This window comes from Sphaerodactylus townsendi, linkage group LG07 (genome assembly GCF_021028975.2).
Source record: "Sphaerodactylus townsendi isolate TG3544 linkage group LG07, MPM_Stown_v2.3, whole genome shotgun sequence".
NCBI lineage: Eukaryota > Metazoa > Chordata > Lepidosauria > Squamata > Sphaerodactylidae > Sphaerodactylus > Sphaerodactylus townsendi.
The window spans coordinates 38039848-38176992 of NC_059431.1; the positions used below are offsets into that span (position 1 = coordinate 38039848).

General features: G+C 44.3%; 1 protein-coding gene and 1 long non-coding RNA gene across 3 annotated transcripts; one reads left to right on the plus strand and one right to left on the minus strand.

The window, feature by feature from the left end:
- Nucleotides 1–3515: 3515 nt before the first annotated feature.
- Nucleotides 3516–4218, plus strand: LOC125436301. Its single transcript, XR_007245042.1, has 2 exons — nucleotides 3516–3579; nucleotides 4125–4218. It is a non-coding gene; the product is annotated as an uncharacterized LOC125436301 (long non-coding RNA).
- Nucleotides 4219–9618: 5400 nt separating this feature from the next.
- On the minus strand, nucleotides 9619–84344 carry TNPO1 (transportin 1). 2 transcript variants are annotated; one of them, XM_048502916.1, is made up of 25 exons: nucleotides 84164–84344; nucleotides 61528–61641; nucleotides 57857–57932; nucleotides 55210–55359; nucleotides 50075–50181; nucleotides 48041–48174; nucleotides 46878–46959; nucleotides 43097–43219; nucleotides 41400–41518; nucleotides 39960–40020; nucleotides 38562–38730; nucleotides 36576–36728; nucleotides 34206–34431; nucleotides 33809–33980; nucleotides 30872–30958; nucleotides 29010–29117; nucleotides 28671–28829; nucleotides 28491–28578; nucleotides 26572–26670; nucleotides 26307–26402; nucleotides 23417–23492; nucleotides 22513–22612; nucleotides 20779–20853; nucleotides 19696–19838; nucleotides 9619–14788 (listed from the first exon to the last, which is right to left on the minus strand). In XM_048502916.1, the coding sequence occupies exons 2-24, from the start codon at nucleotides 61630–61632 to the stop codon at nucleotides 19731–19733; spliced, it is 2673 nt and encodes an 890-aa protein (XP_048358873.1). In that variant the 5' UTR covers nucleotides 61633–61641; nucleotides 84164–84344; the 3' UTR covers nucleotides 9619–14788; nucleotides 19696–19730. The 2 variants fall into 2 exon arrangements, with proteins under 2 accessions (XP_048358873.1, XP_048358874.1); XM_048502917.1 differs by lacking the exon at nucleotides 84164–84344 and adding an exon at nucleotides 61844–61964.
- Between the last annotated feature and the right edge of the window lie 52801 nt (nucleotides 84345–137145).

The following is a 137145-nucleotide window of genomic DNA, read 5'->3' on the forward strand; positions in this document are numbered from 1 at the left end:
CCCCCCCACCCCCCCCCCCCCCCACCCCCCCCCCCCCCCACCCCCCCCCCCCCCCACCCCCCCCCCCCCCCACCCCCCCCCCCCCCCACCCCCCCCCCCCCCCACCCCCCCCCCCCCCCACCCCCCCCCCCCCCCACCCCCCCCCCCCCCCACCCCCCCCCCCCCCCACCCCCCCCCCCCCCCACCCCCCCCCCCCCCCACCCCCCCCCCCCCCCACCCCCCCCCCCCCCCACCCCCCCCCCCCCCCACCCCCCCCCCCCCCCACCCCCCCCCCCCCCCACCCCCCCCCCCCCCCACCCCCCCCCCCCCCCACCCCCCCCCCCCCCCACCCCCCCCCCCCCCCACCCCCCCCCCCCCCCACCCCCCCCCCCCCCCACCCCCCCCCCCCCCCACCCCCCCCCCCCCCCACCCCCCCCCCCCCCCACCCCCCCCCCCCCCCACCCCCCCCCCCCCCCACCCCCCCCCCCCCCCACCCCCCCCCCCCCCCACCCCCCCCCCCCCCCACCCCCCCCCCCCCCCACCCCCCCCCCCCCCCACCCCCCCCCCCCCCCACCCCCCCCCCCCCCCACCCCCCCCCCCCCCCACCCCCCCCCCCCCCCACCCCCCCCCCCCCCCACCCCCCCCCCCCCCCACCCCCCCCCCCCCCCACCCCCCCCCCCCCCCACCCCCCCCCCCCCCCACCCCCCCCCCCCCCCACCCCCCCCCCCCCCCACCCCCCCCCCCCCCCACCCCCCCCCCCCCCCACCCCCCCCCCCCCCCACCCCCCCCCCCCCCCACCCCCCCCCCCCCCCACCCCCCCCCCCCCCCACCCCCCCCCCCCCCCACCCCCCCCCCCCCCCACCCCCCCCCCCCCCCACCCCCCCCCCCCCCCACCCCCCCCCCCCCCCACCCCCCCCCCCCCCCACCCCCCCCCCCCCCCACCCCCCCCCCCCCCCACCCCCCCCCCCCCCCACCCCCCCCCCCCCCCACCCCCCCCCCCCCCCACCCCCCCCCCCCCCCACCCCCCCCCCCCCCCACCCCCCCCCCCCCCCACCCCCCCCCCCCCCCACCCCCCCCCCCCCCCACCCCCCCCCCCCCCCACCCCCCCCCCCCCCCACCCCCCCCCCCCCCCACCCCCCCCCCCCCCCACCCCCCCCCCCCCCCACCCCCCCCCCCCCCCACCCCCCCCCCCCCCCACCCCCCCCCCCCCCCACCCCCCCCCCCCCCCACCCCCCCCCCCCCCCACCCCCCCCCCCCCCCACCCCCCCCCCCCCCCACCCCCCCCCCCCCCCACCCCCCCCCCCCCCCACCCCCCCCCCCCCCCACCCCCCCCCCCCCCCACCCCCCCCCCCCCCCACCCCCCCCCCCCCCCACCCCCCCCCCCCCCCACCCCCCCCCCCCCCCACCCCCCCCCCCCCCCACCCCCCCCCCCCCCCACCCCCCCCCCCCCCCACCCCCCCCCCCCCCCACCCCCCCCCCCCCCCACCCCCCCCCCCCCCCACCCCCCCCCCCCCCCACCCCCCCCCCCCCCCACCCCCCCCCCCCCCCACCCCCCCCCCCCCCCACCCCCCCCCCCCCCCACCCCCCCCCCCCCCCACCCCCCCCCCCCCCCACCCCCCCCCCCCCCCACCCCCCCCCCCCCCCACCCCCCCCCCCCCCCACCCCCCCCCCCCCCCACCCCCCCCCCCCCCCACCCCCCCCCCCCCCCACCCCCCCCCCCCCCCACCCCCCCCCCCCCCCACCCCCCCCCCCCCCCACCCCCCCCCCCCCCCACCCCCCCCCCCCCCCACCCCCCCCCCCCCCCACCCCCCCCCCCCCCCACCCCCCCCCCCCCCCACCCCCCCCCCCCCCCACCCCCCCCCCCCCCCACCCCCCCCCCCCCCCACCCCCCCCCCCCCCCACCCCCCCCCCCCCCCACCCCCCCCCCCCCCCACCCCCCCCCCCCCCCACCCCCCCCCCCCCCCACCCCCCCCCCCCCCCACCCCCCCCCCCCCCCACCCCCCCCCCCCCCCACCCCCCCCCCCCCCCACCCCCCCCCCCCCCCACCCCCCCCCCCCCCCACCCCCCCCCCCCCCCACCCCCCCCCCCCCCCACCCCCCCCCCCCCCCACCCCCCCCCCCCCCCACCCCCCCCCCCCCCCACCCCCCCCCCCCCCCACCCCCCCCCCCCCCCACCCCCCCCCCCCCCCACCCCCCCCCCCCCCCACCCCCCCCCCCCCCCACCCCCCCCCCCCCCCACCCCCCCCCCCCCCCACCCCCCCCCCCCCCCACCCCCCCCCCCCCCCACCCCCCCCCCCCCCCACCCCCCCCCCCCCCCACCCCCCCCCCCCCCCACCCCCCCCCCCCCCCACCCCCCCCCCCCCCCACCCCCCCCCCCCCCCACCCCCCCCCCCCCCCACCCCCCCCCCCCCCCACCCCCCCCCCCCCCCACCCCCCCCCCCCCCCACCCCCCCCCCCCCCCACCCCCCCCCCCCCCCACCCCCCCCCCCCCCCACCCCCCCCCCCCCCCACCCCCCCCCCCCCCCACCCCCCCCCCCCCCCACCCCCCCCCCCCCCCACCCCCCCCCCCCCCCACCCCCCCCCCCCCCCACCCCCCCCCCCCCCCACCCCCCCCCCCCCCCACCCCCCCCCCCCCCCACCCCCCCCCCCCCCCACCCCCCCCCCCCCCCACCCCCCCCCCCCCCCACCCCCCCCCCCCCCCACCCCCCCCCCCCCCCACCCCCCCCCCCCCCCACCCCCCCCCCCCCCCACCCCCCCCCCCCCCCACCCCCCCCCCCCCCCACCCCCCCCCCCCCCCACCCCCCCCCCCCCCCACCCCCCCCCCCCCCCACCCCCCCCCCCCCCCACCCCCCCCCCCCCCCACCCCCCCCCCCCCCCACCCCCCCCCCCCCCCACCCCCCCCCCCCCCCACCCCCCCCCCCCCCCACCCCCCCCCCCCCCCACCCCCCCCCCCCCCCACCCCCCCCCCCCCCCACCCCCCCCCCCCCCCACCCCCCCCCCCCCCCACCCCCCCCCCCCCCCACCCCCCCCCCCCCCCACCCCCCCCCCCCCCCACCCCCCCCCCCCCCCACCCCCCCCCCCCCCCACCCCCCCCCCCCCCCACCCCCCCCCCCCCCCACCCCCCCCCCCCCCCACCCCCCCCCCCCCCCACCCCCCCCCCCCCCCACCCCCCCCCCCCCCCACCCCCCCCCCCCCCCACCCCCCCCCCCCCCCATGAACATCTGGAGAGCCGCAGGTTCCCTACCCCTGAACTAGACAAACTCTGGTAGAGATCAGCACAGCCGCATTTTATTTTATTAGACTTCATATACTTCCTCTCACTTTCTGGTCTTGAGGCGGCTCACATTTAATATCACACTTTAAAAAAAGCTTAGTGGAACTAGAATTCAGAAGCACCTAACTACCTTGCTCAAGGAATACTAAGCATACATCTCTCTTCCCAGCAGGAAAAATGGTCTTTGAGACAGGCAAGGGACTGCTGGGTGAAATGTTGGAGTTTGGGTTTACAGCTATATTAAAAAGCAATCTTGTCTCCAACAGTGTCTGCTACGATGAGGCCTTCTTCACTTGCGCTCAGAAGCCTAGGGACAATTTCCACGAGGTACAAAAATTTTGCTGCGTACACAAGCATTACTGTGTAGGTACCCAGGAGGCAATGATTTGCTCAGATGGCTCTGCTTCTATGAGTACATCAATGCACATGCATCCCCTTGCTCTGTGCAATTGCTCTACATCAAAGTGGCTCCCAACTGTGTACTGGGGGGGTGGGGGGTCTAAACTGGGCTTGAAATTTAGGGTCCTGTAGCATTTATGCTACACTTTTTCAGGGAACCAGTTGACTCCATTATTTAGCATTTATACGTAACAGCTCTACATTTATACGTAACAGCTCTATACGTAACCAGTTGACTCCATTATTTAGCATTTATACGTAACAGCTTTTCATCTAAGTCAGAAAGGGAGATGGGTGTATTTTAAGGCCTGTCGATTCAGTCATGGTCTAGACAAGGCTGAAGTTTTGTTAGTAGATGTTTTGGGTGACCGAGGATATTTCATTCTATTCTAGACAGAGTTCCACACCCCTTTATGGGAGAGATAAACAACTTAAGGGTGTTTTGACATCTGGCCTTTTGTTTACATGTGCAGGTTGCAAGAATACCTTCATCAGTTTTGGTTGGAACACCAGCTGCAACCCTGTTAAGTTTCGAACCTTAAGCCAATAAACAGACTCTGTATAGTTGATCAGTAATGTTTGTTGAGAAATGTCACGAGCACCAAATCTTGGCAAAGCCAGGTCTGACATACCTGGCTTTTGCCACCCCCTTTATCCCCTTTAAGTCCCCCCTCCCGAATTCCCAAGAAATTGTGAAAAACAGTCCCTGGAGCGAAGGCGCCCCAAGGTTGGTGGCTGATAGTAAGAGAAAGCCACCTGGCTTCCTGACCCCATAACGGATACAACTCCGTTTCTCAAGCGATCAAGGGCCCTTTCCGCACACGCAAAACAATGCATTTTCAAACCACTTTCACAAATGTTTGCAAGTGGATTTTGTTATTCCGCACAGCTTCAAAGAGCACTGAAAGCAGTTTGAAAGTGCATTATTCTGCATGTGCGGAATGAGCCTAGGTGTCAAGGAAAGCCTAGTTATCTACAGAGTGTGAAGCCATAAAGTAAAGATCAAGGAAAGAATGCCCCAGATGGCAGTGGTAACATACAGTAGGCTGGTTACGTATATCTTATTAGCATTTGATTTGTAGCATTAAGCAATTACAATTAGGTAGGAATGCACCTCAATCACCTAGATGCAACCCCCCTGACAAACCCCTCCCAGCTAGGCATACATTTACCCACTTGTGCTTCAGTAATAGTCATCTTAGATTACTGCAATATGTTATACAGAAATCTACTACTGAAAACTACTCAAGACACAGCAACTAGTTCAAAATATAACACCTAGGCTGCTGAGATATCTCAGTTACAACATATCACCACTACTGAACGTTACTCACAGGTTTCTTTTATTTCCAGATACAATTTGAAGTCACATATGGTATCGTACTAACTTGGCTAAAGAACAACCTTGTTGCATACAAACTTGAACCTGAAAAGCAAATGAAACCATTCTCCTAGTGCTCCTGTCCTCCAATGGCTAAGTGGTCATAATAGGAGAGGGGGTGTTTTCTGGTGACAAGGAAAGACCACCTTATTTGTCCAAACTTTTATTTACATGCGGCCTTTTGGATACTGTATTCCAGGAAGTTTCCTGAAGTGCAGGAAGAGGCGTGTCAGTTATGGAAGGAAGGAGCCAAATGGATGGATAGATGGGGCAGTGTTAATTGATGCTCATTAGATTGATTGCCATTTTATGGGACGTCACTATCTTCTGATAGCCACTTGGCTAAAGCGAATTTTAACATGTTCTATCTTTTAAGTAAATAAAATAACAGCAGCAATAGGTTTATAGATTCTAAATTCACTGTTGTTTTCAGCACAGTGTGGTCCCAAGTAGGCTTTGAACCAATGCCAAAATTAGCCAAGGGTTTTACTGTGGGAAAAAGCATACACATGAAAGCTTATACCAGTGGTTCTCAACCTGGGGGTCAGGACTCCTTTGGGGGTCGAACGACCCTTTCACAGGGGTCGCTTAAGACCATCAGAAAACGGTCTTTTTATATTTTATATATACCAATGTTATGGTTGGGGGCCACCACAACGTGAGGAACTGTATTAAAGGGTCGCAACATTAGGAAGGTTGAGAACCACTGGCTTATACCAAGATTAAAACTTGGTCTTCAAGGTATCACTAGACTCAAAACTTTTTTCTGCTGCTTTAGACCAAGATGGCTACTTATCTGAATTGGTGTTGTCTTATGTTTCTCTTGAGAACAGACTTGAAAGCAATCATCATATTCCACAAAACTTTTAGAAGCCAAAAGACAGAGACATGCGGGCAAGCACCATAAAACTGCAGCTTGTACAGTTACATATTTTTAAATGCAACTATCTGACAGGCATCTAATTTACATCACCAGTAAAACATGCAGTTATGGTAGATATCTGGAAGTCTACCTAATTTCAGTGTATCAGAGAACAGATACATACAATTAGCAAAAATGCTTTATTACATTTTACCCTTACATAAAATGGAGAAAATATCCTTCAGGGCTTCTTTCTACATGGAATGATGGCAGATCCAACCCATCCGTCAAGAGCAGCAAATCATGAAAAGGACCATTGCTTTCTTCTGCTTTCCAGTGCAGTCTCTTGAGTATTAAAAACAAAAAAAACCACTCCTGAGGAAGAAACAGTACAGGATGTTGCTCAAGAAACTGCAAAGAGGAACAGGATGAAATTCACATGCATATATCACATGCTCATGGCATGGTTGGAGAACGCATGAGATGGTGTATCAATTTCTTGTTCTTGCTGCAGTGTTGTTTTTCACTGCAATCCTTGTGCCACATCTCACATCGTTCCTGAGAGTATCTTAAGCCTTTGAAATGGCACAAGAATATGCAGAGAGAAGGAGGAATGGTGAAAACTTTTTTCAATGAACACGTTCTCATTCATGCAAGAGGTGGATCCAATTCTGTTTTTGAAGATTCCTTTATGGGGGTTACCTTCCCAAGGACCCATTTTTTCTTTTATACACATGTTATTGTAGTACAGTTGAGACAGTTTCACAGCTCAAAATGTGAAGAAACTTGTGAGGGGGAAAAGCTGCTTTTTACAACACCATTGGTTATTTTATACTGACTTTTGGCATTGTATTAGTACAGTTTTGGTTTCTGAATTTTTTGTTACCGTATATACTCGTGTATAAGTCGACCCGCATATAAGTCGAGGCACCTAATTTTACCACAAAAAACTGGGAAAACTTATTGACTCGCGTATAAGTCGAGGGTGGGAAATGCAGCATCAATTGAGGCATCAGTAGGTTAAATGTTTTTGAATATTTATTTCAAAGAAAAACAGTAAACTAGTTCTGTAAGTGGAAAAGAGGGTCAACAAGAACAATATGGTATCAACAATAACTTAAAAAGTACAAAAACCTTAGCTCAACCAGCAACCAAGCTAAAACACAAGAGTTAAAATCCTTCAAAACTGGATTCCTCATCATCATCTGTATGTCCAAATGTAATCCAACTTAGATTTTAAGAGGGATATTATCAAGAAATGAAAAATCTACCTACTAGCTTCCATTTGTAAACAATGGGGGGGATGGGGCATCCCCTTTGAGGGGTCCATAACTTTGGATCCCCCCTGACCCAAACTTCTACTTCAAACCTGAAACTGGTATCATAAAGAGACTCTCCTGATAGAGACCAGCCAGGTTTGGTGAAGTTTGGTTGAGGGGATCCAAAGTTATGGACCTTCAAAAGGGTAGCCCCATCTACTAATAGCTCCCATTGAAAACAATGGGGAATGGGGGCACCTCCTTTGGGGGTCCATAACTTTGGACCCCCTGAACCAAACTTTACCAAACTTGGCTGGTATCATCAGGAGAGTCTTCTGAGGGTACCCTGAAATTTTGGTGCCACTAGCATAAAAACTGCGCCCCCTGCTGGCCGGCAAAGTAAAAACACACAAAAAAATTTAATGACCCACGTATAAGTCGAGGGGAGCTTTTTCAGCATTAAAAATGTGCTGAAAAATTCGACTTATACATGAGTATATACGGTAATTCAAACTTTTGAAAGCTGTTGAATTTTACAGAACTGTTCATTAAGCAAAAACAAATATTCAATTTAAAAAGTGAGAATGTCAACATTTACATGTCTATTTTAGATTTTGACCAGTTTTGCAAACGAAAGCCTGGCAGGTCTTCTCATAATTCTGGATAGGTATCTCCTCCAACATTTATTCTTTCTGTTGCCAATAAATGTTTTGTTCATCCATGAGGATCAAGTTTAGGCAGTTTTGAGAGCAGACAATCAAACTAGCTCAATCCAAGACAAATGTTTTCATGGTCAACTATAATCATCTTCTAATCATTCTGTTCCAGGCAATCATCAACCATTTAACTACTAGATCAAATTCTGTGCAATTGCTTCTCATTAGTAGTAATTCAAGCAACACCTCCATTTTCAAGAATAATTCTTTACAGCCCAAACACTAGTTTTAATTAAACATCCCTGATTCAGTTCCTGTTACTGAAGTCTTTTTCAAAATGTATGCAAACATTACTAGTGATAGACAGTAATATATATAAACATATTGGATTCGGAAGGCAAGGACTGAACTCTCTGCTCACCTGTGATGCTCTTTCAATATACCTTAAGAAAGTAAGCCTGACAACATTATAAAGATGTGGCAAGAATAAAATTGGATGACCCCATTCATGTCAAGGGATTACTGCAGGAAGGTTGAGATGCAAATAAAATTAAGTCAATGCACAGGAACCGTCTTCCCTTATGACAGAATGTACGTTATATCATATCCACCTATTTGGTCAAGCTGCAGTGATTCTTCCTGCTTCTAGAAACAGCATAATGAATTAAGTTGCCAAAATATTATGAACACTCAGTGCACAATTCTTTGGACATCTCTCATGACAAGCAACTCTTCTCTATGCCTACAATATTATTTAGCACCTTTTGGCCCTCACTGGCCTAATCAAGTGTAGGAGCAAACATAAATGTCTCTTAAAATCCACAGCCTAAAGTAGCCAGGCCACACAACACTTTCTTGACAAACTTTTACAGTCATGGATTAATGTCTCCCATAATTTTATTGTTGGGGGTGGGAAGAGAAGAAAAGCAGTCGGTTTTGCCATATTGGCTCACAACTATTTCATGTTACTAGCAACTGGATTGGGATCAGTTCATGTATAGCCATAAAAGGAAAGTCTGAGTTCTGTTCATCTGGATAAGATCAGTTTCCTGAATATCCTACATACTGTGTCATGGCAAGTTTTGTATTATAAATATAGTAATAAATATTCATACAGTAACACCACTCAACTGCTAGTTTTCCGCTTACATTGGCCAAATGTGTTGATACCTGACTTTCATACAAATGTGTTAAATGGCCCATATCGCTAGATGAGGGTTCCCCACCATGGTGCCCATGAACACTTCTCCTGGCGCCCACCAAGTTTTTTCAGGAAGTGGATGAGGTCAGGTGGGGCTTTTGCCCAGAAGGATGTCTGATTGACCCCTGATGTGCTCTGCCGATTTTTAAGTTGCTTCGGTAGCAGCTGCCACCGTGGCATAAGGATCTTTACTGTATAACTGAAGATAAGTTGTCTGTATGCAAGAAAACATTTTTTAAACAATAAATTCATTTAAAAAGTAAACCTGTTAAGCAAAGCTTCTGCCTTGTTGAACAGTTATGCACAACTTCACTGCCTGATATTTGTTCGTTGTCTTGCTCTCGTGTGGAGGTCATTTTCTGGTTGCACCCACCATTCAGTGTCAGAATTCCAAAGGTGCCCAAAAGTTGCTTAATAAAGTTGGAGATATAAACAAGGTGGATTTCATCTGTTTGCTGCTAAAGAAACAAGAATAAAGCAAATCATTCTGAATAAACATAAAATGTGTGTGTTTTGGAAGTCCTCTACTTCATTATGTGATTCAGTTAAAGGCAAACTAAAGTTGTTGAAAAAAGTCCTTCTCTTTTTAATAAGAATCGTGCAGCAGCTATATTTAAACAAATTTTATTAACATAGTCAAGCAGTGATTAACATTCACATCTATTGTCACATCATACAAATGTAAATACAAAATTACTACATTACAATATATATTCTCTGCATGATCCAAAATATTTGGTGGCCCCAGAAAACTCTTCAGAATTCAGCAGCTTATCAAAAATCAAAATCATATTCTATTTAAAATGAAGTTGTGGTAGCTCAGAGGCAGACAAAAATCAATTTCATACAGTTGTCGAAGGATATGTTCGAAGGGAACATTCTAACATGTACAGAAAACACATCCAACTTAAAGCTTTCAAGCAACTCATACAACCTAAGTTGTCAGCAGAAAGTTCTGTCCATTTTGCTGCTTCAAACTATTGATAGTGCATCCAATTGTAACATCCAATTGTAACAGTAAATTTTAGGATAGATAAGAGTTAGCAAGAAAAGGAATTCCTGACTAAATCCTCTTGAGAGGGGAAAAAGAGTTTAAAGAGGAGGGATGCCCTTAAAATATTCCCAGGAATTTCTCGTTTTGCTGCATATTCGAAAGGAGATCCCTATTCTTAAATTAATTTACATGTAAGAAAAAAAACATAACATATTACAATATCAGTGCAGAAACGAATCTGCAAATGTAATTGCCTGGCTTAAAAGTGCATTTATCCAGCAAAACAAATAGTTGAAAGTTTACTTTAATAGAACTGATCGAGTCTTCCTATCTCTCTCACAAAATTTCAGCTCAAACTCTTACTGAAAGACAGCTACAAAGTATGCCCTTATTAACGTTTCATTCAGGAAAGCCTAACACTCAACTGCTCTGACAAAAACAAACAATTGCTGGCTGCAGACCTCATTTTTGGACCAAAGAGTATCTGAAATTTGAGCGCAGTGTTGAGTAGTTCTGCATTAGAAGGTATAGATTTATCCTTTTCATCTCAATATGAAATTTCCCAAGTAACCAAATACTTATTACAGTACATAATAAATTCATATGCAAATAGGAAAGTATCTTAATATATTACTGCTTGGTATTCAGTAGCTTACGGCAGCGACGAGTCTGATCTTCGTTAATGTTTACTGTTCAAGACTAGATTAACAAGTATGAAGACTCTAGTTACTTGCTCTAAAAGGTCTAAGCATCTGTACATGAAAATATATCAGAAGTATTTATACTGAGTCAGTCTTATTTAAAACCAGGAACAAAACTTTGTACTGCATAATATAAAGCACTCTTTATGGTGATTTTGGATGCTATTATGCAGATGCATCCTTCTCTTAAGAAGAATGTTTATATATCTTTGTTAATACATTCAATATGAATAAAATAGGTGACTTATATTGAAGCAAAGTCATGGCTGTCCCAAAGTTAATTTAGATATTATAGTTTAAGACATTAGGCAGTTCCTATATGAAAGACAAACAGGTACACTTAAGACATATTAGAAGCTTCTATCTGAACAAAAAGGGTACAAGAGTATTTACCTGAGATAAAACTAGTATGAATAGTTCTTATCCAAACAGCAACAAGCAAAGACCAAGTTTCAACTTTGGAAATCCTCCTACAACTAGTATAAATCTAATTACACAGTATTTATGTAGTTTAAATAATTCATGCCAATGCTAAAGAAAAATGTAGAATTATCACAGTGTGTATCAATAGTGTTTTACAAAATTAAAATTGCTTTATGTTTTAAAAAATTCTATTGGCTATATATTTTCAACACATTCATTCTTTTGTGCATGTTATCATGACTGCACCCTCTTTAAGTGGCAATAAAATCAAGGCTACAGATCTATCAAGTGTACTTTCTTGGGAGAAATTCCCACTGAAATGAACTGAACCTGCTCCAAGGAAATATGTTTAGGATCAAGATCAAAAACACTAGAATCTAGATAGTATTGTAACTGATATCCATATTCCAATTTAGAAAATAAACCAAGCTAAAAAGTTTACAAAATTGATCCATTTCCCTTATATTTAACTTTTGGAGAAATTAAATAAAGAATGCAAAGGAGATTTTTTCCCTTAATAGTCAAAAAACTGTTCTACTAGAAAACCACACCATATTAGAGACAAGTTTATCTGCAAAAGTGATGCATTTAAAATGCTTTAAAATACACTTTCTGTTACCAACTTAGGTTGATCAGCAGCTTTATTCACTGTTAGAATCCTTCAAATGCAGGGGGCCTTGGACAAGAAAACAAAGGCATATACAAAAACAGTAAACAATGACCTCCTGAGGTTTCTACAACAAAATATTCAAGTAGAAAATCTACATCACTTAGCAGCGGCTATTTCTGTAGTTTAGCACACTAAGCACTTTTATTTACTGTGTCGGGAGCAGATTTAATAAGCCGTGCTTGTAGCATGCCAAGAGGCAGAGAACACTGGAATGTAACAAAGACAAATGCACAATTCTACCGGTATAAACATTCAGTCAACATTCAAGAACTGTCAAGACTACACAAAGAGAATTAAGATGCTTTATATATCCCATGATGCAATTATATTTGATTAACAACTGTTAGTGTTGTATCTGAACTCTCTTTAGCTCAAATTGTAACCCAAGTGGTTTCAGCAAGTGTACAATATTTTATACAGTATGAATGATGGTTTGCTCTTAAACATTAACTCGTTAATAAGCATTAGCTGTAATATTGCTTCCTTGTTACTTTTCTGCCTGATCAGTTTAGTCACAGTAGAGCAGTCACATCCCTCTATATTAACTCAAATAATAAAATTATATATTTAACAAATGGCTATCGCATACTAACTTTTAAACATTATTTGCAACTTAACAGTTCAACTTGGTAATAGTCAAAGCAGATAAAAGGATTTATGACTAAGAACTCCCATTTTCTCTTGGATTAATGCTCTGTCTACTCACACAGAAATTAAATTAACCCCTGGAATAAGGCGATTTTCACCTTCAATAAATTTTAAGTTGTTGGGAAATTTACATCTAAGTCTTTGATTTGAAAAACTGCAACTATGTATTATTTTTGTCACAGGAGAAGCTGTAATTTTTGAAATATCAAATTGTTTTGAAAGTAGATCAGATAAAATTTTGTTCCAATGGATTTCAACCTTTATAGGTTTTTAAACAGGACATGTATTAAAAGGTCAAGCATGTTTAACCCACTCAAATTTGCAAAGCAAAAAAAAAAGAGGAATGTACAAGACTTGTGCATGCTTCCATGCATTAAACAAAAATTTGAAGTCATAGTTAATAGATTTCACACTCACACAATTGAACTTCAGTGCAATGGCTAAATCAAACAATCTGAAAAGAACCAAGTCATGCAAAGTCAGTCCTTACAAAAATTATTATCCAGTATTTGTTTCTGCAATGCAAAGATGAGAAGTTAAAATATAAGGCGGCTGTTATGGCTTTTGGTTTTTTTGCACAGATTAATTTTGCAGCACTTTGAGAAAATGGAAAGATGTGGCTTTACCTCTGACCAGCAGAGTTAGTTCTCTCCATTTTCCTTTATCATCATGGGATAATTTTTAGGCAATCTAAATTAATCACAACTTGCACTTTTATAGTAACACAAGATCAAGTGTACCAGTTAGATTTTCACATTCACAGTACATAAGAAAATACACATGGAAAGAAAAGTAAAAGGTTAACTTAACAAGGATTTATTCACAGGAATATAAGTGAATAGAAGGAAAACAGAAAAGCTAAACAAATGAAATGAAGAGGATCCAAACTATCTTCCACTCTGTAGCTATTAACTTGCACCCTTGTGCACACTTTAGAACACAAAGGACCACCAACATGCGCCGATAACAGTGCCAATAGCCTGCTTTACATCCATTAACTTATGTAGTATCTTAAGATCATGCTCTGAGGGGGAGAAAAATTATAGTTTGATCATATGTTGGAGTGGGAATAAACACTGAAATGTAGCAATCATGTCATTAGTTTTCTACAACTGTCTTTACGTGCCAACTAACATTTATGTAGCCTTTAACAGGTCTTACCATGTAACTCTGTTTAGAAGTTCTGATAAAAATCACTAGTATAACCATGCAGAAAGCACATCACACTGACAGCACAGAGGCAATACTTTGCACAGCTATATCAGCTTTCCACATTGTGCAGGTTACACAATACAATATCAATCTTAATCCTAACAGATCCTAAAAAAGATATTTCAAGGCCTAATTGTAACTACAGTATTTTATATCTAAATTCTTAATAAAAAATAAAATCCACAGAATCTTAAAGGAATTTTTAAATGCAGGGCTATATTGAATTGGTAAACTGCAACACAAAACTGGCGCAACGTAAGTAATGTTTACCACTCTCACTCTGTTGCAAGCATGCTACTTTCCCACTAAAAATACGCTCGATCACTATGATCCAAAATGCATGCCTGAACCTTAAACTGCACATTAAGAATTATGATTTCCTCTAGAAATTAAATCTAATGAAGTACAGTCATCAAATCATATCCACTACCTTTAAAGTTTCAATGTAAAATTAAAAAAAATGCCTTTCTTCTGAAATGCCCCTCCCCCACCCCCAAAAGGAAAAGGAGTGACTCATTTGGCATCTTGCAGGTTGCTTCATTTTGTTCAAGTTAACCTTTATTACTTTATTACGGGGTTATTTGAATTTGTACACTGCAAGTGCTTGCACCTAATACAGGTAACAAGCTCATTTAACTGTACTAACTTCATTTGTTTAGTTCTTCATTAACATGCAATACCTAGGAATCCCATCAAGATCAAATAACACAGAAACCCCTTATTATGATACCTTTACCCTCAGTAATCCTCATTCTTCAGTTTCCTTTATTGTGTGAACACAATATATTTCCTCTTTACATACCCCTACAGTTCAATTTTATAGTTTTCATTTTGGTACAGTTCCCCATAATATTGCAGAATGTGCTGTTTTGTGATATATTTTTTTTGCGCTTCTTCACATCCAGTGCAGAGTTGTAACAGGAGACAGATTTCCACCCACAAAAGCTCCAGATGTTAAAACATTTCCCAACATCGGCTTAATACAGTGACGGCAACACCTCCCTCCCGCCCCTCCCAGTAGGCTTGGGATTGTACTGTATTCCCTACTGGTTTACCCTTCCCCCCAGTAAAGGGTAACATTTTTTTCCCTGGGTGCAGAGGCTCCCTCCCAGTCTTCCAGACTGAAAGACCTGTAACAAACAAAAAAATGTATAATTAAATGTCCAGAATTTTTTTTAAAAAGAATTTACTACAAATTATACATATTTGAATGTCTTCAACACTGCAAAATGATAATTCTGTTTCCCTGCATGCACCGGAAGAGACATTCATACTAGTAAAGACATTTGCAGAACGAAGTTCTCTCATTCACCTTCAACATTCTTATCTCCCACCTTTCAGGATCCACCAAATGGCTTGGATCCAGAGAAGAACAAGTTCTGCTCACACTCTCTTCGATAAAACTCCTAGCTCACATGGCAGGAAGACACAGAACAGGAATCTTAGAATATAGTCCACAGCAGGTAGAACCAAATTTCCCTTGCTGCTGAGTAGTCTCAAAAATCCTTTTGTTCCATTCTAATAATAGACGAAAACGTGTTTTAGAAAGAAATTCTGGCCTCTGAATGATCATCCTCATTGGTGGATGTTATTATCTATGAGGCATTACTCCTAACTGCTTCAAAGAAGCCTGACATATAGCATATAAGGAAGAAAGGTTATAAGACACTTGTCTTCAACCATTCCAGACCCAACACCCACTTTTCATCAGTGGGTCGAAACACTAAATTGCAAGCACATGACAAAGATAACAACATAGGAAGGGTGCTAGGGTTGTGACTTCACTGGTGTCGAGGCCAGTTCTCAAGGCTGCAGATCATAATGACAGGTCAGAACCATGAAGGGATCCCTGAGGGATGACATTTATATCCTGGTGTTGCTTCGGTAGAAAGGGACCTATTTGTAATAGGATTCAATACATCTGGGAATGGCAGTTCCAGAAAACTTCTGACTGAAGTTCTATGATATGTTTATACCTTAGGTAAAAATTTGGGACAGTTCTAAGAAATGATGGGGTCCTCTTCAACCATTCTCATTAAATTTGTTTCTGGAAAGGTATGATTACCATTACCCAGAAATATCAGGAATTCATTTTAGGTAATTGTTCCCGGTTTTGATACTGTGTTGTATCGGCAAACCTGTCTTATCTACTGCCACCATTTTCAGTGGGTAGCTGATTTGGCATCTGGACTCAAATATTAGATCTACAGTGACTGATCCCAAAGGAAGCTAAAATAAGCTGAAAAAAATTCTGAAATAAGAAATAAATTTCAGGAATCCTGACATTATGGGAATGCCACTTGCTACTTCAATACCCCTCAGGCAAAATTAAATAGCAAATTTGGGGTATTAATATCAGTTCAATAATGTCCAAAAGTACAGGGAGTGTTAAAGTCAGGATGAGAGTAGTTGAACTGCAACCTTGAGCCTAAGTTGGCTGACGGACCTGACTGCAACTGGTTTGGGTTAGAATATCATTTTTGGCCATGGTTTCTGGTTATCTCTAAAGTAGTTCCCCCCACCCCCACTTCAGAAAAAAATTGTAAGTAGGAAGTCAGTTTCACAAACAATATGCTAAACTGATCAGGAAATTAGGGGTTGAAGTAAAATTACTTTGGGGGGGGGGGGGGAGAGTGGTTGAATTCACTCAAAAGAGTGAATAAAAAGAAGAATGAAATCTCTGCTGGTAGTTACCACTTAATCACAGACTGAGAAATATATGCTCAGCAGGGATAGCACTTGGGTCAAAATTTCTTCCAGGAATTAAAAGACAAGTGACTTATAATTTATAGCCCTGATTTAAAGAGTTTCAATTACAGTAGCTGAATTGCATCTCTTTCCACTGATTTAACCGTTTGCCTGGGCCAAGATCAGGGCCATGTGATGGGGGAAAAAAGAATCAGAAAACTGTCCAGAAAACTATCCCATGTTCTAAATAGGGTATGATCTGATTTGGCATGGTTATTTTGACTTGTATTTAGTAAACAGATTTTTAAAGTACCTCATGTTAATTTTATGTCTCAAAAGCAACAAACACTTGAGCTGAAAAAAATCGTGTGGCTTTAATGTTATATTTAAACAAATTAAAATTGACTTTGTTAATTATTTTACTGGAACAATATTTGAGAAGTTTTAAAAATAATAGAGCGTGTACATTGCTCATATTATTTAAAATGAAGGGGAAAACAAATAGGCACTGGAAAATGCTGTGAACAGATAACTTGATTTTTAAAATGTGGATAATATTCATTTGTGGTTTTATCCCAGCTCCCTAGTTTACAAATCAACAAAATACACTCCTAATCTCTCACACAATTCCAAGAGATAATCACTTTTATACATCTCTGAGGCAATCAAGCTTGCCTAATCTTTTATTTAGAAATGAAAAATTTTGTGTGGAAAAATAAAGTACTGAAAAGTTCTCCATCCCACATTTCTGGTTATAATACTCCAATACAGAATTACTGCATCCCCCTTCAGGTGCAGAGAACCCAGGTGATTCCATATCATTAGGGGGGATATGATTGAAGTCTATAAAATTATGCATGGGGTAGAAAATGTTGACAGAGAGACATTTTTCTCTCTTTCTCACAATACTAGAACCAGGGGGCATTCACTGAAAATGCTGGGGGGGGGGGGGGGGAATTAGGACTAATAAAAGGAAACACTTCTTCACGCATATGGCAGGTTAGTGCGTTTGGAATAATGCTGCCACAGGAATTGGTGATGGCCACTAACCTGGATAGCGAAGCTTTAAAAGGAGGCTTGGACCCTTTGAATTTATGGAGGAGATGTCGATCTACATGAAACACCAGTCTTGATCATCCTTGATCTCCAGATTACCGATACTTAGCATGAACCAAGTGCTCCAGGAGCAGCAGCAGCGGCAGGCCATTGCTTTTGCATCCTGCGCATTTGAGAAACCGAAGACACCGCAATTTGGGCCACTGCGAGTAGCAGAGTGCTGGACTAGATGGACTCTGGTCTGATCCAGCAGGCTAGTTCTTATGTTCTTATATGGCTTGCACACTTTCCTGGTTTGCCCAGCTACTGAGCTCCTCCTGTCATAATCTTGTAGAAGGGGTACTTGAATGCACACACTTGACTCTGCTCTCTGTTCCCTAGGGGCAGAATCAAATACCTCTTTGGAATCAACTGCCAATATTATGATCACAAAAGCACCAAATTTGTTACGTATCTGATCACAGAGAACAGCAACATTCCATTAGCAAGAATGACTAATGTTGTTATAAAAACTAACAAGCGTTAATTCTGTTTTGAATCTCAAGTACACATCAAAGATTTTATTCTGCCATTTGAAAAGGCCAACAGCCGCCAAAAGAATACCGGCACTTCTAAAACTCTAGTTTCAAACAATGGCCCTTCTTACGCGAGCGATTTACAAAAGCGGCTTAGGAATGACAAAAAATGCGCTTTCACCCGGGAGCGGCGTGAAGCCACTCCTATTAACCTCACAAAACTAGCTAGGTTTTTCTAAAGCACTGTCTTCCTGTCGGCGCGGTACGAACAACACCAGCGGGAAGACGCTGCTTTCCCTCTCCCCTCCACTCACCGTCCTGTCCTTCGTCACTCTGGAGGGCTGCAGAGCCCTGCCCACGCTGCCTCCGACCACTGGAGGTTGGAGGGCAGCATGGGAGGGTCCCTGCAGCCCTCCAGAGTGATGAAGGACGGGACGGTGAGTGGAGGCGGCGACCGGAGGCGGCTCCATATCGGCTGAGGGGGAAATGCCGTCCGCTCGCATGAAAGGATAAAATGTGTTTAAGATACAACAGCATATGGATCGAATCCCCAAGAAGCAAGCAAGAGAAACAAAAAGCCATTGAACACCCTGATGAAATAAGGGGATTCAGAACTCCCTCACTTGAAAGGTGAGGCACTATAACTACAATCCATTTCCTGCCAGTCTGAAGTTAAAGATTGTTGAGGGGTTGGATGGATGGTCCTTAAGACAAAGGCCCTAAAGAAAGTAGCCCTCTGAATCCCTGAGAATGTGCAAGGAACCGGGCCCGGGAGGGGGGGGGGCACACACAGACATGACTGGACATGAACAATCAGTTTTGATCTCCATCCTACTATCTTTAATGATAGTAAACCTGATTTTAACAAATTAATATTAGCAAGGATATTCTGTTCTTCTGAGAGAGATAGAAACTGATACAAATCTAAAAGTCTTTCTTCAAAAGGGTCCAGAGATACAATTATAATCAATTTTATTTATGTTATATACAGTTTGCCTTTCTCACAGGGACTTAAGATGGATTACACAGGAGTGAGTGAGTACAATCAACAAAATGGAACATTCAGTAACCAATGCATTAGGAGTTCAGATGTTTGGGAACCACCAGAAAGAACTGAAGCATAGCATAAATATTAGCATGACACATTAAGAAGTCCCAAAATTATATAATAGGATCCTATTTACAATAAGCTATCCACAGCAGTATTAGATCACAGTCCCTAATCATTTATCCAAGAAAGTTTGCAAGTAATTTTATACAGTGCAATCTTCTTGCCTCTGCAGAAAAGCCCACTTGAATAATTCCATTTTCCTTAGTTTGAAAAAAAAAAACAACCCAAAAGAGCAGGAGCCTTCCTGACATCCTTGGGCAAGCCATTCCGTAAGGTGGGGTATGTAAGCAGTTGTTGATTTAACTCATTTGCAGGTTGCCACCCACAGAAGCCCCTGCTGACAGGAGCAAGACTGCCATGGTGGAACACAGTACCATGGAACACATGGGGAGAGGCAGTTCCATAGATAAGAGGGACCAAGGGCTCTATATCTGATAGCCAATATCTTAAATTGTGCCCTGTAACAAATGGGCAGCCAATGGAGTGTCTGCAGAATGGAAATAATTACCAACCTTAGAATTAAAAATTGTTTGAGTTAAGGGGTTTTACACAGAGTTTGAAAAGAATTAATCCACAGAAAGCAGTTTCTTCTTTAGAAAGAGTAATGTCTACTTTGAATCATTCAGCAGTTCACAGGAAAAGGAATTTGAGAGTTACAGCTACTTACCCCTAACTGTGGTACTACAGCTTGAATACATGAGGTTAAACTCCATAGTAAGCTGCAAGGCGCTCTTTTAAGGGAACAGGGAACTGGTCAGAGAAACGCCTCCAATTTTCATCTCCAACTTGATTTTTAAATCCATGAAGGATCTGCATGTTAACAGAAAGTTCTTCAGAGACACTGAATTTCAAGCTTAAGAAGTACCGTGTTTCCCCGAATATAGGACAGTGTCTTATATTAATTTTTGTTCCCAAAGATGTGCCATGTCTTATTTTCAGGGGATGTCTTATTTTTCTGGGTTCTGTTCGTCGGGCATGCTTCCAAACAAAAACTTTGCTATGTCTTACTTTTGGGGGATGCCTTATATTTCGCACTTCAGCAAAACCTCTACTATGTCTTATTTTTCGGGGATATCTTATATTAGGGGAAACAGGGTAGGAATCTCTTAATAGAGGACTGCATTACAGACATGTAGGGTTGGATCCAAAGATGCATCTTCGGCTCATGGAAGGATTATTAGAAATGAGCCCAAGGACAGTAAAACCAAATCCAAAGAGCTTTTTAAAAAATTGTTGGCTCAAAAAAGCTGCCAAGGAGCTTGAACCCAAGAACTTAGCAACTCTGCATAAACTCTTGAGCAAGGGCAAGCTGAACAATGCTATTTTCCATCTGCTTGTGGCTCTGTTCCATGTCAGTAACATTAAACATGTTAATTTGGATCCTATCACAGCACTGAATTGAATTTTTTTCAGCTTCCACATATAGCTACTTTTAAAAAAGTGCTGAAAATGTCCAGAACACACAGTAAATATACTCAACCACTGCTTTGTATAGCAGAAAGCAAGTTCAAAAACTTACCTACGACTAACGACAACTTTCAGCAACAAAGTCTTAGCAAAGAAAAGGTGATCAAGATATCTGATCAGACTCTACAAATAAGTTAAAAGGTAGCTGCCTTAAGAAGGTCCATTCACATACAGAAGATTCACTGCTAATTATGAGTGCCCAGCTTGAAATTCTTTAAGGCAATTTTTAGAACATGTAAAACTTGGGGGGGAAAGGAAGACAAGACACAAAATAGCATATTACCTTACAGAACATGTCTCTCAGATCATCTTTTGGGCTAATCCACGAGGCAACAGCATCACAAAAAAATATAAAGTCCTGTAAACGTTCACAAAATTGAAAAAAAAAATCAGTATTATGGATGAGCTTGCACAATAGTCTGTGCAAGAAGGGCAAGTCTAGATCTACTTGCTTTTTCTTTTTTACAGTTGTGCCTTCTAATATTTTTGTATAACAATCATATAAGAGCAGAGGCTGTGCCAGTTACTTCCCTTCAGCAGTGGGCCCTCCAAGTCTCTTTTGCACCAGTCAGTAATGACAATCCCCCTGACTAAGGCAGTCCTATTAATCAATTCCATTTTCCCACAACGCTCGTTAGCCAACCACAATTAGCCAGAAGTTGCTTTTAATTAACTTCTCAGCTGCTGAAAGTCTTGAATAGTTCACACAGTTTAGTAATTTATTGTGTTATTATTATTGTTATTAATTAAACTTGTTATACCGCCTATCCCCCAAAGGGTTCTGGGCGGTGGATAAAGATAAAAATACAAAAACATATAATCGAATAATTAAGATCAAATTCCACATCGCAGATCGAATTGCACATCACAAAATCCACATCACAGGAAAAACCTAATTCCAGATGGCACCCGGAGAAATCTCCTTTCCCCCTGGGGGGGGAGGGGGACCGGCACAGAACAAAACAGCCAGTATGATGGTCCGTGGGGAGTAGCGAGGGAGAGGGCAATCAGCGACCACTCCCCCCCAAAAGCCTGGTGAAACAGTTGTTTTACAGACCCTGCGGAACAGGCTAAGGTCCTGCAGGGCCCTAATAGCTGGAGGAAAAGTGTTCCACCAGACAGGGCCAGGGCAGTAAAAGCCTTGGCCCGGGTAGAGTCTAGTTGCATCACTGAGGGGCCAGGGACCACCAGCAAATTTGCCTCTGCAGAACACATCAGGGGAAAGACCGTCCCGAAGGTATGAGGGCCCCAGGCCGTGAAGGCCTTAAAGGTCAATACCAACACCTTGAAGGTGATCCAGTATTCCAATGGGAGCTAGAGCAGGTGGCGCAGCATGGGGGGGATATGATCCCTGATAGAGCTACCCGTGAGAAGCCGCACGGCCGCACGCTGGACTAGTTTTAACTTCTGGATCAACCGCAAGGGAAGGCCCACATAGAGCGAGTTGCAACAGTCTAACCTGGAGGTGACTGTGGCATGGATCACTGTGGCCAGATCAATCTGGGAAAGGAAAAGGGGCCAGCCACTGAGCTGGGCAGAGAAGTGTACATGATTGCAGCATTCTAACTTTCACTGACGTCAATAAAATTTATATGTAGGAAATATTTTCAAAATTGAACATTATTTCAATGTGGCCTACTCAGTGTCCCTAAGCCCTTATTTAGACCCATGAAACCTACTTCTAAGCATACATTTCCACATTGCAACCCTGTCTCAGTGAATTATGTTACATCTTTAAGGACTCCTGTTTTATTATGCTGCTACAGATTAACACACCAACCATCTAGAATTATGCATAACTGAATACTAATGTTTTCATAGTGGAGTTGAAATAACACATGCTCAACTAAGTGAGTGACTTAAATATTTTGCAGTAATGGATCTACAGTAGGACAGAACATCCAGTGATAAGAATGTTCCCATTTCCTATTAGTAGAAAAGAAAAGGGCGTTCATTTTTAATTTAAGTTGTTTCCAGTTAAGGTAAGGTTCAATTAATACCAATTAACACGGCTTACTTGGACTACTCCACTAGGATTGACAGTGATCATGGTACAAATCCCACGGAATGCTGAATCTTTCTCCTCATTGTCCCTTATGTTTCGGAGAGATGTGCACCTAGTAAAACAGAGAACCAAGTGTTAAGTTTGGCTCTGCTTCAAAATTAATTTTCTACAGTATTTGATGGAGTAAATGTCACACAGGAAAAGAGGCTTAAGGACCAAGTAACACAAGCTTCAATTGTTCTACACCCACAGTCTTTATAAAAACCCAATTTGAAATGTATACCTTTAGTAGAGCTCAGATTAGCTTTATATTCTTTCTCACAATGCCAATTACTGTATCATGGACTCATATAAAGTGTGACATATTCCATAAATACCATTGCAAATAAATATATTTAGGAGCTTCTGCTACTGAAAGCAGCAGATACTGCCACAGTAAAAAATATGTCAAATTCCATTAAAAGAACATTTTTCACTTTTTTTACAGTGGCAAGCGAGCTACTTGATACATTACGAATCTATAAACATGTATTCCAGACAGCAAGTCATATCACCAAATGAGTTTGAAATAATGTAATGCAGTGCTTAACTTTTTGCACTATTTGCATGCATATCATCATTCTGGTGGATTTTAAAATGCTTTTAATACTCAAGCTTTAACACATCAAGCATGTGACAATCTTATCCCATGCATCAATTAGTTGTTAGCCACAACATGAAATATATATACATGACGGTACTGCTAAAAAAACTCACAAACCTGATAGGACAAGATTAGTCACATGGTTGGCAATGATTAAGAATAGTGATTTTTTTTGTAACCAACTGAAAAGTATATCTAGAAGTGAGACAGAGAGAGGAGAGAAAGAAAGAAAGTGAAGAAAAATGAATAAAAAAAAGATTGAATAATACACACCAGGGTCTTATAAACTGCTGTAGCATGGGGGCCACCTCTTGAGGACAAACGTAACCAAGACGACCAATTGTTATTGCTAAGGTAACGCAATCACGGTTATACACCACCAAACGCCAACCAAGACATGAGCAAATGAGGGGGGAAGGAGAAAAATAAAGAAAAAACAACAAATAACTCAGAAACAGAAACCAACAGAACCTGTGTATGATAATAAACATAAGAATTCACCAGTGCTGTTCATTACCACCCCCGAAAAAGAAGGGGCAGCAACATATGGCATACTATTTGGAGTGGGGAGAGGGAGTAAAAGGAAAAAGGAATTAAGTGAACGAGAGAACACCAAAAGCTACTTCACCACTTTAACAACGACCATATATTAAAAACTATCAATTCAGAGGCATTCTTGACATTCCTGTAACTGTGTATTAAGCTCTGTTGTATAATGTTAAGCCTGAATCTATGTTAAGCCTCAAGTATAAATTTTAATTTTAAAATTCCAATGTCACAGCCTGAAATTTATAAAGATTTTTTTTGTCAGAAAACACTTCAAAATAATTTCTTCTTGTGAAACTAATTCATTTACTTAAACTCTTTGATCGGGGGGTGGGAGGGGGGGACGACAGACAGACCAGGAGTCAGGACTATGCCCTTACACTATAGCTTTCCATATCAAACAACAGAAATGCAAAGTTTGTTAACAATGTATCAATAGGTATCAAGGATTTTGACAGATCTCCAAGGCATAAATCTAAGGAGGGTGTAAGAACATATTTGTGAACGTAAGAACTATTTTAACAAGTATTATTTAATGTGAGACACTGCCTGGAAATTGGTCCTGTTTGAACTTTAAATGGTGTTCTCTCAACTCACAGAGAAATTCTTCAGAAAAAGGGAAAGCGTGGGTATGTTTAAGGATTATTTGAAGCAAACTACATGAATACTAAAATCCAGCAGATTCATATGAAGCAGAGAAGCCTACGCTTAGGAGACATTATGCAACACTCCGAAACAGGCATTTGTGAACAATCTCATGAACACATGCAATAAAGCAGATGATGCTCTTTCCACTATAAGATTTGGTGTAGGATATAACACTGTAAAATGTATTTTCAAAAAACCTCTATGAGACTAAAATATTTTATACTAGTTTGCATGTGACTTTCATTTTGCCAAATGCCAAAATTCACTGAAACTGACTGCAATCCCCACAATACAAATGTTTATTAAAAAATAGGAAGTTTGGACTGAGCTGCCTGCTTTTGGCAGGTATTTTTTAGGGAGTGCAAAGTCTTGATCAATAATACATAAGGAACCAATTTGGAAAAGCATCGCAATGCCAGAAAAATGCTGAAACTGAATTTTCAATGTCTATAAATCAAGTAACTGCAAATGTAAACTGATCCCAAAGTATGTATTTGATATCCTACAACAAACCTGAAGTACAACACATTCAACATTTATTTTGTAGAATTAAACTCTCCAAGTATTTATATACACTATTTAAAAAAATAATGGGGGGATGGTTCTGAAGTCTTAATCTCTGCACTGTACAACAAGCAAACTATGCAGGTAATGCACTAGAAACCAATAAAAGGTCTCGCCTCCTGATCTTGTTGAAGAGATTTCTTTAAATTGCCCCACAAAATGCAAGGGTTTGCAAACTTTTTGTGAACAGTGAGGTACCTATAATGTACCAAGCTTCCATGCAGTTTTTCTAAAAGCTCACCTTCCATATAGAAAATGTAATTCTGCAGAAGTCTTTGTTTTCCCCTATTTAACCAACATACATTCAACGTATTTTGCTAATCCCACTTCTTCCCCAATGCTAAACTATTTATGGCTAAACTACAAACTACAACTACAACCAATATCTGTGAGCTTGGTATCGCTGGTATCAGATTATAGTGCAGACAAGGATTGCTAATGAAATTTTCTTCCCAGAATATGGAAGGTGTTCTTCAAAACCAGGACATGCTTCTACAAACGCTGGACAAGCTTCAAACTACGCTTTAAGGTTCTTTCAATCCCAAACCAATGTGCAATTATGAAAGGCCTCTTGTAAGAGCTTTACATACTTTATATCTGGCTAACATTTAAATTCAATAAGCTAAGTAAGTGTCCCGAATCAGATAATTAATGAAAAAATGCTAGCTAGCTACATTTATCTTGTTGCCTATTACAGCTATGAGGCTTTGGAAGATTAGCTAATTTTATCGAAATCACAAAGGACTTCAAACAACATATAGCTTTTCAGTATGTGTTAAACTGTTTTTCAAGTTATTTAACTGTGTTTAACAAATGTACTGGTGGGTTTTCCGGGCTATGTGGCCGTAGTCTGGTGGATCTTGTTCTTAACATTTTGCCTGCATCTGTGGTTGGCATCTTCAGAGGTGTATCACAGAGAGAAGTCCGTTACACACAGTGTCTAGTGAGAAGGGAATGTTTAGTGGAGTATATATTGTCCATGTTCCAGGGTGGGGAAGCTATCAGTAAGTGTTTGGGTGGAACTTGCTATGCAAAGGTGTGATTGAATGCATTGAATTGCGAGTGGGGTTATCAGTCCATTTACATTTGTAGTCGCATTTGCCACATAGCCCGGAAAACCCACAACAACCGGTTGAATCCGGCTGTGAAAGCCTTCAACAAATGTACGAACTATTCTCAGTTCTAATAAAGCTCTCAATTTATAAAAATTTCCCCCCCAAAAATCCACCCAATAACCTGTTTATCAAAGGCAGTTAAATGCAAGCCTGAACCTATGAAAAACATTGAGTTGCTTCTGCTTTAAAACAATTCTAATGCAGTTTCCCTACAACTTTCTGAATAATCTGGGTTAAAAGCAGACATCTGCATAACTTAATTCACTGCAAACAGTTCAGTTGTAGGGTACCTGTGTTTTCTAACAAAGTCTTTGGTGTGTTGGGTCTGTTAATGATTTCTACAAGCTGGTGCAAGACCATAGGAATATAAAGCTGCATCTCTATACCTAGAAAAAGACAACACACAAACAGTCCATTAAAAAATAAATGAAGACATGCAATTCTAATGGGCACATTAGCACAATCTAACGCCAGAATTTTACAATTGGCAGCAAGACAGAAAAGCAGTCTATACAATGCAGAATTCAAATGAGCTCATAAAAATGCAAACCTTACCCATCTGAATAGAAATTTCTCCAATTGCCCAGGTGGCATTGTTACACACAGAAATGAACTCAGGATTTAGGTTGGTTCCCAAAATTGGCATAAAATCCGCTAGAGGAAAAAACACAAAGAAGGCCACACCATTAGTGTTTACCCATACCACAGCTGCACAAGTGCATACCCTCAGCTTAACTTAGGGGACTTTCGCACATGCAGAATAATGCGCTTTAAATTCACTTTCAATGTACTTTGCAGCTGGATTTTACTGTGCGGAACAGCAAAATCACTTGCAAACAATTGTGAAAGTGGACTGAAAGAGCATTATTCTGAATGTGCGAAAGTGCCCTCAAATGAGAAAGCTCCTGAAGAGTGGCTACATTTTTAATATCCGAATCCCCCTCACCCAATCGAATTACATGAGGTCTATCTAAAAATGATTATACAACTATTTAAAAGGCTTTTTCATCTGTTTGTTTTTTTACACTAGTAGGACTTCATACCATAAAAAACCCCTCACATTTTGCAGAAGAAACAAGATCATGGAAGGAATCTCTTCCTTCCAACTCCCAATTTGAGTTGTAAGATTTTATTTGGTTGCATACCAGATTTTTAAAATCTATTTGGTATTGTTATTACTCTGTTGGAACCCAAATTTGTTTGTATTTTTTCCTCTTTTAACAGATGTTTGTAATAAAGTTTAGAATAACAAAAAAAAAGAGAAGGAATCATTTCTTCTACCCAGGAAAGCTGTTCCCGGCTATGAAAGCAACTGAACTGAAAGCAACAAAGAACTGAAGTGGTGGATGGAAATTAAGATTCAGCTGTTTTCATTACTGTCCAGTTGTCCAAAGGAAAATGGAAAAAGTTGCCTTTTGTTAATCATCCTTTCCCTGAAGGGCTGAAAGCCCAAAGCCACAATGTCTGAACTATGGCAATTCAAACCAATGCCACTGTCCTTCACCTTAAGCTCCCAAGTTTCACCTACACTTGGGAGATCCTTAAACATACTATTCATATTTGGACTGCAATAATGAAGAAGGGTAGTGGGATCAAGAATCTGCTCTGCACACTTTCGTGGGACCTGCCAATGTGGTAGCATCCCTTCCCATTCATGGCAGAGCAACCATCACCTTGCCTCTTGGCAAAGCCCCCATCATTTTATTAGGGCGAGTCTCTGATCTGGGTGAGTTACAGACAAAAAAGAGAAAAGAAAAAGAATCCACCACATCATGTGTTACCTTCTACAGGTAAGATAAAATGCAAGGCAAATGTTTGATACAGAGTTCCATTCCACTCCCATAACAGGGAGAAAAAACTTTCATATGAAAAGGATCTAATTTAACCACTTCATGAACAAAAAATAGTGCGCTTAAAAGACTGCAATTTAACAAACTCTACACACAACTCTAATTAGCTGACCTCAGGTCAGAGGTGGCAATAACCAACAATGAACATTTCTTGATGTAGTTCAAAGAGATAGTTCACTTTCTGGTTCGTATCTTGTATTAGCGAGGTTAGCAAACTATTCTCCTTTTTGGATGTTATCACAGTGTTTTTCATAGACAAATGTTTTAGGGAAAATGTAATTCCTTGCATGAGGGAACTGAAAAACTTGAGCTGGTCACCATGGCTGCTGTGATATGAGAAGTCCTTAGTTCAAGTGTCATCTGCACCATAAGCACCCTCAGTGCCCTGAGGCAAGCCTCTTTCTTTCAGCATCAGCACCCTGCCCCTGATAATGGGAGAAATAACCCTGGCCTATTTTACAAGGATAACAAGATAATGTCCATGAATCACCATAAATGCCAAATATTATTATTTCCGGGGACCCTGAAAGGAACTACTCTCACGGAACGTGCTGAGGTACACGAAAGAACCTACAGTCTCTTCCAAACTTGTTAACAATGGCAATGCTTCTCTTTGTCACATACCAATGCAAGGCTTCACATGCTGAAAACACGCTTTTGTCAGATCACCTAGCAATGCAAAAGAACTCTGTCGCACTTCAGGCATTTTATCCTAGAACAGAAAAAAATGAAAGCCAGTTGATTTCCCTTGACAAGGTCTTATTTGGAAAGAGGAAAAGAAAACAAACAAGCCATCTGCCTTACCTGCATGCACTGGTACATTAATGTCAGGATATTGCTCCGAGCCACCAGCTGCTCAATGTTGCCTCCAAGTCCTTCCGCTAAACCGCTAAGTAAATCGAGAGCCACAATCATGAAGTCTTTATCTGGAGCTTCATACTGGTCTGGCTGAGCATTGTGCAACTGCAACAAAAACAACACATAAGAGGCTTTGTTATGCCACACACAACATTCATTTTTTTGCTATTTACTTTAAGCCAACAGGACTGACTGAAGGACATTCTCTCTCTTTAGTTTACTGACACTGACAAATGAATTGGGGGTTAATGCCTTCATTGGTTTAAAGAACAACAAAAACAATACCATGGCTTGTGCAAGAGTCTTCTGTACCAGGTTTACACAGCGCTGGTACACAGGTTCACAGTATGGAAGGAAGCCAGATTGCAAGGCAGTGGCAACCGAAGATAGGCACTGAAATAAAGAAGGCAACACTGAAATTGACATCTCTTTTACTCACTCTAATCAAACATTACACTGAAGGAGAATGTGGATGCTGTTCTAAGGACATTACTAGGCCCTCAAGGCCACTTCCGCACATGCAGAATAATGTACTTTTAATCCACTTTACAGCTGGATTTTACTGTACGAAATAGCAAAATCCTCTTGCAAACAGTGGCCTACAGGAGCAGGAGTGGCATAGTGGTGAAGAGCAGGTGTACTCTAATCTGGAGGAACCGGGTTTGGTTCCCTGCTCTGTCGCCTGAGCTGTGGAGGCTTATCTGGGGAATTCAGATTAGCCTGTACACTCCAACACATGCCAGCTGGGTGACCTAGTCACAGTTCTTCTGAGCTCTCTCACTCCCACCTACCTCACAGGGTGTTTGTTGTCAGGGGGAAGGGAAAGGAGTCTGTAAGCCCCTGTGAGTCGCAGGAGAGAAAGGGAGAATATAAATCCAGCTCTACTTCTTCTTCAAACAATTGTGAAAGTGGATTGAAAGTGCATTATTCTGCATGTCTGGAAGGGGCCTAAGTGAAGTATTCATTTTGACATGCTAGAGGCTTTTCTACAACACTGTTAAAAAGTAAAGGCCTATGCAAGAACAGGGTCATTACTGACCCATTGGGTGACGTCACATCACAACATTTACTAGGCAGACTATATTTACAGGGTGATTTGTCATTGCCTTCCCTAGTCATCTATACGTTACCCCAAGCAAGCCAGTACACGTTTAACCAACCTCGGAAGGTTGGAAGGCTGAGTCAACCTTGAGCTGACTACCTGAAACCAACTTCAAGTTCAGGTCATGAACAGAGCTATCACCACAATATTGAAACTTATCACTCTCATATTTACACCCCCCCCCCCCAAAAAAAAATTTAGAAAATGAAACTCTGGAGAATGTTCCCCTCCAAAGAGATGGCGGATAATGCCCCAATGAATTTTCATTAGGAAAAGAATTAGCTGTATCTGGGTGTAAGAGAAGAGAGACGTTTTGGAATTATACCCCTTTTCTCAATTGTAAGGAATCTCAGAGCAGCTTACAAACTCCTTCCCTTCCTCTCCCCACAACAGACACCTTGTGAGGTAGGTTGCACTGAGAGAGTTCTGAGAGAACTGTGACTAGCTCAAGGTCACCCAGGAGGCTTCATGTAGAGGAGTGGAGAAACAAATCCAGTTCACCAAATTGGAGTCCACCACTCTTGTGGAAAAGCAGGGAATCAAACCCTGTTCTCCAGATTTGAGTCCACCTCTCTTAATTACAACACCACATTGGCTCTCTGTAACAACTACCCACCAGACTGGAAGTTTACCCGTATTACATAGCTTCCACCAAAAGTACTCTTGTATCATTTGAAAGAACAGTTCTGGTGGTGGGACATATGGTTTCCCAATGAGTAGTAACACAGATGTGCTACATAACTTGCTTTTTAAAAGGCTAACTTTATATACCTATAAAAAGCTCACAATAATGTGATGACTTGTCAGAGCAATGAGTTTGTATTTGAAGACCCAATGGCAAAACTCCAGCCATAAATCATACTGCAACGAATACTACTACAGCCCAAGTAACTCAGAAATAAGTTCCACTGAGTTCAACGGGACTCACTCTCAAGTAAGCATGAAGAGGACTGGAGCTTTAATTTCTACATATTCTCTTGCAAGTAACTGCAACTAAGAAGTATCAAAAAGGACTACAGAATTTTGATTAAGCAGAAACACTTACCTCTAATAAAGGGAAAAGATCTTTATCTTCATCCTTCAACATGTTCCATTTCTGGATCAGCGGAGGCATAAGCATTTGAATATATTCCTACAAACAGCAAAGAAAAGTTGTGCAGTTACTTGAGAACTGCAAATTTAATAAATCATAAGTCTTCCCCTGCCAATTTATTGAACAGATTTATCCCGGTATTTCTGTGCACAAAGATGCACTTTACTCACAACAGCATGCTATAATATGCATTTCAATAATGAAATCTCAACAATGAAACCTACATATATTAAATGTAGGACTCCCAGAACGGCATCACTAAAAAAGGTTTACAAATTATTGTTTGTGGTTTGTAATGGGCATTGAAATCAGTCATCAGTATTTAAATGTAGTTAAAATTAATATGAAAGCACAAGGACTGCAATTAGGAAGGAGGAAGTCAGAAAGAATATCTGTAACGGTTATTCATCTAGTGGTATTCTGTTCTCCAACTGCTGCCACAGACAAGTTCCTTTGAGAGGTAAGTGAACCCATACAAGTAAGTGTCAGAGTGCACAGTGGGGAAGGAGGGAGGGATGTGTGCCTGCACAGAAGACCATTCAATGAACATTTACAGGTATGTGAAACGTTGTTTTTCATCTTCGTGGTCTTATGTGCCGTCCCACAGGGGACAGTAGCAAGAGAATCACTTTGGAGGTGGGGTGAGAGAGTGAATGAAGCCCACTCTCACTGAACCAAAACAGAACCTGCACCTTTGGAACAGATCACACTGTTTTGTTACCATGTCACTTGAACAGGCTCTGTAACACTGCTCTCCCCACAGCTGCATTGCTTCTGGTGCATAATACCAGACATAATACCAGTCAATGGATTACACCATGTTGCTGCCCTTCAGATGACTCCGATATCAACATGTGCAGTAAATGCAGCTGAGGACGCTTGTGCCCAGATGGAGTGCCCATGCACAATGATGTGGCAGTCAACTTGGGTTATGATGTACATCTTGTAGATAGCCTTGGATACTCATTTAGACACTGTTTGAGTTCAGACTGCATAGCCCTTGCATAGTCCAGCAAAACAAACAAAAGTTTGATTTACATGAAAGTTTCTTGTTCTGTCCAAATAGAATAGAAAGGCTCTTGTTGCAACTATATAGGACACGCTCTGCATCTGATGAAAGATGGGGAAAAATATGGAGAGGACAATGCCCTAGCTCAAATGAAAGGCCGATACCATCTTGGGCAGGTGCTTCACACAAAGCACTGCCCTATCTGAGTGGATCGTGGTAAAGATGGATCAGTGCTCTTAAATCCTCCTAGCTGACATGAGGGCTCCTAGAAATACCACCATTTACAAAAGGTCAGTCAAATCACAGGATGACATAGGCTTGAATGGCTTACTAGGCAAATGCAAAGGATTTCTGGAACTCGACCTATAGCGGGAAGATTTGCTGGATACCTGCCAGGATGAGTCTTGAGAATGATCTCGCAGAGGAGTAATGGTCAGTGGCACTACCACGTGGACCAATGGGGATTTATGAGATCTCTCATCTCACTCAGCCACTCAAGGCATAGGGTGCTCCACTGGTGCATGGCAGGACTAACTCCAACAAGACAACAAATGGCAATGCTTGCTTGAAAGGGCAATGCCATCCCTAGAAGAATCACAGTCTCTCCGACTACCTGAGGAAGGTAAACTACAGCACCAAGTAAACTTGGAGTCAAAAGGCAAAAGAGGCTGGCGACTTTCGACATCTTGGCACTGCCTGGTCTTGGCACCATCTTGAATGGCAGCAGCTGGCAAATCTCAGCAACAAGAGGACAACTATGTTGGCACATTTCCCCTGGAGATCCCAGATGACGCCATGGGGAGTCACCCCTTAGACAGGAGTGCTCTGCAGAAGTAGGGGGGTCATCTACTGAATGGCAGGGACTTATTGTTCATCTCCACAACATCAGAATGGGAGGACAAGCTAATGCATTGACTGGGCGATCTGCAAGGGGTGTCCTTGCTCGAAGGAAAGCAACAACCCATGCCAAACTTCTTGGAGACTCAGAGTATGACCCCTTGGCAAAGCTGGCTACTTCCTCAGTGGAGATCTGGAAGCCAACCTTCAGACATGGATGGAGGATTTGCAGTGAGGGGAGTGTTCCCTCTCTGCAGGTTTGGATCATGTCTTAGCCTTCAGCAAAGCGGGTAGGGAGAGGATCCTGTCAACCTGCCCCAAAGTGGATGGTCAGAGTGTTTGGAGCCAAAACAACTGAGGGGGTCTTACTCAACTTACCCCTGGATCGTAGGGAACTATTTGGTGCCAAGGAGCATTCATACAAGATAGAATTAAGTCACAATGCCCGAACAAGGTGGGCACAGACCTTGCATGGGGCTGGGATACATCCCTCAAAAGGCAAAGACAGACAGACCACATGGCTGTTATTCTTTGCCATTTTCACTATGCACTTGGTGCACTTCTGAAAAGAGCTGAGCCCCTTTTTTCCATGTTGAACTTGAAGGAATAATCCACTAGGCTGACAGAAAAAAGGAACACCAAAAGCACATGTCCTCTCAACATGGCAGTGAAAAGGGAACTGAGGGAATTGCTCCTTCCCCCATCGACCTCGCAACTGTTTTGGCAGAAAATTTTTCTGCCCATGGCTCCAGGGGAAGGGAGAACTCTGTTGCTACAGGAATGCCTGAAGAAAAGCTTGATATTTTTCTCCATAGCAGGCCTGAGCATGGGAAGTTCCCATTAAGGATTGCACATAAGACCACAAAGATGAGTGATCCTTTCCACAAACTGTACTTCTAGTTTGGGATGAAAGAACTGAAGCTAAACAAGGCTGAAATGTGGGGTGTTTTTTTCAAAGCACTAAAATAACCCACAATTTTATATTTTATTTTGCTGGAGAGCCATGAGCAGTTTTATCTTAACAAAAAGGAAGCAGTACTTACTGGTTTGTTTAGATGATGGCCTACAGAATCTGCTAAAGTTCCTATGGCATCGTAAAGAATGAGCAGATTCTTATGCTGGTATTTACTAAAAGCAAAGACCAGAGTATCAAGTATATAAGCAAGATAAGGAACAAGTTCCGTACAAGCCTCCTCTTCTAGAGTAGCAAAGGCACTGAAAATAGAAATAAAAATATTCACTCTACAGATGGAAATACACCCATTTTCTTGAAGACAAAGTCCTTTAAAGAAATGGTTAATATGTAAAAAATGTAATGATCCCTCCACCAAAAAACACAGAAAACCACTCTAACAATTTTACCCAAAGAGCTGTTCACTTAACAAGCAGAATCTTGTGTCTGGAATTTTCACTGCACAAAACTAATATTTTGTGACGTACCTGCAGGCAGCTTCTTGTACTCTCTTGTTGCTATCAAGGATACGCTTTAGCAACTCAGTCATTAATGGCTTCAAGTACGTGTCTGGGGGTTGACTGACTACCCAGTGTGCATAGCGGCTAAGAGTCCAGCAAGTAATGGAGCGCACAAGAGCCTTTTTATCTGAGAGGCACTGAATAAGGTGAGGGATTAGCTCGGGAAGATATGGTATCATGCCCTGCATGCAACCTGTAAAAAGATGGTGCCAATTAGAAATGCCCTGCTAAACCAACATCTCCACACCTAGATAAAATAGCAAAGGCAACATGGAGGAAAAGTACATCATGGGTCCCTCAACTTATACAAGTTTGACAATATATGAACCAAAGTAATACATTTTGATGTGTACTTTGCTAAAAGAAAAAATAGGGTAGTGCTCAATTCCCATTCCATATCTACAGAAAACCTACTCTGGTATCTGCAAAAACAATATGCAATGTGATTTTTTAAATCTGTTCCCTGGTTAAGGAGAGAAAATGCAAATTTCAGTGGTCACAGTAAAATGATTACAGATCAAGCAGGATATCAGCCTAGTAATTGTTCAGAATATTCAGTGCTCTCTTCCCCATCTTCCTTCATGTGGCTAAAAAAATTCTATCCAACCATCTCTGGCTTTCTCTAAAGCAAGATGGGGGCAGGCAACATCATTGCCACATAATATACTACTCACATCCTATCCAGCAGCAAATTCTATCCCTCTTTACCCCCCAGTCATCCTTAAAGATGGTAGGTCAGCTAACAGGGAAGAAGTGCTAGCTACTCTGACATCTGGGTGGCTGCCACAGCCAGCATCACATTACACAGAACAGGGTACTGGGGAGGAACTAGGCTAACAGTCAGTAGCTATAAATCCAAGTTATTCTCAGTTACAGGGCACAACTTAAATCTAATGCAGTTGTATTTTACAACTCCAACTTACTTGACGTCACATTACCATCTCAACCACCATTTCAAATAAATGCATACTGTCATTAACCAAATCTCTTCCTACAGTTCTTATGCCAGATCATCTATCTCTAGATAAATATCAGAGACTCTCTATATCTATGATCTCAAATAAGTTTATTTTACAACATGGCTACCTTGTTTTCTTATAGGTACTTGAAGATTATAAAAACACTGCACCATAATTGGATAGTTCAAGAGAATTGATGATGCATAACATCTTAGCCGGAGAGTGCCAGAATCTGCTGAAGCCCCCCACAACAATTTGAAAAAGCTGAAAGTTTGAAGTTACAGCATTTTTACCTCCCTGAAACTACTTCTCATACACAAAAATGAACAACATTCCACAGATAGCAAAATCTAAGTTGAGCTGCGCAGGAAAACCTCCCTTGGTTCATAAAAGTTTTGATACATCTTCCTGAATAACATCTGCAAAACTTATACTTGGCTATTCTTTTTAGCATCAAGAGATTCTGCATGAAATGTGAAATTGAAAAAAAAAACTTTTAATAGTGCCCATGGAGATGACAGTTCTATGCACACTCTTTCTACCTAAGTGGCCATTACATATACTTTATATGCAATCTAATCAACTTAAATTTCATTTGGAAGAAAATGTGCTTTGAAATTATAAAACCAGGACTTGGACAGTAATTTTAAACATCCTCAGGACAACTTCAAATACACCTTTCAGGTGATCCCAGTACAAAAAAAAAGTCTGCGGAAGGAAGCCAATGAATTTCAATGCATATTTTCTCAATGCAATGATGGGTTGGATCCCAAAACACTACACAGGAAAGGTTTGCTCAAGGACTGCATCCTTCTTACCTGCTCTTTTCTTCTAAACCTTCCCCCTCCCTGAATACAACCAGAAAAGGCTTCTCTTGCATGTCTGGGCATCCTCAGAAACAGTGAAGGGGATGAAGCTTGAGTAGGACATCTATGGAAATCATAGATGCCTCCCATTCCAAAAAGCACAGAAGAAACTTCGTGATCGAAGACATCTTTGAATCCAACCCAGCATTACTAGCCCCTGCCTAAGAGAAATGTGCCGCTATTGTCGAAGAATGGACACAGTGTGCAACAGACTTCCTTCTGTGATACACCTCTGAAGATGCCAGCCACAGATGCAGGCGAAACATTAGGAACAAGATCCCACCACAACCAATGTGCTGCTATGTTTATGGGAATGTCAGGCCAGTTTAGTAAAGCTGTTTTGGGTCTCTTACAAAAATAAATGCAGCGTTATGAATGCATAAAATTCTTGGCTTAGAAACAGGAACACAGCTTACGTATTCAACGAGAAGGCTTACAGTGGCAACCACAAATGTAAACAGGCAAGGCTGAGATTATAAAACTCCAACCTTGTAATCTACCCATAGGCTTACCTTCAGCAATTGCTCCTAGAACCAGGATGCCTGATTCTTTGACGACCCATTCCGGATGAAAAAGCAATTCTTTCAGAAGGGGTAAAATGTGTGGCAGCAATTCATCACGGAATACATTGGCAAGTACATCAAGGGCAGCAGCAGAACACTTCCCTGAAGGCAAAAAATCAACGCTTTTGTGAGCAACCTATTTTAGTTAGAGACTGCATAGATACATTTCACTGGAACATTTCCCAAGGGTTCAAAGAAGAAGAAGAGGAGTTTGGATTTATATCCCCCCTTTCTCTCCTGCAGGAGACTCAAAGGGGCTGACAATCTCCTTGCCCTTCCCCCCTCACAACAAACACCCTGTGAGGTGGGTGGGGCTGAGAGAGCTCCGAGAAGCTGTGACTAGCCCAAGGTCACCCAGCTGGCATGTGTGGGAGTGTACAGGCTAATCTGAATTCCCCAGATAAGCCTCCACAGCTCAGGCGGCAGAGCGGAGAATCAAACCCGGTTCCTCCAGATTAGATACACGAGCTCTTAACCTCCAGTGGCTGCTGCTCCCCCTTTATACCCCCCTTTCTATTCTGTAAGGGGGTTACAAATTTCTTTCCCTTTCTTTTGAGATAGATGGGGCTGAGAAAGTTTCAAAGAACTGTGACTAGCCCAAGGTCACCCAGCAGGAATGTAGGAGTGGGGAAACAAATCAGGTCAGATAAAAGTCCATTGCTCATGTGGAATAGTGAGGAATCAAATGCAGTTCTCCAGATTACAGTCCACCTACTCTTAACCAGTACACCATGCTGGCTCTCAGGTTTTTAGGTTCAAGTGGTCAATTGCGTACTCAATACTATACAGAGTATCATCAGCAACTTAAAACAAGCTAAAAAAACCCTTGTCTTGGGTAAAGAGATGTTAATTCTCTGTGACATGAGGTACAGCTATTACGTGTCTGTATGGAAAACTTTGTCTCTGAGAAGAGGGAAGTGAGCAGACTGTGTCCTCGCAAAGTGTGAAATGGATGAAACCATTATCTGCCTTAGCCAAAGCAGAGTGACAAGGCTACAATATGCTTCTCCTCTCTTAATCTTACAGAATGAGGTAATGAGGAAAATGCACACAGAAGACATCCTGTCCACTCCTGCATGAAGGCAGCCGCCTGGACTAATGACCATCTCCATGTCTGTAGCCATGCAGTGCAAATTTTGAATCAGTCACTGAAGAAACTGTCAGTCATGACCAAGAGTAAAGATGGACACCAGGGGTCACAAACCGAGGGACCACTCTTTTGGGTGAATATGCACATGTGTTTGGCACTACAGCGTATCTTGTGATTTTGCAAAAGAGAAGTCTTTTTAATGTAGTGTAAGAAAGAAGTCTTTCTACTGTAATGAGTGAGGAAGAGCTCTGCTCACCTAAGATATGACTGTTGAGATAGTTGAAGGGAGCACCAAAAAATAATTTCTAGTGTATTTCTCAAAATTTGACAATACTCTTCAGTGACTGATTCAAAATTTGCACTACACTGCTGCAGACAAGGAGATAGTCTCACTTCATGCGACGGAATAGCTAGCCACCATTTCAGTAAAGGAACTTGATTGGGAATCCGCTCTCCCCTCGCTTACTTATGTGCTAGCTGGGTGCAGAGTTCCCCTCCCGCTGTTGGCTCCAGCCTCCACGTGAGGCCCAGTCAAGCCCAGTGTGCAACCACCACCTTGTATCAGCTGCACCCACCACCTTGTATCAGAATTCAAAGGTGAAAAACACTGAGTCCAACAATTGCCAGAAACACATTTTCAGGGGGTGAAGTAGGTTGTGGTGGGAGAGGAAAGTAAGGAAATACTGCTCTGCGATCTCCACTTCACTAGCAGTTCTTGTCTAAATCCAGCTTCTAACTTCAGAACAGTCGCTAAAGCTTTCAAAAGGGCAGGAAAAAGAGCAAGCAATAGAGACTCTAGCTACCTGTCTTGATTTTACAATCTTTCATTTAGCAATCTGACTTACTTAAATTCCAGTCAGAAATTGTATCGTCATCATCAAGTTCGTCGTCGTCATCGTCGTCTTCCTCAATACCATCTTCTTCATGCTGCTGAGCGACTGTCCGTGACCGGTGAAATCGGGGCCTTATGTCTTGTTCACTGTCTGGGATGGCTTCATCTTCTTCAACATCTCCCTGTTATCAGAAACCAAACAATAAAATCTAACAATACATTCACCCCTCAAGAATTTTTCCCCTCCTGTCAGAACAAAATCAGTGTTTTAATTATTACATTTTAAATGCTGAATTGATCCTTAAGTTCTCTTACATGTTCTAGAACTTTGGGAACATGATGGATTAAAGATATTTATTTAAACCTGGCACTGGCAATGTTTGGATCTGGGCCTTGGTTAACACAGCTGAAATAGAAGACCAAGAGGGAAAAAAACCTGAAGCATGTTGAATAATGGAATTTAATGGAATTCTAATTTTTAATGGATAGTAATGAACTACAGAAACACTGTTATTAACCAATTTTTAATATTATGATAAAGTTATATTATATATAAAGTTATATATTATAATTATATATTATATAAAGTTATATATTATACGTAAAGTTATATTTCACATGAAATTAATATTATGATAAAATTACAATGAAAGACAAACAGGGCAGCGTGGTATAGTGGTTAGGAGCAAATGAACTCTGATTTAGAGAATCGTTTGATTCCCTGCTCCTCCACATAAGCAGCCGAGTCTTATCTGGTGAACCAGATTTGTTTCCCCACACCTACATTCCTGCTGGGTGACCTTGAGCTAGTCACAGTTATTTGGAACTCTCTCAGCCCCACCTACCTCGTAAGGTGTCTGTTGTGGGGAGAGGAAGGGAAAGGAGTTTGTAAGCCCCTTTGAGTCTCCTTACAAAAGAGAAAGGAGGGTGGTAAAAATCCAAACTCTTCTTCTTCATCATCTGTCTAAAAATTAACCCTCCCGCTGGAAAAGCAAACTGATCTTTCATAGCTTCACACCTCCCCATCTATTATGTAATACAGTACCACTGGTCCTCTCCTTCACAACAAAGAACCTAGAAGAACTTGAAGACAGAATGATGCAAACAAATAACTTTACAGGAAATTACTAATCTCATTCCATTCTGCTCAGCCAAATTTGAAGCCCCAATGAATGTGCCTCTAACTTCAACAAGAAAGCCTCTTCTGCAGAAGAAAGGCTTCATACTTGGCTGAGTGGAACAGTTGGCTAAAAACCAGTCAAGTTTAGTATTTATGTACACACTAAGAAGGTTACATTTATGACATCTGTCAGTAAGGAACAGCATCAAAAATGTCTTTTAAAAAGGTAGCTAACCTAACCATTGATACCTAATTGGCACTCTTACCATGGGGCAAAAAAATGATACTTACTTTTAACAGAATTATATCTATTTCTGAGTATTTCATGCCATTCACTAAAACAGGTATCAACCTACAAAGAAAAAACCTCCATTAACTGATGAGTACCAATTGGAAAAGACAGTGCTAGGAAAGGTGGAAAGCTGCAGGAAAAATGAGATGGCTTACAAGACCTGAGCAAGGCTATTAATGATAGGACATTTTGGAGGACAATGATTCATAGGGTCGTTACGAGTCAGAAATGACTCGACAGCACTTAACATTCACACACACAAACTTATGGCCTTATCTGGGAGGGGCAGGAGGAGAATCCACTTATGGAGGCAGCGCACATACATGCCAATAAATCTGCCCTTCCAGGGTACTTACTCCAGCAGAGAAGAAAATGCCCTGGTGGGCAGATGCTGCAGTGCTCCGGGACGCAGCACAGGGTGCTGCATCAGCATTCCTGCACTGCAGTAGCATGTTAAAGGCGTGCCCAGGGGTGGAGCCGATATTAGTCAGCTTCTAGCCCAGCTTTGTGTCCAGTTACACTGCAGTCCAGGCCTGTCCATTAAGCCCCATGGAGGGCTTTCTGGTGGCTGAGAGGTCCCCCCCCCCCTTTTTCTGCTTTCCCACACTTTCAGAAAGCCCTCTGGAGGCAGCAGCAACTACAGCGCCATCCCCAGCCACCTAGGGATCTGGATTGGGCTGCCCAAAACCCCAAACCTTATTGCCACAACTTTCACTTAAGCAGTTCCAACGGAAGTGGAGAAACATACAAACGTTAGACTAATTCACATAGTACCATGTAACACTATGAGTTTAATATTGCTGTTGGAACTCATACAGGTTTCCAAGAGCCTACGCAAATGAAACATAAAAGAATGTAAATGTTGGATTTGGATGGAAGCATTCTAAATGATATACATACATGCACCCATGCACTTTGCAGAACACAGCCTTAACAACGGTTTGATCCCAATAATTAAGCTTAAAACATGCTATTTGACTATTCCATAGATTATGATAGCTTTTAAAAAACATTTCAACTCCCCCTCCTATTTTCTTTTAACCACCCTCTCCCAATATCGGAACTATGCACTGAAGTCTCTGACATTTTATGTAGTAAAAGTGAAGATAGTGGACTAACAGATGGGGTGACATACTTCCAACAGCAATGGCATGCACACAGTCTCATCAACTGCAGGTATGAGAAAGTGGGCTAGTCACAGTGCCCCTTGGCTGGCCCCAAACAGAAAGATACACCTGTCTCTCGATTTTGCACAAACTGTGACATGCCAGAACATACCAATTATCAGTTAAACTACTGCCAAAAGCACAAAATGATTATGAAAAAGTTTCACTTATATACAGAAAAATCCATACTGATCTTTTTAAAAGGCACTGAGTGAGAACAAGACTAATATACATTATTGATTTGTCAGTGAAGTTTTTTAAAAGTAAACTTACTTGGCCAGATGCCGACACAGCACTTCTTTACAAATGGGCTGCTCAGCCAAAGTTAACCAAAACTCACAAGCTTCCAAAGCTACATTTTCATCTTGGTCCTGTGTCCTTTGTAGCATGTACTACACCCAGCATGAAGAGATATGAAAACATGTATAGTTTTTATTAAAATAATTAATTCAAGTTAACATAGAAATTCACACATCATATCTTGGGTTGTAGCTATAAGTCATAGATACTACTATTTTGCTTCTGGTCACTGAAAGCACATACAATGATTGACTGCACAAAAATGTTGATTTCACAGCAGCTGAATATTCAAGTGCTGAACCATTCCCCTAGGTTTGTATTTTCTCCTTCTTCTTTATCTGTTTAGTCATGTCTGACTCTTGGATACTCTGTAAACCAGTCCTCTCATTTGAAGCATGTCGAATCTGATCCATAGAGTTTTATGGTGAAGGCTTTACGGGGTAGGTCACCAGGTCTTTCCCCAACCCATAGTACTCAGACACATGACCACCACAGTTGGTATGTCATGTGTTGTTACCCACCCAGAACTTATTATTATTAGCCTTCTCATTATTAACCAAAAAACACTGTAGGTGTTCAGGACTAACTGATGAAGCTGACCTCAAAATATGAAACACTGAAATAGTTTTACAACCCCCCCCCCCCGCAGCCATCTATACACTTGCAAACTCTGGGAAAGCATCCAGTTAACCAAGCAGAAGAGTCAAATTGAGAAAATTTTGCCTTCTACCTTCTGAAACCCACATAATTTGCATATACCTCAGTTTACTTCAGTTAATAATTTGGTTTTTATTTCTCATCGTTTGCAATCTGCAGTGTATATTCAGATGGTGTTGAGGTAAATTTTATTTCAAACAGAACTGAAAGGGAATTAGCATATAATTTCAAAAATCCTGTCAAAATTGACAAGATTCTATCGTCTTTATTTTCTTGTTTTTTCTCTGTGGTGTCTCTGCTGTTTTTTGATACTGTCAAAGGGAAAAAGTGCTGATATTTTGTCTTGGCAGCTGGTGGCCTGTTCAACACAACCCCAGTGATTGCTTAAAAAAAATTTGTGTCCTACTTCAGAGTTTCCTACATCTGCATACACACACAAAAGATGGGCAAAGGTATACTTCGGGATGGCTCCCATAGGTGAATTTGTCACTCATCATTTTTCTCCAAACGATAATTACTGAATACAGCTACCCGCTACTCAATTTATAAGAAGTGTTTCTCCACACAATCTCATATACTGGAAATAATGCATGGAATGCAAATAGCTCTCACATGTGGGAACCAGCCATTAGTCTTCTGCTAACATGCTCCTCTCTCTATTTTAAGCCTTAGAAAGTAATTGGAGTATTCAGTCAAAGTATTCAAGCATCCAGACTTTACACAAATGATGGAAAAGGAACCATCACCACACAAAAGCACAGAAGACCATTCAAAAATAATTCTGAGGAACACATTTTACCTAGCCTCAGGCAATACAGTTTTCTTCCTTCACATTTCATATGAACAGGTACAAGAAAGAGTATACAGAAAAATGTAGATTCTTGCCACAGAATAAAACAATATGGAGGACACTCCAAATTTTACCCCACTCACATCTCTACCTCACACACTTTGCACGCAGAAGTGAAGCCTGATTCCATATCTTCCCTTTTTAAGCAAATAGCAAAAGTTACCTCAACAATACTGATCATATGGGGAAGCAAGCGGTCCATTCGAACTTCAAGTAGCATCACCAGAGCCCGACAAACATTTTTACGAACTTCAGGCTCCTCATCCCCAGCCAGTGCAAACAGATTCTGTTAAAGGAAGACAAATATTTTGTTAACTTGTTTAGTACAATTTATTGTACTTTTCCTCCAGAGGTGCAAGGTAGCATACATCTTTTTCCCTGCCTCCACTTGGGCTTCACAACTACCATCCTCTGAAGCAGGTTAGACTGTATGATTGGCCTAAGATTACTCTGCAAGCTTCCACAGCAGAATGAGGGTCTGAACCAGGGTTTTCCATATCTATCCTAGTCCAACACACTAAACAGTATACCATACACACTGTTTTATACAGATCCCAATATTCTGTATGCCTCATGTACCAGATCAAACTTTGATTATTTTCCTTTAACAAAGCACCTATTTCTTCAACAGCAATAGCTCTCATTATCAGGAAAAATGTACGTGGGAAAGCGTTAGTCTGTCCGAACAAAATTCTTCCAGCTACACAAACTACCCAAGTAGGCACAGAGTTGTTGGATTAATTGGAATTTGAAACTAGAGATTCTTGAGTCTGCTTTTCTAACGAAAGCTAGACAAAAAATATGGTTCCAAAACTATAGCACATGAAACGGACCACTACATTAGCTGTTTTCTGGGACGTCTGAACTGCTAGCTCAGTTTTAAAGTTAATGGTTAATTATTGCTGGAGTCTAACTTTTACACATGGTGTTTAATAATTTTTGTACATAAATTGGCTTGAGCTTTAGTAGACTGACAGTGTATCATTTCAGTAGGCTACATACACTATATTACACTAGTACCGTACATTAGGTTTTCCCTTCCTACTGATATTTTGCTGCACTTCAATAATGGGAAATGCTTCATCATAATAAGAAGTGATAAGCTGCTTTTTCAAGGACTTGTCTGGTTCTGACAGCATTCAGTCTCTTGTACAAAAGTGTCTGTGAACAATAAGATATTAAACTAGACTAGAGGGACTGGTCCTCTCTTTCATCAGTGAACTCCTTCCAGGACTTGGAACTAAGATACACATGGCTGTAGCCCTGTACATAAAGGAGAAAATGTCTACAACGGCTATGAGGAAAATACCCACTTATTGCCTCAGGAAAAAATCATAACGTATATAAGACAGCATCTAAACCAGAGGTCCTGTTGGGGGGAGGCAGTCCTTCCCCAAAATTATAAGGATGGAATTTGTCCTCTTCAGTGTTCTTGTCCCAACCAAGGTGGGTGTGTTTTGGACAGCACATGAAAAAAGTGTTCTCACCCGAAATCAGTGCAATGTTTCTGTTGACTGGAAGTGCTGACAGACAGCATTTTTGCTACCATGTTGTGTTATCCAGAATTGTGCCCATCTTTTTGCTGGAGGCCATTCCACTCCGTTCTGAACTGAGCAATAAAGACACCCTGAATAAGTGGTGGAAGGGCAGCCAACAAGGGCAGTACCAACATGAATGGAAGGATCAAGGTGTTCCATTGGACATAGGTTAGGGTAGAAGTGGAGTTGTCATCGTGCCAATGAGCACATAAATCAGAATTCAAAGAACACTGCATTGGAGAACAATGCTGGGCCATGATTTCATGCTTTCTGATTTTACAACTTCCCCATTTCCCCTCCTCCACTGTTTTGGCATGTGTGGGCAGAGCAGGAGACTTAAGTGTGACACTTAAGATAATGAATGAATATAATCAGAGTTTTACATCCACCTAGTTCAGGGGTCAGCAACCTTTACCAATCAAAGAGCCATTTGGACCCGTTTTCCACAGCCACGGAGATCTATGGAGCCGCCTCCGGTTTGGCCCCTCTATTCACCTTTCCTTCCAGTGCTGGAAGGCGGAGGCGCCGGGCAGGTGTCTGCTCCGTGGGGCAGAGAGGGGATGGCGGCCATGGCCTGCCTGGTGCCGCCACCTCTCGCGCTGCGGGAGGCAGCGGCGCCGGGCAGGGAAACCCCTTCTGCTCTGTGGGGCAGAGGGGGGATGGCGGCCGCGGCCTGCCTGGTGCCGCTGCTTCTTGCGCTGAGGGAGGCAGAGACGCCAGACAGGGAAACCCCCTCTATCCGATGGAGCAAGCAGTTGCCTGCTCCGTGGGGCAGAGGGGGGATGCCAGCTGCGGGGATAGCAGAGGGGGGATGGCGGCTGCTCTGGAAGGACATGCCCACGCTACCCTCTAACCTCCTGGGGATGGAAGGTAGTGTTGGGCATATCCCTACAGCCCTCCAGAGAAGCACTGGAAGGAGAGGTGAGTGGAGGGGATGCGAAAAGCAGCGCCCTCACGCATGGAGCAGCCTCTGGTTCGGCCCCTCCACTCACCTTTCCTTCCAGCACTGCTCTGGAGGGAAACGCTGACGCTACCCTCCAACCTTCTGACCACGTGGAGCTGCAGTATAAGGCTGAAAGAGCTGCAGGTTGCAGACCCCTGACCTAGTTAGCTTTTCAAACTGCGATGTCTGTGATGTGAGCCCACAGATAAAAATATTTATTTATTTATTTGTTTGTTTGTTTGTTTGATTATTTTATTAGGCTTTTATACCGCCCCATCCCCAAAGGGCTCTGGGCGGTGTACAGAATATAAAAATAACAGTATAAAACAATCAAACATTGAAGCAGCAGTAAAAACTAAAATTTCAGTTATGCAATACATTGGCGTCCAATTTTCCAGATTAAAGTCCCCGCTCCCCCGAAAAAGGGAGGCACCATTAGCGGTCGGCTATTTACAGAAAAACATTAATCAGGGGCGTAACGAGGCAGCCCTGGGCAAACTGTAGCCCTGGGCAAAACCTGAGTTGGATGCCCCCCACCCCCCACCCCATGGGCGGCCACTCCACCACGACCAAATTTTTTTTTTGCACCAGGACATTGGTGCCTGCAGGGGGTGCATTTTTAGACATATCAGCACCAATATTTCAGCATATCATCAGGAGACTGTCCTTATGCTACTCCCCAAGTTTGGTGAGGTTTGGTTCAAGGAGTCCAAAGTTATGGACTTCCAAAGGGGGTGCCCCTATCCCCCATTGTTTCCAATGGGAGCTAATAGGAGATGGGGGCTACAGTTTTGAGGGTCCATAACTTTGGCCTCCCTGAACCAAACTGCACCAAACCTGGGGAGTGCCATCATCTCCAGATGATACCCTGAAATTTTGGTGCCGATACATCCAAAAATGCACCCCCTGCAGGAACATCCGAGAAATTTGCCCAAGAATCTGCATTCAGTTTTCTGCATTGCTGTCAATGGGGGTTGCAGGCTGTGGGGGGGGGGGGCACATTTCTGAAGGCACAGTCTCAAAACTTTCAGGGTCTCATCAGGTGACTTCCCTAATGATACCCCCCAGTTTTGGTGCTGTTTGGTTCAGGGGGCCAAAGTTATGGACCCTCAAAACTGTAGCCCCCATCTCCTATTAGCTCCCACTGGAAACAATGGGGGATAGGGGCACCCCCTTTGGGAGTCCATAACTTTGGACTCCCTGAACCAAACCTCACCAAACTTGGGGGGTAGCATAAGGACAGTCTCCTGATGATACGCTGAAATTTTGGTGCCGCTAGCCTAAAAACTGCATCCCCTGCAGGCCAAAAATGGAAAACCACTAAAATACCCAAAAATGAACCCAGCATTTTGATGCCCCCCACAAGGTGATGCCCTGGGCAGCTGCCCACCTTGCCCAATGGGCATTACGCCAGTGACATTAATTTCCCAGATGCTGCAGACACTAAAAGGAGAGATACCTACCTCAATAAATGCATCAATGTGCATCATAAGGGCTTGAGTCTTGCTGATGATAAACTGGTTGACGCATGCAACTGCATGGGACCTACAAAAATAAATTGTAAAAGAAGAGGAGTTTGGATGTATACCCACCTTTCTCTCCTGCAAGAAGACTCAAGATGGCTTACAAACTTTTTTCCCTTCTGCTCCCCACAACAGACACTTTGTGAGGTAGGTGGGGTTGAGAGAGTTCTGAATGAACTGTGATTAGCCCAAGGTCACCCCCACAGGCTTCATGTGCAGGAGTGGGGAAACAAATCCAGTTCACCAGATAAGAGTCCACCGCTCATGAGGAGGAGTGGGAATCAAACGTTCTCCATCACTCGTAACCACTGCACCACATCTCAAAATCAAACAAGGTCTCAAATGTACCCAAACCATCTCAAATATTTCCTTTTTCCAGAACAGCTGACATGTCCAAAGGTCTTCTAAGGATTGAGAGTAGCTTCTTAAGTGCTATTCATTAGCACTCTTACCCTCCACCTCTCTACTAACACTGGCACCCACAAAGCTTTACAAACAAAAAGATCCAAAAAATACTAAAAGCAAAAAAAGAAGAAGAAGCAGAAGAAGCAGCAGCAGCAGCAGCAGCAGCAGCAGCAGCAGCAGCAGCCTGGACAACTGCAACAATCCCAAACTTCTCCACTTTCTCCACAGTGCTACCGGAGAGACCAAGGCTGGGAGAAGACACAAAGCTGGTGAAAAGGTCTCCTCAAACCCTAAGGTGGTCCTGCTGGAGCAAACTCTTTAGATGCAGCGTCCCCACTCACTGAAGTTGCCAAACAATCTCAGCAACAGATGTCAGTAGCCACTAGAGGAGAGGACTTCCTTCTCCCAGATCACAGCTCTTAAAGCAGCCCCAGCAGCTCCTTTTTCTTCTGTAGGAGAAATGGCAAGAGTCCTCTCCCCAGCCCCCAGGTCAGGATGTCCTAAACATGGGATCAAACCTCCACACCAGTGGTCTCGAACAAGTGGAAACAAGAGGGTATCATTCAACTAACATTTAAAAAGGTTTAGCTGGCAGCACCGCTCAAATTAACATTTAAAATGATTCTCCATTAAAAATAAACCTCTCCGACTGATGTATCTTTTACTCAAGGAGGGAGAAAGGAATGGCAATCTGTTACCTGATTTTGGGGCTGCTATGCTTGAAGAACTGTAAAAATTTCGGAATCATGATATTGAGAGGTCGCTCTAATACATCGCTATCTAAGATCTCAGCGGAATCTTCACAAATCTTCTGAAGTGCTCCAAATGCACCCTGTAAGAAATATATATTCGGGTATTTTACAGATGCATATAGAGAGATAGACGCTGCTATTTTGCACATCCTTAATTTCTAAGAAATAATTAGACTATCTCGTTCTGAAAACACTGAAACATTCTCCACACCACAACACAATGATTTATTGTGCTGAGCTTGCTCAGAAAGAAGGGCTTTTTGTTGCTTGTGGAAGTAGGGCAATCTGTCAACAGGAACTGCGCCTAGCAGACAAGGTCTTTGAAATTATGATATCATCCAGGAGGAGGAGGTCCTGCTTGCAAGAGAAGTATGAAAATAAAATCTCTCCCTCTCAGCAGCGGTTATAGGAACTAGAGCTGAAACTAGATCCAATATCAATGTGAAATATTTCAGAAAGAAATAACTGAAAAAAACCTGAACTGAGAAAAGTGAACGAGATTTGCCCAGGGATCCCCTAACTATCTCTAACACTTCTGTGCTCATTTGAACATACAAAGCTGACATGTGTCACATTGAATTATTGGTCCATCTGGTCTAGTCGTGTCTACTTGGACTGCCAGTAGCTCTCAGGGACTTGCAAACACCTGTTACGTGAGAAGCCAAGAACTGAACTTGGAGCATATGGAAGTAGTATGGAAACAGGAAGGAAGTAGTACTGACATGCAGTTTACTGCCAGGCAAAATGCAACTTCACATAAGAACAAAAGAGGCAGGCAGGTGTACTTAGGATACCAGCAACAAGAAGCTGGCAAATGTTCATATCCTTTTCTACTGAAAAACAGCAGCATTGTTGACTGTAATCATTGCTAGGGAGACCCCAATTAACCTCTCAAGAACAGTCTATGAAAGTATATTTCCCCTAAGGCAGTTCAATTAATTTTTCTATAAATTATTAATTCAGATTTTTTTTCTGGGACTGCCCAAGAATATGCTTTCTGCTTCCCAGATAGGGCTGGCTGGGGCTATCAGACTTTCCCTCCTGGATGACATCATTGTATCTCTGAACCTGTCTGCTATCAGAAAGTAAACCAATCGCGGCAATTGCCACCATCACTTGTCAAGAGAAATGCTACACTAGAAAAGCATGCTAGAGTGCTTTTATTTCTGCAGGCATCTACGATGGAGAAAGGAGGCACAGTTTTTAAAAAGTATCACGCACCTACTTTTAAAGTCAGGGACCAATTAATGTCTCTAGCACTATTTATTTTAAACTGAAGCACTACATAGTATTTGCTGCTTTGGTATAGGCTTGCAGTCAAGCTGAATAGACAATTTAAACACTGCAATTAGCAGTTTCTTAACTCCAGTGAAAAGCAGACTCTTTTAAAATTAGTGAATACTAAAAAATTGTGTGCAAGCTTTCTCTCTAAAAATCCACTTGGTTAGAAGATCATGTAATGCACACTTATTTAGATTTTAAATATCGGGCCCCGAGATTTCCGGAACCTAGATATCCTGCTTCAATTCGCCCATCATCCCCTAGAAATGTTGTATCACTGAAGGAGATGTGATAATAAATTTGCATGTACAAGTGCAAGCTTACGCACTTATCCCTTGATGTCAGATGACACAAATACATGTGGTAATACAATGGCATGAGAAACTGCATTTAAATACTTGGGATTCATATAAATGGTATTTGGAAGCCAGGGTGTCCATTGTACTCAAACATTTCCAATATTTTTCCTGTCTTACAATTTGTTTCCCTCTTACAGACTCACTCTTACCAGCAAAATTATTCTGGGCATTTTATAGAAAAAGTCCGATTTTTCCTAGGTAAAAATAGCACGACTATTGTACTGATAAGGTAGAAAACTGTAACAAAGTATCAGTATAATATAATTGTAATACAGTTTAAATCTAAATTACCTCCCACCAAATGCACAGAAAGGCCTAGATAAAAAAAATAAAACCTTACCTCACAGGTATTGTAGTCCTCAGAATCCAGCAGGCTACAAAGCTTTGGTAAGAGTTCGGGCCAATTCTGCAATTCTCCTTTTGAGGCAATGGTTGTAATCAGGATACCTTGGATGTGCAGACAAGAGTAATCCGTTATCAATGCCCAAGTTTGCTTTCAGTGATTCTGTTATCAAACCGCAAGTTAGCTTTCAGTGGAAAAGCCCTCCCTAGGTTACTTACCCTGGTGGAGGGGGAAATCCATTGGCAGGCAGCCACCACAGTTATCATGTTGCATTAGCACCCATCACCGCTGTAGCGGAGACAATTCAGAGGTTGGTTCTACCCCCTGGTAGAACCTAAGTCAGCTTCCATCCCGACATAGTCTTCAGGGACACGGCCCCTGAGAGAGGGACTGACACCACCCTTTCAGGTGGCATAAGCCCACTGAGCCTAATGGAAGGCTTTCAGGTGGCAGAGACGTTTTGCTCTGAATTTTGCCTCCCTGCACCGCCAAAGAGTCCCCTGGAGGTGGCAGGCGGCGCTGGCTGCCAAGGGCTCCATATTCGGTTTTAGCACCCTTGCTTGTTCCAACCTGAAACAGGGCCAATATTGCAGGGGGAAGAGTTGTCTCTCTTGGAATAATGTAAGAGGCACCAAAAGCTGTACAAGTAGCTCTTCCATGTTCAAATTACCTGGTAGTGCTACTGACAGATCTATCCTGGATGGTAGCAGTCATTATAACAGCAATCAGAATCCCCAGGGGATCACTATTGCTCATCTAAGGCAGCCATGTGCAAACTAAACCACAAAACTGCACAAGGTGAGAGGATTTTTTTAATTACTAAAGGAAAGAAAATCCATTTAAGAAGTAGTCCACACTACAACTGATCTCTGGATTCATGTTCACCAGCACTGATGCACAAAAAGAAAAGAAAAAGGATTTCTCATGTTTATACTTCGGAACTTACTATTCCTTCCAAGCAGAATTGCTAATCTATTCCATTTTGGAACAATTAACAATCAGCTGCCAAACAACAGATTTCTGAATTGCCTCCAAAAGCAGGGAAATAAGCCAACCATTTCAGGAATTTGAAACATTTTAAAAAGACATTTACACAAATGTGTGTGGTCTAATTAGTTAATTTACCAAATTCTCTAGGAGACACCAGATCCAAGGACCACCACCACCACCACCACCACCACCACCCGCAAAAGGGTAATATCACAAGCACTGGAAGCCTGTGCCCTCCAATTAAAAAAAAAACTTTGAACAGGTGTTCCAAAACGAGCTTATTTTCCATGCGGACAATGAACATATGGTAATCTGGGGGAAGGGCCATGGCTCACTGGCAGAACTGCCACTCTGTATACAGAAGGTCCCAAGTTTGATCCCCAGCACCTCCAGTTGGAACAGTGGTTCTCAACCTTCCAAATGCCTTCCCTTTAATACAGTTCCTCATGTTGTGGTGACCCCCAATCCTAACATTTATCCATTTTACAGATGGAGAACACTGATGCAGAGAGTCTTAGGCGACCCCTGTGAAAGGGTCCTTCGACCCCCAAAGGGGTCCCAACCCACAGATTGAGAACCACTGAGTTAGAAGGATAAGGTACCAGGCTATTTGAAAGACTTCACCATAAGGTCATGGAGAGCTGCTGCAAGTCAAGTAGACTTGGTGGTCTAATTCAGTATATGACACACAGCTTTCTATGTTCAACATGAACACCCAGACACTACATTTTTACAACCACACTGAATAGGTTAATCGTGTGTCATATGTCTTCAATACCTGCAACAATGCCTATACAATTCCTGTCACTGCAATAAATTATACAAGCATAAGAGTAACATATAATGTTTGTTATAGTATACTGTTGAAAACGACATTTGATAATTTTTGTATTCCCCATCTTCTGGTTATTAATCAGAATGGATAAAATCAATGATTGTTCTTAAAAATAAATTGATTTTTTAAAAAATAAAATGCTTTTTGAGGAACAATCTATCTAAATATAGCTTAAATGGTTTTCTATTTAAGAGCCATTTGAGTCCGAAGGTTATTCACCCTGAAATAAGGATTGGCTTTTAATTATGTAGTATGAGACTGTATATTCATGCAATGTTTAAATCTTTGGGTAAATGAATTCCATTAATCCATTCACAACGCATTGCTCTTTCAGAGGTTTCTGTCAGATTATTTTGGACAAATTTTCCATCTAAAAATATTATCATAGATGCTTGGTTTTTCAGTTCTCAAAACTGTGAATTTGTAGGTGCAGAGATATAATGTCTCTTCTTCATAGTGAAAATATTATAAAAGAAGCATACAGAGTTGGGAATTTTTTTATCTTTTATGTATTTCTAACAGTAATACGCAAATCTGTTATTTTTTTGATGTAACTGTAAAACTAATCTGAAAAGTTATTATTCTAAAAATGAACATTCATCTGTTTGTAAATACTAACATTATACCAACAAGAATGTGTCTTTACGTAGAAAACCATTATTTAAATCAAGTCTTGTGATTTAATTTGATTTGATTTAAATCAAATGCACCCTATTACTAATTATCTCTATTCAGTGCAGTGGGTTGGCAGTTGCATCCTTTCCAAATTTAGCAAGCAAGGGCTTTTGATACACTACTGACACAGAGCGATCTTCTAACTACAGGCAGGGACAGTCCTCTCCTCCCTACCCTCGATTAATATAATCCAGATTATAATCACATGCGGATATAAAGGTAATTTTATGAGAGGTATTTTCTGAGAGAGGATTTGTATTACAGCAAGTTCCTATGAGAATTCTCCTGTTTCTGTTAAGAAGCGGCTTAATTTTATTTTTAACTTTAAGTTCAGTAGTTTGGAATTTACATTTTTGAAAGAAGTTTAAAGGTGTACTAGTTTGAATGCAAAGTCTCCAATTAGTTTGAGGATTTTTTCCCTTTTTTGTGCCAATATACTATGGATTTCTTTTACTTTTTATAAAACACAGTTACAAATTCTTCAACAATACATACATACATATTTTTGTAAGCACAGTTAGTTTTGTTACAGTGCAGTAGTGGCATTTTGAAAGATGGCCACGCTATAGAAATTTGGGGTAATCGTCCCATCAGAAATAGTTGCACAGAAATAGGAAATATTCCAAACCCCAATCCAGTTACGGCTACTCCACCAGCTAGACCACAGGTGTCAAACTCGCGGCCCTCCAGATGTTATGGACTACAGTTCCCATCATCCAGCATGATGCTGGCAGGGGGTGATGGGACCTGTAGCCCATAACATCTGGAGGGCCGCGAGTTTGACACCTATGTCCTAGACTAACTGTGTGGTTACTGATCAATGTATTATTGTGTAAATTATCACAGAGCAAAACAACAACAAAAGTCTTAAATGAAATCAGTAAGGCAGAGAGAAAAAGGGGAAAAAGTACTAACACAGAGCTTGAAGTGTTACAAATGATTTTTTTAATGGCACCAAAACAGTAAAACAAACAAGACTCTTTCATGCAACACCCAAGTCAAGACAGGAGGAGGACTGCTTGCTCTGACTGTGCTGGAATTGCAATAACACAAAAGGAGAAGAGGGCTTAGGGTAGACAAACACTCTCATCACTTGTGCTGCACTTCAGTCATTGCTAACTTCATATCTGCATCAGAATTTCCCAATAAACCATTATGAGGTCCGCACAAAACACTGGTACTTTTTCCTCCACATTGATGCATCTTTCAACACAAATTGCATTCCAGTGCCACACAGAATCGCACAGATGCCGGTGCTAAGCCAGCCACAGCAACCCCACAACCCCTGTGTCGATGTTTCAGGAGGTTCCCATTTCACTTTCGCCTTGGGAACACCCTTCCCAGTAATGCAGACACAGACTACCAAAAAAGGTAGCGTAAATCATTTTACGCTACAGGCCTTCCCGGGGTTAGTAAAGGTTTCCATCTTCTCCCCCTGTACTCACTCCACTGATTGCCTCTTTGGAGCCAGTATATCACTCTGTTGCCCTCCCCTTTGGTTTGGGCTGTTAAGCTATCTATAGGACACTGACACTTATAGTTCTGTTATTTTACCATATTTATTCACAAAGCAAACACTTTAATTTGCAAAACATGGCTGAACCAAAGAAAACAAATTTTCCCCCGTATAGCAAACAAACTTTTCCATATGTACTTCACTTTTCATACATACACGGCTATCAACAAAGGGAGGGTAATTAATTTTAGAAAATTCCACCATATTGAATCCATTAAATTGTTTAAAAAATTAGCCAACCATGCATCCCTGAAATTAATGAGTTTAATAGATTTTAAATTACAAGTTGCTTGAAGAAAGGGAGCAATTAGTGAATCATCCTTTTCTGTTATGTCAAATTAGCACCACTATATCCAAATGAAATGACCATTTTTTAATTACAAAGAGTTTTTTTTTGTAAAGGGTCTTACAAAGAGTTTTTTTTTCTGTTTGTTTCTGGATAAAATAGCTTGGATAAAATGTAGAAGAGAACAAGGTAAGCTTATTTAGAGCTCCACTGAGGAGAAAAGCAGGGTATAAATGAAATAAATATTTATTACTTTTCAGTTCAACACCACAGACTCAACTACAACCAAAACATACAATATTTACTGATATAATCAAATAAAACCAAAACATGGATTTGAAATTATTTTTAAACTACTCCAATTTTTAGTCAAAGTTAAGTGTTATTTTAAAACACCTCTCCTCAAATATAACTATAAGTTCTGAGTCCACATAACAAGGCATTCCTGTAGATAAAAATCCCTCGAATGGCACTCTTAAATTTTTAAGTGAAAGAAAAAGAGGGCTAACCCAACAACGTGCCACCAAACTAAAAACAGGGAAAATGATGCCAGGTAAAATGTTTACAGATTACTCTTCATAAGCATGGACAGAGTTTATACACATAAAGCTGGCTCAGAGTCAGACCGCTGGTCTCTCAAGATCAGTACTGTCTCATATCACAGCTGTTTTCCAGAGTCACCGGTAGAGATTATCTACTACTTGTTCCCTGAACTATAAGTTCCGGAAATTAAACCTGGGACCTTCTGCATGCAAAGCAGATTCCTTAGCAATGAGACGCGTCCCTTCCCTAAACTTGCCATGAAATAAATGATTTTAAGTATAACTCACCTACAGTGGCTCTGATTAATGGGGAGGAGTCGCCAATATTATTTAAGCACTCGCTCTTAATGAAGTCAGTGACTCCATTAGGAAAGCTGTGAAAATGAGCTTTCACGTTATTCTTCAAGATGAGGCCACTCAGCGACCGTGTGGGTTCATCTGTAATCATTAAAAAGGATAATGTAAAATATTTTGTTAAAACAATCTAGTTGTACTAATCTACAGAAGCTCTAAACCAGTGTTTTCCAACCTTTTTGACGTCACGGTAACCTTGACCTCACTCTTCATATCTCATGGTACCCCTGCCATCCTCCCCCCACCTTCCCCTCCCAGTTCCCCTGCTTGTCACCTCCACCTTCCCTTCCCAGGGTCAAGGGAAGCAGGGGGGTTGGGGGTGTATGAAGTGGCTGCTGACCTTGCGGCAGGCCCTGCCCCCTGGGCCAGCTCCATATCCTTGCTGGTGCTGGCAGGAGACACCGCAAAAGTGAGGGGGGCCGGTAGCATTGCCGCAGCACCCCTGGGTCATGCTCACGGCACCCCAGGGTACCACGGAACCCTGGTTGAGAATCGCTGCTCTAAACGCTTCCAAAACAGGCAGTATAGACATATTTGATTCAACTACAGAAATTAGCCTTTAAAAATACCAAACCTGATAAATGTGTAGCCATTGTTATTTTGTGCTCCCTGCGATATGAGGAAGCCCTTTGGAAAGAATGTGGCGGCACCAGATCGTCATTATCCCTATCTGCCAGCCCAGCCTGGATTGGGCTGTAAGACTTTTAATAAGGGGCAGGTTGAAGGGTTTTATTTAATAGAAGGAAGGATGGTATTTGATGTTTATTGTATTTTGTATGTTTGAAGAGACCTTGAGTCATGGGTGGCCTGTATGGTATAAATATTTCATTAAAATAATTAATTTTAAACCACACAACATAGTTTTTGCACATATATAAAAGAAAAAACTGTTAGGTCATGGTATTCATCAAGAAGGAATAATGTTAACTCAAATACAATTTATGTTCTACTGAAAAGAATATTGTGTTTGGTATTCAAGCCAATTTCAATAAAGATTCTTCTCTTACAATAGTTTAAAGGTTTTATAAATGCCACTTTCTTTGCATCTCTAAATTATATGAAGCTACAGGCTACATTCTGAAACACTGTCCTAAAATGTATTCAATTGCTGATTCTCATTACATAAAAATTTCAAGTGTGTTAAAATAGCGACTTCTACCAGAAAATATTATCTATCTATACAGTGAAATGAATGGACTTAGACTGGAGTAACTTTACATAGGCTAACACTCCTAGAGATGTACAAATTGAAGTACAGGCATAAAATGTAAACCACAGGTACATGCACTACATGAAAAGCAAATCCCACCACATAAACCGCCATCTTTTGATTATCTAATTGCCACACACAGTTAGAATCCAGGGATTTGTATAGTTCAGCAGGAAGTGCATGGTTATGGATCAAATATGTGACCTTTAGAAATTCTCAGCAAGAATCCATACATCAAAAGCAGGATTTCTTTCTTAAGGAAACTCTGAACTCTAGAGTATGTAACGGTTAAATTATAGCAAGCCAGGCTACTGTGGAATAAATTATTAACCCTTTGGCAGTACATAGTTGCATACAGAAAGCAAAAACTAAAGCACAAACTGTATTAATAATACTAGAGCCATCAGATTCCTGTCTAAGCCCTCATAACTTCTTCTACTGCTTTGCTGTTAAAGAAGGCCTATGTAGGCTAAGTTTACCATCAGTTCCAGTCCAGTCAGGTTTAGTAAAAAAAAGAACATGTGCTAGGAATAATGTTTTGCTCTTTAAAAAGGTCAATATACCCAGTTCACCACTAATGTTCATGAATTTGCCATTTTTACAGGAGTCTTGCAATATTCAATCTATAAACCATCCTATAATAAACCTGTTTTGTACAACTGTACTTGGAAGTCAGATTTTATGGGTTTCCATAGTACTGTCTTTATGATATGATCTCCAGCAAAAAAAAATGCACATAATCCAGTCTATCGAATTATTATAATCTATAATTTAAGTCTTGGACAAGAAAGAACATAAGAACATAAGAAACAGCCTGGGGGATCAGACCAGAGTCCATCTAGTCCAGCACTCTGCTACTCGCAGTGGCCCACCAGGTGCCTTTCGGAGCTCACATGCAGGAGGTGAAAGCAATGGCCTTCTGCTGCTGCTGTTCCCGAGCACCTGGTCTGCTAAGGCATTTGCAACCTCAGATCAAGATTGGTAGCCAGAGATCGACTTCTCCATAAACCTGTCCAAGCCCCTTTTAAAGCTATCCAGGTTAGTGGCCATCACCACCTCCTGTGGCAGCATATTCCAAACACCAATCACACGTTGCGTGAAGAAGTGTTTCCTTTTATTAGTCCTAATTCTTCCCCCCAGCATTTTCAATGAATGCCCCCTGGTTCTACCATTGTGAGAAAGAGAGAAAAATTTCTCTCTGTCAACATTTTCTATCCCATGCATAATTTTATAGACTTCAATCATATCCCCCCTCAGACGTCTCCTCTCCAAACTAAAGAGTCCCAAACTGGGAAACCCTGAACAGCACGTGCCCGTCATATTTAATTTTATAAACACTTAATTTTAAAAGGTATAAAATGAGTGACTCACCTTCAGATTTTAGTTTTGTAAGAACAAAAATTAAGTAATTGTTGAAGTCTGGATACTGATTTAGTTGTTCCAGTTTCTTAAGTAGAACATTCTGTTAAGGACCATTTCTGTGAAAAACTGCAAATTCTCATGTTTAAACATAGAGTTGAACCAAGATGCAATTATTTAAGAGATGGAAACAGGAAATCTACAGTCAAGCTACTTACCACATCTTGCTTTATTTACCCATTAACCCCACTGCTATTGGCTAGTAGCATTTTCTCTGAAACAACTATTAACAGCATAATCAGAAGTACAGCATCACATCATGTGGAAGACACTAAAGCTGTCTCGCTTCTGCTTTGACAAGTCTCCTGTATGCTACTGCTGTGTAGGCATCTATGGACTTTACATGCTCCCATTTACTCCTGTACTCTGTGTGAACTGACACTCAAGGAAGTAAATGGAAGCCAATCACCTTCTCTGCTAGTCTGCCTGAGAGACTAGAGTACAACGTAGGTTACCTATCCATATTTTCACGTTTTAATCTAATTTTCCTGCACATAAAAATGACTGAAAGTATCTTAAAAGGTGATTCTTACAATAGTCTGCTAGTGTATTCATGCTTTGAGAAACTCAGACTAAAATTTCCTTTAGATCAGTGGTTCTCAACCTGGGGGTCAAACAACCCTTTCACAGGGGTTGCCTACGACTCTCTGCATCAGTGTTCTCCATCTGTAAAATGGATAAATGTTAGGGTTGGGGGTCACCACAACATGAGGAACTATATTAAAGGGTCATGGCATTAGGAAGGTTGAGAACCACTGCTTTAGATGATGTATGCCTGTTAACCCTTCAGAGCATTTACTGAAGCCTTACATTATATTAATGTACTATACGTATTTAATTAATTATATGCATTTAATGCCCTTATTGGATGTTTCATAATATGCTAGTCTATTTCAGAGACAGGAACCTCTCTCTAAAGCAGGGGCAATTGTTGAAACCTTTCCTGGTGTCAACCAAGAGTTTTTAAGAAGTGGCAGGGCCAGATGGGATTTTTTGCCCAGCCAGGCTTCTGATTGGCTACTGGAGATCCAACTGGATGTACCAATTTTTAAAAGTGTTGTTTTGGCAGCAGTTGCCACTACAACACAAGAACCTTCATTGCATTACTGAAGGCAAACTGTATATACAAGAAAATATTTTTACACAATATGTTTTACAAGGCATTCTGTTAAACAGAGCTTCTGTCTGAAATGTTGACAATCTACTATTGGAGTTATGAATAAGCCACATTCTGTGGCTGATGCTGCCTCCTGCGACAACAATTTTGTGATTGCACCTACCATCCTGTGCCAGAGTTCAAAAGTTCCCAAAGGCACAAAAATATTGGGGTCTCCTGCTCTAAATGCTATTGGTTGGGAGTAGACAAAATACCCATTTGCTTCAATAAGAGATGTCACAGAAAAGTGAGTCCTCCCTTTCACTTATAAAATGGACACATTTTTATACTTTATACTAAATTTTAACTCATGTAAGCCACTTTGGAGACTAATATAGTCCAAAGAGAAAGATCGAGACAGAATTAAACAAACGTGTCTATAACCAGCCCAGCAAGCAAGATGGGCCATTTTTGTCCAGCTGAGATCTGGTTTATCAGAAGGAAACCATGAATAGAGAATCTGCATCCCATCTGAATACAGGATGCTAACAAGGTCTTTCTAAATTGGGTGAATCATAAAAGAGAAGAGAAAGTTAAAACAGATAATAATTTCAGCAATCTACCAGTATTTTGCAAAAGCATCTGTTCCTCCACTCTGTTTAGTGAAAGAGAACCTTTTTGGAACAAGACATTCCACAAAATTAATAACAGAAAACATTAAGATCAGCATATAATTCTGTCAGGTTTACTTTCTTTAAAGAATTCAAAGTCCTTTACAATATATTAAAGTCCAAAGTAGCCCACAAGACTTAAGAGACCCATTTCCACTATTAGCTGATTGATTCTCAAAGCATAAGAATCTCAGTAAGGAAGTACAGATAGCTGCCAAGAAAGGAACAAGCTCCTCACTGATCCCTTGTATTTGTGTCATGACCTGGTCAGAATAAGAGAGCTAATTTAACCACATCCTATTCAGTAAGCCTAACAGGGACCTGTGACCCATTGGATATTGGTTTTCAACTAAGAGGCCATCTTCTTCATGTATTGAGCCTGATAAATGTTTCCTCTTACAGGTTCAGGATTAAATGAGTAAACAAGGTTTAAAGATATATGGTAAAACAACTTGTGCTATCTCCAGCATACATCAAGCAAACCATCCTACTCACTTTCTAAATAAAATTATATATTCTAATATTTTCCATGTTATTGGGTAACCCATTTTTACAGTGTTTCATTTTAAAGTAATAGTTTGACAATACCTGCAGGTTCACTTATCAACCTCACTCTTGCATTTAATGGGTAGAAACCACCAGTATTTTTCATATTAACAGTTACACTGCCTCTTTCAAAAGAACCTATTGCCAAGCCTAGAGGTAACCATCAAGAATGCTAAAAATCTTAGAAGGTAAGGGGATTGGGATCTGCTTGAGTGCTTTTTAGTTATTCTTCACTCTTCTGATTGGTACTCAAAACCTTATTCTGGGTGGGGTGACAAAGAACAGATTATTTTAGACCCTAATCCCTGATCTTCACAGGTACAAGCACTTTCATTGTAATACCAACAAAAGGCACTAAACCTGCAAAACAAATAGAGAACTTATTCAGGAAGCCCTGAGAATATGGGATTATGACATATGTATGTATATCCGAGGAGCCATTTTTTCCAGCAGCTTTCAAGGGATTCTACAAAAGACAATGGGAGTCCTTCACAATGCACCAAACAGGAAAACTAAGGACAGAAATTCACTCCTGTTTCCCCTAGCAACTACCATGGAACACAATACTTAATGTTCTGTGGTTTCATGCATAAAATCGTAGCTTAGCTATTGCACCAAGTATGACCCCATGTCAGCCGCCAACTCCCACTTCACCAAGATCTAATTCGGCATCTGCAGGTGTCCGTTGGGAGGCGGGCAGGCAGATTTTCAGAAAAGCAAATCGTTGGAGAAGGAAGCATTTTGGGGTGGGGGGAAGTGGTCCTTGATCCCAATCAGCAGGGATATGTGAAAGGGAAGTGGGACCCCGCTGCTCTTCAGACTGGCCGCTGGCTCAGGCCCAGCTATGGAGGGAGGGACGGCAGGGAGAACCTGGGAAAGTGGCCGATACCGGAGCTGCAAAACTCGGGCCAAGCCTTTAAAAAAAAAGGGGGGGGGGGGCAGGGCTTGGCTCCGGGCTCGCAACAGGTGCGGGGCCAGCCGGGCCGCCTGGGGGAGGGGCGCAGCAGCCCACAGGCTCCCTCCGCGTTTCAAAGCCCGCGCCACGACCCGGAGGAGGCCGGGCCGGGCCTACACCGCCCCGGTCCCCTTAGGGAGGCGGCCATGTGCAGCGCCGCTACTCCCGGACTACGGAGCTCGCCTCGGCCGGCGAAATTCGTGGCTGCTTCCGCCCGCGGCGCGTTACGCTGGGTCTGTGCGTGCATGTCCGGGGCAGCACGGCCAAGCAGCCCCGGCCGCTGGGCCTCGCCATCCCCGTCCCCCGCCCGCCCGCCCACCCGCCTTCCCTCCCTCCCTCTCCCGCCGGAGGATACTTGTTGCACGGCTCTCTGCGTGGTGGTGTCCGGGGACTGAGACTCTTTGAGCAGCTGCAGGATCTGCTGGAGCCCTTGCTCGTCGGGTTTCCACTCGTACTCCATCTTGGCGCTCTGCAAAGACAACAGGCGGCCGCATCCGTTAGCAGAAGCGGCGACGGCGACACTAGGCCGCAGCTACGAGGAGGGCAGCGCGCCGCCAGCCAGCCAGCCAGCCAGCCCGCCCGCCTCGGCCCACTGCTTTCCCCGCACCCTCGCCCCGTCGGCCTCCCTGCCTGGCCCAGTGCAGTCCGGCCCGGCCGCGCCACACACCGACCTGCTGCTGCTGCTCCCCCTCTCAGCCCCGGCTGCCGCCTACGACGCGCTGCGCGGAGGAGCCGACTGAGTCACCGAGGAGAATTGGCAATCTGGTTCGGAGAGCCCGGCCGCCCGCCCGCGTCCCCCTGGGTCCTAGCGCCTCCGCGCCCACGCAGGTTCGCCCGCTTCACGCCGGCGGGGAAGGAGGTGGCTGGGGAACTCCCGCGTGTAAGGTCCCGTCCTTTAACTTCTGCCGAAATATCCCCACCCGACGGCGCCTCGCTCAAAACAGCCAAGTGGCTGCGACCTCTTCGTCACCTGCGAGAGGTTTGTTTCCTCCGCAAAGATTCTTCCCTGCCCAATATGGGGACCAGCCTCCCACTCTGTGCAAGAGAACACCGTCCCTGCACGCAACAGCTGGCCACCACCTCTTCTTTTAACCGGCCTGTCCCAACGATCAGGGCTGTTAACGTGAGTTAAGGGGGGACATTCTCTGACACCCGATCCCCGCCTCGCCAAATCCTATGCATTCGAAGCCCCGGCTTTTTGCAGCGGTATAAAACCCACATAGAACACACAGCCTTAAAGGCTTGCTGCTGGTAGGACATAATCCTTAATAACCTTATAAGAATTAACTCCAACTGCTGCTCACGTTAAAATGCATGTGCCTGTATGTCTTCGGATGGAAAATGTTTCAGACATCTGAATCTATTAAATGTTCAAATAATTGCAGATAGAAGCTAGGGTAAACAGCACAAGGAAAATTGTCATATTTGACATGTTCAGCAAGAAATATTTTTCAGTACTAAAGCATTGTAAGATTTGGATTCACTTCCATCACAAAACATCCAAATGAGACCTCTAAAGTAGATAGTATTTTTATTTAAGTTTAGGGCAGATGACTAATCCATAAAGAGACTTTTAGTAGCCCCTGTATCCTAATCCATCCAAGGGCACTTCACAAATGTAACAGCTGCACACGTCCCCATGCTTTCCATCATGCAGGCAACCCTAAACATTTCCATGCCCAGGAACTGGGGGGAGATATAAAATTACTGGTGCACCAATCATTCCTTTCTCAGCAATAAGTATCCTGTACATATGCCACCAGGGATGTTATACTATTAAATCTCCTCTCATATACATATCAGGAAACACAGATATGACAGCAGTGTAGGGATGCACTGCTCACCCAGCAGCACCGTAAGTAGAGCGCTGGCACACCGGCGCTCCTACGGCCTTCTGGTCGCACCGCGCCCCCACCCCTCATCCCCCGATGAGTCACAGGTCATGAACTACCTGGCTCACAACCACCGGGTGTCCCGGACAAAGGGACAATGGTCTTGCCCCCAGGTGAGGATTAGGCCCAGACGCTGATGATCCTCTCCGGACGTAGCAGCCAGATGAGATCATGCATCACATGATGATCTCTCAGTCTCCCGCTCTCCCGCTCTCCCGGAATTCCCCCCGTTCCGCTCTTCTACACGCCCCCGTTAGAATCATAATAAAAGGTGCCAGGAACCAGCACGCGGCAGAGTCGCTAGGAACACGGACACCCAGCTCATGCTGGCACTCTCCACCAGATGTTATCACCGCGTCGCGTCTCGTTCTTGCGCTGACCTACATGATCACGACTACAAGCTGGTGCCGAAACCCGGAGAATCCTCGAACCTCCGCCTGCTTACGATGCGCCTGCAGGAAAGGGCGGCGGTACCGGCGTCCGCTGGATCCGAGCATCCAGAGACCCACCGCCGGTATTGCCGCGTCCGGCTGGATCGGCGCATCCAGGGACCCGAGTCCTAGGACACTCTCTCGTCCGACAGAACACCGGTAAGTATGGGAGCTTGCAAAAGCAGGGCTTATGACAAGCACGTTAAAGAACTAAAAGCGTTAGCGAAACGCATGACAAGTCCCCGTAAAGAGAGGGGAGCTGCGCCAAATTGGATTGAGGAGATTGAAGCTCCAATGTCCATGGTACCCGGAGGGGGGGACATTGAATCTTAGAGATTAGAAAACATCGAGCGCACTCTTAGCACAGAGCCTGTAGCGCGCCGGTGTCACTGCTACTGGCGATGGAGACAATGCTATGTCGTATCAGCCTCTGGACCTATGGCTCCCTTGCTGTAGGCAGCCCTCCTTTTTCGATCTTTCAACTTCAGTTTCACCCCACGGAATTTTCTCTATCCTCTAAATTGGGCGCCTGTCCTCCTTCTGCCCCCCTTGCTCCCCTGCCTCCTTCAAATTCTCCTTTGGCTCGGCCGCCCCCTCCCCTTGCTCCGCCTTGTTTTCTGAAGCCATAGCACCTCCGTCAGCGCCACGTAATGGAGCAGGTTTCAAAACCGGCTCGCAGAACGCATTAGCCTGACCTGCGAAAAAAAAAACCCTGGCGGAAGGCGATGCCGATATCCTCGCTCTATGCGCCGTTCAGGTCAGGGATAGCGAGGGGGAGGATGGCATTGTTAAGCGGAGTTGTCGAGAATTACCGCCCTTTAGGTTGCAATATCCTCCACCCGAGGCTCCGCCAGCGTCTGCGAGATGTAGGAATCACCAGCCCCTATGTGAGAGGCATGCTAGGAGGCAATCGTAAGGAATCACCCTAATGGTTCCGGATGATTTTGGAAGACCACCTTTTCATGCTTTTGAGCCCTGCACAATATGTGATCTGGGAAAGCCGAGAGTTCATGGCAATGTCTCGCTAGGGGAGCAGCCTCGGGCGTATCCTACACCGCCAGCGCAACTTTACGGCTTCGATGCCAGCCGTAACCCCAGCGATCAGATTGTCCTGCCAGAATGCCACGCTTACGATTAGCCTCTGAATGCGCATACCCTAGGCGTTTATCCAAGGTTCCCAATGCCGACCAGCCAACCCAAAGTTTCTCCGCCATCCGGCAAAGCCCCCAAGAGCCCTACGCTGGGTGTGAACAGGCTCAGGGAGGCTCTCAAGAGGCGGAGTAGCAGATAGCGAGGAGGCCCAAAGCGAGGCTCCTCATGCGCCTCGCCAGGGAGAAGCGCCTCCACTGAGTGCCGCCAAGAGCAATCCGCGGACACAGGCAAGGATCCTGAACTGGCCCGACATGCCCAAGGCTTGCCAGGACATCGGGATCCTCAGCCCACCAAGCTAGCCTCCCTGCGCGCAGCACTCTCACACCGCCAGGGGACAGCCCCAGGATGATTGCTGTAGCAGTGCGGCAGGTCAGGACACTTCCGGAGGGAGTGTAGGCAGCCCGGCGGGGGGGCCTACAATCCCGATGGAGGAGGATGTTCTTTGGCGAAGGCCCCCGAGGCCGTAAACCCGATGCCCCCGGTGCCAGAGAGGCTTCCCACTGGAGAAAGCGACTGCCCGTTGGGGCTTCGCGCCCGGGCATCTCCCCAGCCCAGGACCAAGGAGGAGAGTACTAGAACAGGCCCAAACACCAAGACCCACACCCAAGCCACCCCCCCTCTCATTGGCATCACCGGCTCACGTGCACCCAGCCCATCTCCGGCAAGGTTCCCCCATGAGGTCCTCGTTAAGCCCCAACCCAGTATGGCGACCCCATCCCTACCAGGACCATTGGGCTGGTGCTGCCCAAGGCCTCCACAGCTGAACAGGGATTGTTCATGCGTCCCCGGAGATGTCGACTCCACGCACCCAGGGACCCATCCATCTCCAGAGTCTGGGCGAACATCCCGCGGGAATTGCCCAGCCGGAACCAGCTGCGCACAGCTGATCCTCCTGCCCCATGCGCTGCCCGCCATCGATGCAATAAAGGCCACGAGCCCCGGCAGCCATCAGGGCGCAGCCAAGTACCACCATCGCAGCGGTGGAAGCACCCATCGGAAACTCCACGCCCATTATCTGGAGCTCACCATGGAGGGGTATCTGTTCAAGGGGGCCTGGTGGACACCGGCTGAGATGTGATGACGATCATCAGAGCAGCCGAGTAGCCTGACCAGTGGCCAAGCGGCAGGGCCTATCCGGCATCTGGGGGGGGTGGGGAAGACAAACCGCGAGGCGGAAGCGTCCAGCCAGCTCCCCGGTCCACAGCCCGCAGGAGCTCGAGCGGCAGCTCACAGTCCGCCCCATCATTCTGGACATCCATGTCAATCTCTGGGGAAGGGACCTCGCCGAGCCAGGTCAAAGCGACCCTAGTCTGGGATGGATAAACCCATCACACAGATTATTGATCCTAATTGTGCCTTCTACGAACTCATTTTTGAACTTCCGCATGAGAAACTATTCCCCCTTCTCTTTTTTCCTTTTCTCTTCCCTCTATTTTTTCAGCCAGCAAAGGCAGGAGGGCCAATTGGCTGACTGGCCCTCCCTGGATTAAAATCTGGGCCGATCCTGGTACCGCAGCACTTGCCAGGACAGGCCCCAGTTTAAAAAGGAGGCTGCCGCCACTAACCTTTCTTTCAAACCTGTTTGGCTTGTGGCTACCATAGCCAGAGCAGCTTAGCCGAAGCCGCCCCTTAAAGAGGTGGTTTTCGGCGGCCAGGCGCAAACCTCTAGTCAAGGGGATGCTGCCGCGCAAATTCACACATAACCTGTGTGGGTTGTAGTTGCCAAGCGCCTGGCGGCCTGTATGAACACAGTGTGCAAGGCCAGGCGCTTGGCTGAAGCGGCCCCTTATAGGAGTAGTTTCGGTGGCGGCAATTCCCCAAGATAGTGTCCGATTACAAATTCAGCACCATTTCCAACCTCCTCGGCGTTAACCACAAAGATCGCGGTGAGTATGTGTTTTTTCCTGCAAAGAAATACCCCCTCCCCCTTTTGTGTGTGGAGTTTACCCCTAATCGCCTGATTGCTTTGTCCCCTGGATGCATCCATCACCCAAAAGCGCATCCAAGCCCTCTTTTATGTAGCAAATTAGCATGCATACCCACAATTCCCCCAGGGTCCGGCTTGCCCCCTCCTCCCTCGAGGGCTCGGACCCTGGCTCTGAGCGCACCCTGATGACGCTCTGAAGCCAGCTTCCATCAGGATCGCCTACCTCCCTCCTGCCCTTCCTGTCAAACAATTTTAAAAGAAAGAGGAGTGGGGCGGCCCCCAGTAGACTGCATTAGAAGCAACCCTTACACATGAGCTGCAAAGATAAGCCTTCATATATAGTCATCTTATATCAAACACTAAATCCAACAAAACTTGATTTTGACCTCCCGCCATCGGCTCTCCAAGCCTGGCAGGACCCGGCCCCCTCCTATAACCTGGGGAAGGGGGTGTGTTTCAGTCCTTCTTCCTACCGATCTCCGGTGGATCCCGACTCGCATGCATGACAGGCCAGCCCATGGAATGGCGCCAGGAGGAAACCAGCCCCATTCCGGAGATCGAACGAATCTCTTTGGAGGATCCCGCCCGGCGGCCTCAATGGAAACGCCCGCCACCCGACGCGTAGGCGGTCCAAAGACCCGGATGACCTGGGGGAATATCAAAGCAACCGCCAGCCAAGCTCAAGAGCTGCTGCATGCAGCGAAACCACCCCGAGGCGGCCGAGAACCTCTGTGCCGCCCTCTTTGCAATCATCACTGCCAACTTTCGGCGGCCGCATCCTGTACCTGCTCTGCTGCACTCCCCTGCCGAGTGGCTTATTCGGCCACCCCCTGGCGAGCTTTGACCAAACCAACATCTGGAAGCAGTTTGCTGCCACTGCCGCGTTTCGTCCTTCTGCCTGGGCCAGTACCCACAAGGAGTCGGGAGCCTGCTAAGCCTGCTCCCCGTTTGCAAAGCCCCTGGAGACTTCCTAGCGGAGTCTGGTCTAAGCCCCTTGCTGAATGCTTCATCCATCAGAGTACTCTATGAGCGCTGACTGGGGACCCGTCGTCCAAACCCTCCCGGCCGTGGCTCTCTCCCTTCTCACCAAGACTGTTAAGCCAATCACAAGTCCAATACTTGCGCCCAGCATTGCAGTGACAAGACGCGAGACCGACCCGGGAACATTCACCCGGCTCACCGACCAAGTGGAACTTCCTACTGCGCACCACGGAGGACATTCCCCCCGTGTATGGAAATATCTTGCTCCCCAAGGGTTGGTTCTGGACCTGCGGGGAGAGAACTTTCAACTTCATCCCTGCTTTCGGCTTTCTGCCGGGACTCTCTGTTGCCTTAGCAGCCTCACCATCGTCCTGCCTCAGGGCTCCACCCCGGGAGCCCGGACGCCTTGTCGCCGCTGGCTCCACTCTGCCCCTTGACCCCCTCTTGCCGGAGGGCGGCGCGGTTTTGCCCTCTCCGAAGCGGGAGTTAAGTCTCCCTCAGCGACTTCCCTAGTGGGAGTCCCCGGACTCGCTTCTTACAACTGTAAGACCATTAGTGCGGCTGTATATTATACGAGGGAAGTCCATCAACTCCACCTCCATTGCTCTGGATGCTCTGGCCTCCAGGCAGCAGGAACTTCGTCAAAGCGGAGCTTTAGATAATCGTGCGGCTATTGATTATTTGTTGTTATTGCATCACCAAGGTTGTGAGAATGTACATGATATGTGTTGTTTTAATCTTTCTGATAATTCCCATTTGATTCATATGAAAGTGCGTGAACTGCAAGATGGTATATCTAATCTGAAGTATGGCCGTTTTGCCCCGCTGGTGGTCAGCCCTTTGGAGCTGGCTACCGCAGAGATAGTTAAAATCATTATTATTACAGCTCTGCATTGACGTGATTGTGTACCTCATCGTCCGGATCTTGTTTCATTCAATGTATATCTAATATTGCCTGTAACATGTGTAAGAAACCCCTCTGCGACTTTCCCTTACATCGCAGCCAAGTTCTAATGTTGCACAAGCAGCTCGATGAGCTTGGCCAAACGGCGGCCGGAGAGGCAGCGTCCCCTTAAATCGCCCCCTAGCATTTCGGCCTCGCTAAATGTAAAAAAGGAGGAAGTGTAAAGGGATGCACTGCTGACCCAGCAGCACCGTAAGAAGTGCGCTGGCACACCGGCGCTCCTATGGCCTTCTGGTCGCACATCCCACCCCTCATCAGCCGATGAGTCACGGAGTCATGAACTACCTGGCTCACAACCACGGGTATCCCGGACAAAGGGACAATGGTCTTGCCCCAGGTGATTAGGCCCAGGCGGCTGATGCTCCACTCTCCGCTGCGTAGCAGCCAGATGAGATCGTACATCGCATGATGATCCTCTCAGTCTCCCGCTCTCCCGAATTCCCCCATTCCGGCCCTTCTACGCCCGTTAGAATCATAATAAAGGTGCCAGGAACCAGCTGCCTTCGGCAGAGTGTTAAGCTAGGAACCACGGTTTTACCAGCTCCGCTGCGGCTCCCACCAGATGTTATCACCGTCTCGTCGTTCTTGCGCTGACCTCGCCGATCGCGACTACAAGCAGCACCTGGTTTACCCTTTAAAAACGTTACGCGGTGATCACAGCAGCAAAATCAACACTCTCTACACCGGGGTCGGCCCAAAGAAGCCATTTTAAGCCCGTTTCCACAGAAAAAGAAAGCCTTGGAGCATAAATACTTTTTGACACATTTTAAAAATAGAAAGATAAACACTGTGTGTGTGTGTGTGTGTATATGTATATATATATATGTGTATATATATGTGTGTGTATATATATGTATGTATGTATATATAAATATATATATAACCTTTACGCTTTGTATAAACAATTACACACACACATATATATAAAATATATAATTATATCTACCCCAAATGTCCTGGGATTTGCCTGCCGGGAGTTGGCAACCCGCAACAATCATGGCTGAGGATGATCCCGGCATTCCTCCCTTCCACGATCTACAAGCTAAGCCTCCACTGGCTAACTCTGAGAGTAAACCTTCAAGATCCATGTGCAGGGCTTACGGTATTCACTCCTGCCCTCCTTCGTAAAACAAACAATTCCACCCACCCGCCTCCCCATCAAACAAGCCGGATGAGTGCAACCTTTGCAGGGCTGCAGGTATTAGAGATCCTTTAAAACCTGGCGTCTTTCTCACCTGGACTCAGCCAGGCTGCCATCCAGCCAGGAAAACCTCTAGACTCAGCAGAACACTGGTATCTGCAACAGGTGGCAGGGCCCCAATATTGCTCCTGCCGAGAAGGACCGAGTGAGGAATACACAAAACAGGGTACTGACCCCACATTCAAGGGAGGCGGACTGAGAGTTAGGATTAAGCTGAAAATCTGGCTCCTGCAACTCCCTCCCATTTCCCCTCTTAAATTAGCTCACCTTTTTCAAGAGGATCCTGGCGGGTGCTCTTTCTTGTATGCATCATATGTCGCTTCAACCAGGCAGCTGGGACAGGAAATAACAGAAATTGGCTTGGGATGGCCTCTCTAGGAACTGGGACTCTTTCCCATTAACCATAGGGCCACTCTCCAAAGGAGGCTGAGAGGACCAAGCCTCCATGAGCGCCCAGTAAAAGGATGAAAGAGGCTGCATCACGACTCCGAACCACGGAATTACAGACCCGCTTGCTTCTAGTTGTGCAAGATACATCCATCATTATATCAAACTTAACCATGTAGGGAAAGGGGAGCAGGAAGAAACCTGTTCTGGAACAATAAATAGCTTTAAAATGCACTGTAGGCAGGAGAACTTTCAAAGTCATCTAACAAATAAAACGGAAAAGCAATTTTACATTTTAAAAAGTAATTAAAAAGTAATGTTACGGCACTGGACAAAAACCACATCAAGATCATAGATCCTGTAAGAAGCAGTAATGAGTCTGTTCCCTTTTTACAAAATCCTGTGAGAAATTAAAACCTCTCTTCATAAATTTCTAAGGGTTTGGGTACGCTGACCCTGTTCCCTACAGTTTGCAAAAGCTCATAAACAACTGTTAGACGCTCCTGCAGCAGCCAAAAGACTTCAAGAAAGATAAATCTATTTATTTATTTAGGATTTATATCCCGCCCTATCCCCAAAGATACTATTACAAATCAAAATAATAACTCCATTCTATCCTAGCCTTATATGTTACTAGCAGGGCAGCCGTTAGCCAGCTATGCATGCTTATCACAGGCTCCTAAGATTTTCGGGGTGATATTCAACATACTTCTTTACAACCTGTTTGTGAATTTTGGAATGACATGCATATTTTCTCACAGCCTGTCTGTGGACTGATGGAGTTTGTTTTCACATATTTTGCAGCAGCTTCCTGTAGTTGTCTTTTTTAAATGCAATGTGTTATTGCTCTCTTTCATCTGGTGGGCTTCACGTGGAAGCAGCCATTGTATTTTCAGAATGCAGAAAGGAAGTGCTCTGCCACTGGATGCTGATGAGTGAAGGCTGTGAAGGGTTCAGGGTGCAGGGTTGAAGGGCCAGGGGAGCTGGACTGTACCCCCACTGCAGCACATTCCTGGGGACTTATCCCGCCACTTCAGAGCATGACACCAAGCACAGGGCGATCGAAGTCCGAGATGAATAACCTTGTCTCCACAGTAATCAATGTGAGATCCATATTCAAAACCACAATAAATACTTTTAGTCCAAGGTGATAATTTGATTTGTAATCTTTTTTATTGTATTTGGATGTAGTGGTCTGGTGGTTAACATGAGGTTGTTAAGGAGATGCTTTCACAGCCTCTCTAAGAACTTCAGGGTGACATTCAGCATACTTTTTCACAGCCTCTCTATGAACATCTGGGTTGTTTTTCACATATTTTGCAGCAGCTTCCTGTAGTTGTCTTTTCCCCATTGAATCTGTAAATGCGCTTTCTCGCGTTTAATCCTCTCCCTCCCTTTAGCTGTTCAACAGAACAGATTTAGGTATCACGGTGAGGGAAGTCGTGGTAGAGAATCAGTTGGGCCACCATTGGCTCAATTGTGCTTGTTGTTTGGTAGGAAAACCTAAAAAGAAAGAAACCCAGTACTGGTAACTGAAAAGCCTAAGGGCTAAATGGACTTGTGTAATTGGAAGGAGTTGCAAAGAACCAAATTTAAACAAAACAGTTTACTTCTCTTTACAAATAACATTAAACATCAACATTTAACATTTACAATTCAAGGTCCTGTTCAGGTTTGCATTTCAAAGTCATATATTTACACAGTCTACTGATATTGCCAAGTCCAATTCTTCTTTGCTGGTGGTTGGTTTTGAAGACTTCAGAGGCTTGGTGAATGGGATTCAAGATGATGAAGGTTCCCAGAAAACTCTCACCATTTACATACACAAAAACCCTGAAACAATAAATTCTAACATTTAAAATATAGCAAAAAAAAATAAACTCCCTTCCCACTAGTTCCCCACAACATTGCAGTTACCTTAAACAAGGTGTTAAGGGCTTAATAAAATCAATCAAGGTCCCAGCCTGGTAGCCTTGCTTCCTCCAACCTCATGAGTTCTGCAGCATTCTGCTTCTTTTCAGACTCCACCCCTTTCTGGGTCATCCCATTCTGACACAGGGGTTACACTTGCACCACCCTGTTAGGTAACGCAAGTCCAGGGGTCCAGGCACCACACTCCTGGCCCTAAACCCAAGGTGGAAGCCGACTAATGTCAGCTTCACCCCATCACCCCATCCTCACCCTCCGCTGGCATCCAATTGGATGGCAGCATTGTTCCACAGTAGCCCTAATATCAGAGTTTCACTGCCGCAGAGATGAGAGGTGACTAAACGCCAGTGCATTTGCTCCCTGCACCAGTGGGGCTGCCCCTTATGTGCTAGTGTGAGGCCACACCGTTCTCTCAAGCTCTTTCAGGCCCCACTCTGATTGGAGCCATTAGTCTGGAAGATACAAAAAGAATCCCACAATAAATGAAGGTTATATGAAAACACTAATGATAACAGGTTAGTGACCTCTAGTACACTACTTTTAGGTAACATTAAGGAATGTGTTCTTTCTGAGCACTGGCAAGGTGTCCTGATTGAAAATTACTATAAGAAGGCAACATATTTTGGTAGAGGGCTGAAAAATTCTTCAACCTTATCTGTACAAACAACCAAATTACTATAGGGCAGGTGTCTCCAGGATGGTGCCCATGGGCACCATGGCACCCACTAAAACCTTTCCTGGTACCTATCAAGTGTTTTTAGAAAGTGGCAGAGCCAGGTGGGACTTTTAACAACAGAATTTCTGATTGGCTGTGAAGATTTTTTAAATGTTGCTACAGCAACAGCTGTTACCACAGCACAAGGATCTTCACTATGTGACTGCAGGTAGGCTATGGCAGCCATTTTGTGTCAAAATTCTGAATATGCCAGAATTCCAAAGGTGTCCACAGCCTCAAAAAAGATTGGGCGCTCAGCTACAAAAAACCCGACCCTTCAGCATAATCTTCCATATATGATTATGTGTTTAACTTATGCAGAAGAGAAGGTTTATACCCACTTTTTTCTACCTTAAGGAGACTCAAAGCTGCTTACAATCATGTTCCCTTCATCTTTCCACAACAGGCATCTTGTGATGTAAGTGAGGCTGAATGAGTTCTGAGAGCTCTGATTGGCCCAAGGTCCTGTGGAAGTGTAGGAAAACAAACCCAGTTCTCCAGATTACAGTCCTCCACTCTTAACTACTACACCACGATGGTTCTGATCCAAATAAATAGTACATGGTTTAGTGCCTTATATCTTCTAATTCAAGTTCATGTCATATTGGTCATTTTTTCCATATGCCATAGTGTTTTAAAAATCTACAGACAAGAGATAAATCTCTTCCTACTCTTATTGTTAATTAATATGACTATGCCTGTTTTACATACAAGAAAATAGTTTTGATTTTGTCTGAGAGTGGAGAATGGCAAAAGTTTCCTATCAATAGTGGAAATATATACAATATACTAAATATTTTCAATGAGTGGAAAGAACAATGGCAAATTTCCAATAATTAATAGATTAATGTGGTAAAATAAAATAAATCAGGACTAGCAGTATTATTGACTTTGCATTTTATTTAGGAACACACTTCCAAATTTAAATTCCTTATACATATACATCGGAAAGCAGTTTTACTTTAATGGAATATTTGAATAACTTCATTTCAGTCAACTAGACTTTTCTTTTTATAGCAGTGATGTGCCTGAATTACAAATGAAAAATTATTGATTTTCAAAACATGTTTCAGCACTAGTGAAGGGACAACTTAGAACATGAGAACATGAGAAAGAGCCTGCTGGATCAGACCAGAGTCCATCTAGTCCAGCACTGATATACCCAGATGCTTTTAAAAAAACAGCATTTGCAGTGGCATGATCAGTCAGGATTTGATTGCACACTAGCACACTCAAATGACCACTTTATCATGAACTTTTGTAAGTTTAGATTGACAAAAGCACTGATTCAGTAGGAGGCTAAAAATTATGTGAATTGGCTTTCATCCACTTCAGAAAAACTGGCAGGCTCAAAAATCTCTAGCAAAATGCACATGCCACTTCCTTATGTTTAGAGTAACTTGATAACTGCAACGAGATAAATGGGATGGAGAGAACATCTCCTTCCTTTCCACTTTACTTTGACAGCAACATCACGGCTGACATATCAGCCCTTCCAACAGTTAAGGCTTCCTGTCAGCCACACAGAAAGACAGGTCAGACTCACCAAACTGTTCGCTATTTAGGTAACACTAAAAAATAGAAATGCAAGAAATACTTTATTGCATACATAAGTAGCCTCTCTTCTTAAATAAATACATAAATGTGCCTGAAGCAATTTTCAGCAAGAACATACATGCCTCTGAGGGTCAAAAACTTTGTTCACTAGAGCTATTTCCATGCACAAGCTTACATATCTTGTTCTCATGTGTTCTTTTAATTTTTTCCCCCGAATCACGCTATTTGACAGACTATTCTTTCTCTTCTCTTCAGGGTAGGATGGTTAGTAACTAGCAATATAGTATCAATGGAAAAAGACAAGACTACAACTGGATGATGGGCAGCTCCGGAGGCTGTTCCATTCACCCGCCCATCCTTCTTTTTTTGCCGTCAAGTCACATCTGATTTATGGTGACCCCTGAAGGGGTTTGCAAGCCAAGAGACTAACAGTGGTTTGCCACTGACTGCCTCTGCATAACAACCCTGCTATTCCTTGAAGATCTTCCATTCAAATACTAACCAGGGTTTACCTGACTTAGCTTCTGAGATTCTGATGAGATCAGGCTAACCTGGGTTATCCAGGTCAAAAACTTTAACATAGGATAAAGGAATCCCTTTAGAGAGACTACATGTATCCATTTGAAAGCCTGTTGCTATTATCCCTTGGAAAAAGTCTAGACTAGTATTTGGTCCTTTTGACTTTGAATGTCAAGTTAGAATGTAAGTTAGAAGCAGCATAACACTACAATCAGCTTTATCTGACAAAAAAAAATTCAGGTTAGGAATGAGTGTAGGGTAATTCTGGATTAAAGTTTTGTATGTAAAGCATTGGGAAGCTCCTTGTGATCTATAAATATGCTATGAGATTGAAGTATCAGTGGAAGAACTGTTTGAGCCTCCAGAGGAAACAGACAGGATTACTTCACATGTCACCATCTAATGGAAGATAGCCAAAAAGTAACAGAAGAACAATTCTACTTTACAATAGATCACCTCTGTCTATCTGTCTGTCTGTCTATCTAATGCTGTAGAGATAAATCAACAGCCCCCTAATACAATAACCGTCATTATCTTCTTATCCTGAGGTTATGCTTTGATATTGCATTTTTAAAATGAGCCTGTTAATAACAGGAGTTGGTTTTTATACCCACCCTTTTCTATACCTTAAGGAGTCAAAAAGTGGATTGCAGTCACAATCCCTCTCTCCACAATAGGTACCTTGTGATGTGGGTGGGGCTTGAAAGAGTTTTGAGAGAATTGTGACTGGTCCAAGATCACCCAGCAGGCTTATTCTGGAGGTGTAGGGTGTCAAGGCTGTTTCTCCAGGTTAGAGTTCATTGCTCATGTAAAAGAGCAGGTAATCAAACCTGGTTTGCCAGATTAAAGCCCACTACTCTTGATCAATATACCACTCATACTGAGGAGGCAAAGCATTCCTCCAGATGGTTGAAAGCAATTAATTGGGCCAGTTTCAGATTATTTACCTTAGGCATTTTACAAGAGAAATAGAAAGAACCAATAGAACATTTGTTCTCGTATCAATTACACACTCCATCAGGACATTCAGTGGTGGACAGACTTCAGGTGCCAGTAACTTTATTTGTACATAAGCCTTCAAAGTGGTTGAAGTGCATGGAATGCAAAAAAAAAAAAGAAAACACCGAACTGTTCATACCAACAGTATCCAGTGGATACTGTGCTTACAGTGTCTATTTGGACAAAGGATACCCTAACCGAAATCCTCAGACTGCTATGAAGCTCATCAATGATCTTGGGACAAGTCATTATGGTTCGACTGGATCTAAAGCACAAGGTTGTTGTAAGAATAGGGGTGAGCTGTGAATACGGCCTTGAGTATCTTATATTTCGCAGAAAATTAATAGGACACATTGATGGTAGGAAGATACTCCCTGTTCCTTTTCTTTCCTTTCCTTCCATAATCAGAGTTTCAACATTCTGTCCATTCTTTTCACTACACACATGAAAAAGGTAATTTCACCCTTGCTCCAAGAAATGCTTTCTGAAACCTAAGCATTAAAATTGCCTGCCTAGTTTCTTCAAATATCTTTCTGAGAAACCTCAGGCTGCAGTCCTAGGCACGCTTACTTGGGAGCAAATCTCTGTGAACAGATTTCTGAATAAACATGCATGGGATTGTGATGTGCCACATTCTTCACCCATGCCTATCATCTCTTTCAGAAGTTTCAGAAATTGCATGAAATAATAAAGACTACAAGAAGCATAGGCCTAAGAAGGCATACTTAGAAGGAAGTTCAACTGAGTTCAATGGAATTCATCGACTAGTAAGCATATCTAGGACTGCAGCTTATGGATGCAGTCCTATGAACAATTAATCTGAAATGTCACACCCTGTGAAGTGAGACTTCCCTCTGAGATTTCACATTATATTTTATCGTTTGATAAGTCAACAGAAACAGAATGCCAGAAACAAAGCACTTTCTCAGAGACGTCTGTTTATGCAATACTGGTTGCTTGCTGAATCATCGGCTACTGCAAAATCCTGCTAATAAACATTTTGTCACAGCATTTGGTTAGCTGTAATCCTTTATAGAAGTAATTGCAGACTATCCAGTGACAATCATGGCCTTTTGAGAAAGAAAAAAAGCCCTGGTTTTATAAGAGAAAGTAAAAACAACTCAATATTTTTCACCAGAGGCTTTGTATATTGAGATGGTGTCATATAAGTTAGTAACGTATTATGCAGATACCATGGTCTCAATCCAGGGATCAATGATGCATTGACAGCAAACTATACATCTGCTGCTGTTCACAGAAAACTCCCCCCCCACACACACACACACACGCAAATGGCCAACACTCGATGAATCACCTATTGAAGGAAGTGCAAAAATGGATACCTAGAATCAGCCCTTCAACTCTGAACAGGTAATTAGTACTGTGAAAGCTGACTGGCAGGATGCCACAATCCCTTCACATCAGAGTCAGTTTTCTCCTAATTTAGCATCTTTTTATATATATATATATGCAGTAACAAAGAGAAAAGGAATGCATAAATAAAATGAGGAAAGGAGTTGCATAAAATTTTTCAAATGAAATGTGTTATCCTTTAAGTTAAAATGAATATCTAACAGTTAACTTACTTAGTACATGTTTTGCTGCCAGGATGAAAAACCACCTGAATAGAGGCAGTGAAGGATAAACCATCATACTATGTATAAATAAACTGGTTATCATCAGTTTTCTGGGCTGTGTGACCATGATCTGGTAGTTTTTGCTCCTAACATTTCGCCCGCATTTATGGGTGGCATCTTCAGAGGCACACCCCGCCCCACCTGTGAGGTGGGCAAAACATATACCCCATCACACAATCACTTCACACTGAGCCATGGAGAGAAACACATGTTACTGTGACACGCCTCTGATGGTGCCAACCATAGATGCAGGCAAAACATCAAGAGCTAACATTACCAACCACAGCCAAGCAGCCTGGAAAACCCACAACAGCCAACAAAATGAGACTTACTTCTGAGCATAACTGTTTAGCATGACTCTCAAAAAAACTGTGTAACCTTTGATATACAAAGAATCTGTAATTTCAACCTGATCAGGAGCATGGACTGGAGCACTCTGGAAATTACAGGGATGGTCCAACCTCCTTAGCTGTGTCTGGTGGTGCAAAACCTCAACTGTGCCTGGAACTTCCTACAGTTGACGACATGATATTCAGACCAAGCGCTCTGGACATGGTAAACATGTGCCTTACCACTATGCTTTGCAGTATTCCCTGCAGTGGTAGATGTGGCTGGTATCAACACCATAGCTGCGAAGGGATGCCTAGTGCTCTATGCTGTGTGCCAGTTAAATGTGTGGTTAGGAGGATGCACCTATGGAAGTTGTGAGGTCTCATCTGGCTTCTTCGCCATTTTGCTATTGATCAACCCACTACTGGGCAAAAGGTGGTCTTCATCTTCTTGCCAGAATTCCCCTCCAAGGGATCTAAACACATGGCTCCGGTTTACCAAACTGGGTAGGTATTCCCAGAGAGCTATGGGGAAATTGGCTAGGAGGGCTTCGGTCAATGCACAGCTGGGTGGTTTCATGTAGCTGCCATAGGGTCTGCCTCTCCCTTACCTGGTGCTCCTGAAACCAGAGAGCTTAGACTGGACTAACTCTGCATATATGACACTGTTATATAACAAGGTATACTTTGCTAAACGCATTAAGAGAGAAGCTCTTACGATTTCAAATGAATCTGGCAGGTTTAAGAGATGTTGTTAAAGAAATAACTTGGATGCCTTTAAATGCAGTCAGGGAAATTTAGTACATCACCAGGTGCAAGACGTTTCAGCATGCACTGAATATTATACATTTACTATTGGCACATGAGATAAAGCCATCCTTGCAGAGTTACTCAGAACGCTGGACTGAGATCAGCTTCTCAGTTCCTGAACAGAAACAAATCAAGAACAAAAATGACGGTAAGGTGGGAGTAAAATGACTGTCTGAAAGAAAGATGAGTCACAGCAGTTTATAACCTTATCAGAAAACAAATGAGTTGCCACTAGTTTTGTTGCCTTGGCTGTAAGACTCAACATACAGGTTGTAGGCATGGAATAGCTAAGTTCTGCTTGAAATTCACAGGCACCAATTTCCAGTTTTTAGAACTGTAGTGATGAGACACCTGGATTTTCAGTAGCTTAATTATGACACAGCCCCATCCAAAGGGCTCTGGCGGCTGGGAATGGCATTGCGGCCACGCAACATTCAAAGGGCTTTCAGGTGGCGCAGGCAGTGACAAAGAAAAATCCCCCGGCAGCCTGGAAAACCCCCTCCCCATAGCCCCAAATGGAATTACACAACCTTTTTGGAAGTGGACTCCGAGGTCCAAGCCACAGCATTCCCAGTTCCAAAGCCTGGGTGGAAGCTGGCTCAGCTCCACCCCCTGAAACACCCCAGCCTGCTCCCCTGACCCCCCTCCACTGGGAGTCCAGTGTAGTTTTGCAGCAGAGCCCACTTCCAAGTTTTGTTGCTGTGGACCTGTGGTGTGCCTATTTGCCAGCGTGTTTGCCTTCTATGCCAGCAGGGATGCCCCTTACACTGGCAGAGGGGGCAAAGACATCAGTGCAGCCCTCTGCCGCGCCCAGAAGCTGTTTCACCTGCCCCACTCTGGATTGGGCAGTCATAACCTGATTCTAATATAGTTGGTATACACACACTTATTTAGCTATCACAAGGAAGCTGTTCTTGGCAGCCACCCCATTAGTTATCTCCAACTTATCCTTAGCATTTAGAACTCCTTCTGTCTTACCATGTGGATTGCTGCTATTACATTTAAAATGTCCCCATCCCTTGAGGATGTCATCAGTGATCACTGTAATGAGTATAGAGATGTGACATGATGGTAGCAATGTCCAATATTAAAACATATAACCATACAGAATAAGAAATACTGTACTCCCTTGCATGCCACCCCTCACTCCCTCCCCTTTCCTTGCATGCCACCACTCTCCTCCCTCCGCTAGGGTGGGTGGGCCATGTCCAGATGCCAGGCCTCCTCCCCTGCATGCCACCCCTCACTCCCTTCCCTTTCATGCCACCCCTCCCTCCCTCTCCCTCCCTTGCATGCCACCCCTCACTCCCTCCCCTCCCTGCCTCCCCTTGGGACCTGTGCCACCCTACTAGTCACTTCTTTCCAGGATGAAGATGAGCCATTAATTAGCACCCTTTGAGTTCGATCAGTCAACATTTTTATCAGTGTATGTTACAAATGTGGGTTCTCGAAATCATGCCAAAAGTCTCCCTGGAAGCTAAAATGTCCAAACTGAGACTTGTGCAAGACAATAGGTTTTAGAAAAGATAACGATGCTAAGGAAAGTTGAAGGCAGCAGGAAAAAGAAGAGTCAATGATCAAGGACTCCACAGCCCTCAGTCTGCGAGAACTGAGCAAGGCTATTAACAATACAATGTTTTGGAGGACATTAATTCATAGAGCCACTGTATGTCAGAAGCAACTTGTAAACACTTAGCACACATATTACAAATGAGAATGCCAAATGTCTGATAGCGACAAATATGTTAACAAGTCTTGCCTGATTAATGTCAAGAACTAAAGGGCAAATAGTTTCAAAGAGCCCAATAAGAGTTTCAAATACCCACTTTTTTGATTGTTTGATATGGGGCAGGATGACCAGATAGGTATGCTGTATAGTCTGCAAGACAAGCATTTGTTGATATTGTAAAAGTTGTCATATAGCTGCATTCTGGGACGAACGTTAAGGAAGTGTTTATGGGATGGGGAAATGTGAAAACAAGGTGCCAGAAAGTCTCAAGAGATGGACCTTGATGGGAATGAATTTCTGTATTACGTATATCTCTTGTCTCTGATGTAACTCCTTGGGACTCTATGAGAGGGGCTGTTTTTTATTTGTTTAGTGTGCCTTTCTATTTTGCTGAACAGACCTTTGTCAGTCTGAATAAAAATTTCTTTTCTTTAAAATATTGTTGTGGCTCTCATTCGGCCTGGCCCAGGTTATGGTAACATAAACATAGCAGTTCCAGAATGAGCCCTAAGCATGTTTACTGGCAAATAAATCCAACAGAATGCAGTGGAACTTACTTTCTACCAAGTGTGTTTAGATCTGCAACATAAGAAAGTTAGCTCTTCGGGGCTGTACTTGAATTTATATTGGAAGTCGCCTTTTATGTAGAAGATGTTCGAAAGTGTAATTTTTAAATTCAAAATTGTTCTCTCACCGTAGATTTAAATTTTCTATTGCAGCTCTCAAAAGGTTTCTTTATTCAGAACATATTTACAGTATAGTCAGAGTTTAGACTTGTGAGTTCCATTTAAATGGAATATGAAACTTTAAATCTCACTAAGTTTTGATGTGATAGGAAGCAAAGATATTAAATAGCTAGACAGAACTATTCCTTAAATGTTGGCATAATATTAGAGGGGAAACTTCGTAAGCAGTAGAGTTCCAAAATCTGAGTATTTGTAGATTTATTATAGATATGTAATACAAATCATTAAACTCTGAAGGCTGGAGAAATTTTACCTGGTGTAATCCTAATTGCATTAATTGACTTTAATGTTCTGCATGGAGCAATAAGGAAGGTCAATATGAAATATCTTAAGTAAATCAGATAGTTAAAACTAATTATTTTTCATGTTTAAAATTCCTCGTGAGTAATTCTGCATAGGATTCTGCTGTCAGCTCTGTTCATACCTTCAAACCATGTTGGCAAAACATATGGAAGAGGTGCGAGATTGTAACTTGTGCCTTCACAATTCAGATTAAGTGAATCGAACCCAAGCATAAAAGTTTGGTGCAAAAGATAGGACACTCAGTTGTGCTTAGTGATCCTAAACAAACATATAGGGCGATTTTGCACTTGAGAATTGACATAGGGTCGACTCATCAGGCTGAAAAGAGTCAACCTATGTCAATCCTTTGTAGCTTCCCACAGCAGCCGAGGTTGTCCTGCTGGAGCCGAGTTCAGCGGGCGGGATCACCTCGCCGCGTCATTCACTCATCATGCCTGATTGGCTGCTGCGTTCAGACGGGAATGCGAACGTGCGTCCCTTTTTTTCCATTTCGTTTTACGTTTCAGCTAGGTAGTTGACGTCGCAACGCAATGTGCGTAAGAAGGCGCAATTTGCGTAGATTCTCACGCTCGTAGCTTTCATTTCCATTTTGCACAGGAAACACATCTTTTGATCCTCTTGTCAGAACAGTTATGGATCCTGGGGTGGAGCAACTGCTGGCCACGATTCAACTGTGCTCAGCTGTCAGCAGTCAGATCAAAATGGCAACTTCCCCTCCAAAATGACAAACGTTTATAACATGCCACCCAAAAGGAGGGAGGGATGAGGTGTGATTGATGGGGTGAAACAGTGCTGTGAAGGAAAAATGTTGCCATTTTGTTGCTATGAGCGGCATGCAATCTGCCCTTTATTACTGCACTTGGTTGTCAGTGTTATACGGAAGCGGGGGGAAAGGCGCGCTTTTCGCCGGCGCGAGTCTTCCATTCTGCGCATGCCCAAAACATTCGTCTGTGATTGGCTGAACGGGTGAATCAACCTGACGAAGATTCCCCACTCCCATCAGCTTTGCTTGAGTTCAACCTAGCTTCGCTGGTTTACCCCACCTCGGAGGTGGAGTCGAAAATTTAATGGCAGAACAGAGCAGGACGAACCCACGTTGGATTCACCGGATGTGGGGAACACTTGGGTTGAACATATGTCGAACTTAAGTTCACACAGTAAGTGCGAAATCACCCATAGAGTTGTTGTCCCAGTCTCATACTTGTACTTGTGACCATTTGCACCCTCTTCTGAATGCATGGAGGTCAGGACACTAGTAGGGACGATGCTGCTCTTTCCTTCCACCCATTCAACAAATGCAGTTTATGAATAAGGCCCTGTTGTAGAAAAAGTTTTCAAAATGGTGGTGGTGGGGCGTTTGCAGAGGAAAGTCAACAGGCCTGAAAAGGGCAAACTCCCTCTCTGAGCCATGGCATTAGTGCTATGTGAGAAAGAGGCAGGGTTGGGGAGTTATGTGTATGCCTGGAAACCAGCAAGACATACGGTATTACCGTTGAGCTGTCCATGGAGTGGTAGGTTTGACTCTGCCCATTCAGTGATCTGAATGGAATGGAATGGAGTTTGTAAGCCACATTGAGTCTCCTTACAGAATCCAAATGCTTCTTCTTTATCCTAATGTATCAAAAGATTGTACTGTTGTCAATGTGTGTGAATGTCCACTTGTAGAGAATGTGCATATTCCTGAGCTATGGCTTTCCTGAGCTGTTGATAACCATTATTAGTAATGTCAGGGAAACACAGAAGTCTATTTTCCATGCCAAGTACCTTTATCCTATTGGCCTCACCCCCCTTTTCTGACTGTTATTTCTATTTCTCAGCCATCTGCAAGGCAGGTACCTTTTACATTCTATCCAAAGGTCATTAGATGAGAAAGAAAAACTGTTTTTAAATCCAACCCTCAATATCTAATTCTATTTCAAATTAATTTCTAATAAAAACATTTTCTGATCAGGTGAACCAGGCTACATTTAGAAAATCTAAAGAAAAAAACTGAGAAAAACTATAAGAAAAAAATAGTTCTTTTATTGGATTAATTGTTGTTAGCAAGAGTTTTCTGATAGAATACTTTCTATAAACTAATGCAGATAATATAATTAGCTAAGAGTTTGTTTTTAAAAACAGAAACACTGAAATCACTGGACTCAGATTTGGGAAACATAGATCCTACGTAGAATGACTTCTGTAGCTATACAAAACCTGTTAGCAAGCTACCTAATCTCCTATCTAGAAACAGAATTTCGTAAGAATGTAATTTCCCAGAAACAAGACGTAAGTGATTTTGTTGTTGTTACTTTCAAACCCTACAGTCTAGTTTTGCAGTATATTTTGCATCCCTCATGAAACAATTCTGAACCGAAAGAACAAGGAACCAGATTCAGCAGCATCACAAAAGGCACACGAGGGAGAAAGCCACAATCTGTTGTGCTGCCAAGTCACGGTGAGGACCGCGCAACCCCAGATTGCCCCTTGTTCTTTTCCCTAACAAGAAACAGGAGGGCAGCATCATACAGGCAGCTCTTAGCAAACCCTTACATCCCTCTATTGGAGCGCCAGGAGACAGAAAGCTAAAAACCCCAAATGCTGGGCAGCAAAAGCAAACGCAATGCACATTGCAAAGGAAAACGCAAAGTGCCATCACAGTCCGAAAGCAATCTCCATCATCCCGAGCTATAAAACCGTGGAGCCGTCTCATGCACGGGACCAACCCACAGTTTAAAAGCTACTTCGCTAGATAGCCATTGGCCACGGCCACTCGCGCAACGTCCGCCCTTTGGAAGCCATACCTGCTGTCATTGGTAACCAGGGTGCCAATAAAGTCACCAGCGGTGAGGAAACTGCCGGGCGCGCAATGCCCCTTTTCCTCCTCCACAACGTCCACCCTCCCTTGCCGGGAGCCTCGCAGCTATTCACGCCTTGCAGAAACAATGATGCGTAGCAGACGACCCCCGTGCCTCAGCCCGACCCGCGCCCTCAGTCCCCTCCCCACACCATCCCAGAGCCCAGCTGCAGGGACGAGGCAAGCCGGGAAACGATCCAAACCCCTCCTCTTCCCGCCCCAACACCAACAAGACTCCGGCCTCTGCGATGGCTGAACAAAGAGCGCTTCCCTTCCTCGCCACAGTCCGTCCCATTGGCCGGAAGGCGGAACGAGGGAGGCTCCAGCCTGCCTGGGAGGCCTTCCTAAGCCTGCTGCTGGTAACCAAGGGAACCATGAGGCAGGTGCCAGGCAGGGGTCTGCAACCTGCGGTTCTCCAGATGTTCATGGACTACAAAGCCCCTGCAAGGCCCCTGCCAGCATGCCCAAGAAAACTATTGCTGATGGGATTTGTAGTCCATGAACATCTGGAGAGCTTGCTGACAAGGCAAGTGAGCTAGTGATCCGGAGCTTAAGCTCTTAACCACTACAGGACACAACCACTAGAGGAATTAAGGTTCCATTTCATTTCATAAACTATATTTCATGGTATTTTATGCTTGTCGCTTAAATAAAACATGGCTTTATTTGTAATTGCTGCCCTTAGGGTTACTTACCAGGTTTGCACCTTACCTTATATCAAATAATTATTAATACATGGTGTGAAACTGTCCTTAAAGAACATCGCTTGCCTTATAACCTTAACTGTATCATAAACCACATTTACAGAAATGATTGCAACTGAATTTCCAAACAGTAGGGTTGCCAGCCTCCAGATGATGGTTACAGATCTCCTGCTATTACAACTGATTTCCAAGTCATAGAGATCAGTCCCACCGGAGAAAATGGCCACTTTGGAAGATGGACTCTATGGCACCTCCCCTAACCCTGCCCCCCTCAGTCTCCACCTCCAAAATCTCCCGGTATTTCCCAAGCAGGAGCTGGCAACCCTATCAAAGAGGCTCACAAAGGGGAGCTGCAGTCAGTGAGAATCAGTTGAATTACATGCAGTGTGTTGAATGCCACAACTTATACTCCACAGTATGCTAGACTATGTATGGCGACAGATGGTTCCTTCACTTCCCCATCCTTATACCTGTTCACTGTTTGAGACATGATAATAACATTTTAATAATCTGAACCCATAGGAAGGAGGCCCTTGGAATATTTTACTAGGACCCTCCTCAGTGGGACATTCCTACGAAGGTCAAGTGATGGCAGCAGTTACCCTAGAGAGAGGTAAGTCCTAGGAGGAATTGGGAACCCTTTGGAAAGGGCTGGGTAGAATAGAGCCTGCAGGTGAAAGCAGACCTGTTCCACCACATACAACAATAATTCCTGTTTACCATTTATATTGATGAGCAAGTCAGCCAGAATGCAAATCATAAAAGGACAGAAATTTGATATTAAAACGTTACTAGTCAGAAGCCTGTGGGCAAATTTGGATCTCCCACAGTTTCTTAAAAGTGGGGAAAGGGTTCAAAAGGAAGCTGCCAAATTCCTCAGCAAATGTGTGGAACTTGATCCAATTAAATCCTGCGGTTCTCATCTCACTGCAGTAAGTAAACATCCTTCAGTATATATTTATTTGCTGTATTTATTTGCTGTACCTCATTATCACACGCATCTGCTAGATGGGAGTGGGTTAAACCCATGTGATTAAGTCTTATGGTAATTCAATAGGATTCTGTGGTTATCTGTGCTTTTGATAGTATTGTGGTGCACTTATTGCTATTTCTGAACTGATTGACCTTTGTCTGTAGTAGTAGAACCTAATTTGATGCTCATTCTGGCATCTGATGAAGTGAGCTTTGACTCAGAAAAGGTTATACCCTGGAAATGTTTGTTGGTCTTTAGGATGCCACTGGACTCAAATTTTGTTTTGCCAATTAAAAAATCATTTTCTTTATACTCACTTTAGGCATATGACAAAGTGGATTTTGGTCAATGCAAGCTTATGTCACAGTAAAAGCAGCCCTGAGTGGGTGGGGTATAAGTGTAATAAATAAATAAATAAATAAATCTGCTAGTCATCCGTTAGATTTGTGCCCATTCTTGGTTTTCCTGCAACAAGCTAACGGGATAACCTTCAATTTGTCACAAATTCATAGAAGAAAACACATTTAACTTGTTTCAGACACAAGCGGTCCATATTTTTCTCTAATTTTGTGAATGTACATTCCTATTTTTAAAAAATTTTGTGAGCTATAACCCAGCTCATCAGAAACATGTAGTGTGCCTTCATATGTCAGAGGAAAACAGGCCACAGAGAAAAATGGTAACAATGGGATTAAAAGGCAATGAAATGCTAGAGATACACCCTGTGACATTACTATAAGAACATAAAAAGAGCTATGCTGGATCAGACCAAAGATCGGTTCTGTTCCCACAGTGGCCAACCAGCTATCTCTAGGAAGCCCACAAACAGGAAGACTGTGCTCTCCATCAACTGATTTAAAGATTTATAAGGCTTAATTTATACTGGTACAGTGATAATTCCCCCCAAGAGCAGCAATTATATTTCTTGCATTTCTAAACTTAACACTTGCATTGAGATCGGAAACCATTGTCTTTATTGAGGCGTAATGAGGCAGTGTCAAGCTTCCTAATGAATTTTCTTTCAGCCCATTCATGCTGGAGTCTTTTCTGAAAATTCTTTTCCAGAAAAATTGTGACTTTCAGGTCAGCAACTAAGTATCCTAATGGACATGTTCTCCAACTGGCTTCTTAATATTGCTGTCTTTAAATCAGATTTGTGCCCATTCATTATTTTGCATAAAGAATGGCCTGTTTTTCTATGTGGACAGCACAATGGCATGGTTGACAGATGACTGGGTGTAGTACTGCTGCCTGAGTGCACCACTGACATTACATATCAAATGATGGTACACTGCTGAATATGCCCCATGCTCTGCTAATAAGTTTGGACTTCACTCAACATGAATTCACCTTGACACTTTCTGACGACTTCTCCGCTCTCATGGGTCTCTCAGACTGTCTTTATTTTGTCTAACAAATTAGATGCACCTGAATCACCAGGGACAGCCCTTGCTGCCGGGGTGAACAACGCAGCAAAATAAGGGGTATGCATGGCCTGGCGGCATGCTGCAGAACCGGGTGCAATGATTGGCTCCCAGCAGTAAAGGCGGGAGGAGCCTGGGTATATTAAGACGCCTTCCCCGGTCCGCGCCCTTCCCGGCAGCGAGAACCAGCAAAGAAGCGTGAGTCGTGTAGCTTTAATTGTCACGCGTAAGGCCTGGAAGGGAGACTGGTCACGGCCTCTTAGCTGTTTTCCTTCCTTTTCTCTCTGGCTCTCTTAAACTTCTTTGCGCTACATCTTTTTCTTCTTTTTCACACGCCTTTGGTTGCGTGAGCCCGGTTTCACAACCGCCATGGGGCCAAAAGCGGGCCAAGAGCAGGGAGCCTTCTACGAAGGCGGCGGCACCATCGGGCAAGAGCTCATGCTGCCGTAAACAGGGTCGAGGGCCCAGACTGGCCCTGGAGCGTCCGGACGACAGCCCGTTGTTGGGCGGATCGAAACAGCGGCCTTGAAGCCCACGGACTTAGGCAATACTGTCCCCCATCGGCAAGGGAGCAGGCGGTGGGCCTGGCGGGACAGTCTCTCCTTTGGGGGGGGTCACTTTCCTCCCAGCGGTCGAAGTGCGGCCCGGCATCTTCCAGCCAGCGAACTTGCCGGCGAGACAGGCCCTGATCCGCCTTGTAGTCCGCATAACCCTGGCCGGACACGCTGTTACACCTCTCCCAGGCCCCTCGGTGAATGCGGCTGGCGAAGCCTGGTCCCCGCTCGGGGGTTAGGGGCCCTGAGCCCACCCGTCGGCGGCGGTGTGGCCAGCAGTGAGGCGTTACTTGGCCCGAGCAGCGGAGGAGCTGCAACTTTCGCCACGGTCAGTGCGTCCCACATCCGGTGGATGCATCCGTCGGCCCCTCGGTAGCGAGGGCAGGAGGAGGAAGCGTTAAATCGATGGCGTTCCCGTTCCTCCAGGCAATCTCCCAGATTCTTCATCGTCCGGGTAGAGTCCACCGAGGGGCGATGGCAGCGCCAGCACTACCGAGGAATTTTGGGTGCGGGGGAGGGTGCCTGCCCTCTCCACTGTGGCTTGCAAAGCGCCAGCGTTTAAGGGGTGGAAAGCGTCATCCCTGGCCCGACCCAAAGAGCGACGCGCCCGGCAACCGCCCGGGTCCCCTGCCTCCCCAAGGAAGCTCCGGGGAGGGCCGGGCACTGGATGGAGTATTCGGTGGACATCTTTTAAGTTCCTCGCGGCCAGGAGGGGGAGTTGGGCCTGTCGGGTGGGAAGGCGACAAAAGCGGCGAAAAGGACCGGCTGGCGGCAGCGGAATTTCAACAACTGGCTGCAGGGTTTCCACTGAATTCACTGGCCCTCGCCGAGGGCCAGCGTACTCCCCTGCGGGCTTGGCACCTGGTAGCCCACGTAAAGCATGTGCTTTCTGCGGGCTCGAGAGCTGGCGGGGATACTGAAGCTTATGGCCGAGGGCCATCATGCCAGGAATGCTTCGCTGCAAGTGCCATTTCCGTTGGGATCTCATTCCACGACCAAACTTGGATGGTGGAGTGGTCCAGCTCCCGCCATGGGAGAGGCGGCCCGGAACCATCCGTCCCAGGGAAACCCGGCAGGAGCCTACCCGAAGCGGGTGGGGGCAAAGGGGCTGTGCTGGGAATTCAGCAGAGGCGGCTTGCCAGCGGCCAAAATGCAGATTTGAGCATGTTTGCTCCAACTGTTCCGGCAGCCACAGCAGGAATTCGGCTGCCCCAAACCGGCCGATCGCTCTCCCTTTTCGGCAGGCCCGGTGAAAGCCCCGGCGCCGAGGCCACTCCCAAAAAGAAGCCGGTGTGCCAGGGCAGTGCTCCGGCTCCCACAAAACACTGAGTTGCCAGCTCAGCTGCAGTCTTTGGCTCCCTACACCCGTTCCAGCTCGGGGGTGCTGTTGGAGTGGCTGCAGCGGTATCCCAATAGGAAGGGAGCCTGCGTGTATGCTGGGGGATGGCTTCTCCTCGGTTTTCCATTATCCCCTACCAAGGCCGAGGAGGGCTTACCAAGCGAGCAATTTAAAATCAGTCTGTGATCTCCCTGGCGTGAGTGGCTGACAAAGCAACAAGGAAGTCAGGGCCAACCCGCCTGTCGCCCTGGCCCTTTTAGCCACCCGCCCCTCCCTAACCTCAAGGGTTTCTCCCATTGGCCGTTGTGCCGAAAGCCCCGGGGGAGTTTAAAAGCCCTAATTCAGGGGTAGGGAACCTGCGTGACCTCCAGATGTTCAGGAACTTCCACAATTCCCATCAGCCCCTACCAGCATGGCCAATTAGCCATGCTGGCGAAACTGATGGAAAGAGACCTGGGCTAATTTACCACTGGAAAATCCTAACTAATTCAACACCTCTCCCACCCCCCCGGGCTTTTATTCCGTGAACCATTCTCATTGATCCTGAGGTTTGCCTTTCGGGTCCCGGGTATGCCACCCTGGACGGTGAGGCCATCCCTTTTTATCGAGGCGAAGGCGGGTCCAGGTGCCTCCCTGGCAAAGTCGCGACATTCAGTCCGCCTTCCGGCCTCCTGCCCATTTCCCCCCCTGCGATTTTTGAGCTGCTGGGCATCCCACTTCCAAGAGAAATTGAGTACGTGGAATGGAAGGCCATGCCCATGGAGCTGCTCTCTTCGCCTGCTGTGTATGCTGCTTTTGAGACTTTCAGCACTTTCCTCGAATGGGCTTTCCAGGGCAGAAGGTGACCCTCCCGGGCTGGTGAGGGACCTCATTATCTTGACGATTTCTTGTTCATCGGCAGGCGGGGCACCAGGGAGTGTGATCTTGCTCTGCAGGCCTTTCAGGCCCTGGCCGCCGAGCTAGGGGTTCCCTTGGCTCCCAACAAGACGGAGGGGCCTTCCACTGCCCTCAGCTACCTGGGCATCCACCTGGACATGGTTCTAGGCACGTCATCGCTCCAGGCGGACAAACTTACAGCCCTTTCCGCCCTGCTCCAGTCCGTTCTCCTCCTCCGAAAATGCAGGGTGCGCCTGGTGCAGTCCTTACTCGGCCACCTCAATTTCGCCTGCAGGGTGGTGGCCCCAGGTAGGGCCTTCTGCTCCCGGCTGGCGAGGTCCTTGGCATGCTGCAAGTCCCCTGACCATCACATCAGGGTCTCCCGGGGCATGAAAGAAGACCTGCGGGTCTGGCTGTCCTTCATCCGAAGCTTCAACGGCATCTCCCTGTGGCAGTCATCTTTGGAACCTGGCCTGGAGTTGCAGGTGCACTCTGATGCCTCTGGGGCCTTTGGTTTTGGTGTGTACTTTCAGGGTCAGTGGGCGCAGGGCCTCTGGCCGCCGGACTGGCATGCGCAGGGTATCACCAGGGATCTCACCTTTCTGGAGCTGTTTCCCATCCTGGTGGCGGTGCACATTTGGCACAACCTCTGGCTTAAAAAAAGGGTGCTTTTCTGGTGCGACAACCAGGCAGTGGTACGCGTGGTGAACAGACAGTCGAGCAAATCGGCGCCGGGTCATGCGCTTGGTTCGCAATTTGGTTCTTACCTGCCTCACTTATAATATCTCTTTCAAAGCTGCTTTCGTTCCAGGTTTACAGAATGAGATTGCTGGCGCCTTATCTCGCCAGCAGGTGGATGCGTTTCGGCCTGGCCCGGGCTGAGCTGTTCAGCGACAGTGCAGCGTCCCTCTGGAACCTTGGCGTGAGACGTCATCACAGGTGTTTTGAACTTCGTTGGCACTGGCCCGCGTGTAGGCAGTAATGACGGAGCCGAACGGCGCGACTTCCTGAACTTCGCTGCGACCTCTGGGCGTCCGGTCTGCGGCGGGGTGGACACTGGCCTCCTCCTCGAGTATCTGGTCCGGCTCCATGGGCAGGGGATGCACCCGCGCACCATGGGGGTGCACCTGGCGGGCATCGCCTTTTATTGCAGGGTTTCAGGTTTCCCTGATGTGACCAAGGCTTTCGTAGTCCGCCACCTAGTGGCTGGGTGGCGGCGGGTGGGGCCCAGGCAGAGGGACCTCAGGCGCCCAGTCACCAAGGAAGTGTTGAGGGCGGTTACTGGAGTGCTTAGGCAGGTGTGCGCTTCGCGCTATGAGCGCTTGCTCTTCTCAGCCGCTTTTCACCTGGCACACCACGGGGCCTTCAGGCCTGGTGAACTGGTCGCCCTTACTGGGGATCGACCTTCCAGCACCGTGCTTCAAATGGAGCACCTCGTCCTGTCGGGGGACATGGTCTACGCATGGCTGGCCCATTCAAAAACCGACCAAGAGGGCCGCGGGGCCTGGGTCACCATGCCGGTTCTACCGGGCGATGCCACCTGCCCCCTCCCCCCCTTATTGAGTGGCTACGGCACAGGCCTCGGGTGGGTGGCATGATCCTGGTGCACGAGGATGGGTCCCCCCTCACCAGGTTCCAGATGCTGACGGTATTCAGGGCATGCTTGGCCCCGGGCCGGGCTACCGGCCGCCGAGTTCGGCTTGCACTCGTTTAGAATAGGGGCCGCCACGACCGCGGCACAAGAGGGCAGGGCCCAGGAGGACATCCGCAACCTGGGCAGGTGGCGGTCGGGGGCCTTTCGGGCGTACATCCGCCCACATCTGACCTGTTGATTTCCCTCCTCAGTGCCTCCAGGGACGCCGCAGACTGTCTATCGGCAGGTGTGGGTCGTGGGGCACAGCCTCGTCAACAGAGTCGGGGACTACGCCTGCAATTCCGAATGGGGACGGCATCTCGGACTTGGGGCGCACGTAAGAATTGCCAGGATGGGGCAGGGGCACATGCTTTGGCATGAGCTGGAGCCCAAGATCATAGAGTACATTTTTCAACTGGCCATGCCGGACCTCCTGGTCATCCACCTGGGGGAGGAGGATCTCCCTGCCAGGTCGGGCCTTGACCTGCGTTTTGCGGTGGCCGCTACGCTCAGGAGCTTTGCCAGGCATCGGCCTGGCATGACCTTGGTCTGGTCCGAGATGTTGCAGCAGGCCCATTGGAGCGGAGCGGTGGATCCCTATGCAGTGGACAGGGCCTGCAGGAAAGTAAACAAGGCGGCTGCCGAGGTGGTGCTTTCCCTTGGGGGAGCGGTGGCAGAACACTCCGAAATCACCCGGGACGTTATGGACCTTTTCCAGCCGGATGGCGTCCGCCTGTCCCAATGGGGCATGGACTTGTGGCTTCAGTCAGTTCAGTTTACTCTTCGTCGATGGTTAAGGTAGAGACAGGCTCAGGCTTGAGGAGCTTGGGCAGTGAGCTGCGAGGGTGGGCAGCTCATGGCGGGTTTGCAACGGTGTCGCACATCTGGGGAGAGAACGAGCCTTCCGGCTGGGGTTCCCAGGCTTGCGCCCTGTGGTAGGGCCGGGGGGGTGGGGCGGGCAGGCTGGCAGGCCGGCAGGCCGGGCCGCTGCCCGACACCCTAGGGAGTGGGGTTGGGTTGGGCCGACAGGCGGCCATGGGCTTAGCCGGTGCCCGACACCCCAGCAAGCACGGGAGGAAGACGGGCTGTGGGGTGGCCTTGGGGCTCAGCCGGTGCCCGTCTCCTCAGCATGGGCGGGAAGGTGGAAGCAAGCAGGAGTGTTATCTCTGGGGCTTCCCTTCCCGCCAGTTCCCATGTTATTGGGATGTGATGTGCGACCCGTTTGCCGCCCAGCTCTGATGTAAATAGTTCTTGTTGATATGTTTGATGTTTAATAAACGGGCTGCGGCCCATTCCTTTCCAGCCTGTCGTTGTGGTGTGATTATTGAGCGAAGAAGGGGCTCACCATCTGCAGCAATTTATTGAGGCTCTGACTTTCTCTGTATACCTTCTGAATTTCTGACTAACTCTCTCATAGAGATTCAACACTCTATGACTTCTCACTCAGAAACCCTAACCCACTCATTAGAGTTTGGTCACACAGAGCTTTTAATCTTTAGGACTTTTCATTCAGAAGCCCTAACACATTCTGCCATGGTCACACAGAGCTTTAACTCTCTCTGTGTAGAGTTTTGACATTCCCAATCCTCTCACCTTCTGCCAGTCCAGCACAGCCCTCCCAAATGCACACTCTAGAATCAACTAATCATATCACTCCCTCATCCCCCTCTCACCCCCTTTCTCTCTCAAACTCAGTTCTCAATTCAAAGTCACCCATGCACCCACACATTAAAACCATTAAAGCTTCTTTCCCTACATGTTTAAAAATCGGAAAAGAATCATCCAAACACATTGGTCTTTAGTAGCTACAAAGGTTTCCCATAATTAATACTGTATGGAACAGTTGTGATGTTCAGTTTCCAAATACTGGAGCAATTTTTAAGTTGTATTATGACATAACTTCAGTCCCTAATCACGTTCATCACTGGAAACCAAAGGGTTACCATACAGTCTATCTATATAAAAAAAATTCTGCACTCAGCCAAACTATGCAAGAATGTAACAGTTGCTGCCTTGCTGTGTGTCAGCATGATTTCCTAATGCAGTTGACTTGCTCTGAACCACCACCAGGCAGACATTCCAAGAGTTCTGTGCTCAAGTGTCTCTTGGCTGGCATCCATAATTCAGCTGGCCAGAGCTCAGAAATAAATCCCACGAATATGCGAGTTGGTGGTATCTTGAAATGATATCTGTTCTGCATGCTGTTTTACAGTCATAGTCACATTCAAAGCATGATGGAAGAAACCTATGAGGTTACCTACTCCATTTCTGCTCCTTTAGCATAAATAAACTTAATTTTAAAAGCAATTAATGTGCCATAGACATTTCTACAGGAGTGAAAGTTCATTTTTTTAAATTAAAAGTTTTATTCAAGCATGAGCTTTATTAGCCTTGCAAAACATCTCCTGCACTGGTGGTGTTACAATTGATAATGTACAAGCTTTTCTGTCCTTGGGTATCCAATTAATCATAAGCTGTTGATGGAATATGGCAGCCTTTTTGAGCCTACAGGCACTTTTGGAATTCTGACATATGGGGTAGATACAGCCATAAAACATCTGCCACGTGAAATGGAGCCAGCCACAAAATGGCTGATGTGCTGACCTTCAATCAAACAATGAACATCTTTGACCTGTCATTGCCAAACAACAGTTTTTAAAAATCTGTGCAGGTGATCAGAAGCCTTGCAGGGCAAAAGGCTTTCCAGTGGGGAAAGGGAGGGATACAAATCCAATAAAGTAAATAAATAAAATAAAAGGCTCACCTGGCTCCATCCACTATCTGAAGGCACTTGTTGGGCACCAGGAAAGATATCGGCAGGCACCATGGTACCCATGAGCCCTACGTTGGGGATCCCTGGAATATGGAGTATGGGTAACCTTTGTGCTGAGTAGGATATAAATTTGAGAAATAAGTAAAATAAAGATTCTTTTAAGCACACACCTCCTAAAACACATTCATCTGAGGAGACAGGGTAAGAACTGCTTGGCTTTTTCTTAGCAACAAAGGGACCTCAAAATTGACAGTAGGTTATATTATGGTATTTTCTTAATACAGGGTGCTAAGCCAGGTGTAGCGATTAAAGCTGACTAGGACTAAGAAGACTTGAGTTGAAATCCCCTGCTTGGCTATGAATCTGTGGGGTTACCTTCGGCCTATCTCTCTCTCTCAGTCTTACCTGCCTCATAGGGTTCTTATGAGAATAAAATGTAGATAAAGGAACCATGGGATGCCTCCTAAAAATATTGGAAGAGCAAGATTAAAGTGAAATTAATAACTAGGGGGATCTTTGTCTTTTTCTGCAAACCACAAATGAAATGTCTTGAGGGTGTAAAAAGAAGTGTTTTGGGGAAGAACTCCACATAGCTTTTTTCCCCAATATGTCTTCCGGACATTTTATTTCAACTCAACCTGTGGTATTTTGAAAACACTAAACTAGCAATCTTTTCCCCCAAGACAACTTTAAGACGTTTCCTGCTTACTGTATGGAGCTCAGGAAACATCTTATTTCTCCCATCCAGTATCAATGCTTTCACTTTTGTTTTCTCCTTCGTTCATGCCTGCTGTTTTCTGCAGGTCCAGTGATCTTCTGTGGTGCCCACCATTTGAAGGTTTCCCACGGACGTTTCCTCCGCTTGCCTCACAGCCACTCGTCATTTCAGCATTTAAACTTAGTTTTGCCTGGCGATTCTGTAAACATATTGTTTTTCCTCCTTCTTTTCAATGAGGTGTCTTTGAAGCTACAAAGACACAATATGAGAATCGGTGCCAAAAAAACTATGCTGCAAAAGCACAGTTTAATTAAAGCATAATCTTCAGTTAACCTATTTGCTTGAAGATGCCTCAGGATCCCTTCACATTTACGCTACTTGAGCAAATACTTTGCCAGATCCCTCCTGTTGGCCATTCTCCTAACATTCATTTTTCCTCATTAGACTCCTCATTAGACTCCTTTTTGTCTTTTTAAAAAGTTTTACATGTAAACTGCCTTTGTGTATATCCACTCACTACCTCACAACTTTTGTGTGTGTATATATAATAAGCCATCAAATCATTTCTGTCTTATACTATAGTTATCCTATGAATAATTAACAGCCTTTTCAAGTCATGGCCTCCTTATAAGTCAAACTATCTCATGTTGTGTTTTTTTCCTGCAGCCTTCAACTTTTCATGGCATTACTGTTGTGAGTCTTGTTTTCTCAATGATGTGACAAGGTACAATAGCCTCAGGGCAGTCATTTAGCTTCAAGGGAGAGTTCATGCTTGATTTGATCTGGAACACACTTATTTGTCTCTTTGACAGTGAGCACAGTATCCATAAAACTGTCCTCCAACATCACATTTTAATTAAATCAGTTTTCTTCCTGACAGCCTTCTTCGCTGTTCCACTTTCATATTTCTTTTGCTGATTTCTTTTCCTTTTCAAAGCTGTCATGTGACTATACAGAAAAGCTAAAAGCATGACAAGTTCCTTCAAAGAAGAATGTCTTGAAGAAGAACCTGCTGTTTTAGAACATTAAATGAAAGTTGCACTCAAAGCAGTTGGGAGAAACAAGTCACCAGAAGTAGAGTTATTCCAACCCACAGAAACAACGTCCATCAGAATCTGAACAAGACTATGCTGACAAATATGGAAAACAAAACAATGGCTCACAGACTGGAACCACTCAATCTTCATTCCAGTGCCGAAAAAAAGGAGATGTTAAGGCTTGCGGCAACTATTGGACAATCACATTAATTTTGCTTGTGAGTAAAGTGATGCTTAAAATTTTGCAACAAAAACTGTGACCATGTGTGGAACAAGAACGAAGGTGGAATATTTAGCTACTTGAAACAAGTTCACTGGCATGTCAAATCTAGTCATATTAGCCTTGAACTGCACAACATGCCTGTGAACGGGCAACAGACCCTTTGTGATCGAGACTTTGGAAACAGCTGTCCTATTGTACCCTTCCAAAATGTTTATAGAGACAAGGCATGGTGTAGCAATGTGATATTTGTTTTAAGCAGAAGGTACTTCCTAACTCAAAAAATGTCAAATGCAATTTTAGGTAGAGTGAATATAACTATCATTTATTGGTATTGTAAGTGGATCAATCATTTATTGCTGTTGTATAAAAACTGGGATAGCTAATTAGCAAATATAGTTTTGTCATTACCATTAGAAATGGGGAAATGGCAATCATTCTAGCCTGCGAGGCAGCTTGGAGAGCCTGGTGTTTTATGACTGATAGCCAGTTGAGATTCTTTCAGAAGCTGAAAGGCAGGTCTCATGTACCAGTAAACTGAGACCAGAGTTTGGCCTGTGTATAGTAGGACATTTGTCACCAGAGGGTTAGCTCAAATGATATTGAGCCAGCTCTTGCAAATAACTAGTGGTGAATGTGGTGGTGTAATGTGGTGGTGTAAAATTTACACTAGTGGTGTAAAATTGGATTTCTGTGAAACTGATTTGAAACATCTCACACAAATTTATTATTTGTCTTTATAGAAGAATAGAATAGAATAGAATCTTTACTGGCCAAGTGTGATTGGACACACAAGGAATTTGTCTCCGGTGCATATGCTCTCAGTGTACATAAAAGAAAAATACATTTGTCAAGAATCATAAGGTACAGCACTTAATCATAAGGTACAGCACTTAATGACTGTCATATAGGTCTAGTAAGCAATCAGGAAACAATCAGTAGTAATGAAAACATAAAATGTAAAATCATAAAATAAAATAAAATGTAATAAAATATTAATATATTGAGACAACCTTTTATTGCCTGATTGCTGGACATTTTTAATACATCATTTTTAATACATCAGTCTATGAATGAAGAAGCTGTTGCAAGCAGGAACATATTGTTTTGACCATGTCTTCATACCAGAGCCAGAGAACTTACAACAGATTGACATCCCCCAGATTCTGTAAAGAAAGCAGACAATAAATGTCTGTTTCTACACAGAGCCTTTGCTCCAGTTTTGTGTATAAATTGGAACGGGTTTTCTTCCCTTTTCTTCATGACAACATCTTCTAACTGTCCACTTTCTGTGCTTTCCCCCACTCAGCTGCAACCTTTTCCAGACCTGGTTTGGTACAAGAATTTGGGAAAGATCATAAAGTGCCTCTCTATGCGGTGTGGGCAGGAAAGTTTTTACAGGTCCCACACCCACACTAGCTTCATTTCCTTCCCTTGGCTACCATACCTCTGTTCATGCCACTAGAAAATGTTGTTGGTCTTTATGGGAAAAAATCATTAGCAGACATATTGCTATAGCTTAGCATTGTAGTAATATGTTAATTACCGGGGGGGGGGGGGGGGTTAGTGCAAAAGCCCCAAGGTAGGGCAGAGGAAAACAGTGATTCTGGGGTTTTGTAATTGAAATGGGTGAAATGGCTGTGAATGCTCCAGTGCCACTACTGGCAATGGATGGAACATGAAAAACTGTCGCCATGTAAATGCAGCCAGTATGTGATTTGATCATCAGGATGCCATTGCTAGAGAGTGAGTAAATTACAAGCTTTGCTTTAACTCTGTTTTCAGAGTTAACGAATTGTGCTTGTTAGCCCTTCTGATGTGCCCAGTTTTAACTGCCAGCTCCAGGTTGTCTGTATTCATTTTCTAAAATCACAGTCCTCTGACATTCCTATGGTTTCTTGATACCCAATGATAAATTCATCTATGCAATTTTGCTTTTTTATGATTAACAGTTGCAGTACCTGAAATATACTCCAGTTCTTCCGAATTCTCAAAGACAGACCAATGATAGCGAGCACAAGATCCCCATTCTTTAGAAGGAGGTATTACCTTTCATTTTTAAAGCCCTGACAATAGATTTGGTATTTTAACGTTATAAGGATGCAGTTTTCCATTAGGAGAAGGATAACCAAGCAAGCTCTTCCGGCAAGTGTAGCTTCCTTGTGCTTCATGGATCATGCAGTTACAGTAATAACACTGCAACTGGAATCTCAGTGTTGGCAGGCAGTATCTCCTCTTTCAACAAATATATTTGGCAAACAAGTACTCTTGAGAGAAAAAGCCATCTCTTAAGATAGAACTCTTTGACTCCCCCACCTTGTAACAAAGAACTTTCAGTGTTCCAATCTTTTGCTCTGATTTCAGATTGAGTGAACCTTTGATGCACATGTGATGCCCTGCACAAATTGATGCAGACCCATTCAGTTTTGAGAAAAGGTGAATATGCTATGCAATCAATGCAAACAGCCCTGCCCCCCAACTCACTGTTGGGACTAAACTCTCTTGAACTGCAGTGCAACCTTAAACACAGTTACACCCTTTATTACTATGGCTTGAGGAAGAGGTGATTCTGCTCAGGATCACACTGTTGGTATATTGCAGCCCTGTGTACACCAGAGCTAGTGGATACTAACTTTTGTTAGGTCTTCATGAACAGTAAATCAAAATTCTGCACTATGGTAACCCAAATTATGTGCATTAGGTATATTTGCATATGAGCATTATCTTAATGCACATTTTATTCTCTTTCTGGTAGGCATGGAAAGAGGCCAGATAACAAAGGCCCTAAAGACAGGTTTTCACCACTAGAAATTCTACTCAGCTTCCCAGTCATTTTCAAGACTTCTTAAAATCCCCAAAACCTCCATTTTGCAGATGCTGAATTCTGTGTCTATAGTTCCAAACACTTTATTTGTATGGAATGCAGAATGCTCAGCTTTCAGTATTATGTATTAGGAGCTCTACATGGAGGTCTTCTGATAGAATGCAATTGTAGTTCACTTGAGAGATTTATAAATATTAATCTTGGTAACCCCTACACAGTGAAAAAGCCTATCATTTCCCCATATGCTACCATATAGATTTATTCATGAGATCTTGCACTGCACTGCTATCCATCTCTGAGAAAAGCAACATTTTAATTGGTGGTACAGTGGACAGGCTACGCATTATAATCATGATGGGGAGACGATCAGGGAAAGAGTTTCCATTTGACAGTTGTTTAATGAAGCTGCCATGGTATGCAGTGTGACTTGCACACTTGATTCCCCCTATTCTGCAGGCTGTCCAGTAAAAAAAAAACACCTTAAAATAGCTCATCTATATTGCTTATTCTTTATTATCATCAGAAATTACTATAGCCACTGACACCACAGTAGAAATTCACCCCAAAACTATTTCTGAACTTGTGGAGTATTATGTAAAAAGACTGTCTCAAACCAAATTGTTTTATATATTCTTAGGAGAATATTCCTGCCAGATATCTAATTTTGTGGAAATTTTATAGACTAGACCAGTGTTTCCCAACCTTTTCAACATCACGATACCCTTGACCTCACTTTTCATATCTCACGGTACCCCTGCCATCCCCTCACCTTCCCCTCCCAGTGCCCCTGCTTGCCACTCCCCACACTCCCCACACTGTGTGGGAATTGGCTGCTGATCTTGCAGCAGGCCCTGCCTCCTGGGCCAGCTCCATGTCCTTGCTGGCACCGGTGGGAGACACCACAAAAGTGAGGGGGGCCGGTAGTGTTGCTGCGGTACCCCTGGGACACACTCACAGCACCCCAGGGTACCACAGAACCCTGGTTGGGAATCGTTGGACTAGACCTTTCAAAAGATTCCTCCCATCCCCAAAGTACAGAAAATGTTGTGCATAGACAAAGTATTTTAGCTTCTAGATGTTTGACCACACATCAAAATTATCTAACTGGGATAAAGACTAAAATAGTCAACACTTTATTTAAGGAATGGGCAATACCAAATAAAAAATGAATTACCGGTATATCACCTTGCCATCCAGTCCAATCCCCTGAATGGCTTTCCACTTCAATGCTGTAATCTTGCAAAGAGCCTTCTTCAGAATTGTGTTCCAACAGTCTCAAATCTCCCACAGTGTCATCAGCCACTCTCCTATATTTCTTGTTACTCCCCCTTTCCTACCCCCAGCACCACTAGGCAGTAAACTACTGCCTCTATCTGTCCAAATGACCAGGAGTGCTACTTGGTTCAAAAGCTGAGCCACTAGGGCCCATGCCATACCTATGTGACAGGCCACCCAGCTCTTCTCTAGCCTTTATCACTCCACAATGATGCTGACCAGCCAAATCCCATCCTCAGTGCCAAGTGTTCCACCAGAGGCAGGAGCTACTTTCAGAATTAATAAGCTCACAGAGGCAAGATCTTTTTGAAACAAGAGTGACTTTGATTTAAAAAAAAACATATATAACGGTACATGTAGTATCTTACATCCCTTCTGTTGGAAACTCTTGATGGCAATGCCCACGTTTCATGGTTTATTCCATGGCACTCTATCAAGCACTGGGACTTTGGTGAAACCCCTCTGATTCTTCTACCACCTACCTTTTATGCTAACTTAGCCTGCTGAGTTATGCTTGTCAGGCTTAACAATTAGCAACACCTGATGCTCATGCTCCCCTCTTCTTAGGAGGCTCAGAATGACAACAGCAGCCCTGTTAACAGCTGGAGGCAACAGGTTGAATTAGTAAATAAGGTAATTAGTATATCCATTTCAAGGGCCAGAACGAGAACCACCTGACAACATCTTCTCTAGACCACCTCAAAATTCTTGCACATTTCCACTAAACATTTCCACATTTCCACGCAACCCCTGGGTCATTGCTCACTTATGGGGTGACATCACATCACAATGCTTACTAGGCGGGTTTTGTCTATGGGGTGGTTTGCCACTGCCTTTCCCAGTCATCTATACTTTACCCCCAGCAAGCTGGGGACTCATTTTACTGTGTTGGAAGGATTGAAGGCTGAGTCAACCTTGAGCCGGCTACTTGAAACTGACTTCCACCAGGATCAAACTCAGGCTGTGAGCAGAGCAGTCCTGCAGCTTACCACTCTGTGCCCCCTAACATAGCAACTAATCCCCAAAACTGTGCAGGACATTGCATGTCTTGAAGCTAAACAGAATAAGTCTTCTATTCTTTTATTTGTTGTACAGAAGAGGGAATTTCAGATGGCGTCATTTCTTATCCCGTTATGACAAATTGACCCAAATTATCTTAGTAGGCATATGGTTTCTGTCTGCTATTGCATTTACACACCCTAACTGTGGTAAAAATGTCACATCCCACAGTAATGTGTATAGTCTGCAACTCAGGAAGTGAAGTGTTTAATTGGCACTCTGCTGATGTTCAGAGGTTAACCTAAAACAAAAACTGACCATAGTTTTTCTAACTAGCTTTCAGTCTGCTAGAAAAGGGAGGATGACAATCTGTGTTAATGAGGAGTAACTAGCTTGAAATCAAGACTTTCCTAAATAAAGACTAAAATGATCTGATCTCACAGTCTTAAAGAAGGGAATGGATTTTTTGTTTAATGGCTTGTTTGAAATGCCAGGAATTCCAAGACAGTGTCCTCAGAGTTTCAGAGACTAAAATTTGGCCCCACTGGAGAATGAAGGAGGACTTCAAGAACATGATGAAAATATCAGAACTGCCATCTGGTAACTAACATTATTCTGACTACTTTTTTTGTTCAGCAGATTATTTTTATGTCACCACCAAGTTGCATCTGTTGAATACAGGCAGCAGTTGAAGACCTGGTAAGCAGAGGTGGGATCCAGCAGGTTCCCGAGAGTAGGTTACTAATTATTTGTGTGTGCCAAGAGGGGGTTACTAATTGGTGATTTTGCCATGTGATTTTTGCCTTAGTTACGCCCCTCCTCCGCTCTTCAGTAGTAGCGCGCAGAACTTGAAGCAGTCTAGCAGGAGGTGCACCGGTGTGCATGGCAGCCTGTGCCTGCGTGCATTCCTTTCCCGCCCAAGGACCGGCGCAGTGGCTGCATCCTTGCCACAGCCCCGCCCAGCAATGCCCAGCCATGCCCCTGTCGTGCCCCGCCCAGCCCCATTGGCACTACTCCACTGTTTGAATCCCACCACCATGGGAACCTGTTACTAACATTTTTGGATCCCACCACTGCTGGTAAGCCCCTGGTGGTTGGGGGGTGGGATTGGCAATGCTGCCTTGACCTACCTGTATGCATGTTAACTAGCCTCATCAGACCTCAGAAGTTCAGCAGGATTAGTCCTGGTAAGTATTTTGATGGGAGACCATGAAAGAATACCAGAGGTTGTTATGCATAGGAAGGCAATGGCAAACCACCTCTGTTAGTCACTCCTTGCCTTGAAATCCCTACTGGCTTACCATAAATCGGCTGTGACTTGATGGCACTTTACACATACAAACCAGCTACATAACCTTACTGCTCTCATGCACATTCTTCTTCTAAGAAGTTAGAAGGCAAAGCAGTACCTGAGAACTAGTGATAGTCCTTGATAATGCACCTGTTAGTATATGTGTGCAGTGACAACCTGCTACCTGAAGAAGTAGTTCTCCTATCACATTGTTTGTCTAGGTGGGCTCACAAAGTATACTTGAAAAAAAAACAAATTAGCAATTGAACAAAGCTGATTTACTAAATATGATTAATGCATTTCTGTAGAGTGAAATGTTGTGAGAATAAGTGCAAAGGTAAGAAACTCAATAGGTACTACTACCAACATCTTTCAAGAAAACAGTATGGCAGTCCTGCAGAGGTAGCACCAAAAGATCCCCTTACCTGGGGAAAGAAATAGGCAAACTGCAGTTGACTCCACCAGCAGCACACAGGAGTCTGGACAAGACCAGAAGATTTTAACGACTAATATTCAAATGAAATCAGAGCTTGCTTTTTGGGGCTTATGGCTAGTTTGAAAAAAAAAAAGATATAGAGTTTTGTTTTAGATATATGACATCAGCAGCAAAAATATGGTAGCTTTGAAGGGTGGACTATATGGCATTATACTCCGCCAAGCTCCTTCCCCTTCCCAAATTCAGCCCTCCTGAGGCTCTGACCGAAATTTCCAGGAATTTCCCAATCTAAAGTTGGCAACCCCAGCATGAGAGCCGCACCAGGCTATAGAGGCCAGGTGGGAGGAGTCAAAGGGGTTGGACAGTAGAAAAGGGGAAAAGGGCCACAGCAGGGAGGAAACAGGAAGAGATAGGAGTGAAAGTAGAAGCAGGGGAGAAGAGAAGGTAGCACTAAACAAGGGCATCCAGGAGGGCTGAATAGAACTTGTGTGAGGAAAAAACTACAGGGAGCTGTAACTGGTGATTGTCAAATAATGGTGTTGGCACAGACTTTTCTGCCAAGCAGTGAGCCTGTGTCACTATAGAGGGCTTTTAATATTCTTTTCCCCCAATAGGGATCACACATAATCACTACATCTTTGCCCAGTCCTTGCAAAATCTTAAAGAGACAATTGAGATGCTTGAGCAAATTTATAACTCCTGTCATGGGGTAGAAGAGCGAGTTTATTAAACCAAAAGAGAACACTTGTGTACATATTAAACAGTTAATATGTTGCTATTGAATTGAATTGAAACCTTTAATGGCATTGAAAAATATATGCAATAGGCTTGGAGAATATAAAAATTAAGATCATTAAATAGAACGATCTTTTCAAAAAGAAAGGATTAAAAGTTTTGTGTAGTGAAAAATTGGGAATGTGGTAATGTCAGGCCTGCGCCATTCCAGGAGTGGCACTTTACATGTTTACACCCCAGCCACAGATGGCCCAGCCATTATCATTGCTCAAGGCTACGGAGGCCTCCCCCTGCTTGCAAAGTAACTAGTTCAATAGAGCTTAGCCAGTTCACCCTTATCTGCCTTCCTGAAGGAGTGAACTGTCTGCCCAAACAATACTGCTGTTCCCACTATCCTTTCACATGCTGATATTATGGGAATGCGAGGGTGTGTGTGTGTGTGGGGGGGGGGGACTCCAGGGGTTGAACTAAACTGTAAAGGTATATACCAGGGGTCAGAGAGCCAAACCCCCAGTTTCGGCTATCTGAGCCTGGAAATGGCACAGTTCCAATAAAGCTCTTGAAAATCTTCCTGAGTCTTGTTGATGACTGGAATAACAGACCTTTACAGGTAACAACGACACACAGAAATCTGGTCATAGGTTCCAATATTGAGACAGAGTTGCTATCTAACAAAAACAGAGTTTTGGCAGCATCCGCAATGCTGTCTAGGCCAGACAAAAGGGGTTCAAGTAAGTTTTTCAGCACAGAGTTGTAATTTCTCCAATCCAAGGGTACGAATATGTTGCTGTTAAGGTTCCTCAAAATAACCTTCCAAATGTTTCATTGAGGAGAAAAATTCCCAGTCATCTGTATTCAGACATGGAAAACTGTACAGCCCTTGATGACTACTTTCTCTACTAACTTTACAAGTAAAAGATTGCCCATCAAAGCAGAAGTAGAAGGGACATGGAAGGAAAATTCAGGACCTGAAGAAGATCCTCATCTGGATCCTCACAGTTATATAATTTATGTCCTGTTAATACAACCCTTCATTCAGAAAACAGATCAATTCTCATTCACGGTGAACTTCTTCCATACTCTTTCTTTATTTCTATTTGCCCAGTGAAAGCCAACTCCCCTGCACAGACATTTCAGCATTTATAATACCTTTAAAGTTTTTTTTGTCATCAGCATAAATGGTCTTGCAAATGACAGGACTGTCAACTGTAGCAGATTCTGGCCTAGTCACTATGAGGGGAAAATTCATAATACAGATGGAGACAATTGGAGTATTTATCGGTCCTCCCACTTATTGTGCCCTGTAAATTACTTCTGTACTTCTGAAAGCATTCAAAGCATTGGAAAGTCTAAATGAGTTAGCAAAGAAAATGCAGTTTATTATATTGCTAAGAAGAAAAATGAGTCACATATTCCTTTTGCAAAGCTTTACTTTTCTCGGGAACAAAAAAGGGACTATACGGAATGCTTTTTTGAATGACAAAAGAAGAAGAAAAACTTATATAGCTCTCTCTCCTGTCCTTTTATTTGGGAAAAATGATATACCAAATTCTGATCCAAAATAAATAAAACAATCTGTGACAACTCCAAGATGACAAACATCAGAAGCTTAACATACCATCAGAATGAGCACACTTTCACTCTCTTTATCATAAATATTAGCAATGTTGGGTTCTGGCAGTTTTCTTTAGAGAGGAAGTTTCCACTGTGGAGAAGGTGCTGCTCAGAAGGTGCTGCTCAGAGCTGCTATTAATCTGAGGTAGGAAAGGGTGCTATGAACAAGTGCACCTGTAAGCCCGGCTGCCAGAAATCAGCAATAATAATTACAACATTTGGATAACCATGGCTGCTGTTTTCAGGAATTTCAACAGTATGTGAATACAACCACTGAAATAGTTAATAAGTCTCTTATTATCATATATGTTTATTTAAACCATTTCCAGGCTAACTTTCCCAGATATTTGAATATTCCTCATGAAGAAAGAGTTTGCTGTTGCCAACTTAAAGAACCTAAAACTACTGTGCATATCCTCTTGCGCTGTCCATTGCAAACTTAGCTGAATTCTCAATTGATTTATCTCCTTCTGCAGGCCCTAACAAGACTGGATGATTGAAGTATTAAATTTCTTTTAGCTGATTGTAATCCTGAGGTTACTGCAAAAGTAGAGGAATTTTTAGAAATTGTGTCTTCAAAAAGAGCTTTTCAGAATTAGTGTGAAATTAATTAATTGATTTTATGGCAATAAAATTATCTTTTTTAAAAAGGCCAGTAGATGTTTTGATTGTGTGATGCTGGCTTTCCACTCAATCAGGATTTACAAGGCAGCAATCACAATAACATTAAAACATTTAAACAACTAAAATACAGATAAAATATAAAAGCAAACTAAAATACATAAACAACATTAAAAGGAAGTCCAGTAACAATTCATGTGTCTATACCAGATAAAAGACTTCATCTTTTTGTGAAAGACACTGATAGACAGAGGTAGACTTGTCTCCCTGGGGAGGCAGTTCCAAAATTTTGGTGCTGTGACAGCCCTGAGGAGGTCCTTTCTCAGATGCTATCCATCTGGCCTCAGATGACAAGGACAACTGAAACAAGCCTCTGAGGAGGACTAGACTGCGTGAGTTCGTTGGTATGGGTAAGGTGATCCTGAATATTCAAACTGAAAATGACAATGGCTGCCTAAACAGAGTTATGCCTTTTGAAGTCTATCAATGTCACAGGTTTAGAAAGTGTCACTCTCCTTTAGATGACCCTGTAAGGTGTCATGCCCCCACAGAGCCTTTGTTTATTTCCCCTTTAGTTTCCCCACAGTTAGCATGGGTTTAGCTATGTTTTGTACAGTATTCAGTGGGAGGGAACCGAATTTGGTTCTGTCCCTTTAAGAACCCCTAGGGCTGGTGTTCTACGGCAGTTATTACCCAGCAACCTGTCTGATTTGGCAGTTAGGGGCCAACGGAAGCTGGGTGACAGGAGCAGTTAGGTGCCAACGGAAGCTGGGTGACAGCAACAAGTTAGACAGTCCAAGATGTTATAGACTCTCAGTATTTAAGTTAAACAGTCAAAGATTTTATAGATTCACAGTATAGATGTTATAGTCTCACAGTGTTTACAATAAATTCCAGACTCCAGAAAGTTTCTGCAACAAAGTAACCTTTATTTAGTTAGACCCAGGAGGAGTCAGGGTCTGTCAACATTGTTACAATTAAAGCTTTAAGTATTGAATTGTTAACTGAGTCAGTGAGTCTTACATTCTGCTTTGGCCGGGTGCAGGCACCTAAACAACCACCTGGGGAGCAGAACAGTCTAACTTGAATGTTTCCAGTTTCCAAAAGGCCGAATTGAAAGTTTCAGTCGGTGAGAAGCAAGGCAGGGAGCCTTTGCAGTAAAGGAACAAAGAAAGTCTGCCTCGCAACAGTAAGAGATTGGTTCCTATAAGCCCTAAAGAAGCTGGGCATAGGAAAGTTGAAGTCTTCTTTGCTACCGTGTTTCCCCGAATATAAGGCATACCCATGAAATAAGACATAGTAGAGGTTTTGCTGAAGTGATCAATATAAGGCACCCCCCGAAAATAAGGCGCCACGGAACAGAACACCAGAGCAGGAAGCTGTGGAGCGGCCCCTGGAGGAAGTGCACCAGCAACAGCAACGTTTGGCTTTTTACCCCGCCTTTCTTTCCCATAGAAAGAAACCTCGGGCCACCGAGGAAAGAGCAGCTTCTTTGTGCACGTTGGGAAAGGTCGTCGTGCCTCTTTTCTCCCTCTCGCCTTCTACTTGAAAGCCACCTTGAGTCTCCTTACAGGAGAGAAAGGTGGTTTATTAATCCAAACTCCTCCTCTTCTTCTAGTAAGTTAAAAAAACCCTCCTACTATTTTGAGACGCTGCTGCCCGCCCCCAGAGCTAGCTGGCCGAGCAGCAAGTGGGCATTTAAACCTGCGCCCGAGGGCCAGTCCAGCCTCTGTTTCTGGCTGGTGGGGCTCGCCGGCGGCAGCGATGGCAGCGCCCAGGCACAGGAGCAAGTGGGCTGCTGCTGCCTTCCTCTCCCCCTCCCCACGCCTGCAAGGCTCGGGCTCACCTTGGGGCCTCGGCCGCTGCCCCCTCCGCCACCCTTGCTGCCTCTCCCGCCGCTGCTCCTGCCCCTATCTCCCCAGGAGGGATGATGACAGGGACGCCTGTTGTGCTGAGGGAGGTCGTCGAGGCGGTGGTCAGGAGCTTCACCAAGCACACGCAGGGCTCCTTCTTCCTCCTCTTGTTTACCAGCCCGCTTCTCCACCACCTCCTCCTCCTTCCCCCACACCCTGCAAGTTTGCAAAAAGACCCCAAAGTTGCAGCCTTTCCTTGCACCCCCCACAACGGCCCGGGGGTTGCAACTTGCAAGCATCGCCCTGCGGTTTGCAAGCAGCGCTGGAAGGATCGTGGGTATTGCTCCCTCCCATTTTTTTTGCAAGGGATGCCTGGAGATGCAAAACTGCGAACTTGCCCCCGGGCCTGGGCACATTTGGGTTGGTTGGAAAGACTGGCCCAGGCCGGGGTTTGTTTTGGCAATGGGTCCCTCCCCACTCGGTCGGGCGCGCGGCTTGCAAGGCGCACCGGGTCGGTTTCTGCATGCACGGCTGAAGTGGGGAAGGGGGACCAAACAGCTCCCTAGCGGTGCTGGATTCTGCAGCGCTTTTGCACCGCTGCTTAGGCCAGTAGGGAGAATTAGCGTACTTTTAGGCCCCGTTGGAAGAAGCAAAGAGTGACTTTTGAGGTTTAGGGTGTGGTTGTTCATGCAGGAGATGGAAAGGGGCGGACGGGATTCCCCTCTCAGGACTTAGCAGCCCTAACCTGCAGCTCACTTCAGAGCCCAGCAACAGCTCAGCCCAAGCCCCTCGAGTCTTCCAAGAGAGGAGGAAGGGTCACTGGGCTGTCAAGAAAGCGGGCGGGATGAGACGAGGAGGCTGGCGGCGTGCAGCCAGTCCGGCCGGAGGGGACAGCTTGGGGGCAAGCAGGAGGCGCTGGGGTGGAGGAAGGAGAGTGAACGGAGCAGGGAGAAAGTCAGAAGGAAAGAGAAAGAGAACGGAGCAGAGAGGGAGCCAAAACAGAAGAGAGAGAAATGCAAGGGGGAGAGAGAGAAGACGAAGCAAGACAGGGAGAGAACAGAGAGAAACTGCAAGAAAGGGCTACCAGGAAGGGAAGGGGGAATTGGAAGCCCTGAGAGTCAGAAGGAGGGGAAAAGAGGAGGGTATCTAGGGAAGAGGCAAACCCTGGGTGGTGCCTCTTCAACAACTCCCGGGACATCCTGCAGTCTGGAAGACAGGTGGGACAGCAATCACTCTGTGGCTAACAGCCTTATTGAATGACAGACTCCCTAAAACCGGGGTCTCAGACAGGGACAAGACCACCCCAGATAGGGAAGGAGGGAAGGCACAAATTCTTGATAGGATTCACATTTTGTCTAGTTATGCTGGTTTGTGATGACAACTACTGTACAGTATATAATAAATGTTCATTTTTTTGTTCAACAATAAATGTGAATTCTTCTTCATGGAAAAATAAGACATCCCCTGAAAATAAGACATAGCGCATCTTTGTGAGCAAAAATTAATATAAGACACTGTCTTATATTCGGGGAAACAGGGTAGGAGCACTGGCAGAAGAGAGAGATTGGTTCCTATAAGCCCTAAAGAAGCTGGGCATAGGAAAGTTGAAGTCTTCTTTGCTAGGAGCACTGGCAGAAGAGAGAGATTGGTTCCTATAAGCCCTAAAGAAGCTGGGCATAGGAAAGTTGAAGTCTTCTTTGCTAGGAGCACCGGCAATGCAAGAAAGAGAAGAAACTCACTCAGAGCCAACAAGCTCTATTTCACAAAGCAATGCTAGAAACAAAAAGCCCACTACCAAAATGTTAGCATCTTTGCAAGATCAGGTGAATGTATTGCAGCTCAAATGCTCTAAGGTGTGGCAAGACCTCCTAGCTATTTATCAATCTGGAAAATGCCTTGTACAAGAAGAAGAAATATTAAGTTGTAAAGAGACCTTACAACAACGGTACCTTTTATGGAAAGGTCAGCTAGGAGATACGATTTCCCTCCTAGAGCGTATGAATACATCAGAAGCCTTGAATATCAAGACAAAGATGGAGAAGGATCAGAGAGAAAAGGCAAACTTCTTTAACAACATTATGTGTGGTTTATCCAGCAAGTTTCAGGGATTGCAAGCAAGTCAACAATCAGAGATCCAGCACGCGCAAGAAGAACAATCCACCAAACCAACTGTAGACACTGCATCCCCACGCAGAGAAATAGGAAGAGGAATGTCACCTCACATTCCAAGAAAGGTTACACCTGAAGTGCCAAGCAAGTGTGGCAGTAAATCTGCAACTAAAACCTCATCTTCCCACACATCCCACAGAACAAGAAGCACTAAGTCAGGCTCAAATTATAGCAGTGCCTCTTGTCGTTCCCAAAGAGTGGCTATGGAAATGAAGATCCATAGAAGCTGATGCAGCGGCGGCTGCAAAACAAGTAGATTTCTTAAAACGAAAAGAAGAAATCATTGAAGAACAAGCTCACTTGAGAGCCCAGGAAGCAGCTCGTCAGGCCCAGTTGAAAGCTCAGGAAGAGGCTCGACAAGCAAAAGTAGAAGCAGCCTTGTCAACACTAAAACAAAGAGCAAAGGCAGAAAAGCTGATAACGAGAGCTCAAGTTTTGGAGCAAGGCCTTAAAGAGAGTTTATTTACCTTCCGCTCTGAGGAAATAGAGGAAGAAGACCCTATGATGAAGGTATCTTCCTATTTAATCCAACAGTCATCCAACTTTGGAGAAGTGACTGCTGATTCGGAAGAATTCAGAGTGACAGAACATCTGGCAGCTGCAGAATCAGCAGAACTAATGTCCCAGATGTCCAGAGTGCAGCAATCCATGGTCCAGTTCCAACCACAGCATAGCATGGTTGCGCCAGTAGTGGTGAGTCAGCAGACAGTACCACAAAATGAGCTGCCCCAAGCAATCAACAAGCAAAGTCAGTTAGCAAATGAACAGAATGAGGGGAGGAAAACCTTCACAAATCCAGTTGGGATGCCCAATTTGGACTCTACAGTTTTTAGACAGGAGCAGAAGTCTCCTGAAGACACAGTTGTACCTGGAGTATCAGCTTCACAGTTATACTCTACTCCGCATCATCAGGCAACAAATCCCATTATGCAACCTGACATCCCAAATTTGTCAGATGTTTTGAAAGCTACCCTTTCCAGAAATCCTAGAAGAGATTTAGCAGACAGAGGCATTCCTTTAGATGACCCTGTAAGGCACAAAGTAGAATAAAATACCTTCAAACAAAATTATATGCATCAGTCTAAAACATCTAGATACTCCCTGTGACAGAATGTCTTGCTGATCCATGGGGGCCACTCCTTGGCAGCCATCCTGGGTTTTTGCCCCATGGCAGGCCTCTCTCTTGAGCCTGTCCAACTCCTGGAGGGTTTTCTTACTTCTGTCTGGTATTTCTGTTGGCATCAGCTGGCCAGTTAAAGTATCACCCACTAAGAAGATCAGCATTTTCAACACTCCATCCATGTTGCCATTTACAGGCTATAGTACCCAGTACCCACTTCTCCTGCTTTCACTCTGGCTAGCCTCCACAGGGATGACTTAGTGCACTTGTGTACTGGGGATCTAGTGATCTCTTGTTGATCACCTGCTTGCCTTTCCCTCACTCCCTTTTAGCAATGTGTTCAAGTGGGGCTTGTCATGGTGAGAAGAACAAACTTCCAGCATTCAAATTAATAGAAAATTTAGTAAAAAGAAAATGTCCACACATGTACTCAGCACACAGATAAGGTTACTAAGTAAAGCTGAATACATCTAACTCATGCTTTGTTATTCTAGGGTTTATTCTAGGGTTTATATCTTTCTACCAGTCATCCATTACCTTGAATCTTCTTCCAGGCTGCCTGCCCTTTGTTAGCTCCATGTGGTAATAACAACCATTAAGATGGAGCCCAAATCAGTCGAAGTGCACTCCCCCACCCTTGTGTTCAAGGAATTTAATTTGTCTCTCTCTCCCTACTCCCCCTGAATTCATCTTTCTCTTTCTTTCCTTATCAAGAAGAGATACTTTCTAGGATTTTGCATCTCTAAATTTCTGGCTGGGTTTGAGATAGCCTTTTGATTGTTCTCTGCTAGCTGGAACCATTTGTACAACTGGGACTTAATTATTGTGAGCTTCCAAGAGCCATCCATGGAATAGCAGAGCATGAGAGCAATTTAACCTGTCTGCTGTTTCTTGTCCTTGTGCCAGCAGAGGAACTTCTTAAAATGAATATGGGAGGTTTTGTTGCCCTCAGACTCTTAATAATGTGCTATAGTCCAAGTGAAGGGCATTTTTCCACATCCCTTTTTGCCTAGACAGACTGCCTTTATAGCTTTCTGGGATAATTTTGTTTTACAGCTTTGCCAAAAAGCCAGGAGGTTAAAAGCATTCCTGACAAGGAAAGTTCCTGGTGTCCATTGGATGAGTTTAAACCCAATGTAATCATTGTGGCCTGGATCTAAGCCAATTCACCCCTGTGGTTCGGCTGTTCTACAAGCATGGAGAAGCCACTGAAAGGCCTCAGCCTGGGCAGTTTCAGAATACACTTTGGAAATGAATTCAATGACCAACTGATGAGTGGAATTGCAAGAGAATACATAGAATGTCAGTTTAGAGCCGTGTTACTTCTACTAACTTAAAGCAATACTTCGGTCCTTTATGCACAACACAAATAAGACATCATGGGGAAGTCTTAAATTTAAAAAAGTGTTTGCTCTTTTTTGTCTGGACAGCACTGACAAATAAAATATGTGATGAGAAAGTGGGTTTTTTCTCCCACCCGATCTGCAAGCTGTCATTTTCAGTTTCTCCACAGCTCAGGCCGCCATTTTCTGCTGCAGGGATTAACTGTGCCTCCCACCATTCGCTGAGTTGTTCCCAGCGCTGTTTCCTCTACTTGCATCACAAGTGGCTGCTATTTCAGCTTGTAAAGTACCCTAACAAATTAAATTTTCCCTGGCAATGACTTGCACGTATTGTTTTTTCCATTTTTTTTTTGTTTTCAATTCAGTGAAATATTTTTAAAGTTATGAAGAGGCGATATGAGAATTACTGATTGTCCTATTGTGTCTTCATAGCTTTGAAGAGAATTAATTTAAAAAATAGGAAAAAATGACATGTGCACATCACTGGCCGGGAAAACTATCTTGTACTTTACAAACTGAAATAATGGCCCCCTGTGATGCAAGCAGAGGACACAGCTTTGGGAACAACTCCGTTAATGGTGGGTGACACAGTTAATCCCTGCAGCAGAAAATGGCAGGTGCAAACTGCAGAGAAACTGAAAGTGATAGTTTTAAAGTCAGGCAGAAAAAATAAGTCATTTCCTGCTTTCTGCATAGCAAGCTGGAAACATCTTCGACCCATCTTGGGGAAAAAGATCACTAGTTTAGAGTTTTCAAAATAATTCAGGTTGAGCAGAAATAAAACACCCTGAGGACATCTTGGGGAAAAGCTGTGCTCCCCAAAACATTTATTTTTACGTCCTCAAGACATTTTATTTGTGTTACGCAGAAAATTCCTTAGATGTTATAAAAGGCTGCCCTAATAGCTTGAGGCTTTGGAATTTTCATCAGACAGTGAATATTATCTTGAGATTTGCCAGAGCTTCATGGCAAATTAAAATGCAATCAAATGTTGTTTTTTCCCCCAGTGTCATAAACACACTTGGATGATCACCATTTTCTGTGAATTTTGTGACTGGTCTGTGGAATTTGGCTTCTGTCGAATAGCATTAAGCTTGCTTTCTGGATCTGATCCAGTGAGAATCTGTGCTGCTGTCACTATAAATCACTCGAATGTTATGAAAGAATTGCTGCAAGTCTGACTCCATGAACAAGACAAAATGGAGAAATCTTATCAGCAGGACCCCACTTCCAGATGACAAGTCAGAATGAAAACGAGTATTCTAATCCTCACATAATTAATCATTTCCCATTTAACCTGGAGTTCTTTAATACCCAACTGTCCTTTCCCACTATTCCTGTGAGGTATTTGTGTTTCCTATACTCACATATAAGTATTTTTAATCCCGCTGGTCCCTAATCACATTGCAATTGCTGATTATTTGTATATAAGAAGCACAAGTCAATTAATCACTCCTACTTCTTTCAGATTCATGACCAGCAGCTAACATGTATGTGCAAAGAATGATAAATCTCACAAACCATTTTTTAAAAATGCAAACTGGGTTTGTTGGGAGAAGCACGGCACAGATTTAAATACGGTTGCACCTCGACACACTGTGGCCATCTTTTAAACCATCATGCTTTTGTAATATTATAAGCAGACAGACCTGCAGAATTTAAGTAGTTAAACTTTACCTGGCATCAGAGGCGTTCCTCCCATTGGGCAAAGTGGACAGTTGCCCAGGGCGCCACCTTGTGGTGGGCGACAAAATTGCAGGTTCGTTTGTGGGGGGATTTTGTATTTTCAGTGTTTTTTCCATTTTTGGCCTGCAGGGAACGCATATTTTAGGCTAGCAGCACCAAAATTTCAGAGATTTTTTGGGAGACTCTTCTGATGATATGATCCAGGTTTGGTGAGGTTTGGTTTAGGGAGTCAAAAGTTATGGACTCCCAAAGGGAGTGCCCCATCCCCCATTGTTTCCAATGGGAGCTAATAGGAGATGGAGGCTACACCTTTGAGGGTCCATAACTTTGAACCCCCTGGACCAAACTTCACCAAACCCGGGTAGTATCATCATTAGTGTATCATGAAGATACTCTGAAATTTTGGTGCTGCTATCTTAATAATTGCACCCCTGACAACAGGCACTCCCTAAATTCCCCCCCAGATTGCATCTCTTTAAATCCAATTCCACTTCCCCGCCAATGCTTGTTTTCTTTTCTTTCTTTATTCCCCTCCTCAATGCCTAATAAAGCTGTTGTTGTTGTTGTTGTTGTTAATCTAACTCTTCAGCATGGATTTGGGGTAAAGGGGAGAATCTGAGGTCCCCAGTTTTAACATTTAAAGGGATGCTGTTTCGGGTGGGGGAGAATCCACCCCAAAATAGCATCACTTTCAATGTTGTTTAAACTGGGGACCCCAGATTCTTACTTTCAGGTGGATTTAAAAGGAGAATCTGGGCTCCCTAGTTTAAACACCATTGAAAATGATGCTGTTTGGGGGGTGGATTCCAGGGCCCCTCACTTGTTTAAACTAGGGAGCCCAGATTCTCCTTTTAAATCCACCTTAAAGGGAGAATCTGGGGTCCCCACTTTAAATAACATTGAAAGTGATGCTGTTTCCCCCAATTGGGGGGACTGGATACAACACCATAAAATGTTTTCATAGCAGTAATAAAGCATTTTGAAAATGTTTTCCAAAAATTATTTCTGCTGTGTGGCATGGCCCATTGCTGTGTTCAGATTTGTGAGTTGGGGGATGTTCTATAATGTGATGGTGACTTTGAAACGACCTGGTGGAAAAAAATCATTGTTTGGTCATGGTGGGGGAGGGTGGCCGCCCATGGCAGGGCATCAAACTCAGGTTTTGCTCAGGGCTCCAGTTTGCCTAGGTACGCCTCTGCCTGGCATGGAAATATAGTGATAGTGTGGGGAGGAACGGTTCATTTTTTAAATTGTTGCATGCTTGACAGATATTACTCTGAGAAGAACAGGATCAATAAAAATGATGTGAATCTTACAGAGAATACAACAATCTACAGTTTAGTTCAGACACCCCTAAGAGTGGAGAACTGAGAGGATCCAAGGAGATTGTGTGTAAAGTCACCTTCAAGCCACATCCATTTTATAGCAACTCGGGGGGGGGGGGGAATTCAAGGCCAGCAACTAAACAGAGATGGTTTTGCCATTGCCTTCCTCTGCAGTGTTGTCCTTGGGGTCTCCCTTCCAAGTACCAACCCACTTTAGCTTCAGAGATGTCACAAGATCAGGCTATATTATACCATTCCACGACCCCCCAAAGGAGATTAGATTTCAGTTAAAGCCACAGGATTAATTGCTTTCCAGCTTCTGCCGCATGGCTTCTGGGACTAACTCAGGCCCATCCTGTGAGATTTCCCTTATCCTGCGCCTTTCAAAAAATGATAAAATTGGCAGCTCTTTTTAAAAAACTGCACCGCTCCCACTCCCATGCAAACACTGTGGGAGACAGACCGGTTTATTTTTCCCACCTCGCTGTTTACAGCCAACCAGAACATCAGAAAAACGGGACAGTTTGAACATGTGCAGCAATGTTGTCAAGGAAAATGAAACTAAACCGGGGGCTATGCAAGTTCTTCCTCCCAGCCTGAATGTGCTGATGGGCTGCAGTGTGAAACCGAGATAGAAACATTCTGGTATGTATGATCCCAGTGCCCCCCCCAGAATATACTGGCCGTGGGGAAAATGCCACAGAGAAGCAGACAGACACTCGCAGTTGGGTACATTACCTTGGCAGTGCAGGGTCTCTCTCTGGGGATCTCACGTATGGCATCATATCTGCTGTTTTGTACAAAGGAAGCTGGGAATCACCCTGGGCTGAGGTTGCTGTCAGGGTGGGGTGAGGCGAAACCAGCAGATGCCGCCCAAGTAGGGGCGGAAATGGAAAGGAAGCCATGCCTGGCAAGGGCTGGCATCACCGGAGAAAGGAGGAGCGGACCGAGACTTTAAAGAGGCTCACCCTCCTTTGTGCCAGCCATGTGCTGTGCTGCGATTTGCCCGCTCACCTCTCCCTACTTTTCTTAATTATTAATGCATGCTTATTTTGTCATACGTTGGCGGTTTGGCGCATGGGTATTGATCTGGAAGGACAAGGGGAAGGGAGCTAGGGAGCGAGGCCTTCCCCTTGGGAACGGCAACAGCGGCAAGAGGCAACCACCCTGCCAAACAGGGCCAAGGGGGAACACCTCTTGCCAGGAGTGTCCGCCCGGCAGAGACCCAGTTGAGCAAAGCTTGGGTATGGGGCGTCCTCCCGGCGGAGCTTCAGCACGTTACCCGCATGACCAGATCCAGACCCATGCTTAGCCTCATGCTTCTGCTCAATAAAATGGCTATGGCCAATTTGTTACTCCAGCAATGGAGTGGTATGTGTTATTGGTAAAGGGTTCGCACAAAAGGGGTCCACCCTCAGACAGCAACTGCCTCCACCCAACTCTACTTGTACATTTGTAAATAAGGGAAATACTGCAAAAATGAAAAGTGTGTATTCTTCTCCGTAAAAAGGATCCACTCCAGGAAAGTTTTGTACTTTGGAACTTCTCATTGCTTGGGGATGTAGTGTGTGCATGACAATATTATCACATGAGTAAAAGAATATGTAATTGTTAAAAAAAGATATTGGCAGGAAACACAGGGCCCATTCATTGTAACCTTGTCTGCTGATAGAGGATTCTTCAGTAGCATTTGGTAAATTCAGACCAGTCATTGATCCACTAGAAGGAAACTAGCATGTTATTACTAAAAGCAATGCATTTTAATTTTTATTAATTTTCTAATGGTCTAACTTGGAGCAAAATTCTGATCCTGAAAGAATTCAGACATTTATTGTGTCACACAGCAATAGTTAGCATTTATATAGTTATTTAGAGAGTTCAAAACATTACATAAACTGTATTGTCGAAGGCTTTCACGGCCGGAATCACTGGAGTGCTGTGTGGTTTCCAGGCTTTATGGCCATGTTCTAGCAGCATTCTGTTCTGACGTTTCACCTGCATCTGTGGCTGTCATCTTCAGAGGATCTGATGTAGGAAAGGAAAGCAAGTGGAGTATATATACTGTGAGGTCAATAGGTGAGGCCATCTGAATAGAAGTAGCTTGGCATGTGAGTCACAATGAAGATAGCAAGGTCAATAGGTGAATGCATCTGAATGCCAGGTTACTTCTATGTTCCACTGGCTTTCCTTTCCTACATCAGATCCTCTGAAGATGCCAGCCACAGATGCAGGCTAAACGTCAGGAGAGAATGCTGCTAGAACACAGCCATACAGCCCGGATACCACACAGCACTCCATTACATAAACTTGCTGTTATCTTTATAGCAAACCTGTAAAGTGTATTAAGTATTCTGATCTTCAAAATGAGAGAGAGAGAGAGACAGAGAGAGAGAGAGACAGAGACTCTTGCTTAAAGCTACTTACCAGTAGTATGTTCACTGGAGAAGATACAAAAGTTAGAAAGTCCTGATTCGTAACTATTTTATGGATGTGTCCTTTCACTTTTGAAATTATTTAATTCACCAGCTTACTGAGAGCTATTCTGTTTCATTAGCTGCATGTCAGATTTGGTGTTCAGCAATCAGAGAATGCATGGAAAATCTGAACAATGGCATCTAATGGAAGATGCACTGGATTCAGTCCAACTAGGTCACAGGAGAAAGAGTTAATGTTGCTGGGAGTAGAACTCAATATTTGCTAACCTTGCAAGCCACTATTTGCTGTTGTCAAGCATTACATTGGCATAGTAGCATTATTCCCCCCCTATTTCTCCTGGATATTTTCCCCCCCATTGTCATGTTTTCCAGCCACTGTGAATCAGATACACATTTGCAGGAGGAGGCTGACTTCAATAACTTCTATACAACTTTGTGTAACCTTTTAAATAACCAGGTTGGGAAAACATAAAAGTTAGAATATGTAGGTGAAAATCAGATTAGAATTTGAAACTCACCTACATGCTCAGTATTACTGAAATGTTATTGAGAACATGGCATGGTATACTGGAGAGATTTTGACTACTGTTGACAGGTGCACCTATTCAGGAATGCATGTACATTTGACATACCTCAAGCCAGAGCCAAAAGTAGGAATGCCCCAGGCTGTAATCACTGTCATGGCTCACTGAAATGAGATTCAGAGAGGAGCTCAGACATCCAGTCCCAGCCCACGAAAGCTAAATGTAACTTTGAAACTTGAGCCACCTGCCTGTAATTCCCAATACTGGAGCCATTCCAAGCATCTACTCTGGCTGAACTACTCATTGATTACAGCATCAAGAGGATACTGAAGGGAGATTGATATTTGCTTTAATCAATACTATGTCTGAATAATTCTGAATTTTTTTATTTTACGCTTTAAAAATATTTGGTATATATTTTAAAAGGAAATTTTATAGCTAATGTCTATAACATTCAAAAGCTCCTGAGTATACCCAAAGCGAACCCTAAATAAAAAAAACCTTCCTACTTTTTCTGTTTTGTACACATATCAAAGGGACCTAACTTTTTGGGTGATCAAAGGAGACCTTTTGTCACATTTTCATCAGTAGAAAAGCTGTTTGGATCCACGCCACGGAGATCTGCTTCTAAATATACTTGCTTAGGATTGCAGTGTTTCTGTCAACTAAATAAAGATTGGGTTTAGGATTGAGATTCCCAAAGTGGGTGGTGCTGCCCCCCACCCCCCCGGCTGGTGGAAACATTAAGGGGGATGGTGGGGAATTTTGGGGCAGTATGGGTGGTGCAGGGATTTCTGGACCTCCTGGTGGGAAAAAGGTATTCCATCCTGTTGGCTAATGAGTTTTAGAGGAAAAACAACAGCACCCTCCTTGCAGCCTGATGTTGAGAGCAGAGGCGTAGCTCCAAGGGATTGGGGGGGCACGCTCCCCTGTGGGGGTGTGGTGAGGGAATTCAGGGGTGTGGCAGGGGCATTCTGGGTGTGGGGTGGGGTGTTCCGGGGTGGGGGCATTCCGGGGTGGGGGCAGAGGACGCACCAGTGCACCAGGCACTTTTCTCCCTTGCTACGTCTCTGGTTGAGAGGCTGATATCCCTGCACCAGGCACATCCATCCCAATAAGACATAATGGGTGTGATGCAAACATACCCTTTCATATTGCTAAAACAGCTCAATAAATTGGCTAAATTTTACTAGATCATGTTTTATTTGTGAAATGCATGCATGTGTTTAGAGTGTTAGAAATTGTTTTGAATTTGCAGTAGATCTAATACCTAGAAAGAGGTATGTGTTCATATGTGTATGGTGGGGATCTGGCTGGGGAGGCAAGGGAGCAGTAGCCCGAAGAAGTTTGGGAACAGAAAGACAATTCATATCATGAAAGAAACAAATGAAATGGAACAAAGAAATATGACTACAGAATGACACACCACCCTACTACCATCATTCCACGCCCCATCTTGGTTGAAAGTGGCAAGGATTTCTTGCTGTGTTGGGTACAGTTAAAACTGACAAATATTCGAATCACTGGTTTGCCCACACATTCCACTTTTTTCCATTAGCCACACTACTAGTGGTAATATCCTGCACGTGATATCGTGCTACATTAAAAAAGGAAACACCACTGAGTATGGGTAAAATGCCTTTTCGATGGACTGCAAGTCAGCCCATATGCTGAAATTTCAACTTGCTGGGGCAGTGTAGAGTTCCTAGAACAGGGGGTGCAATGTGACGCTCTTGACACTTTTTCTGATGCCCACTAAGTGCTTTTAGAAGGTGGAAGGACCAGGTGGGACTTTTGCACAGCAGAACTTCTAATAGGCCATTGGGGATCTGATTGGTTGCGCAGAGTTCATTGTATGACATTGTGACTGAAGAAAATAATTTTATATAATATATTCATTTTAAAAGGCATCCTGTTAAACATCCTGTTAAACTAAGGCTGTTTCCGCACGGGCGGAATACAGCGACCCAGGGACGCTAAAAACAGCCACATTGCAGTAGCAGCGGCCTCGCAACCCCCCAGCGGTGTGAAGCCGCTGTTTCCGAACCTCGCTCCCTGAGCGAGGTATTTCGGAAACAGCGGCTTCCAACCGCTGCTGTGCAAACCCTGGAAGGTGCCATCCCCCCCCCTTTCCAGAACCCCTACCTTGTCTCCTGGCTTCCGGCTTGTCGCAGAGGCCAGGGGACACGCCCCCCTGGTCTGCAACTCCAGAGCCGTTGCCAGGAGACAAGGTAGGCATTCGGCGACGGCTCAGCCTGTGCGAATAGGGGCGGGGGCACCAATAGAACAGTGCGAATAGGGGCAGGGGCACCAATAGAACAGTAAATGTAACGAAACGTGAACAGGAACAAAAATGACACACATCTCTACTAATTTAGAAAAACAAATGCCTTGCTTTCATAATTGCATGAAAAAAGGGGAACGTTTTATTTGTAAAGTGTATATATATGGTTTGTACTTAAGGAAAATTCTTCTCTGTTTGGAAAACGCTTCTCAAGGCTTAAGTTAATGGATTACATTAATGCTATATATTCTGGCAGACACCTGCTACAGTCTCACACCAGATGGCATTAGTAAAAAGTCAGAATGGTGGCACGTGCACTTACTGGGTCCAAACAGGGCTGAAACTTACCCCTGTTTCTTACATGGTGAATGAAGCATATTGATTTCCACCCACAGGTTTGGCACAGTGAAATTATTTTCTAGATGGCTGGATATGACGAGGCTGCAGCGTGCCATCACTTGTAAAGATATTCCAGGATGTGATGAGCTGTCATATCTTCACATGCTGGAACATTCAGCTGAACACTTAACAAGGTCAAAATTCCATAGTAATACATATGTCTTCTTATCTGGGTCTGACTCTGAATATTACCAAAAACTCTGACCTACACTTGGCGCTAGCTCATGCCCGCTGTAGCACATCCTTTGTATTCTGTCTCTTAAGAATTCCCAGTGGTAATCCCTACCCTGATCTACCTCCCCTCCTTGCCTGCTTTCCTAAGATATAAGCCATCCAGAGGCTGGGAGATCAGTGTGTTTGTGATGGGCTTGAACCTACTTTTAGGGAATTTTAGGCCCTTGCCCTGTGACCCTGAGTAATGTGCTGCCACCATCTGTACTAGCAGTGGTGGAAAGTGCTGCTAGTTACAGGTGGCTTATGGTGACCCTATACAGTTTTCAAGACACGAGATGTTTGAAGGTGGTTTGCATTGCCTGCCTCCACATAGAATGATTGAGTTCTAAGAGAACTGTGACTGGCCCATGGTCACCCAGCAGGGTTCATGTGAAGGAGTGAGGAATTGATCCTCATTCTTCAGATTGGAGTCTGCCACTCTTAACCACTATATACTGTCTTCTGAACTAGCTTCTCATTAAAACTCCCTTTCTGTGACCCAGCTCACTGAAAGCATTGTGTGTATATTGTGGAGAAAGTGGAAGACATTGAAAGTGGAGAACATAATTTCCTTCAAGATTGCTGCTTTCTCATCTGGCATTTCTGGCTTTCTAGGGTTTGGTTTAAATTTGTTCACATTTAACCACAGCATCCAGGTAGCAACTCAAGACCTCTACAGCATCACTAAGAGATTTGGACAAAGATATGTGTAGCTGTAGATTGCATATTGGTGACCATGAACCCAAAACTATGAATGAAATGGCTTAAGCACTTTGCATAAAGATTGAAGAGCATGAGAGATAGGATTGCTCCCTGTGGGATCCAAAAGGATAGGTCCCATACTGATAAGAACTGGCCTCCAGTGGTAATTCTTTGGGTCTGATCTGTGAGGAGTGATTTGAACCAATTCAGTGCACAACCCCTGATGCCTACTTCTTCCTCAAGGAATCTCAACAGTGTGGTATAGGCTGTTGTGTCAAAGGCACCTGCAGGAGGAACAGGGAGGCCTGACCTTTTTCAACATTTAGAATAAGGTCATATTTACATTTAGATGCAGAAAATGCAAAGTTCTACCCATGAGTGTGGCTGAGTCCTGCAGTTTGTGTGAATTTATCCTTTCAGGTTCATTATTTAAGGATGTGAACCTCTACTGAACCCTAGTTTGTTTGGTTCTAGATTCCCTAAAGTCTTCTGAGTCCCATAGCAATGCTAAATAGATTTAGGCTGCCAAATGATTTGCTAAGACCAGCCGTGAAAGGAGGAAGCCTACAACTCCAGACAAGCATAAAAGATAGTAAAGCAATCTTTAAAAAGAGACTAGCTTGCACCTTAGAAGCCAAACATTATTTTACTTGGATTCCTACTGGCACAGGGGTTGCCTAAATGAAAGGGTTATCTAATTGCAGTGAAGCAGTCCAGACACTGGCGTAATGCCCATTGGGCAAGGTGGGCAGCTGCCCAGGGCATCACCTTGTGGGGGGCATCAAAATCCTGGGTTCGTTTTGGGGTATTTTAGTGGTTTTCCATTTGTGGCCTGCAGGGGGCGCAGTTTTTAGGCTGGCGGCACCAAATTTTCAGCGTATCATCAGGAGACTGTCCTTATGCTACCCCCCAAGTTTGGTGAGGTTTGCTTCAGGGAGTCCAAAGTTATGGACTCCCAAAGGGGGTGCCCCTATCCCCCATTGTTTCCAATGGGAGCTAATAGGAGATGGGGGCTACAGTTTTGAGGGTCCATAACTTTGGCCCCCCTGAACCAAACTGCACCAAACTTGGGGGGTATCATTAGGGCAGTCTCCTGATGAGACCCTGAAAGTTTTGAGACTGTGCCTTCAGAAATGTGCCTCCCACAGCCTGCAACCCCCATTGACAGCAATTCAGAAAACTCAATGCAGAACAAAGATTCTTGGGCAAATTTCTAGGATGTTCCTGCAGGGGGTGCATTTTTGGATGTATTGGCACCAAAATTTCAGGGTATCATCAGGAGATGATGGCACCCCCCAAGTTTGGTGCAGTTTGGTTCAGGGGGGCCAAAGTTATGGACCCTCAAAACTGTAGCCCCCATCTCCTATTAGCTCCCATTGGAAACAATGGGGGATAGGGGCACCCCCTTTGGGAGTCCATAACTTTGGACTCCTTGAATCAAACCTCACCAAACCTGGGGAGTAGCATAAGGACCGTCTCCTGATGATATGCTGAAATGTTGGTGCTGATATGTCCAAAAATGACCCCCTGCAGGCACCAATGTCCTGGTGCAAAAAAAAAATTGGTCGTGGTGGAGTGGCCACCCATGGGGGGGGGGCATCCAACTCAGGTTTTGCCCAGGGCTACAGTTTGCCCAGGGCTGCCTCGTTACGCCCCTGAGTCCAGATTTTTGCCATATTTTTACACAGGGAATGTAGCTGACACAATGCATTTCATGTTGTGTAGGTGTTCTCTTCTTTCAAATGTGCCTGTCTGTAATTGTCACCTTACTGAAATAATGTAACAGTGGAAGGAGGGAAAAATCTCCTTATTAAATACTATTACAGGTCTACTGTATTTGTTTAACTCTCCATGTACAATTTCATCTTTTAAGCTTTTAGGACAATTTAGATATTTTCTGCTGCATTTCTCTTCAGTTTGGTATAGTTTAAATCTCCATAAGGTATAAGATGCAGCATAATGGACCAGTGAGCTGCTCTTTATATCATCTCTCCCTCTACTCCTAGAATTTGTTAAGAGGTCTATCAACCTGCAGGATGGGGGAGGAGGGCCTAAAGAAGCTTTCTCTAGTCTGTATGTGGTGAATAGGGTACAAGGAAAAATGTTGGGAGCTGATGTGTGGCCCTGAAGTGTGGCCCCACTCCAGATACCTGAGTTGCAGGCAGCCAAGTGTCTTAATTGTCCTTCAAGGTTACTTTTTTGTTAGCTAATACATTAGCCCGCAGGGAAAGGGAACCGCAAGAACATAAGATCCAGGGACATAGGAATAGATTTTTTATGGGGGGGTTCAGGGGATGGGGCCAGGCCGGGGGGGGGGGGGTTCAGGGGGGCGGGGCCAGGCCCACTCTGAAACAGCATCACTTTCAATGTTTAAACTGGGGACCTCAGATTCTCCCTTTAAATCCATGCCGAAGGGGGTGGATTTAAAAGGAGAATCTGACAGGGGCTGATGGAAATTGTAGTTCAGGGGCTGATGGACAGGGGCTGATGGAAATTGTAGTTCATGAACATCTGGAGAGCTGCAGGTTGCAGACTCCTGATTTAAAGGAACCAAATGTTCTGTTAAACTAGATGACTCACGCAAAATGAAGAGCATTTTACCAAGATATAAAAGATAAATGAAATGAACTGTTCCCGTTACTGTTCAAAAAACAGTACAACTGCCTACAGGTTTCATTAATTTATTTAGGTGTTGATTGATTCCACCAAGCAATGTACCTGGTCTATCCAAATGATTAGGGTTTGTTTTCTCTTCTGGCAATGTAAAATGTATATATTTGCACATCACTGTGATGAGCGATGGTTACCATGCACCAGCCATAGTAACTGCTTTAAAGCTTAAAAGTTCGATCAAACCACTTAACATACAGTAGCTCTGTGACTTGAAATTCAAGAAGTCATTCCAGCATCCAAAAAGTACTGATGAAGAAGCTCTTCTGTTTCCAAAACAACACTTCAATAGGCCATGAATATTTCTCCACACATAATTTAAAGTTGAGAGAATACACGAAGAGTAGAACAACATACACTTCAACAAATAATAAAGTTGTCCAGAATACAAGAAAAATCAATAAAAGACAAACATAATTTCTTTTTTCCCTTCTCATAAAATGTCAACAAGCAGTGTGCAGTAAACTCTTCTCTCTTTATTCCTGTGCCTCTGATCAGGACATTATCTATTGAATTGTTATGAAATATATATTACCTCTAGGGAAACTTTATTCTAGATCGCATTTCTTTTTCTGCAAATTTTGTTGGGGAACAGGGCGGGAAGGTACCCATCACTCAGGAAAACCCATTTTTAATATTTTTATTCCTTCTATATATCCATAACACATTTCAAAGTTCAAACACTGATCTGCTAGCTAGACTGATGAATACTCCCTGAGGCTACTTCTGAACTCAGCTGCCTAGAATGCAAGTCTTGCTGTTTCCTGTCTCAAAATTCTGAATCATGAAAAAAGAAACTCCAGTAAAGTTAGGGTTATCATTTATATTCTTTCTTCCTTTCACATAATTCAATGCTGTGAACATAAGGCTCATGGGAAGTTTGGAACCTAGCTTCCAACCAGACCGCGACTTGCTTAGTTTCCATAGTTTGCATAAGGTTATGTTGACTGCTGTTTACAATGTTATATTTATAGCACCCAGTTTATTGCCTGTTATGCTGCTATGTTTATGAGTTATATCCATGATGTTTTGTGATGATATTTATGATGTTATGTTTGATCCAATATTTATTGATGCCCTGTTTATTGATGGTTGTTGTATGGTGTCATGATTATTGCTGTTATTATGTTGTTGTGCACCGCCCTGAGCCTCTCAGGGGAGGGCGGTATATAAATTAAAAATACAATACAATACCACATGCTCCAGAAGTTGCTAATAGCCCAATCCTCTGGGGGGGGGGGAGGCCAAAGAGGTGGCACGGGGCCACACCAGCGCGTTTGCCCCCTCCGGCGGCATAAGACATACCCTCACCAGAGGAAGAAGAAGAAGAGTTTGGATTTATATCCCCCCTTTCTCTCCTGCAGGAGACTCAAAGGGGTTTACAATCTCCTTGTCCTTCCCCCCTCAAAACAAACACCCTGTGAGGTAGGTGGGGCTGAGAAAGCTCCGAAAAGCTGTGACAGAACCTTCTTTGGTGAAGAAGCATTTGTGCATGATATGCAACCAAGTGTCCAATTAAAAAACACTTTGATACTGAAGCAAGTACATTTGTGACCTGGAACCCTTCGGTCTTCATTTGGTATGCCTAAGATTATTTGGATGTTGGATCAACACTAATTCCTAGAAAAGGGAGGAGTAAAGGAAGTTGCTAAGTAGCCGAGTTCTTATTCCACAGCATTAACTCAGTTGCTTTTCTAACTTTTCTGGTTGTGTCTCCTGCTTCACATGGGATAAATTTCCAAACATTTAATTGTATTTAGATTTTTAATCTTATTCTTCCTACTAAAGCTCAGGGGAAGTTTTGAAGAGGTACAATTGTACTGAAAGTATGTCTTGACATACACCTAAAGGATTCTTCTGCCCACCCAGTGTCCAAAGACATTGCTTCCTGAGAGACCATTATGGAGAAATGGTTAGATAGTAGTGTCATAACCTGTCTCTTAGAGCTGTCATAACCTGTCTCAAGATAGGAAGAAGAGTTGGTTTTTATACTTCACTTTTCTCTACTGTAAGGTGTCACTAAGTGGCTTACAATTACCTTCACCTCCCCCAGAAAAGGTGTTTTGGAGCTGGTGGGACTGAAAGAGTTCTGAGAGAACTGTGACTGGTCCCACATCACCCAGCAGGCTTCATGTGGAGAAGTGGGAAAAGAAACCAAATTCTCCAAATTACACTCCACCACTCTTAACCATGACACCATATTGGCTCTCTCAAGATCCTGGAGCTTTTAAGAGGACCTGTCTGGTCTTATTCTGGTCTAATGCTAGGAACTCAGCTAAAACCCCAATTTGTTAAATGTTGTGCTAAGAACAATTAAGAGAAATGGAAGCAAAGGAGATTTGGTTAGTTACTTTGGGTTTATGCTGACTGGGTAGTGATCATGTATTCTCTATGGCTCTTGAAGGTACAAGTGAAAGGAATGCATCTGCAAAACTGTTGGACCAGCTATCCTGCAAGAGAGGAAGCAGCTGAATATGAAGGCTGAGTTTCTTTTCTCCACTCCCTGCAAGTAATTAAACCTGGGTATATCTTAAGGTGACCAGATTGTCACCTTTGTAAACCGGAGGTTCCCGAGGCGGGCGAAGCCCACGTGTCTTGTGCTCAAACAGCAGCAGGAAGCGCGCCACTGCCTTCTGGGGTGCTTCCCGGTTTTCCCCCGCCCTGTCACAGGGCTGGGAGGCCGGGGAAGAACCCCAGAAGAGCAATGCTTTATCCCTAAACGGTCATGTCTTGAGCAGGAGCTGCTTACACTACTGCCTTCTGGGAAGGCGCTCCAGAGGAAGGCAGTGCGGCAGCCTCCCAAAAATCGGGACGGTTCAAAAAACCCGCGGGACAAATTGTTTTAAGGTGGGACTGTCCCGCCAAAAGCGGGACGTCTGGTCACCATAGTATATCTATGTCTGACAAAATACACCCATGCATTTACAAATTTCTTTACCTTGCAGTCTGACCAATAGTCTGGTGAACATTTGCCTACTGTGACCATAGACAAGAAAAGGATATGTACTGAACCAACACCCTGGTGCCTGTTGGGTACATACCTTTATACTAGGGTTACTAACTCGGGCTTGGAAAATTCCTATAGATTTAGGGGCAGTGCTTGAGGCATGTAGAGTTTGGGGAGGAGAGAGTGTTCAATGGAAAGTATGATGTCATAGAGTCCACCTTTGTCAATCCTCCCTATATGGAGGAAAATCATGGCCAGATCAGGCTACCTTAGGGAATAAAAAATAAGAAGAAATTTAATTTGGATTAGTTAGAACTCACTTAACAAACAGGGTGTGTTTTATGGGATTTTGATCAACAGCTTTCTAAATATACACCTTTACCTCAGCTACTTTTCTGCCCTCAAGGGAAAGAATACAGGAGAATGGCACACCTGAATGTTATTTCTAGCTTGGGCCTTTAGCCCTTTGACCCAACCCAAACTTTACCACACATAGAACAGCATCTGGTATTTGTTGTCGCCTTCAGCACAGTACAATCCAGAAAGATAGCATCCCTCAGGTTGTTCAGGGTTCTGGCAACTTCTCTAATCAACAAAGTCATCTTTCCCCCCCCCCCCCTTTTTTTTCTTTTTTGGCGTGTGGTCCTAAATTAATGTTTATTCTATTATGGGTCTCTCTTGCACCTTATAGATGCCTATAGCATCAAGATGCAAGAAAATAAGTTAAAGACATACATGTCTCAATTAATATATGAACAATAAAAAACCTGGATACAACAAACACCTTTAACACCCTCAAAGCCATATGTAACAATAACATTGCTTGAAAATAGCCAGAGCAAAGTCTACCTAAAGCTTAGCGGACTTTCTAGCACCCAGCTAATTTAAGACAGAAATTCTGAAGAAGAAAACTATGAAAAGTGACAGTGGATTTTAATTCTAATTACGACTCTGTAGATATCATTTAAATCAATCAAATATATTCCCCAAAGGCAACATGAACCAATTCATTTAAATAAACACAGCTTGCATAGAGATGCCTTAATTTGCTGTGTGTTTGAGGGACAGTCAGCATCTGGAAAGTGGAATCAAATATTCTAGTTGCTCAAAGTCAGCAAGCCAGCTTGATCCAAGAAGGACTGTTATTAAGGACTGTAGGAGTTCTAGTGGGCTCATTTTAATCTGTTGCTGCAAAAACGTTTCCTTGACTGATATTTCTGTAGCTCTCTCCTTGAGATGGATAGTGGCATATAGGAGGAATCCTTCTTATTACTAATTCAAGCCCTGACATGGAAAGGAATTATTCTGAAAAGCTCAATCCTACTCTGCTATTTCCCAAGTTCTCCCATGGTGGAGGCTCATGGATCTTGCTTTAGAATTATTTGGGGAGTATACCAGTCTCATGTGAATCCCACTTCTGTTACATCAGAAGCTGATAGAAACACAAATATGATTTACTATAACGCTTTTCCCACCCTCTTCTAATGAACCATATTTTGGTAGTATTGAGTCCATTATTGGATAACCATTTTAAGTCACTCCAAATTTCTGCTAAACCAGCAGAGTTGTGGGGCACCTTGAAGATTAAGGGAACAACCAGAGGCTCTGCAAAATCTTCCTTGGTGGTCTCCCATCCGAGTACCGAGCCAGCTTATCTTCTGAGATCTGATGAGATTGAGCCATACTATACCATTCCACATCTTTGGACACATTAGAAGCAAGCTGCACAGCCATAGAGTTAGGCTGCTTGGAACAGTTTACCAGCTTCATTAGAACTGCTCAGTCTAAGCTACAGCTCAGCCAAGTTTCCTTCAGAAGCCCTCTCTAAGATCACCCACAAACTGTGGCCCCTTTTCACAACTGTTTGCAAGTGGATTTTGCTATTCCGCACAGCTTCAAAGAGCACTGAAAGCAGTTTGAAAGTGCATTATTCTGCATGTGCGGAATGAGCCTATGTGATCAGCAGCAGCTCTTCTGGCCTCCATTTTAGTAATCTCTAGTTTTTCCCTAGACTTCTATAGCTCTTCCAGTTGACGCTGCTATAAGACCAACTCCTGGATTCATTCTGGAGTACATCAAAAAAAATTATTTATTTTATTTTTATTTTATTGAATTTGTATCCTGCCCAATCCCAACCAGGTTCGGGCTTGGGATGGTTTACAATGAATAAAACTTATAATAAATTAATCTCACTAAAACCTAATCATTGATGGTGACAAAAACAATAATGTCCTCTGTAGCCTATAGTATACATTTTTCTACCTCAGCAGATCTCTTGTTTTCCGAGGGTCGGGGAAACAAAATGCAAAGGGGGACGGTACATCATTACTAGGTAATAATCCATCATTTGTAGTTATCATTTGGGAGGCCAGTAAAATGGTAAGATGGACAGTGGGTGGCCTCAACCAAAAGCCTGGTGGAACATCTCTGTCTTACAGACCCTGAGGGACTGTTTGAGGTCCTGCATAGCCCTGGTGGAACAGAGAGTTCTACGAGGCTGGAGCCATGGCCAAAAAAGCCCTGACTCTGGTTGAGGCCAACCTCACATCCTTGGGACCCAGGATCACCAGTATATTCTTGTTGGAGGACTTGAGTGTCCTCCTTGGGCAATATGGGGAACTGCAGTTTTGAAGATATAAGTTTCTTGTTCCCTCGAATTATAACTGATATCCAGATTACAGAGATCCATTCATGTGGAGAAAATGGCTGCTTTGAAGGATATACTCTGTTGCATTAGATTCTGCCGATGTCTCTCCCTCCCACAACCTTTGCCCTCCTCAGGCTCCATTTCCAAATTTTCAGGAAATTCTGCAACCCAGAGGTATTTGATTAATCTGACCTTGGGATGAGCACTTGGTAGGCTTTCTCTGTGCAAGTCTTCTATGAGAAATAAGGAGTCTGTTGTTCTTATGTTATGAATCATTGCATTAAATGGGATTTTACAAAGGACTTCCTCCTACCTTCTGCTTTTGGTAACTAAGAGCAACATTTGATATAATTCTCCACTTGCTTACAATTTTTCAAGTCTTCTGTGTAAGTAGAAACTGGGATATTTTATAATTTTTTTATTTAAAAAAAGCTTATTGAATTCAATGAATTACAGATAGTCTAAAATGACTCCATCTTGAGAGCCAGCATAGTGTAGTGTTTAAGAGCAGTGCACTCTGGGAAACCATGTTTGATTCCCCATTTCACCACATAAGTAAACAGGTGAACTGGATTTGTTTCCCGCCTCTACACAAGAAGTCTACTGGGTGATCTTGGGCTGGTTGTATTTTTTCAGAACTCTCTCAGCCCTACCTACCTACCTACCTACCTACCTACCTACCTACCTACCTACCTACCTACCTACCTACCTACCTACCTACCTACCTACCTACCTACCTACTCACAAAGTGTCTGTTGTGGGAAGAGGAAGGGAAAGGAGTTTGTAAGCCACCTTGAGTCTCCTTACAGGGGAGAAAAGTGAGTTTAAACCCCAAACTCTCTTCTTCTTCTCTTTTCACAACTTTCTTAATTTTTTGGAATGTTATTCCATAGTTATACCCTATTCCAGGAAATCAGGAAACACTAGAATACATATTATTTTTAACTGAAGATCTTCCTTTCAACTTTAGGATTTTGTTTTCTAAAATTTTTGTATTCTAAAACTTGTGACAGCAGTTATAGTTATCCTGTGTTTTCTTCCCCAGCCTAAGCTGTAGTTTTATTAAAATATGTCTGCTTTCTGCCTCTTAAGTATGTTGGCTAACTTTAAAGTCAATAGATGGCACTCTGCCCTTGAATGAACAAGTTGTGACCTGTAGTCATCATTGTTTGCCTTCAGTTTTGGGAAGTTCTTTCTTTTTCCATGATATTTTAAAGCAAGTTTCACAACATGAAAGAAAGTCACCTTTCCATCAGCAACGTATCACTTCTCCATGCTGCTAAAGCAGAACAGAAAACAAGAGACAACTTTAAAAACAAATAACCTTTTAATCAGAGTGGATTATTAATCTGAATTACAAAATACATACATGGAGAATGCAAAAAGTGGTGAGTGAAAACTATGCATGTGATCCTGTGATACTTTCAGGAACCAACTTGTGGCTAAGAAGAGTTGTGAATGTACCTTATTGTTTCTGAGCCTCACAAGAGATAAAAGGATCTTCTAGAGCTGCCTGAAATAATCTGCCTGCCTCCTGCCTATAAAGTCTGAACTTTCTGTATGGGAGAAACTACACAAATATGTATCTCCACCAGTTGTTGGATTCCACTCCATGAAAGTGTAGAGTTGCTGTTTTGTTTTTCTTTAAATAAATTGCATCCACATAAATACCCAACTTCCCCACCCACCTTTAGAGTCTGGATTTAAGTAAATAAATACCTGATGTAATTCCATTGGAATGTAAATCAAACTGACCCTCTTTGGCAATTCCCAAGTGCCAAATACTAAAGGCCATTTGTGTGGAGTTGTTGGAGTGTGTGCCCTTTTCAGTAGCAGTAATTGTAGTAGGCTGACCTGACAGCAAAATGACCATATTATAGCTCTATCTGCACCACAAACAAATAATTCCTTTTCTCCTGGTAACCCTGAGAATTGTAATTCTGTGAGGGGGAGCTAGAAATCGTAAACAGAGAATAGAAGAAATCAGTGCCAATAGCCTGAAATAAAATGGATATATGTTTCTAGAATATATCTACCTTTAGTGGTCGAAGTGTTGTATGTGAAGGCAACGAACAGTCAAGGCACAAATAGTAGTAGACCAAGAACATTCTCAGAGAATATTGTTTTTATTAGAAATTTGAAGAAGTTCCAATTTGAAAAAAATAATGGGGCTTTGAAAAAGAGCTCTGAATTAAAAGGAGATTAGACAAATACATTGAGGACAGGTCATCAGTAGCCATAGTGACTGAAGGCAGTGGTGGGATTCAAATAATTCAACAACCGGTTCCAATGGTGGGATTCAAATAATTTAACAACTGGTTTTTACAAGCATCGTTTTAACAACCAGTTCTGCCGAAGTGGTGCGAACCTGCTGAATCCCACCACTGACTGAACGGGACATCAACATTCAGAGGCAGTAAACCCCTGTGAAGTCAGGAGACAGCATCAGGAAAATGCCTCAGCCTCTATGCTCCATAGTATCTGGCTAACCACTATGTGGGACAAGATGCTAGACTAGATGGATCACTAGTGTGATCCAGCAGGGCTCTTCTTATGTTCTTAATTCTTCTTTAGAATTTGTTTGATAATGAAAAGAGTTAAAGAATTCAGAAACAATTTCAGGATTACCCCAGTTCAAATGTGAGATCTTCAGGTTGTGGCCTCAATCAAGCTAATCTCTTCCTTGTCGCAAGCATCCTGTGCCTGAAGACAGACTTGCAGTTTCAGCCCAAGATGAGTGCTTTCCAAATTCTCCAGCAACTTGAAGTTTCACCAGAATTTGCTTTCCAAAAGATGTACCAATGAGCTCCAGATTGGCCAAGCAGAGAGCTGGTCCCGCCTTGTGGCAGAAGAAGAATTGTATGCAGTACAAATTGGGTAACCACCCTGGGGCACCATTTGGAAGGTGGAGGGTTAACCTTCAGACCAAGCCTGGGGCCTTGGTTGGTCATGAACCTGGGACAAGAAGCTCTTGAGTGATGTCATTATCCTTGGCCCATCGACCATGTGGCTAGGGGGACAGGAAGCGGCACACCTCCTCAAGTAAATAAGGGGTAGTCTGATTCTTCTGCATCCTACCAATTGCCATACTACAAATGGGTTTGAATAGAATTTGGCCTGTGGTGTGGTAGATCCCTTTGATCAATGAAAATAAATAATTGAATAAATTTGACCCATTTTATTTCCCAACTGAGATGTTTGCTCTTATTCTGGCAAGCACCTTTTGCTTTGTGAATGATGGTTAAAGTTCTTGAAAATAGACTTGTAATTTCAGTCCAAGATGAGCCTTTTCCAAATTCTGCCACTTGAAATTTCAACAGAACTTGCTTCTCAAAAGACATATCAATAAGGATCCAAATGGTACATAAATATCTAATTAGCTGTCCTCCTTTGTGATGTTTCTCAAGCAAACGTTTTCCAGTGAAATTATCATTGTAATAGATGGGTATTGATGTTCCAATTGTTGTGCCTTTGAGGCCAGATCAAGGGTCCCACTGTGGAATTTCTGAGATCTACAAGTTTCCTACATCTGTTAATGGCATTTCATCACTTTGAGATAAGTCTTAGTGATTATTGTTTGTCTCTCCCTGTTGCCCATTTGATTACCGTATATACTCGCGTATAAGTCGACCAGCATATAAGTCGAGGCACCTAATTTTACCACAAAAAACTGGGAAAACTTATTGACTCGCATATAAGTCGAGGGTGGGAAAGGCAGCAGCTGCTGGTAAATTTCAAAAATAAAAATAGATGCCAATAAAATTACATCAATTGAGGCATCAGTCGGTTAAATGTTTTTGAATATTTATTTCAAAGAAAAACAGTAAACTGGCTCTGTAAGTGGAAAAGAGGGTCAACAAGAACAATATGGTATCAACAATAACTTTAAAAGTACAAAAACCTTAGCTCAACCAGCAACCAAGCTAAAACACAGGAGTTAAAATCCTCCAAAACTGGATTCCTCATCATCATCTGTATGCCCAAATGTAACCCAACTTAGATTTTAAGAGGGATATTATCAGAAATGGAAAATCTACTATTAGTTTCCATTGTAAACAATGGGGGATGGGGCATCCCCTTTGGGGGTCAATAACTTTGGATCCCCTGACCCAAACTTCACCGAACCTGGCTGGTATCATAAAGAGACTCTCCTGATGAGACCAGCCAGGTTTGGTGAAGTTTGGTTCAGAGGGTCCAACGTTATGGACCCTCAAAAGGGTAGCCCCATCTACTAATAGCTCCCATTGAAAACAATGGGGAATGGGGGCACCTCATTTGGGGGTCCATAACTTTGGACCCCCTGAACCAAACATTACCAAACTTGGCTGGTATCATCAGGAGTGTCTTCTGAGGGTACCCTGAAATTCTGGTGCCTCTAGCATAAAAACTGTGCCCCCTGCTGGCCGGCAAAGTAAAAACACACAATTTTTTTTAATGACCCGCATATAAGTCGAGGGGAGCTTTTTCAGCATTAAAAATGTGCTGAAAAATTCGACTTATACATGAGTATATACGGTAAATGTTTTTTTTCAAACACCAAAGGAGCCCTACTGGAGGGGTGCACTGTCCCCCAGTTAGCAGCAGTTCTTTTCTTTCCTGCGTCTAGCACATTGACACATTGCACTGTAACTTCTATGCTACATTTTAATATATTTTATGCATCATCTACTAATGTGTTCCTGACAAGACATAGTGTTATTATTTAGCTTGTTACATCGTAATAAGTCTGTGGGTTGTGGTTGGCATTATTCCTCAATTCTGTAGCTAGTCGGTTCTGACTACAGAGTGAAAGGGCTGTCACTGGGCCTCTTTCGTTCTTGCCTTCCTTCAGGTTTACAAATAGAAGCTGACTGAGCAGAACTGCTGCCAGCTTGAGCTTTCCATACTTTAAGTTATATGATACATGACCCTCTCCTTCCTTTCCTATTCCTCAGCATATTTCTGCCTCATCGTCTTTGGAGCTTCCTCGTCATCTTCTCTGGCAGCCTCAACCTAATTAAATATTGAGAACTTCCCATGGCACTGGTTTTGGAGCCAGGTTCTTCTTACACAGTTCTTGTGCGTTTTGACCCTGGGCATAATGTTTCATTGTTAGTGTTTTTATCCCAGTAAGATTAGAATTATTTACATGCGATGGGCATGATTCAGTGTGGGAGTTAAATGCTGCCTTTTCTGTGGAGATTTTCAACAAGAGATGGTGTATTTATTTAGTGCTAAGCAATCTTTGTGAAAAATGACAATTTGTTTAAATAAGCAAATGAGCTACAGAACAAAGGCCCTTGAAAGCTGGCTTTCCTCACTAGCTGGATAAGGGACTGTGTGGGACAGAGGCTTCTGCATTTATATTTGGATCCGCATCCTAGCTTCTGAGGTTGTGCGCTGCTAACCCTTAAAGAGCATAGGAGACTTGGGCCATTTTTGCACAGTCAAAATATCCCAGGGTGAGCATGGAAAATATCCCTGTGCAGTTGGGAATTCTGTGCAGCTCCTGAAGCTGCCCAGGGTCTGCCCCAGTGTTGCCCGGCGATATTTACCTGTGCCCAGGATTTTCAAAAATTGCCAGTTTGGAGGTTCTTTTTAAAAATCCCAGTGGAACCCTGCTTGTGCCTGCTACTGTGCAAAAACCAATCAGGAGCAGGACCAGTTTATTTTTCCCGCCTAGCCACCTGATCTCCCCACTTGATGTCCATTCAAGCTGCCGCTGGGCAAACTCACAGGTGCTTGCAGTTCCCACTCAAAAGCAACAGGCAATCAGAACAATCACTTGGTCTATTTTCCTCAGTAGAAGCTTTGTTTTAAATCAATTAGCAGACCTATTAATTAGTTTTCTTGCTCTGACAGCAAAATCTTATTTCAAACCACTAAAAACACAGATCAGTTTCTTAGATTCCCACAGCACATACACAGAAACACCAATCGGGAGCAGACCAAGTTTATTTTTCCCGCCTAGCCTTCTGATCTCCCCGCCTGACGTCCATTCAAGCTGCCACTCAAAAACAACAGATCTGCAGATTGCTGCCTGGTCAACTCCATCCATGCTAATGAAGCATTAGTAAATTGATGTGAATTCAAGGAACAAGGCAGTTGTGTGAAGAGTGGTGTTAAGAGTTGCTTTTTTGTTGGCCAGCCCATATCCACCAACTCTGTAAGTGAGCTTGCTGCTTTCCCATGTGAGACGGCACAAAAGCCACAAGGATCAAAAAAGAATAAAAACGGTTGCACTTACCTGTAACTGTGGTTCATTGAGTGGTCTTCTGTCCAGGCTCACATTCCTCCATCTTTTTCATGCTGTGGGCTGCTCACTCAGAGGGCCTGTATCCAGTGGTGGGATTCAGCAGGTTTGCACCGCTTCGGCAGAACCGGTTGTTAAAATGGTGCTTGTAAACAACCAGTTGTTAAATTATTTGAATCCCACCACCGGAACTGGTTGTTAAATTATTTGAATGCCACCACTGTCTGTATCCATCCACAGAACTGAGGGGCAAGTGCAGTCCCTGAGTCTAGCATGTGCCCATTTGGGTGAGAAAAGTTACCTCAAATGGTGGGAACCTGTCCCTTTTAGAGTG

Coding starts and splice junctions, on each gene's coding strand:
- TNPO1 (XM_048502916.1), bottom strand. CDS start 61,632: ATGGAGTACGAGTGGAAACCCGACGAGCAAGGGCTCCAGCAGATCCTG. Junction 29,118..30,871: donor ATCTTTTCCCTTTATTAGAG/GTAAGTGTTTCT, acceptor TCTTTATTTCAG/TGCCTATCTTCGGTTGCCAC. Junction 20,854..22,512: donor ATCCTAGTGGAGTAGTCCAA/GTAAGCCGTGTT, acceptor GAACGTTTACAG/GACTTTATATTTTTTTGTGA.